The 144,179-nt window shown below is 42.7% G+C and overlaps 1 long non-coding RNA gene across 1 annotated transcript; it reads right to left on the bottom strand.

Annotated features, from left to right (window-relative positions):
• Nucleotides 1-43,915: 43,915 nt before the first annotated feature.
• LOC120323126 lies at nucleotides 43,916-132,865 on the bottom strand. Its single transcript, XR_005563307.1, has 3 exons — nucleotides 130,217-132,865; nucleotides 56,634-56,731; nucleotides 43,916-44,165 (listed from the first exon to the last, which is right to left on the bottom strand). It is a non-coding gene; the product is annotated as an uncharacterized LOC120323126 (long non-coding RNA).
• Between the last annotated feature and the right edge of the window lie 11,314 nt (nucleotides 132,866-144,179).

The raw sequence follows: 144,179 nt of genomic DNA, 5'->3' as shown, positions 1-144,179 counted from the left end.
GTATCTGGTTGTTAGTGGTGTTAGTTTATATGTCTCTATCTCTTTCTCCACATTTTTTCTCTCCGAGTTCAGTGTACTTGACTGAGACCTCATCTCTAGCTAAAATCAAGGTTTAAGTGTACAGCCAGAAACATTCATGTAGAATAAAATTTTAACTGTTTTCATGAGTCTGTCAACCATCAGAAATCTTCCCCATTACCAAGTTCAGAAGAGATTTGTTATTTTTAAACATTAGGTATTGTACTCTTCTGCTGTTAGCCACAGCTCAACAGGCAATTGCTTCTTTCACCAGTACAACCAAGAGAATCCTTTATGCAATTTCACTTCTCAGAATATAATTTCTCTAAGATCTGTCTCCCCGGCTGTGTTAGTTTTTTCATGTCCAGTCCTCTCTCGGGTGATAAATACCCAAGATGCCAGGCACAGGTTATTGAAAACAGAACAAGTTAAATACAAGCAGGGAGAAAAATAGGTTTGCTTGTGGTTGTTTTTGAGGGGGCCCCTGCACTTGGAAGAATGAACATTGGTTGACTTTTTTCTAAAGTCCACAATGAAAGAAAGAAACACAATGCTGATGTTTTATGAAGCCTGCAAACTGCATTATCTGAAATAAAAAGTTCTGTCTGAAAAAAAAAGGGGTTTCTTTGGAAATGCCAGCTGAAAATTAGATGCTAAGAAGATGTCATTAGATGTGTTAGGCAAGGTCTTTTCCTAAGGCCCCTTCAGCTAATAAAGGCAATCATGGATTTTAATTGCCACCCTGGGGAAAGGAAAAACATATTTAGCTCATCAGCATGCAACAAGAGTAATTAGTGAGTTAGAATAGGTGTGGCAGAGGAACAAAACAGTAGGCTGACAGAAGGATTTGTACATCAGGAATATAGATAACTTGGAGGAAATCTGGAGATTTACCAATGATTTTGAAATACACTACGCAAAAATAGTTGTGTTCCTACTCTGTCAGTTAACCCAGAGGTGTACACACAGCAGGCAGATCTCTAATCCAATTTTCAGAGGCAGGTTGAGGAAGCAACTTGATTCCCTGGTCAGAGGAGCAGCCTGGGGTGTGACCAGTCTTGGCAGAGCCCAGGCATCTCTTCCTCCTTGGATCTTGGGCATGGTTGAGTTATTCAGATCCTTAAGAGCTCAGTTTGGTTTTATCTGTAAAGGAAGTGAATTGTATTTAGATGTCACCTCTATAGCACCTCACTGGTTTATGAAACCCCTCTGAAGAATAGATGTAAAGAGTGGTTTCTAACAGGGAGCCTAAAATCCTAGAGGACAAAAAGAAGACAGTACTCAGAGCCTTAACAAGGCTGCCAGCAGACTCACACACTGTTGCCCATCACTCAGGAGATTTCAGTCTTTGATTTTTGACATCACTATTCACAATCAGCTGATCTAATGCAGTCTCTTTCCTTTTCTATGCTATTTGCAGTGACATTGAAGAGCCACTGGCATAAAAATCCGCCTCCAATTTACTGCAGAAATGGAGACAGATGCATTTTATTAGGAGTTTATACCGCTCTGCAGAGATGAGAAAATATTTACAGATAGTTCAGCTGATCTTTTAAAGTGGCATGATTTGATTGCCATTGAATAATTATTATGAAAACATTTGCAAGGTTTTCGTTACCTACCTTCCCCTCTCTTTAGAAGATGTCTTTCTGGAAAAGATTTTTTACAAAAATGGGGCGTAATGTAATACATGGCTATAACATAGATTGTTAATTTTTAGTGTAGCTGAATCACAGCATGCTTTGATTGAGAGGAGCCAACACAAACATGCAAAATATGTGCCTCTTTGAACAGGATACACCACATCCTGCATTTGGTAGCCAAAGGTTCCAGTTTGCATCACAAATGTAGTCCAAGATCTCTCTCTCCTTGAGGTATGTACCTCTGAAAGTGCCAAATCTGCAAGACACGCTGCCTTTTTTTTTTTTTGTAATTTCTTTCTTTAATTCTCCCCCCCCCCTTTTTTTTTTAAAAAAAAAGAGAGTTTAATCATTTGCTTGTTTGGGTTTAGTAGAGACTCAGCAGGTGATTGAAAGAAAGGAGTTGTCAGGAGGGACTTTGATTAATCAGAGACTTGATCGTTTGATTAATCGTCCCAGAAAGAGCTGACTGCAGCAAAAGTGCCCCAGCCAACATGTAAACACATCGAAAGAACATTTTCAAAATACGTAAAGACAAATTGCAGTTCAAAGCTACTCTTGCTGGCCTGTTGATTTGACTGCTAGAAACAAAAGCCTTTCTGCCTGGCTGATAGAAACCAGACCTTCCACGGGAGGAAACAATCGACTCCAGGTCCTTTCAAATTTTGAATAAAAAGTGCTTGACATTTTCTTTTTTAATTGAATTTTTTGTCTTCTCATTCTTGTTTACATTAATAAATTACAGTCTTTAATCTTTTTATAAGGAAAGTTAAGTTTCCTCTCATTTTCAAGCGATTTATAACACATGTTTAAGACCTTCAGTTACACAGAACGTCCCAGCAAAACATAAATTATCTCAGTGAGGTAGCAAACAAAACATCATGCTATGCATCACCCAAACATCACCACATTTTACCTGCCACTTAATGGTACCCAGTAGGAAACCTTGAGTTGGAAAAATACTCCAAGTTGCCTAGCAGTCGCTTCATGTAGGGGGAAAAAAATGAGATTTGAGAATTCAGATGACTCCCAAGCTAGTGGAAGTCATAAAAACTCCTTCTTGTCATGGAAGCACATGGTGAGCTGGCTGCATGGTGCACATAAGCCCTTGACAATGTTTCTTCTCAAGTTCAGGAAAGCCCAAGACCAGTCCTGTTGAGAACGGTGCTCCAGGAAAGCCAGTAAAAAGCAGAATTAGTATTTTGCAGGAAATTTGGGGAGGGCAGGAAACAGTTTCCTTTCCAAAAATAAAACTTTCCTACAGATTGTGCAAAACAGAGAATATGGGGAGAAAACTGAATGTTTCCAACATTGAAGCCAAAACCAATGGGTTTGGTCTTCAACCCAGACTACCTGGGGAAATCCCTGATTTGCCAGTGCAGTATCCTCACCCGGCTGCCTGTGCAGGGCTCAGGCATGGAAACACAGTATCCCAGCAGCCACCAGCCCAGTTCCTTCAGAATCCAATGACTGTAAATGGCTGAACCACTGTTTTGATCACAAGGCTTGGCTCAGGGCGAATCATGTCATGTTTTCCTGTCATCAGCAACATGAAAAATAAGGAAAAGATTGGTTCAAGTCAAATCAAAATGTAGACCACTTTGCTTTTTCCCTGCACACCTGCAACATCCTAGGCCCATCACAGCAACAATTCTGAGTCAACTGAAGGCATTTGGCCCAAAAAGGAACAGATTCTGATTGAATGAGGCATGTTTTTCAGCCCAAAAGAAAACTTAAAATGTTATTTAGCATCCGTTTTAAAATACGTGTGAATTGTGAGACTAAACAGAACAAAAAAAGTTAAAATCATTTGTATGCAAAATTCTGAATAAATACTTTGACCCTTCCAAAGTATTTCATTTTCCAAAATTCCGAAACATTGCATCTTGCCTTTTACATTCCTTCCTACGGCCACTCTCCATCATTTTGAGGTCCAAAACTTGATTTTGAAGTAGAGTTTGTCTTTCTCAAGCTGTAATTTTTAATACATTTACTATTTCAGCAGCAAGGGTCACAGCTACTTGTTTCTCATTTCAGCATAGCAAGTGGGGTATGAGTTGAGAAAATTGTCTTGAAAGTGCAAGAGCGCAGTGGAGAAATTTTGGTGAAAACATTTAGAAAAATCTGTGTAAACAATTTGAAAAGAGTCCACACTTTGATAGTCCTATTGCTTATTAATATTTGCTGAAATATAAATAGACAAAACCTCCTATTCCCAAATGCTTTGCTAACAAAAAAGGAGACACACTAAACATATTGGATGCTTTTGTAATAATTGTTTTGGAATATATATTTTTGCTTTAGTTTGCTTTATTTTGCTGTATCTTATCTTCAGCATGTTTTATTTATCATTAATTAACCCATCTTTGTCAAAGACCTTGAATCTCAACCCTAAATTCTAGCAAAGCACCACGGAGAGCTAAAATTACCAGCATCTCCTCCCTAAAGCTACAGAGCCAAGAGATGAAGATCTACATTATCTCTTACAACTTCCTTAGTGGCAACAGGAATGCAAAGGCTATTCCTCCCCTCTTGTATATATCAATTGTAAGTCCTTTGTATTCCTTCTCATTCCCTATCCAGCCGTATTTTAATTAATGAAATCAAAAGACCATCTACTAAAATAAACCAGACTTAACGAGGGAAGAAAGTCAAAACAAACAGGCACTGTTTACTTCCTTTGCACCGATTTGCCAAGAAATGAGCTCCACATCCAACATTATTGATTCCTGTCAGCAATATTAACCTCTCACAGCAGCATGAAGAGTAGCATCTGGATCAAAAGGATGGGGGGGGATAGAAGTGCAGTGAAATGAAGGCAATGTGATATTTCTGCATGCCTTGGTGGATGTTCTCATCCCCACAGGAAGTGTTTATGTCCTGTCGATCAATCCTGCAGGTGGAAAAGGGGCATTCACAGTCTAACATTTGGTTATGGTTCTCTGTGGAGAGGGAATGGGCACTGTGTCCTCCAGGAAGAGTTCCTCCAAGCCACCTCTGTAGTTCCTGGCTACTAACACTGAAGGATGTGGTACCATATCATCAGAAGTTGTTTCAGCTGTCATCTACTGCTGACCACCTTCTTAATGTGAAAGAGTCTCGATTGGTGGCCATCGCAGCAAAATATGCCATCTGTTCATGTGGTTGAGTTTGTAAGGAAAAGAGACATCACACTGTCCCCAGAGCAGGTGAAAGCAGGGAGAAACAACTGTTTAATCTGAGAATCACCTTCACTAGTAACAGCTCTGCTCACAAACACCTCCAGCCTTTTGGAATATCTTATGTTACTGAAAGAGCAGTTTTCCCAAACCCAAAAGATTCAATCCAAAAGCATCATTTTCAATCACTAGATCTTTTCTTTCACTGAAGGGGATTTTAAAACAAAAACAAACTAGAGTCTACATAAGCTTTGGGTTTTGGAAAATGGAAGTGTTACAAGCTTTTTCCCCACTTCTTTAATAGCTGGCTGTTCCTTTTTCATCCCTGCCCCATCTTCCTTTCACTACTGAATGCACTGACGGGCTGTTTGTCTGGTGGACACTTTTTCCTTTTCCTTTGACATCTTCACAGTATTTGTCTTTCTTCTGCAATATTCAGGGCAGCCGTGACAACCCCTGCAGGACTCACCTTTGGCTGTGGTACCATCCTGAGAAACAGAAGCAACTTGAAGATCTGCAATTTTTCTTCATAAAACTCTGTTTTCCTCCTTTTCAACCGTCTCCGTGACTATTATGTGCAGATTTTGCAATGCTGCTGGATTTCAGCAGCTCCCTTTGTTATCCCCCTGCTTGCCGACAAACAAAGAGGGAACTGGATGGCTCCTGCAAGCTGGAGTGGGATGTTGGCTCCCCATTCACTGCTTCAGATCTGAAGCTGCTAACAATGAACAATGGTGACACGCTGGCTCCCTGTTGCTTTTGTGCTCCATGTAGCGTGTGAATGGGGCCAAGGGCATGGACATGGTTCTGGGACAGGGTATTTTGGTTTCCTGCCTTTTTTGTCCAGCCCAGAGCAGAAGCCAGAGCATCCACAGGAGTATTCCCTTGCTACACTTGGTGGCATCTGCCCCTCAGGGGCTGTTTTGTTGCTGAGAATAGAAGGACAATTAAACAGAGGCCAAGGAAGCATATGTTCCATTAACTCCATTCCACATGACCAGCTCCCTTCTGCTGACAAACAGCAGCTCAGTGCCACTCCTTCAGCATCTGGGTCTCTGCACCTCATTCTCCAGGAGCCACAACTGACCAGAGAATGATCCTGGCCTCTGGGCATGAATTTAGTGACCTCAGTGTTGCTTTTGGGAGTAAATATCCCGTCAGTCAAGCCACTAGCAGCTCCTCAGCATCCAAAGGGGTAGACAAGCATTACAGCAGCAGACTTAGAGGTGGCCCTGTCATTTGGGGTTAAAACCTATTGTCTGACCTAAAGTCTGAACGTTTGCAGCCCTGTGAATAAACACAGGACTGCCCGGAGCCCAGGTTTAAATCCATGCTCACATGCAGAATAAATAAAGAATTAAATGTGGTTCATAAATAAATACAAATGTTAAGCGGCATGGAACCAAACACAGCCCTCTCTGTGTCCTCTCTCTGGAGAGGCCTCGATGCAGGAGCCCCGTCTCAGCTCCGCGCCAGGCTGCTGCAATCAAAGCCAAAATGCTAACATGTTCTTTTATCCCCTTTTTCTCAGATCTCGTCCCTAAATTCTCACTTTACGTGGCTGACAGAGGTCAGCACAAATATCACAGATCCAAGTGTCATGGGTTTGTGCAAGTGAAGCCAACTAGGACAGTCCTCTCATTTCATTAGTCCAAAGTGTTGGTAAAATCAGAACAAAAAATGCTGACTCTCTCACCCTGATTTTTTCTCCAGACTGTAAGACACACGGTGATTTCTCTGGGTTTCTTATCCCATATTCACAGAGACATCTTTTCTTCACTGTTCTTTTCTCATTTTCTTTTCCATTTTTCTTTTCAGGCCCTTGAGACCCAGCCAGGGTGTCAGCTACAAATTTTATATATTTTTTAAATTTATATGTAATGTATGTAACGTGTATATATATGTATATAAAGATCAATATATATATCTTTTCTGTAATGCCTTTCAAAAAGAAGTGTCCTCCCAAAAACTAACACAAGTGAGGAACTAAACCAAATCAAACCCCTCTCTGATCTCACACCGTCGAATCCAAATCTAACTCCAAAGACCTCTTAGTTCAGGCTCCTTGTTCACTGGCAATCAGCATAGCCTCAAGATGTCTTTCAACAGGTAGTCGGACCAAGACGTTCCTGGGCTATCCAGACTCTGACTGTAGTTGTCTCAGCTGAGGATTTGGCACACAGGTCCGGTAGCCATGGCCCCAACCATCCCCTCATTGCCCTGTACATCACCAACGTGGTGTAATCAGGGGAGCAACACACTCCTGGGATTGATTCCAACCATCCAAGTGATGTGAAATATGGCTCACAGCCCACAGCCGAGTCTAGGCTAGAAAACTGGTACACAGAATGGTATTTCCAAATGGTAAAGGGAGCTGGAGCTTAAGTTACTCTCTAGTCCCGTGAAAATGTCACTCTTACACTCAATTCATGACACAGTTGTTCCCCAAAGACAATAGGGCTGAGGGTAGCCCTCCAACAAACTCTGCAAATGCCCCATGGCCAGGAGAGCCAGTTGTGCCTTTGGAGAATGTATCTGAGGGACTCTGAAGTTATGGGAAAGCCATGCTGTCTCTGCTAGTCCCGCCACACTGCTCTAGTATCCCAAAATCCTCATCACACAGGCGCCACTGGGGGCTCTCTTTAATTTGCATGAAGACATTTGTGGATTTCAGCTGAGGAATTCTGGTTTTCAACCATTTGGAGGATGATTTTTGCAGCAATTAGCCATCAGATCTGTCTCCATTCCCGTAACTGCCTATGAATTTCACAGTGAGCAACATGAAAGCCATTAGTGGTCAGAGAGTCACAGAAGATTCAGAACACATTTCCTATTAAAAGAATTATTAACTAAGATTTTTTCATGGTGACATCCAAGCTCCACTAACTGCTTCCCAAGTACTCCAGAAGGGATTATGTCTGTTTGGAGGCAGTCTAATTCCAGGGGGGCAATATTTCACAGTTGGGGGGGAATTCTGGCTCTTCTACCTACATCTTATGCACAGACTTCAGTAAAACTTGATAACAATTGAATAAGATGAACTTCCTACTAATTGCAAAGCAGCACACAAGGACCACAAATGATATCAGATCCCGTGTCTCTATGGGAATATGGGAGCCCTTCTGAGGGTGCCACATGGACACTGTATGATTTCCAGTGTACCAGGTTATGATGTGCACTGTGAGCAACAGATGGAGGGGACTGGAAAGGCCAAACTTCCTCACTGTAGCAGGGTCCATTTAGTGATTTCATAACTCCAGCTGGACCTCTTTTGGCAAGGGAGAGGATTTTTATGAGGGAAAATGCTATAACTCTGCAGTCACTAAAGGCCATCAGACACCATGTAGCATGTTCATGATATCACCAGTTTGCACCAGTTTTAAAAACAGAGGTTTTAGCCATAAAGCTGCCAAGCAGGAAAATCACATATGAGAGCAATGCTGAACTTTTAACAGTGAAACATCCCTTTGAAAACCCTTCTTCTTCCTGTTCCTTCTCAACCCCAAAGCTTTGGAGAGATAGAGAAGGGGAAAATGAAGGGTGTGTGCTTCAAAGTGCTGTGATAAACATCCCAGGATTAAAACAAAGCCAAACTTTGTGTCCCGCTTCTGAGCAGAAACAGCTGTCACTCAGCAGAAGCGTTTACTTAATGATGAGGGAGCCAATCCCCCCCCCTTCTTTAAAGAAAAGGAGTGTATCTCTTTCATAATGCTCATTTTGCCCTGCTTTAAGTTAAAAATCAGGAGGAATCGGTGCAACATGCCAGGTACGAGTCAGAGATGGAAATCTAGCAGGGTAAGTGTGAGCCATGCAGCCATAAATTGCTTGCCTTAACTGCTTGTGACAATTGGTAGCAGACAAAAGTTATATATCTCTGGCAAATGTTTCTGCAGTACACAGCTTTCTGTTCTGCTCCGGTTACTGTGGTCTTTCTCATCACCTTCTTGCAGAGTTTTTCCTTGTGTATCAGGGAAATGTTGGAGGTTGGGAGGAGAGGGGAGCAGCCAGAGCCAGGCCAGGCCACTGAAACCCTCTGACATGGACTATAACAAACGAAGGCAAAACATAAGAAGCCTCAGGGGACTCAGAGCTCCACGAGGCAGAGATTTTGTGCATTGATACCTGCAGACAAAATCCTGATTGTAGACACCAGTTCACTGCCAGAACACTTTTCCGCTAGGAGACTTCAAATTTATGCTTCTAGTAGGGTTGAGAAGTTCACAGAAAGGTCATATTCATCTGCTTCTCTGCAATGTAATGTAATACCTCTCCCAGTGATTTTAATTAGGACCCTCACAATTAATTTGCTTCCCCATCACATTTGTATTTTTACTTCTTGTCACAAGTAGAAGAAATGCTGCTGCAGTCATTGCCTTCTCTACCAAAGGAAAAATGAAGATTCATTAGTTTTGTCAACGATAAAGGTTAATTCACCCTACTCCTGCTACAGCCTGGCCTTTTTTCAGGCAGTTTGATGATAACTACTCATTTCAGTTGACTGCACAATGCCAAAGGATCTTTGATTTTGGAAGTTTTGCCTTGTTATCCCACTGCCTGCTATCGGAGTTCAAACCAGCAGGCTGCATGTGTGCAGAGCAAACTTTGCATATGCCAAGGTGTGGGTAGGTAAGGGAGAGCAGGAGGGAGAGGAAAGAACAATTTTACAATATTTATATAATTTCTATGGTGCCACACCTGAAAAGGACAAGCAGTGATGTTCACATTTCCTGCTGAAGAGGCTGCACAGCTAAGTTTTACTCCTGATGAGTAAAAACTGGAATATTTGCAGCTTGGAAGATAGAGTTACTGTGATTGGGAAACTGTCTTCTAATAATGAAATATGTGGAGAGAAGATATTTCTTGTCTATTTTTCTGGGTGCAGAGCAAGAACATTCAACTTCTAAAATGCATTCAGGGGGTTGTTTCTGCTTCTACACAAACACTGTCTTCTGACTTGTTCGCTTTTCTCAGTGCACGGGTCTGTACAATGCAAATGGTTGAGAATATTGCAGAATTTGTCCTTAAATTAGCAGAATAGTTTCAAAACAATTTTTTTATTCAGTCACAGACTGCTTTTGTACTATCACCCTGATGCATAAACCATATACCAATGGATTTCAGGGAGATTTTAGATAAACCCCATATGCAGGACAAATAGAGGGTCTTTCTTCTCTTACTGCTTTGACTGGACAGGTCACCACTTTGGGATTCAGAGACACACCCATAAATTTGGCTGGCAGCATCCAGAGGCCTCCTGAGTTCATAGATAGGATTTAGGAACTGCCATATGGTGGTGGTGGCCTGCCCAAGCCCTCTGTGAGTTTCTGAAGAGAGAAGGAGCTTTGAATAATTTAAAATTGAGCTGATACAATGTTGTCACATTATAGTTTTTCATCACTCTGTCCTGCCCTGTAAAAGCCTTACTCAGGTTTCTTTTCTTCTCCCAGATGAGTAGTGCTGAACTTTACAGGATGCTTTGGATGGGGAATAAGACGTCATCAAAATTATGTGAAGCATGGTCCAAAATCTCTGAAACATGGGGGTAGAACAAATAATTCTTTCTCTTGTGTAAGCACCAGATTCATTCATCTGTTGAGGACTCATAAAAGGCATGAGCAGGCTGACTACGAGGCAGCTTTTTGGCCCTCTGCATCTACGATTGGGATATGCCCATATGAAATCATAGAAAAACTCCGGAGAGTTTTCCATGAGGTCACTTCAGAGCTGTCCTTACTGAATCAGGAGGATGTGTGAATTTTAACATTGCCAGTGTATACCTAATCTTGTTAAACATAGAACACCCTTAACCCTTTCTGGTAAAGAGACGTTTCTATACTGGGCAGTGAAGCAAGGAATGGCCATGCCTGACTGCTGCTATCGCGACAAGGCCAGGTAGTTTGGCATGGAACAATCTCTAAGGGGAAGAAGGGACCACCTAAGCATATTAAGTCATAGTGAATGAGGTTTTTAACACCATATATTTCCATATTTTAGGAATCCAAGGAAGGGAAAGGGACTGAACACAATCAAATTCCTAATCAACCTACACAGATGATAAAGAGGAAAACCTGCTGTCACATTAACATTCAGAACCATAGAATCCTTTAGGTTGGAAAAGACCTCTAAGATGATTGAGTCCAACCATAGTTTGGACTACTTCCATATTAGTTCTAGTAAGAAGTCCATAGTTAGGATTTTGGTGGTAGAGGGGAGCAGACCACAGTCTCTGCCCAGCACAACTCCTGCAGGCCAGCTGACACTAGCCTTCCCAACCTGAAACTGGAATTACTCAGTCAGCAGCAGAGGCAGTGAATGCAGACAGATGGTTGGCCTTCTGGATGAAAGCTGACTCCTATTCCTTTAGACCAGCCCTTACGCATTGCTCCACCTGTGTGCTCTGCTGCATGCGTCTTCCAAGTCTTTTTTCAGATTTGGCTCTTTTACTGTATCCTGCTCCAGAGGCTCTTAAAAGGTATTGGCCCCAAGAGGTATCCAGTGCCAGAAATATAACAAATTAGCAGAAAAAAATCCAGGTGTCAGTGCAGAAAACAAAAGAAAGAACAAGAAAACAAAGGAGAGCACTGTGACCGAAGCCAAGCCAGCCCTACCTCAAAGCAGTGGATGCAAAAAGAGTTCATATATGTTGATGTTGTTACTCCTACTAATAAATATCAAAAGCCAAACACAAGTACCAGCTGTTACAGAGGCTAGTTTGCAGCACAGTCCTTCATATACTTTCAGGATACATTCAGCCCTCCATTATCTGAGGCAACAAGGATTAAGGATTATCCAAACAAACTAAAAACATACATGATACCTACTATTTCTGGACCACCCCATTGGCATCCCACGAAGCCAATCAATTCTCTGAAACTTGCAGGTCTTGTGGTTCCAGGAAGGTTTATTAACTTTGCCGTAAGACTACAGACTGCACACACATGGAGATGCTCCGGGGTGCCCTTGGACACCAGCTACCTCTGGAAGCAGTGGATTTGCAGGTGGGCAGTGCTGCTCCTGGGCTGGTAAGTTCTATAGAAATAAGGCCACTGTCTCAGTAAGACATTTTGTTGTCTGTGACTAAATATATTTTCAATTGTTACCTCAGTAAGAATTCTTTAGAGAAGTCTGTGTTCAGTGCTTGCCTGTCAATAAATGTATTTTGCTGCCTGGCAATAAATATCATCCCTATTGCTGTATGTGCTCAGGTTTGGCATCTCCAAATGGGGTGCCCCTAACTGTTGTGCCATCTTCATTACAGAAGGTGTCACAGCTCCAGGCATGTACTGAGAACAAAGTTCATTTGAGGGGCTAGTTTGGCCTACAGCAGGAGCCTGAAGGGATACGTGACCTCTACAGAAGCAAAATGGGGTGTTCTGACACAGAGACAACGAGATGGAAAGAACATGATCATGTAAAGAAAAAAACATTGAAGATCAACATTCCCAAAGTAAAACCCCATTTGGAGGACCCAATGGGTCCACTGTCAATCAACAATAAAGACCATTTTCTTGCCCAGGGAAAACTCTGAACTTGTAACCTCCAGGCTCAGCTCATAAGCAAATGTTTGCACAGAAAGTACAATAACAATTGTTTAAAGGAAAGATGTAGCAATCTACATGAAACTTTGAGTAGCAGATAAAATTTGTTCCTAACTATTTGCAGTTCACAACACTTCAGATCCATTGTAACCACTTTATGACCATGAAAAATGTCATGTTGTCACTACACTAAGCCCTGCAGTCATATTCTAAAAGCACGATCCATCACTTGAGTTGAAGAAAAATATCTTTTAAGGTTTGGCACTACAAGATTCATGACACATATCCTGTCTCGGAGAAAATGGTGACACACACACTCACCAGCCAGTCCACTGCAATATAGCAAACAGTTTGACAAAGTATTTTAAGTCTTGTTCTTTTTCAAGTATCCGAGCCTGAAGGAGCACCAATTGAATGGTTCTTCTAAACTGTTTCCTCCCAAAGCAGTATTCAAGCAGCAACAGCAATGTGGCACTGTGACAGATTTTACCCTGACATTATTATTTACAACAGAATCACTCTGTGTGGCTGAGAGGTGACACTGGACAACAAACAGGGCATTTTGCTATGGGTAGGAAAGTGTCCAAGCAGGGTTTTACTGGTGCAGCAGGAATTAACTGGTCTGCTTTAGTGCCTTCAAAAAGAAGCACAATTTGAGTACAAGGAAAACATAAAAAATTGGAAGGCAAATTAGTCTCAATCCAAATCTAAAATTTTTGGTGTTGGCCAAACTCTCTTTCTCTCAAGCTTATTAATGCTGATGGTGCACATTTCTTGTCTCAGAATGTTACAAATCATTGAGCATGGCTTCAGTGGGAGGCAGCATTAAAATTGTGTAATATTACTGCTTTATCTTGCGTTGCCAAACTTTTCTCCTCCCTCAACCTTCATTAAAAGAGCTTCCAAAGACTTGTTTCTTTGAGTTTTCTTAATAGCTCTTCCCCACCCGTATGAAAATGCCAGGTTTGGGGAGCTGTTTTAAAGGCCTTCAGATTGGGGTGAGGTTTGAGGCTCAGCATTTGACAAAGCAAATACACCAGCATCTCAGGTATTTATTGCTTGGATGGAGAGTTCATTCCTTAGCAAACCCTCATTTGAACATATGCTGCTGAGCAGAAACTTTGAAGATACGCCTAAAAACTATAGTGATTTCTGTCCTTGAGTGACTACCAGCACCAAAGGTCATCCAGGACCTGGAAACTTTGCAAGACCTTGAATGACAGCACAAAGGGGGGAAATACTCCTCCGCTTTTAAACAGATCAAATCCAGTAGTAGCAGCCTTAGTAGAAGAGCAACTAAGTGCCAGTTGTGCACAGGTCCCCTCATGGCCCAGCACTACCTGCATTCAGCATGCACTACCCAGCACACCATTTTTGGAAGAGGTGTGAGTTGATTTCTGGATTTAGGTTTCAAGTCAAACCCCACTGGCACCACAAGATAGATCCCACTGTGCAGACCTGCTGTGGCCCCTGACTGGTCACGTCATCTTTCCTGGAATACACCACGTTAGAGGAGGGCTCAGGCTGGTGCAAACACACTCCCATTCTGCATGGGCTCAACACAGAACAGTCAAGCTTCTTAGGCAGTAGATGAAAAATAGTACAAGTACTAAGATTATTCACAAATGTCTGCTCTAGTCTGCATCCTGCATTCAGCTAAAGAAAGGCAAAGCTTAGCACTGAAACAAGGACAAAACACAAGTGAACAATGTCGAAGCTCTCTTGTGAAATGCTTTTCTTTAAGTTGCATTACATGCATGATAAACTAAATCAGCTCTGAATTCCTGCTCCAACTGGATACGAGGCAGGGGAGTAATTAAAACAGCATAGAACAGTAGACCATGTCAAGAGTAATCAAAATTTACAAGCTCAATAGATAAAGATTGTTTGTTTTTTTCGTAGAAGCTAAGAGTAAAACTATCAGAGCATTAGAGGATACCAACAAAATTCTCAGCATTCTCACTTATTTTACAAAAGAGAGCAGTAGAATTATTCAGAACTACCAAATGCACAGAGCTCTGCCCGACCTTCTTGGCAGATGGCCCATTCACCATGAAAAAAGAACCACACAAAGATCTCAGTGTACAGAGCCCAGACTGCAACGGTGTGAACTGGAGAAGCGCTAGGGACTGAGCTGGGGCAGGAACCCGTAAGACCTGTGGGTCCTTAGGCCATATTGCAGCAAGAAAACTGTTCAGAGGGACAAATCAGAGCCCGTGAGAATGAGGACTCTCTGTCTCCGTTTAATATATTTGTTCTAAGGCTGAGTCGTACAAACTGTCCCTCTCCTGCCTCTTTGGAGGTGCTGAAGCCAGCCCAGATAAATTAAAGCTAGCAACAGGGCAAAGGGAACATTTGCTGCCTTTATTGTTGGCTTCTATTACACAAATTAAGTCTTATGAAAGACAGCGTCATGCTGAGGATAGAAGATATCAAATGAAGCCAGCCCAAGAAGCAGGATTTTCCTAAAACCAGATTTTTCAGTTTTGAGGTTTAAAAGAACAAGTTTTGTTTTGTTGTTTTAATTAAAAATTCCATTTTACTAAGGATTTCTTTTCTTCTAGGGGAAAGTAAAAGCGCAAAATATAAACCAGAAAGAAACTGCAGGGAAGAATACAGAGCAGATCTATGGCACATATTTTTGTTCCCTGTTTGATTCCTGGTTGTACACCTTCGAGGAAAACCTCTTTCCTATTCCAAGGCAGGTGAAATCAAACAAGTGGGAAGGCACAAACAAGCTTAGACATGAATAATCATGGAAAACAGGTGATGTTCCTCTCCTGATGTCCTACGTTTGAGAAGATGCTTTTCTGGAAGTGACCCTTTTGCCACCACAGAATCAGCTGTTCTCCACACCAAGTTAACCACTGAAATGTAATATCTACTACATTGAGGATATCAGCCGAGAAGGTCCAAGCTCTCTTTTTAGTCCTAAACTCTATGATTCAGATCTATAAATGAACTGCTTGAGAGGAATGAGAGCAGTTCTTGGAAGTGCTACCAGGGCCATGATTTTGACTGGCTCAATTTAACCACCACTGTGTCTGTGTTGCAGTAGCACCTAGTGGCCAGGGCTATGAAAACACACAGAAAAGGAAGCATTCCTGCCAGGAAAATCTAAATACTGCTAAGCTTAACCAAGAAACAACAGGTGGTCATATGTGACTGCTGCAGCCAGCACAAGGTAACTCAAGTTGACTCTAAAGGCCTAATTCTCATGTGAAAGTGAGAGTAAAAATAATTTACATCCTGTGCTTGCTGGCTCAAGAGACCTCAGTATAAATGAGAATCCAGTCCTAAATCCTCAATGGGATCCAGGCTTCAAGAAGGATTTCAGCTCAAGAAGGGGTCTGGGTTCTACTTCGTAGTATGTGAACAGCTGAATGGGCAATTCATATTATTTTAAGAAATGTCATGATGGCTTTGGTATGGTTTTGTTTTTTCCTTTAATAATTACACCCCACTTATTAGGCTGTAACCAGGGGACCCGTAAAGCCTGTTGAGCTAAGGTCAGCACAAATCATCCCACCGGGAACACAAAGTGGAAAACTGAGAATGCAGGAGGAAGAGGTGTTGCTGAAGAGTATGAATCATGCAAGGAGAGCTCCCTCTGGGAAACAACCTGTTGTATCTTTTTTATAAAAAAAGGGGGAAAAAAAGAGCATGGTGGTTCTTTCTGACTGGCAGTACAATTGTCTAATTCAGGCCTGCAGAGTCTAAAAGCAAACTGAGGTCAAAGAGAGCATTAAGACAGGATTTTATCTGATGGCTAAATTTCCCTTTGCCTTTTCATTCCTTGGGCAGTGCTAGGGGAAATAAATGTCATGTAGAAACACATGGAAGCAGGTCCTGAAGTTCCATCTCTGATCTCCAAAGATGTCTTGCTGAACAGGACTGGATTGAAAAATTAGGAAGTTTTCCAAGACAGTGCACAGTCCACTTGACACTATGAGCTCAGTCTATGTTTTTGGGTCAGCTCAGAGCTGGAAATCACATTTGGGTCCCACACAGCCTAATTGTCCATACTGTCACATTTTTTCTTCCTGTCTGGATGTTGTCCAGATCAACCAGCTGACTCTTAAATGGGGAAACCAACCATCTTGTATTCTCTGTCCTCATGGAAGAAAGGAACAGGAGCTCAGAAACAGCTCCAAGAGCAGAATAGCTGCAGCCAGGGAGGAGAAGATCACTCCATGTCCTGTAGAAATTCTCTGACACAGAAAAACAAAAAGAATTGATAATAGGGACTTGAAGAATGAAAAATAGTCAATGTCAAGGGCAGTTCTATCTTGAGGAGGGGGGATGAGCTGGGCTAAGAAGCAGACAGGTAATTTCAGTTTTGGGCCCATAAGGGAGTTATGTAAAATGGATCATCATTGAGATATCTGGAAAATATACTCCAGGAATTATTGCAAGAATTTATTCTCTTTTGCTCTGGTTACCTTATTCTCAAAGAAAAGGAAATGGAGAGGGAGAAAACTCCACAATTCTACTAGGAGCTCTTTTTTTAAGATTTTTTTTTTTATTAGAAATGAAAGAAATGTTCAGAGGGAAAATGAGCTCATTTCTGTCATCTGCTGCCACCATCTGCAAATGCAGCAGCAACATCTTTGAAATAATGAATTAAATCCACCCGCTTCTCATTTCTGCCTTCCCTCACAGTGTGGTGGGTGGTATGAGCCAGTAATGGGGAAGCTGGCCTGGGAATAAGGACCCAAAAAGGGTCAGTACAGACCCAAGCTCCCCTCCCATTGCTGTCATCAGTCTGCCCCACCAAATAAATTCATTTTTCCTCTCTTTCTCCTTCAGTAGGTTGGCTAAGTTAACTCTTCCTCTGTGCAAGGATGCTGTGTTACTTTTGAAAGATGGTGCTGGAGAGAGCTTGTGTCCCAGGGACTGTGGGGAAGCAGAGCACAGGAGAAGAGCAGGAGCAGATCCTATTTTTCCCTGATGATCAGTGCTTTCTGACACATGAGCAGCTCTGTTGCTGAGTGCAGAGCTTGAGAAAGAAAGCCAAGATCACGTAACACTATGAATGTCCAGCCTGGGTTGGATCCTCCAGTAAAGGTTTCAAAACAAATACTAGTAATGCAGCATATTCTTTCACATCCCACTATTTCCAGCTAGGACTGGGACCAGATGTACCAGTTTTCAACAAGAAAGGCTACTCATGCTATTCTTGGCACAGCTTGAAGCAGAAAGTACCACAGATCCCATTTAATATAGTGCCTAAATGCCAGAGACCTATTTGTTCACTTGGTTTTTCAAGCTCAGCTGGTTCCGATAACCATCTGACCTCCAAGGCCCAGTCACAACCCTGACTCCCACCCTTCACAACTGCACCCATCGCTAACGTTTTCCTTCTGGAAATGGGTTTCTTCCTCTGGCTAAAGATTGCCTTGCAAATAAAAGTTTACAAAACGAAGCAAGGCACATCACAATTTAAATTGCATTGCATTTTTAGTAGTGAGATACAGATTCTTCAGGGTTTGGAGGCATGTTGGCATTCCAAATTAGCAAGATGGGCATGGGTGCTGCTGACAGATGTTTAGAGAACTGTTCGCATAGCTGAAGATAAGGGGCTTACTACTCAAAATATCCATGAAAACAAGAGGAGATACAAGCATATCAAAGTTGCATAGAGAATTCATCCTCCCTTGGATTCACATTATATGAGACTGATCTGCCAGAACTCAGATATTGAGCAAAGCTAATCCCTATCTCATACTGAGCTCTGGATGATTACAACATGTTACCCTGCAGTCCCATTACCCGGTTCAAATGGGATAAGGTCACTGAAAAAATGGCAATTTCTATGGAAGACAGCCCTCTGACAGCAACCACTTACAGCTTGAAAAATTCCCAAGTACTAAATATCCTTTTTTTCCCTTTGTCTTCACCAGTAAATCTTCCTTCTAGACATCTGCACAAACCAGAATTGCTTGGGAAAGAAAGGGACAGCGAACAGAGGAGTAATATGTTAGAGACAACACACAGTAGGTGGAAATATTCAGATCCATGGAGATGGGTGTGTTTCACTTCAGGGTACTGAAGGAGATGGATGCTGTGATGTTAGACCAGTGTTTATTATCTGCAAAAGGTCACGGTGACCAAGGGAAGTCCTTCACGACCAGGAAAAGGCTGAGCAATCATCTGCCCATCTATCGGAGAGGTGGGGAAAAGAATTTCAGGTAGCTGGGTTCCATCCACCCCCAGAAGAACCATAGAACACATCTTCTGGAGTCCATTTCCATGCATAGGATGATCTATAAGATAAATAAAGAATAGTCAACACAGGTGATCAATCTGATGATGAACCACCTAGGGAAGATCATGCTTTACCAGTCTGATTGCCTTATGTGATGACATGACTGGCTGTAGAGACAAGGTGAGAGTACTGCTGTAACATTCTTTGATTTTAGGAAGACTTCTGGCCCTATTTCCCACAGTAGTTTCTTTTGTAAGCTGAGGAATTATAGACTGGACAAATGGATCATTTTGTGGGTTGAAAATGGGCTGGACAGCTGGACTCAAAGCGTGGCAATCAATGATTCAGCAGTTCATTGCCAGCTGGGAAAAAAATCAGGGTACAGGAGCTGGGCTTGTACAGCCTGGTGAAGAGGAGGCAAAGGGAGAGTCTACATGTCCAACAGTCACGTACAACTACATGAAAGAAGGTTACAATGGTCATGGAGCCAAACACTTCTAGGTAAGTAGAGGAAGTTAGTAAAAGGTGCAACGCAAATTGCAATATGGGAAGCTGAGCTTGAATATTACATAAACTTTTAATGTAACCAGATAATTTAGCTCTGGAAAAGGTTACCTAGAGGTGATCTTGCATCTGCTTCCATGGTGGTTTTCAAGCCGTCGTTCATCTGATCTAGTTTTGATGAAAGTCCTGATCCAACTGAGAGATACCCTGCAACCAATTTTTCTATAACTGTCATTCAGACAAGTACCTCCACTGAGCAGGGAACTGAGCTAGGAAGCAAGAAGGCGAAAGCTTGTCAGGAAAAACCCTGACTGTAACTGCTAATCTATCACTCCATCTCCCATGCAGAAACAGGACAGGCCATGGGGACGTGCAGCACAAGTGGAGGATGAGATGGGGGAGGTGATCACCTGGCTGCTTAATGACTTACTACTCCCTCCCATGACCTCCTTGTTCCCGCAAACCTGGACGTGACAGCTTACTGGAAAGAAACTCGTGAGAGGAGCTCCACTACACTGACATGAGATGAATAATACACAAAATGGAGAACCAGGGCCAGACCAGCTTTCATAGTAAATAAAAACAGTTCTTTGTTGTCAAAAGGAGGACTGGGTCTTTGGCAGGGTCTGGTGACAAAGCAAAGCTCCATATGTAGGAAGACAGCCATAAGAGGCTAAAAACATCTGCTCAGATGTGCCTGAGAAATAACCTAGTGTTTTCATGGGCAAAGAGACCAGTGACCGCTCAGGACAGAGCATCCCACTTCCCAAAGAGGCACCTTTGTTTTTTTTCTGGATGGAGGGGCCACTGAGATGCATAGCCTTGCACCCATGTGATTTCAATCCCACTTCTGGCACATGTATTTTGTCCTCTGCTGGCAGAGAAGTCACTCAGTAAGCCTGTCTCTGGTTAAGGCCTCCCTTCCCACTCCCCCACCCCCTGTTGTTACTAAGCAGGGCTTTTCTGTTTCGTCTCACTTTGCTTTTATTATGGCAAAGTCCTATAAAACTATCAAGTAGAACTGGCCGAAAAGCAGTGTTTCCAGTGCCTTGAAAATGTAAGGATTTAAATATATATATAAAATTTGGGTTTTGTCCAAATCGAACAGAAAGTTTTTTCAGTTTTTTTGAAAAGAGAGCAATTTCCAGGAAGCCAGAAGCTCCCCAGACTCTGCTGCAGCCTCCCAGTGAAATGCACGTCAAAGCTTGTCAGCTTCAGTGGGCAGCTGCAGAGCTCCCAGCATCCCTGGCCTTGGGGCAAATCCACCAGGTGCATCCGCTCGGGAGCCAGGGACTTGTACACACTATGTTTCCCCTGTCCTGGAAGAGATCTGCCAGGAGTACAGGTGGGTTTCCTCAAGCTTTCTTCCTCAGGCATGGGGAAAGTCAACTGTTCTCAGTGCAGTTCCAGCAAAATAAGCCAGGCTTAAGGAATGATGTTTCATGGGAACATTTCTGACCAGCTCAATAGCTCAATTCTCTGGGATAAGCCATCAAAGAAGAAACTTGTTGGCTGAAGGAGCATTTTCACTGAAAGGATATCTGGTCCATCTGCAACATGACTTCCCTCACAGGAGCGTCCAGTCCTAGTGATCCTTTCTCGTTTAAGCTGGCTGCCAAAAAATGCTACTCTATATGGGAATGACAAGACCATGACCACCCCACCAGTGCTAATGGTTACTGGGGTGATGTCAGAGGATGACAATTTCAACCATCTAAACTGCTGCTTTTAAAAGCAGAAGATCCTGGTACCACTTTATGACCTCGTCGGGTGTATCTTCCCTTCATGCACTCAGGCCTGGTGATGAGAACGCCCATAAATTAATAGTTTGGATTACTTTAAAACAGATTCCTCTGAATCAGCCCATATGGATGTGACAAGCTGGTGAAGCATACATCATGCTACAGCTTGGCATCATGCCTGCGTCTCTGTCCCATAAAGCGGGCAGCTTTTAGACCCATTTAATCACACTTAAACAAGCTTTTTATCTGATTTGTTCTGCGTCATAACTCTTCCTCCAAACACTATAAACCACTGTGGCAATACCATGAAGTACAGGCCAGCCACACATTTTAGAGTCATCTGCCTGGCTCTCACAGTTTGTTTAAATCAACGTTTTATGACAAATATCTGTTTTCTGCAGATTTTCTTTAAATGCAGCTCTTCTTCCACACACACCCCACAGCGCTTGAGAAGGCATTTCCATGTCCTAAGTTAATTTTCTCATGGTGAAATCATCACCCTTTTCAGCCACCACGTCCTTGTTGAAGGCTCAGGCTGCAGGTGCAATTCCAAAGCCTTCAGCTGTCTGGAAATGGTACCTAGAGGAACATGTTAGGATTCCCCCTGTCCAAGAGATCCCCAAACATGGCACAAATGGCTTTGAGTCACCTGCTGCTCTGCACAGAGGTTATGGGTAAGATGTAGATTGTTTTGTTTTGTGTCTTTCTTTCCATGTTTCAGCCTCTCTGTGCAGCACAAGTGTCTCAGCTCTCACTCGAAGAGATTCCCACTATTTGTTTAGATGCTGTGAGTGATACACAAAAGCCCCATGGTGATGGGTGCAGAGTGGGAAAAACACTTCACATTGATAAGCAAACCAAGCAAGCAACTCCATGAGAATGTCTGCCATGGGGGCTTCAGAAAGGGACAATGACCCAGCCAGATAAGTATTTACACACCACGTTTTACCCTTTATTTACATTTAAAAACCCAAACAAATAAACTCAAACCAGCACTGACAACACCTCCCTTCCATATTTGTCACACTCTGTTTCACCCTGTGACAAGTCCCAAGAGGAAACGAGGATTAAATGGATGTCCCATCTTGCACCTGAAAGTGCTGGTTCCCTCTGTTCAATAGAAGTTGCCTGTCACAGGACTTCAGGAGTTAAAATACCCCAATAGGCTTTAACCTCCTGAATGAGAGGGAGAAAGACATCTGCTTTTTATTTTCACAGCCCAGCATCTCTGTGCTCCAGTTTTGAAAAATCTGCATTCCATATCAACAGAGAGAAGTCCTCGTAATTTATGCAGTGATACACCAACATATTAAAAGGGTTATATTTTACTCTAATGAGAGAAATAAGATATCTTTTCATTCACACAAGGAAGGAAGAGTTGTTATAATAAATACCAAATGGGCACCTTTTAATTTCATTAAGGGCAAGGATATTATGACAGCAAAGATTTTGATTTGTAGCTACTCACTAAACAAATTTTTACCAAAACAGACGTGGACACTGTAAGGACATCTTGGGAGCTAAATGATGCAAACTTATTTGAATAAGATTAACAGGGGGAAAGCATGTCTGAAAATTTGTTGTCTTTGCATAAGGAATCCAACCAGGGCAGACGAGAAGAGCTCATCCTGACAGACAACTGACCACTAATGACAGAGGGAGCTGGGATATTCAGTCTTTTTTGAATATCTCAACAAAACCATGTGACAGCTACAGTATGTAGATTTACCCACTACAGACACAACTCCTTCTCTCACTGAATGCATGGCAAGAAAATCCAGTCACGACCATGTGAAATCCACAGTTAGAGGCTGTTCTGGTTTTTTTGGGGTTCTTGCTGTTCTGAGAGAGTAGGAACATGAGTCCAACTTTGTCCTTTGTCCTAGGGAAATACAGTAAAGTCTCCAGTTCTGGTCATCTCTGGCCTGTCTGGTGCATCTCTATCTCCCTGCACCATCAGGTAAGTGAGGTTATGCCCAGTGAGGGTACATTGACCTTGCTTACTTGTGCTGCTTTTTCTGTAGCTGTCATCCTTCCCACACTCTCAAAGTAAAACTTTTTATTGGCAGCAGAAGGACCAAAATCTCCAAGAAGAAAGGCAGAAGTGTTTTCATCTACAAACAGATATGAAATTGCAAAAGATCTGTATAAATACAAATGGTGGAAGAGCCTACAGGTGAAGAACAGAGATCGAACGGCAGTAACAGCAACGTAGGAGAGGATGTTCTGTTCTTTGGAAGATTTCCCACTGGGAAAATATAACTTTTAGACAGCAAAAATAAATTGAGATCTTCATTTCTGTTGTAGTGTTAAATGGCTTCTAGCTACTAACTGGGCATTCAGAGAACCAAAAAAAACCAGTTTGTGTTTAAGGAGAGGGAACAAATTGAACGAAGTGGAAATCACCCCACAAGATACCCTGTTCACGCTGCAGATTCTGCACAGCTATAGATAACATGTCAGTCTTTTTGTGTAAAACCGCATTTGTTCATATATTTGAGTATTTCAATAATTTACCTAAAGGATACTAATTTATCTAAAGGATACTAATTTATTGATTTCAGAATTATTTATACTGACCCACAAAAGGAAACAAGTTAAACTACGAGAAGCCAGCACATCAAAAAGAAAGATAATTTTAGAAATAGTTAGAAATACCAAAATAAGGGAATAAAGGCAAGATGAAATTCCAGTACCAATCTGTGGCACTGCCTTAGAGATTTCTACAAAGGTCCATTTAGCGAAAGATCACATTTGCATAGGAGGAAGTCCTCTTTATGCACTGTTAATTACTTCAAAAATCTATGAAATTAATGGTTAAATAAACCATGTTTATAGAGATTATATTTCAGATATTATTTACATTTAACAGAATACCCTTTGCTAGTAATTACTAGATTTAAGAACTGTTTGGAACAAAACGGGACACACCCCAGGGAATCTGCTTCAATCCCACAAACTGCACCACAGACATGGATACACATCATTCATTCACTTTGGTGGTGCAGAGCTGCAGAGGCAGAGGCCTTTCACTGCCCTATGCAGTGTTCCTAAATCCTGCATTTTGTGCTCTTGCAAAGGGAGGACACAGCAGCCAAGCTCCCTCCCTGTGGCTGGGAGACTGGAACTGCTCGGAGGATTCAGTGCCACTCACTATTCCTACTTGAACATGTGGCACACCCAAAATAAAGATCAGGGTAGGTCAGATATGCTAAAGGACACTTTCCTGCCAAACACCAAAGCCCAGGTAAGCCACATCTCCAGTTTCACCTAAGAGACCCACCACCCTTTTCAGTTTAAGATATTGATTTTTACAGGGCAGGGGGAAGGGGGAAAGCCGGTGGCGGGAAGGGGGGGGGGGTGGAATTCAATCTGTCTTCTTTTTGAATAGAAATTTTCAAGCTATTAGGAACTTATTTTGCTATCTCTTCCCCCATCTGTGATACAGAAGTAAATCTTTGCCTTCCTTAAATCTCTCTCTCCCTCTTGACTTATCTCATACATTCCTTCACTTGGAAATCCAGATTCTCATCCGTTCCAGGCCTTTTTCTGTGCCAGACTCTTTATGAAGAATTTTGTCTTAGTAAAGAGCTGAATTTTTCTCTTCTTTTCTCCTTGCTTACCTTCCCAGTTCAAATCCACTCCTTTCTATTGGATCTAATAATGACTGTCCTGTTGCCGCAATCTGTGTAAGTTCCCATTTGCCTTCTGTTGTATTCAGGTTTCCACCTACCAGGTTCCCATTTCTGCCAAGTTTATTTAGACTCTTTTTATTCTTTACCCATATTATCCCCTCTTTTATTTCAAGCACAGGCAGGTGTCTTACATGTTTTAGATAAATCTCTATGTATCTGTGTTTTTATGAATATAGATGTAGATACAAGCCAAAACTTGTGTTTCCAAGCAGGAGAAAAAGTATGACAATAAATTTCCCCCTTTCACATCCACTCAATACTAACTCCACCTAAAAATCAATAATTTAGGGAATGAATGCATAAATCAACTCCAGTTTCTTCTCATATGATGGGCAAGTGGGGAAGGGGAGAAATAAAATTCCTCATTTCCACATTTGGGCACAAAAAACCATGGAGAAACATGACCAACACCCTATGCTTTGTCTGAGAACTGCTGAGGAGAATGAGAGCTCTTCTAATGCCTTCTGTGGCCAAAGATCCCACTTGGAATGCTAGAACCTGATCCTGCAATGTCCAGATGCCTTTGGAGATCTGCTGGTTCTCCTTACCGTGGACGGGATCCAGTGAGCAGGTTAACTTCTTTCCAGTGAGTTTAAAAATCCCACTCCAGAAAAGTGTCAGCTGCATCCTGGACTCCAAGACTTCCTTTTGGTCAAAGATTACAAATAGCAGCAGGTAAATCAGTTGCCATTAATCATTTTTAATAGCACACAAGGCTTTAAAACAGCAGTCAAAAGGAAGAGTAATTAAAGACGTAAGTATATATGGGAACTGGGATAGAGTACAACTTTGGGATTAGCCAAAGATACTCATTTCATCTGGCTTCTTTGCTGGAGATTTCCTAGAGGACATGCAGTGAATCCAATTGATCTGGACTTCAGTTAAGTATGTCATACTGGGCCACATGGAAAATGGCTCTTTACAGGAAAAAACAGGAATTTGTACAAGTTATGAAAAGTACATGAAGTGTTGATTTGTATGAAAGGAAGCACATTATGCGAAAAGGAAATTCTTTTACTAAAGGGAATTACTCATGGAGATCTTCGGTGCTGGGTCTTGGGAATGTTGCCGGGTATTCCCATTAATGACCATGGAACGTAATGTAAGAAAAGTGCTAATGAAACTTGCTGACGACCCCAGTTTCAGAAATGCTTCAAACAAAGAGGAGAACAAGAAGTTTAACACTAACTGGATCTTGAGATAAGAAGTCACAAAAATGCACAGAAATTTGTGGTGCAAGATGTGAGGCAACGTATCACTGCAACCTCACTGAGGTGGAAAGACCTGGGAGCGCTGGATAACACTTCCAGTAGACTGAGGGAAGTGATAACACTATTGTACGGGAGTATTTTGTCCAGTAGTGTATAAGGAAGGTAAAGTCACAGGGCAACATATGAAAGAAAGGTCTGAGGGATTAGTAGAGAGGGAAGCATTTTCAGGAGCAGAAAACAAAAGAGGATTTTTTGGCTTAAATTGCATCCCAAATTAAAGGTGTTTTAAACGAAACCTTTAAATTTAGTAGGCTTTAAGTGCCAGAAAATACCAGAAAACCTTGAGGAGGCTCATGCTCTGCCTGGGACTAATAAAGCAAAAGCTCCAACAGGCTGTTAACCTTAAGACTCTTGTTTTGATCATCAGCCCATCAGTGAAGGACCCAAATTTTCACCCTGACATCAGCTTTCAAATGGCATTTTCACAGTCATCTCAACCAAGGTATTTGCTGCACATGCCCTGTCTGTCAGAAATGCTCCAGGCTTCAAAGGTGAGAGGCAGCTCTGGGATAGGGCAAGCAGCACATGGAAAGGATGGGCAGGCTGGGAAGCAGGAGGAGTTCCAGAACTGGTTTCTTAAAGTCCCTGAAAACAGTTTGTGAGAGGTCCCAACAATACACTGAGGCTCTGTGTCTGTGGGCAGGCAGGTCATGGAGCATCCAAACATCCAGGTGAACATCAGCAAGGGAGAGTGACAGCAAACATAGGGTCCCCCCAAAAATCATGAAGTACTTTAGCAGGATGTTAAAATCAAAAGTAAGCAGCATCATAAAAGGAAGTGGTAAAATCAAAATTGGGTGAGGTTTCTACATATAGAACAAGATCAAATCCCCATCTTTCCATAATTTGACGTCTTAGAGGGAAACAGACTCTTTTTTCTGCTTAAAGTATAAACACTCCCTGCAGTGAACACAGCCTAAATATCCCAGTATCCTGTTGTTATATCCAGTCCAAGAAGCGAAACCAAGGCCCCGGGTCTGTAATTGGGGCCACATGGATGTCTCTGTGCTTGCACTGGAATGTTCTGACTCCTCCAGCCCAGCCACGCAGCTCCAGGTGAGAGCGGAGCCGAGGCACCTGAGCTGCCATACGACCCCTTCACCGTGACCCTGGGCAAGTAATGCTGAGTCTTTATCTCAGTTTCCATCTGCAAACCTGGGATGACCATTCAGCTCCCACCTGCTTAGAAGCCCATCAGGGTAGGGAATGGGTTTTCTAGATGAGTGTGCAAGAGGACCTTGACTGTGGTTAATGCAACTAAGTGCTACAGTAGTTATAAATACAATAGAAAAAGACCCATATTATATAAATTAATATAATCAAGATTCAGCGGCTCTTCTCCCAAAAGGTCCCAGTACTTAAGAGTTTTCATGTTTTTGTTTTTGGAACAGACTAATCACTTTCACATCATAAACAAATAATGGTTTTAATAGATTCCATACTTTGTGGAGCTTTTACAGCTAACATGCAGCAAGGCTCTTGCCCTTCACAGGCTTGTTTTTTCTTTTTCTTCCTTTTTTTTGCCTTTTTTTTTAAACAGTAAAATATATTCTGTAGTAAATTAAGTGTGATTCACGTGGCATTTTGCATGAGCGCGCTGTGGATGTGGCCTATGAAACAAGCTTTGTTGGAATTCTGTAGCCCTTATGTTCCATTTTTGTGCTTATAATTCTCAATATGTTTTTGCTGCAATTTCATATAAGGAACAACAGGGGAGCCTTTCTCTGTCTAATATAACACCTATGAATTCCCATCAATTCAATAACAGATGGGAGGAGTCAGATGCTGCCCTGCCATCCACACAGGCTGTTTGCCTCCACCCTGCTCGAGGGCAGAGTAAATGAGAGCAGAAGCCAAGCCTCGTAAAGGCACGTGCAATCTTTAACAGGCAAGTTCAACTCCTGATGAACCTTCAGGACTCATAAACAAACATCTGCTTTCCCAGGTTACCCTCAATTCCATGTTGTGCTCCTACCCATTCTGGCTTCAAGCAACAGCTGAGGCAGCAATAATCCTCTGGTGGGATGAAGCTTGGAGATTCCCATGGCTGAGGTGGCATCACTACCTTGGAGCTGACTTATTACTTTTTTTTGCTGTATTTAGTATCTCTGCATCTGCTTGAAAAATGCAATTCTCTGTAGAAAGGCTCAGCTAAGAGTGACCCAGCCCAAGTTGGGTGATCTTGCTTATCAAGCCCAGAAATTCAAGCTAAAGAACCTCTGCTGGCATGAAAAAACTTTGAGTCATATGTGCCTAACATAAAACATACTGGACTGAGAGGCCCAGAGAAAGGTGGTGGGGACAAGATTAATGGTTTTAACTGGGAGTGAAATCCAGTAATGAAGTAGTGACCCATGACACTTGAGAAGCAGTAAGAGTTTGTTGACTACAAGAATGATTGCTCAGAGCACCTTCTTAATGTTGTAAATGTGAAAATGATTTACAGCATGACCAAGGAGGAAAAAAAAGCAAGTTAGCAGGCAGATAGGATTGACATTGGTAATTGTTCCTGACTGCATACATATGTGGAGGTAAGAAAGTAAAAATACTTTTGGTGTGTAGCATGGTAGCAATATATCAAAATTACTGACAGCAAAGGACTTGAAATCCTCGAGCTGAGGTGATTAAAAAACATGCAAACACCATTCATAACACTGAAACAAACAAGAAGCCTGAAAGGGATGAAGGTTTCACTCCAGATTTCAGTAGGGCTGGTTTGTCTTGGGTCTGGAGCTGTGAGAGTATCAGAGCCTTGGAGACAGAGCAAAAACCCAAATGAATAATGTCCAGGATGAGCTTCAGTGCACAAATGACTTTGCTTCTGAAGAAGTAGGAAGACTTTCAGGGGATTTTGGCAGCATCTGAAAGCATGAGTCTGTTCAGATTTAGCAACAGTGAGATTTAACAATGGAAGTCAACAGAGAAGCAGCAAAATCTTTGAGAAGAACATGACATTTGTCTTCCAGTGAACTTTGCTCACTGGCACACTGAGGGTGGCAAAGCCCAGACTTGCAGTGTCACCTTTTGTGGTCCTGTGAGAAAACATGAACATCAGAATATCTCAGCTTCCTCTTTGCCTGTAAAAGAGGAAGACAATTGAGCCGCCTTCCCCTTGGCCTCAGCCACACCTGCTGGTAGTTCACTGGGGAAGGGATGGTCTTCTACAGCATGGCCCAAGGTCTGACAGTCTCACAGAACAGGATGAAAGCATCTATTTAATCCCATTTTTTTATGCTGATATCAGGGGAAAGAAATAGGATTTGTGCTGCCCAGGTGTAAAGTGCCAGGGATCTGCTCTGTGCTGATTTAAAAAGGTTCCCTTTTGGTTTTGTCAGAGAAATGGCTCTGCAGCTTACTAGAGGGTTTGGTAAAATGGTCATGTAAACAGCTAAGGGCAGGAGAACAGTCTCCTTTCCAGCCACTTTTTGTTTCCTTCCTGAACCCCATCTTTTCTTTCCTTTTGTGAATGATCACAATTTTCTTGGTCAGAGGGAAGAGGCTTTCTGAACAGAGCAGGGCTATTCATTGCACCCTGGGAAGACATCAAGCAACCCACCCACACCCAGACCCCATCATATTTGGGTTGAAAATCAGGCACAAAGACCCCCAAACCTGGCACTGCTCAGACTTGATTTTATGCAGCCTTTAGCCAGACCAACACCAACTGATGACAAATGCACAATGACAATAAATAAAGAGGATCTCTGACCTATCACCCTGGTTTGCATTTCTTGTGCCTTGCAGTGCCAAGACCTCTGTCTCCCTCCCCTGTCTGTCAGTCCCAACAACCTTGGATTGCCACTCAACAGTCTCAGCACAAAGCTGCTCTTCTCCGCCCTCCAAAATGGAAGGCAGAGTAGGAGATGTAGAAGTGACAAAAGCACAAGTCATCATGAAGCTGAGCAGAAGAAAGAGCAGGGCCTTGTTTCAAATGTAATTATTTTCATGCTTGGCTTTTTTCGGCATTCACTCAAGGCCTCTGTTCCACCATCTCCTGTTAAAAGCTGCTTGGTTTTGTTGTGTTTTTTAATATGGTCGTAACCCCATTTTATATAGAAGGGAAAATGCTGGTTCCCTGTGGCTTTCATGGATTTTCATATTGGTGTAATTCAAACAATATGATGACTCAACTTGACGTCGTTTCCTGGCTGAAATGGGGCTCGTGGTAATCAAGAGTTTAAACTTTATTGGGACATGTGATGGAGCTGCAGCAAACACCACAGAGAGCCCTAATGAAAGCAAACAGAGGACAGGCTGGCCAACTCAGCCCAGCAAGGACACTTGCTACCCCAGGTCACCTGCCCTCTGGTCAGGTGAGCTACCCAAAAATCTTGCATCTCCACCCGATGAGATGCAAACATGCAAAGGGCCACAAGCACATGCACAGAAACTGAAAACAAACCAATTTCATTTTCACTGCAATGGGCAAGAACAAAGTAGAGGTACAAAACATCTGTGCTCCTGTCCCAGTGCCCTGGAAGTTGGCTTTGTGTTACCCCAAAGCCAGTCTGAATTCTCGTCTTAATAATTCTCAGAGTCTGAGAAGAGTCAGTGTTTTGTTCCAGTGAGCACAAGAAGCATTTTCACTCTGGTTTTAACTATAACAGGAGGTGGAAAGACAACCCAAACTTGAAGAATGAGGGTTGAGAAGAAAGAGGTGAATAAAAAGTGGTGTCGTGGCATTTGTGCATGTTTCCATTTGTAAGCATCTTTACACAAAAACATGTCTTTCTGTCGGGTATTTGCACATCCCCATACATGCACACATCTGAGAGGCAGGGCTGGTAGCACAACCTCTTATTTAGCTTGCCAAACATTTCCAATTATAAAGCCCTGTTTTCAATTGCTAATAACTTGGTTAAACTTAAACCACTTGGGCTTCAATTTTCCATGCCAAGTGTCTGCCTTGGGCTGAATTTTTTGTTATCCCTTCCTTTTTTTAACTGTCAGCCAATAAAAAGGTTCAGCTGATTCAGAGAAGATGGCTAGAGAAAATACTAGGGCTTGCAACACAAAAAAATCCTAGCATACTTGTCTTGCAAAGTTCTAGAGTCTTCCTGCTGTAGAGAAAGGACTGGAAATCTTCAAATAGTGAAAAACCTATCAAATCTAACAGAGCAAAATTGCTCTGAAAAGCCTTTTTATATGCAAGCAAAGCCTCTTACATTTGTGGTTCCATCTTTCCTGGACACACTTTAGCCTTTCATCCTCCTGTCCATGGCAGGACTGTTTGAACCACTCCAACACAGCCCAGCTGCACTGAGATGAGGGGCAGAGAATCTGGGTTTCTTTCACCCCAACTCTTCTACAAGCAATCATCCTTCTCTTCCCAAAGGCAGCCATCCTCACTTTAATCTGCCACCTCTCTCTCTGTATTCCTCATGCTGTATTTTTCATTCCCAACAGGGAGTGCAAAGCAAGGTACAGTGTAAAAACATAGTCCTTCCTCATAAAACCCACGTGATAGCAAAGATGTGTCATTGCCCCTTCTCCCCCCATGCAGCAGTACCTTCAGGATCCCTGGGGTTTGCCCACTTATTAATATCCCCAACATTCACATCTGTTTCAGATCGGTTTATGTGGATGGGATTTAAAAACAAATATGTTCTCCATTAATGCTGGCCCTTGCCATGCCTACAGTTACTAACAGGCTTACGTATTTTCTGATCAGATCAGATGTTCTTTGTGGTTTGTTTGCCAGATTTTCTGTGTGGTGACTTTCTTCTGGCAAACCAGGTCTGAAAAGTAAAACATGTAGGGAGTAACATGGAGCCACCAACACCGGTGGATTCAGAGGAAAAAAAGACAGACATGCATCCTGAAGCTCCACTTCCCCTGAATCTACAGACTCCTGGTCCAATATACGGTTATGCCAAAGGGGAGGTCCACATTCCCCCTTGTATCTCACTCCTGTGAGATGTTGGACATGTGGCAAATGATACTTGTGTACTTCTGGGACTCAGAGAGGTCACAAAAATCATTCATACAGGCAGATGTGGGAGGATTTCAGCTTGACAGGACTATAAACAGAGGGTGCAGAGTTCTCAGCAGTCGTGTTTCTTGAAAGGTGAAGGAATCACTGAAATAATCCAGGTCTAACTCCTCTAACATCTACTTAAAAGATCTAGGGAAAATGCTATAGTTCAGAGGATCATAAAACTGGAGATGCTGTGAAAAGCACAGAAAGGGAGGAAAAGAAAACAGATCGTTTGATATGGCTTCTCAGGTGGTCCTTCCCATGCACAGGTCTGGAAATAGAGCTGGACTGGAACGTCAATGCGATGGTTGCTGGTATCAGGTGGGGTTTGGGAGCCTCGAGTCATTATAGCTCAGGAATATTAAAGATGCAAAAGAAGGCAGATATGGGAAAATCAGGAGTCCTGCAGTGGGGCCAGAAGCTGGGAGATAGGAAGTGATTCCAGCAAGGCTGACGTGCTCTTATCAATGAAGAATAACACATCAGTGAGCCAAAAGACAAATACAGAAATACAGGTGCTATACCACTAAAATAAGGATAAAATAACAACTTTTATTCTGCTTTCTGGGGAAGATTCATCACCTTGTAATATATTAAATTACAAGTCTTCCTGTAATGATTATTTGAGAGACACCACCACCTCCCCCAACAATCCCTTTCCCACAGACAATTCCATTTCATTGCTGAGAAGATAAATTTTCTATTGGGAACAAAAAGCCCAAAAACATGTTTTCTGAACAAAAACCCACTATATTTTGGAGGAAAAGTGGCTGGCCAAAGCCTATCATCCCAGCAAGGGACACACAGCTCCCAGTACAGTAGCAGCAGAATTCAGACCAAGGCAAAGCTATCAACTCCCACCTCATACATTCAAGAGGCCCAGAGGGGAACTCAGAGCAGGTTAAGACACTGTAATACTGTCTGAAAAAGATGTTTTCTTTTTTTTTCTTCAGAGTGAAAGCTGCTCTGCCCCAGAGTCAGCCAGTCAGATTCACAAAAGACAACAGCCCCAGTGACCCTACAGAGCATAGCCTGTGAACATGCACTTCTGTTTTGCTTTCAAGCAGCTATTGCAGTGTGGAGGAGGCAGAGGGGCAGAGTTTGCACACTGTTGGAGCTGCTCAGCTTGCAGGTAACCCAAAAGAAGGAATTGGAGTACACTGGCAATAGCAAACAGATCCATATTGCCCCCTCTCACCTTTTGAGCTGACCAAACAAAAACTGAGTGATCTAGAACTCTTATAGCCATCATACCTTGGACCCTTTCTCAGCTGACTATCTCTGCCCTGGTCTGACTACAGACAAGCACACATCCCCTGGCCAAAGTTGTGCTGAACCCCAATTTCACAGTCCTGACCTGTGTAGCTGGGAGAGCTGCTGTTCCCCTACAGGTGTTTCAGCTGAAGACTTTGCACAGTGCAAGGTGGAGAGTGAAACAAGTTCCCAGAGCTAGATTATGAGCTCTGATGAGGAGCCAGCACTGAGAGCCCTGATGCTGGGCAGTGCAATGCGCATGGAGGTTCCCACCAAAGCCATGTGCCTCTGCAGCTTGGTCCCAGGGGAAGCATGGCCACAGAGTCATGATGAGCAGCCCATGGGGGTTGTGCAGACAAAAGAATGTGCATCACCACAAGGGAGAATTTAACCCGGCTCCCTCATCCTTTAAATGCCAGGTGGGAGGTTTGACCTTGGGCAGCAGATCCAGGGACTGTCCCACAGGGCAGACCCACATCTGCACATGCAGGCATAGATGAAGTGCTTTTGCCTGTGACCCCAAGCCAGATGGCAAGCCTCAGTCGGCCAGGCTATTCCAATACCCACTTTGGATCTGTAAGCTGTCCTCTGGGTAGGATTTCCCGGCACACAGCATCATATCTTTCACACTTTTTGAGCAGAGTTATAAATTATGGCGAGAGTCCCTGTAACTCCAGTCCGATCCCTCCATACTCCTGGCGCCTGCTGGGTGGTTGTTGTTGTTGTTACAGCTACAGCTCCGAATGGGGAATGCGTGATGTACAGCTGGGAAGGGACTTTTCTAACTGCTCAGTGAAGCGGTCACAAATAGGAAGAAACTGCAGTTTCCTACAATATTTAGCATTATATAGGCCCTCAGCAGTGCCACACTTTACTTCTTCATTTCTAGCATCCCCCTTTGAGAGTTCTACCCCACTTCATCATCATAAACATGTCAACAATCAGTCCCCGTGGAGGGCTCTGCTGTTTGTTCTTCGGCTCACATGGAGAAAGCATGTCCCTGCTCCAGCCCCCAGCACACATTTCTCTATGCTCAAAGGGGCTGGAGTTGGAACGTGGCCATCTTGTGGCTCCTGGACCTTGATATATATATGGAAAAAAAAAAAATAAAAAGCAAGGAACATGAACTTGATAAATACGATCAGCTGCCGGGAACGTGCCTGAAGCCTCCTGCTGCTGTTGTTGACATCAGAAAGCTGCAGAGCTTGGGAGACGGGAGGAAGTTTTATTGTCTCGATCCTACCAGGAGCACGCGATGCCGTTTCAGCTGCCTAGTGCTACCCAGCATGTCCCAAGCCTGTGACCGGGAAAACAGGACATCAGTTCTCACCTGCCAAACCCAGCAGCTGGGGGAGGGCTTCCCACTGCCTCTCCCAAAACCTCAGAAGAACTTTTTTGTAGAAACCAGCACCGGCATGACATTTCCCCAGACTAATTTTTTATTACACCTGAAGTTTCCTGTCAGCCACCTGGCAGTTCCCTAGCCTCAAGGGCTGCTAACTGGCCCAAATTGTGTGGCCAGACAGGGAGCACCTGAGCCCAGGGAGAGGTACCACTCCAGGGTGCAGCTGTGTGTTGGTGGTTTTTCTAGAGTGGCTTCAACTGGTGAAGCAGGGCAGCCCCAGCTGAAAGTTGTTTCATGTTTTAGGAAGAAAGAGGATCCAAAACATGGTCAGCTGCTCCTTTGTTCCCTCTCAGCGCTTATCGAGGAAGTTCAGGCTTCCTTAAAATTCACTAACCCAGCAAGTTGGTCTATCAAAGGACCAGGAGTGAATTCCCTTAAAATTGATGGAGAAGAAAGAAAGCTCATTCTAGTTAATAGATATATTATCTGAATACTAATTCAAGTAATTGAGCTGAAAAGAGATGGAAACTCCTTTGGGAAAAGCGAATATGAAGTAGTACAGTATTTTAGCAGGGGCATGATGAATAATTTTGCAGTCACAAGTCATGAATACATGTGATGAAGATAGAAATACCTGAGAAGATCCCACACAAGTGCCTTTTCAGAGCTTTTTCACCCTTTTATTTTCTTCCAGTGTGCAATGCTCCCTCACTCTTTCAGATCCATGGCATTAGATATAAGAGAGGACAGAATTATTTTCTTTCATATAGAGAGTTTAGACCCCCTGAAAGGGGTTGGCTGGACAGTTATGAAGATGTAAGCCCTCTGTATAGACCCAGAACAAACCTCCCCAGTGCTTTGCTAAAAAATATGGTGCAATGCTTGGCTGGATGAAGCACAGTGAAAGAGCTCAGTTTTCATGGCTCATTTAACTGGGGACTTTTCTTCAGGGACAGCCAGCAAGAGCACTGATTTTGATCGCTTTCTTCTAATGCAGACAAAATTATTCTTGGATTTGGGCTGAGATTGGCTTAATTTATAGGACTTTTAAGATGCTTCAAAGAAGTTACGTGGAGATGACAGTTCCCAAATCTGCACCACTCCAAGACAGCCAAATCCTTTCTCACATGAACTTATAGCATGAATGCCTTTGGAAAAGAAAACCTCTATTCAGAATTTTTTTTTTTAAATTGCTTGTCATTCAGCTATGGCTGCATGGGAATGTTTCCTGGCCTCAAGTTTCTAACTCTTTTGCAAAAAATGTTCAGATCTTTCTTCAAAGTAGAAGAATGTTTTTAAGAAAATAGTTTTTTTCTTTAAAAAAAAAAAAAAAAAAAAAAAAAAAAAAAAAAAAAAACCACCTTACATTTTGCAGAAACCAACAGTTCCTCATGAACACTGCGGGGTTTTAATGGCTGGAGCCCTCTTGCAGCAGAGTCCAAGCAGCCCTGGTGTACGCCTGTCAGGGGCACTCAGGTGTGAAGGTGCTGAGAGATTTCTAAGTATCTGGATGAAGAAATGGAAAGAAAATGCAAAATTAAACTTTCCTGAGTAACACAAAGGTTCCTCTTCTAAAATCGCTAGAAAACCTTTAGTACAAACTCCTCCTCCCTGATTATCCCAGAGACAGATTTAAATAGCACTGTGCTTTGCAAGGGAGCTGCAAAGAGCCCCAGAGCCAGTCAGCTGAGATAAAAGGCCACAGCTGAGTGTTTCTGTAAAGATAGCAGTTGCACCATGTGACAGATATTTCATAGTGTCGGTACTACACGCCACAAGGTTCTTCTGTAAATGGAAGAAGAGGTGTCATGGCTCTTTCTCCACATCCATGGCACACAGGGATGCAGGATATGCTGCTATCTGGGATGGGCAGGAAAATGAAAGGCACACACATCTTACCTTTGAGCACACAGTCTCTCACTGCTATCGCCAGACTCTGTGAGTTTTAGGGAGTGAAATATGGCCCTATGCTGGTTCATATCCCAGGTGCACAAACCTACCCTTCACAACTTTATTACTTATGACCCCTCTGTGCCCCAGCAGCCACATTTGGGGAGCGTTACCAGCTCTCTGCACACTTTAATCCCTGTCTCTCAGCTCAGCACTGCCTTAACTCTCCTTGAGTGATCTCCTGTGGGACAGACCCTCACACCTGAGCACACATTGGCACAGCACATGCATCAGGGTGCATGCAGGCACCTGCCCTTTTGGAAATGTCCCTGCAGAATCCTGCTGTTCTGTTCTTTTATTTCACATATATCCACTCCCTAAATTCTCTCCTAGTTCCTGAAACAGCCATTCCTATCATTATGCAGCTGAAAGAAAATAAACTTTCACAACCATTTTTATTACTCCATTTAAAACCTGTTTACCACCTGTTCCGTTTCCATGTTAAAATATGACATTAATTTGGGCCCAGGCTAACCCCACCCTTGTCATCAAATCACTGCACTTAGATTAACCAAGACAGAGACTTTTTTTCGCTTCGTGTAAATCTACTTTCTTCTCCATGCTAGACATGATTCTTGGCAAAGATGCTGAAAAGAGGAGCTTGGAGGAAATGAATAATATTTTTTATTCTAAAGAAACCAATGCCAAAAGTCAATTTAGAAAAGATAATACAGCTTCAATTGACTCATATGTTTGTCAAGATGCTGTGACTCTGCAGAGCGCCGGTGAAAGGAAGAAGCTGTGATTTTAAGCTGCATAAACTATGGAACTTTTGCGTTGTTTGGACTTCTGCAATCAAATCTGCATTTCAGTTCATAAAAATAAAGCAGATACTCAACATTCTTTATATTCAGGGTAGCAAGCAGACCAGTTTTCAGAGACACCAGGCAACTGGCTCCAGTAAAGCTCAGTTAAATGCAATCACCTGCCGCCACTCTCCTCCATCTGACAAGACAACATTTCTGCAAAAGTGGTTCTCCTTCACTAGTCCTGTCATTAAACCTGAAAAACAGATCTTATGATTTTAATTCATCTGGCAGTAGCTCGCCCCACTTCAATTGCACAGCCATGCAGATTGATAGGTCACTTTGGCCCAGACAAGGGGAACCCAAACTCCACCTCGGAGCTGTCAGCAAAAACACACTGAGCAAGTGTTGCACAGCCCTTTGACACACACTCTGTGTAATACCTGAGTCTCCAGGCCTTCCCTGAACACGCTTGCAACATACTAGAAGGGTTTAAGATCTCCCTGGTAAAAGCTCTATTTACTCCCTGGGAAGTCTCACACAGGGTATTATTTTAGTGGTCTGTCAACGCAAAAGCTTCAGCCTGACTGGGGTTGTGCCATCCCAGGCATATATTAATGAATCACTCCAACAGAAGCATCTTAATGCAACCATCCTTTTAAAAAAATCAATCAGAATTAAATGTAAACCGCAAAACCAGTAAGTGGATGTATTGTTAAGAGGTTTTGATTAAAGCTTTTGAAATTAAAAGGATCAGACTGAGGATCACAGAAACATACCACAAAATCATCAAAAGAAGATGAGGAGCAGATTTTGTAGCCCTTGCTCTTGAGGGAGATAAATCAATTCTTTATATTTTATGTAAGGAAAGGGTTGCAAAACTTGGCCTTGGAGACACAGAAAATCTTCTTAACTGATCTTGAGTCCCTGAAGCCAGTTAGTCCTTTGGTGTCTCCCCTGTGAGGAGTGTCTGGTAGCAGGACAGCTGCCCCAAACAGAAATTTCTCTCCTGTTGCTTGGCTGGATGTGCCAGGGTGAATTTCAGCATACCACCAGCATGGTGACAAGCAGCAGATGCTGCAGCTCATCCACCACTAATTTCTGGAAGCAGAGAAAGCATTTTATAAAGCGGTGATATCACAAAGTGAGAGAATTGCTTGTGTTGCCTGACGGGTACAACTTAAAGCTTTAATATCATAAAACTCCTTGCATTGCATTTCTCATGGAATAACAGCAGTGTGCCATAGTCTGGTTTTTACAGGAAATCTTAAACATCAACGTGAATTTTTGTTTCCAATCACACTAAAAATGTGTAAAGATCATTAAGCCTGTAGACACTTTAGCATGGTGAAACCCTCATCCACCCAAAATCCTTACTGAAACTTCATTCTTCTGTTTAACTACTAAGGCTTCTGTTTCTATCCTAATTTCATTTAAAATTTACCCCTTCCTTGGATGTGCAGGTATAGAAATTGAGTGTTGGATACAGCCTTTGGATATGAGTCTGTATATGCACTGTCAGAGCCGAAGGCAGAGCGATATAACCACCCTCTTGCAGTTATAAAGAGTCAGCAATTCCAGTACAGCTTGTGTGGTGAATAGAACCCTAAATCCAGATGCCAGATTACAGGTAGTCTTTCAGTTCAATTACACCCAACTTCTCCTTTTTAGGCTACCCGAAAGCCACAGAAATTAATCCCTTTTGCAATATGTCTCTGCTAAACTGAAACCTTGTTAAACACAGCCTTGAAAATTTTTTCTATATTTACCACACATTTAAAAGTAATATTTTTACATGACAGAACAAAACAAAACAAAACAAAAACAAAAATAGGCTCTCTGCTGAGAATTTATATGTCAAGCTTTGCGCCAGCGTGTCTTTTTATGGCCTAGTTATAAACCCCTGGAAACAGAAGGGTATATAATGAAAACATTGACAGATCCTTACCTAGAATATTGCAAATGAGCACACCATAAAAATGACTAATTACAGATATTGTAAAACTCAGCTTAGCTCTCAGGCCCAGCTGGTGGGCTGGAGGGCAGAGATGCAGACAGTGATAGCAGAGGGCTTGGCCTCTGCTCCTGTTGGATTTGCCTACATACAGACACGGAACTCCTTGTTTTGACGTAATGAAAGGTCAAATGAATGGCCATGACCACAACAGGAAACACTTTTTATAATGTTGTGAGCTTAATGGCAATAAGAGTGCTTGTAGGTCACCTGACCTGCAAAAAAACCCTGCCCTTGTTCACTGCCAGCAACAAGTCTCTGCATATGTCCACCCATAGTGCCAAGAATGTTCCAGCTAAGTAGACCTTACCTGCCTACTTCAGGTGGGGCTTGAGGATGTGTTAGACCACATAGAAAACCTCCAGATTCCTGTAAGTGATTTTGTCTGGTTTGTGAGGGAGGGAGTCCCTCACAGGCTCTGAAGAACAGCAGTGGGACGAGGTGAGGAGATTGGAGCTGGAGTCTGTCCTCATGTGGGCACACAGGAATTAGGTAGTTATTGCACTGGAGCCAACCTCACCAAAATAAAGGTCAAAAATAAATGGAGACTTCATGACATGAGTACCCATGCATCAGCAGGGGATAGTTTATTTGGTTTACACATTTGGAGAAGTGTAGTTACTGCAAACAAGTTTCTGCATGATTGCAGGGATGGTACACGCGCTCTTCATGTCATGCCAGGCATCTGCTATTGCCTGCTAAACTGGGAAACTGCTTAGGTCAGACTCCACCACTCTGACACGGTCCTGAGAGATGATGTTCTCTGAAAGATGCTCACTTGCAGCTGTTGAGGAAAGAACTTGAGCCTTTTCCATCCATGTTGGAAAAGCTAATGTCAGCTGGCAAAAGTAGCAGGAAGATGACTCTGGGCTTGGGGAGGTTTCAGAGGAAGACAACCTCCAGCATTTCTGTTTCTCCCTGTCCTTCTCTGTTCTGGTGGAGAAAAAACCACCTTCATCTCTCTTTTGAGCCTAAGTACATCACCTGTATCCTTCAGTGCCTGGTTGGGCTAAACACATTTCCCTGCGTGCTGCCCCTCCAATGGTTGCAGAAACCCCATCCCCAAGGTCACAGCAGGCTGCTCTGTCTGAGGAACTGACAGCTGTATCCATTAGGAAGCTGTAGTGGAGCCGGTGAGCTTTACAAGAGAAGGCTGAACACTTCTTAGCGGGTGCTGGAGGCACCCGCTATTGTAATAAAGACCTCAGCAACAGCAAGGGGACAGACCCTGGCCATGGACAGCCCGAAGGCCTAAAGATAAAGGGTTGGATTACACAAAGCAGCCTCTCATTATCCACTCCTTGATACTGGTTGGTAACAGTGTTTTTAAGGAATCTCTTAATTACATTTTACAGTGCATAGGTTAGGCATTTTCCAGCAAGGGCTTTATTGTAATGGGTTGCATATGTTCTCATACTGTACACCAAAATGAAACTTAGCTACAGGGCATTTCCTTCCGCTGGTCTTGCTGGGGAGCAGCTTTAACCTCTTTGCAGACACAAAGCCATATTTCACTCCTGAGAGGTCGCAGCCGTTCCCTGCTCCCATCCCATCAGTTGAACCCTTAACTGTTCAGGGAACTCGCCAATGTGCTGCAGGGAGCAACCCTGAGGGGGGAGGGGAGAGGTGAGACAGACATGGAAGAGACCCAGGAGGGTAAAACCCAGCAGTGCCTGGCTGCCAGTAAAGCCCAGGAGTCTCCCAAGGAGGAGCCCAGAGCTGGCAGCCACATCACTGACCAGTGCCAGACTGCCATGGAAATCACCTGGGGACCCTACTCCAACACCAGCAGTGCTGTATGTCTGTCACATTTCAATGCATCAGAGTCAGGACTGTTGGAAAAAGAGAAAAAAAAATCAGTTTCATAGGAATGAAGACTGGATTCATAAGTAAAAAAGCAAAACCCAGATTGAAATGGCCAGATATTTGGATAGGATTTGTCCACAGTCATCAGGTGTGGTAAGATGTTCTCCTGACCTTGGACTCTCAACATGGCTTACATAGAACAACCAGAGATGCTTTTTGGCCCGTAGGGGTTTTTTTCAGCTGGAGATTGGTGTGAGATCGAAGAAACGAAAACTGTATTGGGAGACAAAAACTGCTAGGTAGCAGGAATAACTCATGGATTCCTCTACTCATCCCAGCAAGCTGATGCTGCAGCATGACTATCAGAAAAAAATCCCCAGCTGTGGCTTAACTGTGCAGAATTTACTCCAGATTTTGTGAGCTAGCCCAAAACTTGGAAACTTCTGACCGTCTTCCAGTTTGAAAACATTGATATTGAAAGGGGATTACATGTGGCAGATTCAGATCAGGCAAAAGGACACACCTATGCACACAACATACAGGGAAGAAGTGGGACTCCTTGCCATGTGATGTAATAGAAAAAATATGTTTACATGGGTTCAAAGAGCAAGTGGACAAGTTTTTGAAAGAAAAAAAAATCCTTCAAGGTGTTCTAAATACCTAAGTAACAACACCGTGATTGGTGTTCCTAAAAGTTCATGGCATTATTTAGACACCAGAGCTGCAGAAATAGTTCCTGTGACAGGTCCTCTGAGAAGAGGCTGACGACCAGCACAGTTAAGTGCACCTTAGCCCTGCCTGAGGAGTGTGGGTCCTGTTAGGCAGGTCCCCAAAACCTCAGCCTGCAGAAGAGGATTCTGCTGATTTATCCAGCAGAGAAAATATGCGTTACCCTTAGAGCTGCTGAGGAGGGATTAAACCTCAGCCCCACAAACAGCCAGGGATGTGACAGCTCTGTGCAAACCAGGAGCCTGGCTGAAATGACACCTGCGTGAGTGTTTCTGGTAACTGGAATTTGCAGCTGGGTTTTCCGTGGTACCCACTCCTGTTTGCACTTGGACCTTTGAAAATTTGGCTCACATTGAAGAAAGAAATTTATGCCTTAAGCCTGAATTTGTCCTGAGGGAACAGTAGCAGAAAAAACAGCTATTTATTTTTAATAGACACCAGCGTCATTACTTGGGTCTGGTGAGCTTAAAGGATTGGGAGGTGAATGATATCATCAAGGAAGCAACTTCTTTCTTTACTTTTTTCACTCATCTAATAGAAGAAAATCCCTCACAAGAATAAAAGAGCCATGCTACAGTGTGCAAATGCTTCTCTTTAGGACAGCAGACCTCATTTGTCTTGTTTGTTGTCCCTTCCACAAGGCACAAACTTCCCTTATTGTGCTGTCCTGGGGACAGCCTTCATCACACTCATCAAGAAATGAACCAGGTGATGGCAGAGGCGCCTGCAAACCCCCACATTCTTCTCTCCCTGAAGGATAGAGAAGCCCCTCTCAGGGAAGGAAAAGTCAGGATTTATCTACAGTGACAGCTCCCCGGCCCAGAGTGGCAGCAGGGAGCAGGGCCCCCCACCCTTGGACACCTCGGGGTCACTGCAGGCCAACCAGAGCACCTCCACTTGGCTATGACCTTGCAGCAGCCCTTGCAAATCACATCTGGAATGTGTTTCAGCTTCGAGAGCAATAAATGAAAACACTGAACACAACAGGGTCGAAGCACTGTTGTTTGAAAGAAAAGGTAATGCTTTGACCCTTATTTGGCCCATGACATGTCTGGTTATTCCACCAAGAACTATGAAAGTGTGGCTTGGGATGGGTAAAGGATAATAAGGTATTTTGTCATCAAATAATAGAATTCATTTCAAGCTTCAGTGGCACCCAAGAATGGGAAATGTGAATTCCTCACACTCCAAGCCACTCTTTTTCTTTTGTCCCCAGATATACAACAAGCAAACAAGAGCTCCAGTGGATTCACACAGAAGCAATCATGATCAGAAAAGTTCATGCCATTTTCCAAGCAGTTTGGCAAATCCAGATTTGAGAAAAATTAGAAAACCAGTAGTTTAATTTGTAAACAAATATCAACAAATGGAAATTGAACTTACAAGACAAAAATTACATAAGACCTCTCTGTCATGGTTTCTCTGCTTTTCACCACAGAAGCCATGGGTGTGATTTCAGCACCCTGCTCCCTAAAATATCCCTTTGGAGGATGTGGTAGTGTTGGCTGCAAGTACTTCCATAACTCCTCCTCTTTCACTGCCTGTAGCACCACACAGATCAAGTGTTCCTGGTCCTGTGGCCACCTCTAAGGACTATTGCCTAGGCCACAAGGAAAAGCACAGCAAGTGCTCACAGCATTCCTCTGAGAATATCCATAATCAGAAGGTATTTCCCATTTCCTTTTGTGGCAAAATCCACTTTTTCCTTAGAAAAGCATTTGCTTGCAGATGAAGCGAAAGGCATCCTTGTGGATGAGCCAATGCATATTTTATTTTCCAAATACAACTGGAGTAAAGCTATTTCCTCGAACCTGAAAAGTTCTGAGATTGCAGGTCTGGATTTGGAAGTTGGACCTTGCCCAGATGATGCCACCTATATTTCCATTTCTATTTCACTGCCAGCATTGACAGACAATCTCTTCTATAAGGTCCATTAATTTACTGCTCAAATGAATAGTTTTCCCTTTAGAAAAGCAACAGCTCCGAACTGTGAGCTGCCTGGTAGCAGGGCTCATTTCAGAGCTCTCTGCCTTCTCATGCCCTCACTGGGTCCACTCTGGGGATTTCTGATGTTTCTCTTTGGACTCTTTTGGAGGCCTCACCCACCTCACATCAGCGAGCTATGGGGAATTTGAGCCGTGGAAACTCCATCAGAAGGATTTCGGAAGTTAACTCAGAGTATATCACTGCTGTGGTTGCTGTCTCCCAGGAGCTGAAGGAAGCAGAAGACAGGGATGGTCATAACTGGTGCTGGAGCCATCACAGCATGGCACCATCCAGCTGGAGGGGACAATTCCTGTCGCTCCTTTTCACAGGCTACAATTGCAGAAGGCTGCCAAGAAAGTGACGCCCCATCCTTTAAGTTCTTGGATCCACACGCCATGGTCCCTGGGTAGCCCTGGATTTCCATGGTACCATTCCCACCATGTGGCCAGGTAAGTTCATAGCCATGTAGCTCTCCTCACTCCGTGTCTGCTGGAATTTCACCACATCCATGTCACAGTGTTGTGTCTGGTTATTATTTCACAGAAGGATTTTATATCTTGCCCTTCAAGCCTGGTTTGTTACTGCTTGTAGGGATGGAAGAGAGAAGACAAATGACTTGACAAATGACTAGACAAATGACTCGACAAAGGCTACAGAGTGAACCCAGCACACCACAGAAACCAGCTCCCTGTTTTTGTTGCAGCAGTTTCAGGCTGGCTTTTTCTGCCTGATTTTTAAATTAAAAAAGCCCCAAGAAAAAAGCCTGACCACCCTCTTTCTGAATAACTGGCTTACAGAAAGCTGTTGCTTTTTCTCTGAAAGGATTGAGAAACAGGGGCCTTCAATAGCTTCTTTGTGTAATTTTATTTTGCAGCTTCCAGCCCAAGACAGCATTTCTCGACCTGTGAGGATATGCTGCCCTCTTCCCGTCTGGGACGCTGCAGCTCAGCAGTGCCATGGAGACACATCTTGGATCTGTGGGATTTACCCAGACAATCTAATTCTCCACTTCCACAGGTTTAGTCTCTCTTGGCATTTAGGTAATGGGTAAGGCAGAATTCATTAAAACTGTGAGGGACCAGGATGGTGTTCAAACCGGCTCTTCCTGACCTCAGATCCCCATCTGTCCTCCCTCCTGCCAAAGTCACAAAGCTGAGCCCCTCCACCACCACACACTAGCTCCTGACATCTCTCTTCACCTTCCCCATCATTCAGGAAAGAGATCTCCTTCCACACCTAAAGAATCTCGTAAAAACCAAGAAAATCTTCAAATGTCCTTTACTAAAATGCCATCATCTGTGAGCCTCCACCAGGAAATTGAATGTCTTAGGGGTGCACAACACTGATGAGAGCACCAGGACCCTACCTTACCCTGTTAAGAGCTGCAAACCTTTACCTCCCCTCTGAGCAAAGGGGACAGATGAGAACTTTCCACCTCCAGGTTGTGACTCAAGGTTGTCACACCTGCTGCTTTCACAGGTGCCTCTGTGACAGGAGATCCCCTCCAGCAATTCCCCTGTGACTGCTCTTATCAGCTGCTGAAGTTTAGAAGTAACTTGGAATAGAAACTTCAAGGAAAATGGGAAGGGGAGAATTGCATTTCAAAGACACTGCTTGAAAGAATCCTTTGAAGGACCCTATTCAAAGGTTCAGAACTTGATAGAACCATTTTAAAAAGACATAAATTCCTGGTTGAGTCTCACCCCAGCAGGACAGAAAAGCTGCCTTCTTTGTGGGAACACAGTCCCAGCACAACACAGGAGATGAGATCCATCTGATAACATCTTAAATTACTTTCAACCTAAAACATCCAAAGGTAGTACATAAAGGTGAGACCTACCTCACATATTCATGAATGACTTCCTTAAAAAGACATGAGCTTGTGCCCATGAGCTTGTAGGTGGTATAAAGAGAGCTAAATGTTTGCAGTACTGGCTGTATATGAGATACCCTACTGAAAATCCACAGTCGACATTTACATCACTTACTGCTGCAATGTTTCCATCCCAAGATTAAAACACAGCAGTCACTTCCCAGACAGAACTTCCACGGTCATGCTGAACTGCAGCCCAAACATGGGCAAACCTTGGGCACAGCTTATCTTTGTGCTTGTCTCTGAGGGCATCCAGTCCTCCCCTCTCATCCCAAATATGCACTTTCTGGCAGTAACATTGCCTCACAAGAGTCATCAGGCTTGACAGCACCAAGATACATTTGGGCAGGCAAATTGCTATTAATGGGTCAAATCAGCTCACGAGCACAAAAAAAATGCTGTCTGTCTAATTTCCTGACACACCGTTTCCTGGTAGATTTTTTCTGATGTTCAGAATTTTATTTCTCTTGGAAAAAAAAATATTTTATTTCTAGATATACTGAGGAAATAGCTGATCTTATCTCCTCTATTATAGGTGACTTTTTAAAAATAATATCTTCAATGATGCACAAACCTCCATTTACGCAAGCCTTGGTTCAGCTAAGCCCTTAGCCCCTGAATAGCATGAAGAATGTGTTTAAGGGGATTCAGCAGGATGTGTTTTTAAGGATATATTCAGCCAATTTGCTGACATGGGGTCAGGGTTCTTACCACTGCCGCCCTCAGCCCAGTCATCCTTTTTTTGCATCATGACTCCAGTTTGGCTGTATCTGAACTTGCATGGGAAGAACCTTTCACTTTCCCAAGCAACAGCCCCTCATCCTGGCTGTGACCTTTGCCTGTTCCTGCAATCCCTGTGAGCAGACACAGGAGTGCTTCAAGGATGCTAGGCAGTGACCCCAGAGGGAGGAGGTCTGCCTATGCTGCCCAGCATGAAGAAGAGCCTGAGGTCCCTGCTCCAGCCTTGCGAGCCAAGGCAGCACAGACACACCCAGTGCCCAAATGCTGGTGGAGAATTCGTGTTCAGGTGCTGGGACATGGTGGCAGTGCCAAGGAAGGGGTGCAGGCTGCCTGAACAGGGGCCCGGCAGCAGCTGCAGTGATAAGGAGCAGACACTGAGTTCTTCAGCCTCTCTCCTGCAGCATCAGCATCTCACAGCACTGCACAACTAGGGAACCAGGCAGAAAGCCAGGAAATCTTGAGTTATATTCCTGATGCTGCCATTAATTTCTTATATGGCCTTGGGCAACTTGTATCACCTGCCAGTTTGGGTTTTTCCTTAGATAAAGTAGGGAAAACAGTTAACATCATGGATTTATAGAGCTTAAAGCTCTACAAAGAAGAGTCTGGTCTGGCTTCTTTATATCAAAAAAACCTTTAATTTCAGTCAGTTGTGCCTGAATCAAGGCCAATTGCCTATGTTTGACCAATATATATCTCTCCATCTCTTACAGAAGAACAACTTATCTTCATCTAAAACATCAAGAGATGGAGAAAAGCCAGCACTTCCCTTGGTATTTTCCCCCCTGTGATTAATTCCCATCCCTTCTGAGCATTCAAATTTCATTTCCCATTTGAATTTTTTAGGATTCTTCTTTCAGCCACTACTTCTAACAATGCTTTTTTCTGCTAAATGAAAGTGTTTGCGTGATTCAGCATTTCTCCCCTTGGCTTATCCACACTCGTTGGTGGGCTGAGGGCAATAATGGCAAAGATAATTAAAATCTGCCCTGTGCTTTGAAATATTAAGCCCATCTCTAAGTCCCATTATCCTGCTCAGTGTCAGAGGTACCCCTGACAAGTACTTGACTTCAGCCTTTCAGGCGGCACGCAGCTGCCAGAGAAAACCAAGAGTGGAAAAGTACTATCCCTTCAAAAAAACAGATGTTGCAGCTCCAATTTGTCTTCTGCCAAGACAAAGGAGATGCACGAAATTGATCTTTTGTAAAGGATTTTGTTTTGCTTCCAAGATTAATATCACAACAAACTGGGAGGCACCATTCCTCAGGGTGCGACGCTATATTGCAGAACTGAGCCTAAATACCCATGCTGAGCATAACTTAGTTAGTCTGCAACTATGTCTGAGAAGGGGGAGATAAACTTTTTCCATCCAGTAGCACGTTATCTAAATAACCCCTCTGTCTCAGAACACAAAGGCTGACAACTCAACTTCAAAGTCAGGCAGTATCTTCTAGGCTTGATGCTGCCTATCGTGGAGTGCCAGTGGTGTTCTCAGAGCCCTCACTGGTGGCCTTCATGGGACTGCTGGGTCACACAAAAGGAAAGAAGGAATGAAGGGATCGGAAGGACAACCTGGGACATCCTGTGATGTGGTTAGAGGGCTCTGACTGGAAATAACCATTTTTACTTGCCAGAAAACCTCATCTCAAATCATGCAGCTGGGTAAGGGACATTCAACACAGGATGTCACTAAAGTACACACAAGGTTCTAGATTACAGGAAAAGTGATTTCTTAACACCTTTCACACCTTTCATAAAAGAGACTCTCTTTATCCACAGACCAGAACGCTACAGCCTGTAAGCTGGCTTTTCCCACAGGAACATATCTGCTTGTCACCATAAATGACATTCTCCTACAGTACTTTCTGCCCCTTACAAAAAGTGACAACCCCTTTCCCAAACACACCAGTCCCACACATGGTTATTCTTCCCTTGCTGATGTGAACCACAACACGTCTTCACCAGCCACTACTGGGTTTTCAGCAAAAGTACTTTAAATCCCTACTTGTACAACCCAATGGAGATGAATGGAAGTGTATAATTTAAACACATTGATTCAACGCTCCATAGAACAACAAATTGCTCCTGACTTTTTTACATGGCATATCCAATTAACAGATTGAAACAAAAAGGATCATCAGGTTGTGATATTCTTTCCACACTTCTTCATCCAGCTGAATAACTGCAAGTAAATTCCATACTAGTTTCACCAATGCCCAAATCTCTATGCTATGGCAATTTGTGAACAAATTCTATACATACACACACTCAAGGTGTGATCAACAAAAATGACTGGACAAACCAGAGCTTTTCGGATTACTTTTTTCTCTGCACTGTGGGAAGTCTTTTACAATGGTGGAAAGCACATGTAATGCCCTACCTCAAGACAACAGCAATTCTCACTGGTGCATCGAAGCGCCTCTTTTCTGCTAGGACTATTCTGCACAAGGAAGTTTTGTAAGCTTAATTATGCCAGCTAGGAGTGTGAAAAAACAAATACATCATCCCTACAAGAGAGAGAGCTATGCCAACAAAAGCGCCTGGTGTGGATGCAGTGCTACCAAAGGAGGGATTTACTTTTTTCTTTCTAGTATAGTTAATTTTATTTGGGTAGCTCTGATAAACTACACCATCAAAAGAAACCTCTTGGCTAAAATAACTGTGTTTCCAGCGTAGGCTGCCAGTCGGTGATATCTGTGTGTCAGCACATTCCTCCTGCTGGAGAGGAGAGACCTCACACTGAATTCTCTGAAGGCTTTACCTGGGAGAGAAGAAAGCTACAACAAGGATCAGGGTGTTCAATAACTAAAAGGAGGCTGAGACAGTGTGGTGAGGGGAAAGCTCTGGCTGCTCTGGGCGCATCAGACAGGGCATTCCTGCCTGACATGCTTCCTCTTGGCTGCAAAGTGAGTTTCTTGGCAGAGATGATCCTCAGCCAGACATGGGATTCTGGGATTCTGACATGACCTGCTGCCCACATCTATGGCAAGCTCTTGCTTCATGTGGGGGTTTGTAGTTGGGCCTAAAGATTGGTCCTGCCGGTTGTGGGCCCAGTGGGTTGTGAGATGGGTATCCCAGGTCATAGCTACACCACACTCTGGGGATGCAATGGCAGAAAGTGTTTCTTTTAACCTGGAATCAAAACAAGGTCTCTCGGGTTTTACCTGGAGGCTGCAGACAAGGCACACTGGACATATTCAAGAAATTCACCTTTCCCTCCCACTGTTGCTGAGCCTAATATTTGCCTCGTGTCAGTCTGATGTAGTCTCAGACTGGCTTCCACGTGCTGTCATCATGGGGCTGACTGCAACACAATCAGAGCAGAGCCAGAGGAAGAGCCAGAGACAGAGCCAAAGCTACCTCACAGGGAAGGTTAATCTGAACAACCCTATGCCAGGTACATAACACCCCTCACTGCAAATGGGCACCTGTTGGGGTGAGATGCATTCCTCTCCCCTGCCCCCTTCTGCAGTCTTCTGTCTGTAACCTGTAAATAACCTCAGGTAAGATGGTCTGAGACTCTCTCCATCCTTCCTGCTCTGATCTCCTCTCCAACACACTGATGAATTCAGAGTCCTGTAACACAGCTTCCAGTCTGTGGCCAGGGCCCCTTCCTTTGTATCCTCTGGAGCAGCAAGTCCCACCTTTTCCTTCTTGCCTTCTTGGCTCATTGCCCTCACTAATCCGGAGGGAGGTTGTTTGTTGGGCTTTTCTTCCTTAATCAACCCACAGAAATGAGCTTGCATGAGGCTTTGTGTTTCTACAGAGTGAATTCCACAAGCAAGGTGTAAAAGTAATTAAGGCGCCAGGCTTCAGCGCTCCAACTCTGCCACCAGTGAGTGGTCCCCAGGCAGCCACCTGCACAATGAAAGCACAGTGAGGGGGGAATCTAAAATCCATGGCTTTTTAGAAAGCCACATCATTTCTCAGTGTAGCTCTCTGGGGGCCAACAGATAAACAGCACTGCCCCAAGGAATTTCCTTCCTCCAAAGGTGGGAACTGGCCGAGAGGAGCCAGGGCCTCCCATCCTCTGATGACATCAGCTTCCTCGGGCCTGGGGTGAGGGGACTTCAAAGGAGGAGTTAGGGGAAAAAACCCTCCTGAGAGAATGAAGAAGGTCTTATTTCTGGCCTGGAGGCCATGTGGCAGAGCCTCATTGCCAGGAGTTCACCCCAGCACTCTCAGGGAGACAATAAAACAAGTGGGAAAGCATTATCACAGCAGAGGCAGCCACGGAACAGTGACTGCAGGGTTGTGACCAGTGAGAAGCTGCTGTCCCAGTTACTCCAGCCAAAAGGCCCCACCTCTGCCAATATCTCAGCTAACCCATGAATCTGCCTTGACAGAAGGCCACCAGTTTCCTGGGACCTATGCCTCCGGGCTGAGCTCACTGTGGACTATTGCATGCTAAAACCAAGTTAACCTTCAATGCAGACTCTGTAATGGTGCTACACCTACTTCCTTCTCCCTACAGCTTCCTCTATCGTTAAATCTTGAAGAACTGTAATATCTTTTTAGTCCCCAGCCCTATCCTAAGTTTTGCTGAAATTTAGCCAAGAACTTCCTGGGGGAAGAGGAAGGAGAAGGGACTGGCAGGCAGTGACACTATGTTCACATAAGCTTCATTTCCTTAGGAAACCAGGCTAAAAATAATAGTCAAAAATCTTGGGCAATTGCCTTCAACTCAACATCTCTCTCTAGACAGGAAGAAAGGAAGGAATTAACAGGCTGGGTTAGGTTATATTTCAAGGTTTGTCTACATGATTTGAAGCATAGAAATTAGAAATGAAATTAAGAAGATATATTAGGTCGCCTTGCACTTCCCTAGGGGAACAAACCTACAGCTGTTTCCCTTAGCATATATTTTAGTGAAGTGTGCAGCCCAGTTTCAAATGATCCAAGTGATGGAGCTTCCATCAGTTTTCAACAGGGACCAATTCCTTTCCCTACATATCTTTCCTTTTTTTTTTTTCTTAAAACAATTTTGACTTTTTTATCTATTGACCGAGTTTCATCTCATGACTCCTAGCACACCTCTTAATTGTTTTATAAACTCACTGGAGTAGAAAGGTAAATAAAAGTTCTACGCCTGCCACCTACATACTTCAAATAGCATCACAGGGTTCATTTCATGCTTTTGGCTGACTGAGACGTTCTTATTCAATACAGCTTAATGTTTTTAACTGTGCTTTTTTCTGGAAAAATAAAAAAAAAAAGTCTGATTAATAAATTCCAGGGGTGTTTTTTTTTAGTCAGAGTTTTTCAGACTCCCCTCCCTGGCAACGTTTCAGCTTGAATTTGAAAGGCCCAACCCACTCAAAATATCCTTAAGAGGTTTATCTCACTCCTCTTGACATTTCCAGTTTAGTTTTCTGTTACATAATTAAAAATTATTGAAAGGGAAGGGTTGCATTTATATGACATTATTCCAAGAAAAGAGGTCTCCTTTCTAATGCTGTACATACAAGTCCTCAAGGGAAGAGGGTCGCAGTCTGTGCCAATTGTCAGTGCTTTCTGGAAATACTAGAACAACCACATTTCCCAGTTAAATTAGCTTTTCCTATCCAGCTATGTCTTTTGACCAAGTCTGAATTTTAGAGCAAAAATCCCGCCAGTGACCCAGCACAAAACTGAGGAGGTACCCAAGGATGAAATAGCACTGTCATATATGCATGACAGAGAAATATATTTCCTTTGCTACTTTGCATGAAAAAAACATCGTGAGGTGCCAACAGCTTCAGCTTCTCCACTCTAAGCACGAACATACAGAGGCTTTGACCAAAACCCCCATCTTTTACACACCTATTCCACAGTCAGAAGCAGAAGACATGAAGATATGTGAGTAGACACAATTTTCTTGGCCAAACCGCACTTGTCAAGGGCCAGTTTCAAAGAATTTTTTGAAACCGGGATTCCCCATCTCACAATTACCTGACTCAGAAGAAGAGCTGGTTTCTGGTATTCTCACACCTCCCTAATGGATAGCAGCACATCCACAGCTGCCAGCAAACACAGTGGGGAAGTGTGCACATATTTGGGATTCATCCATTAGCAACTCCTGGCTTCCTCCTGCACCTCACAACCCACAAGAAGCACCATAGCACCAACATTTCTGTGCCTGATCCCCTGCTTACAAATGCCCCTTGTAATGGGAAACTGCTGGGAAGACAGAAAGACCCGCTCTGTAGATGGGATGGAGAATATTGAGGATATTCCCCAGACCGTTTATGGGTCTCAAGGCCTCCAGAACCCTGCAAAGCAGAAGTCCCACAGGTCCACATCCATTCTCCATACACACATCTGACCCAAGACTAACTCCACTGTTGTCCTGAGCCTCCTGTTTCACAGAGCCTAATGCCACTCACATTTTCCGTAAAACCAAGAAGTAGATTCAAGGCCATATTAGGCATAGTTAGAAGATACTAAATGGAGGTTCCAAGAAGTCTGAGCCTTTTCCTGAGCATTGACAGCTATGTCTGAGTCAGCCTTGCCATTCTATGCTGAGTCACTTTAGACCTGAAGCATCAGCAGCAAGCAGAGAGTGAGGAGAAGGAAGAAGCAAGGGAGCACAGCCAGGAGAGGGTATGTTACAGGAGCAGAGGGCACCAGGTTGGACCTCATCTCAGCTCTTCTGACGTTTGTTACTGGTGGGAAAAGTACTCTGAGAATGCAATTTTCGTGAGGGTCAGTCAGCAAGAGGAGAGAGAAGGACTGTGGTACTCAAACACAAGCAGGATACTCAGGAAGCAAGAGTGATGTCCCAAACTAGGATTGCGTTTTGGAGTGGTCTCATGCCAGAATATGTGTGTGTGTGAACATGTGCATGAGCACTGTGTGTGCATGCACACACTCCACGCAGTTTTGTTTGGACTAGGCATATTTTGGCAAAGTCAACAACAACTAATTGCAAACAAACTGCATTTATATTCAGCCCTCAAACCAGCTGCTTTCAAAGCTGCACCAGTGGGAATTAAAAGCCTCACTAGCTGTTGCTACATGACCCAGTAATTTCGGATGCTATACCTTCTATTTCATCACAGTGCTTTCCCCTTTCTGGCCAAAATGAACAGTGAGGTGCTGAGAGTCTGTTCATCTACTTATTCAGGGCTCAGCACCACTTTTCAGGAGCACTATATAAATTCAGAAGTTGCCTGAAATAATAAATAACTGTGACAGGTACAGAAACAAAGCATGTAGCTCTTGAGCTAGTGTTTCCTCCTCTGGAGAGGTTTATGTTCCCTCGTGTCTGCAGAACAGAACATTCCAGCGATGTTTCAGCACTGATGGGCCCTGAAGCCTCAGCCAGGAGAAAAGTCAGCTTTCTGGCAGGAAACCCTGACTAGCTCCTGGAACTGAGTGAAGAAAAGGAGAAAAGATGAAATACTTTGTTTACGGTATCATGACATCACCATCATCACTGGAGAAAAATGCAAGTTCATCTTTCTTCCCTGGGATGGTCTGTATGACCCAAATGATTAGCCCTGCTGGATAACACAGCAGTGTCCTTCCCTTCCACAGAGAGCTCGGGGGCCGCAGCACAGGCACCAGCAGATGTGTTTGACCTTACGGCCACCGACTTCAACAGGTTGCATACGCAACCCAGAAAGCTCCCAACACTGAATTCCCTTTGCAAGATGTGATGTTTTTCCTCTTGAGTCAAGCCTAAACGTGCCTGCAGAGCTGTTGACTGCTTCCTGGCAAGTTGTACCATCACCGAGGACAGTGTATGGGCTCTGTGGGGACAGGGAAGGATTGCTGCTCCCAAAGTGTTTGCATCGTTCGCTGCTTTAATCATTAGCATGTGCTGGCACTCAGAACAGAGGAGAACATGCCCAGGCATTTACAGAAGGTAAACCATTTCATCCAGAGGAAACAGTTGCTTCAACTGGCATCTGTCACTCAGGTACACAGAGGAGTTGTGGTTCTCTGGAAAAAACCTGCCTCCAAGGAAACTTAATATGGCTTAATTCAAACACGTCTAGAATAGCAAAGTCTTCTCCATGAATGGTTTCATATCCCTCTTCCTTTTACTTCCCTTCTAATCCTGTCCCTCCACACTCCAATTATTTGTAAGTGGTCTGCTATTTTCTATATATCTGTTTCTGTTCTCTGGTAACTGAACAGTTGTTCAAGATTTCATGGACAGGAAAAGCCAGGATACCCCAGCACATCACATTTTACCTTTTTTATTTCTTCCTGGGTTTGCTCCTATAGCTTCCCACTAGATCAGGTCCACCAAAACCAGTTTTAGGCTTCATGACAAAGAGGTTGAAAGGAAAAGGGCGGGTTTTCTACCAGAAACAGGGGCCACTGCTCTCTTCTGGGAATGAGAAGTGTCTGAAAGCATGCAGAACTGCTATGACTGACAACCAGAAACGTACTAAAAATACAGTGGCAAATGGCAACATAGTCAGCTGAGACATCCCTACAGTGAGCCTTCCTCCACCTGACTGGAACTCAGATTGAGTTGTCAGAAAGCTCCAGTAAATCTTCATGCTCACACAAGACCAGAGCCAGGGGAGTGTTTTACTGCCCTGAGAAGGAATGGAAAATTGGAGCTCCAAAATCCTTGCAAAGGGATCATCTCAGGAGGGGAAATGGTGTGGATCAACTGAAATGTTCACTCTGTTTTAATACTACAGACAACAGCAAAGCAAGATAAAACTGTAAAAAAATCCAGATCTCATGCTTTATGTATTTGAAACCACTTGGAAATGTTTTCAGGATTGAAACATTTAATGAATTGGCCCTTGTACATACAAATACAAACAGGTTATCTTAGATCAACATTTTCTTATTACAAAAACCCAGTCAGAAAACTTCTGGCCAGACATTTTACATAATTACAACTCCAAAAAAATGCCAAATGAATAAAGAAAAAAATCCTGGCAAAATAAAAATTAATATTTTAAAACAGTAATTCATTAAGACAATGTGGAAGCTCCTGTGGAAGTCAGGGATCAGTCATTTCAAGGCACTGGTAGGAGCCCAACAAAAATGTGTTCAGTAGGAATAACATCTAGTGCAGAGATACCATATCCTTAAGCCACGTGTGCCAGATGGACTAAAGATAATTTGATATCAGCACTCTATTTTTTCATTATTATCTGGGGAAAAAAACTCTACTCCCACCCTGCTGCTGGGAGCTTTGTCCTGGATGTGAGCAAAGCACCCAAAACTGGAAAGACTCAAAGGATCTCAGTAGGCACTGCTGCACACCCTCCCTGGACACAGCCTCATACCAGCCCCAAACAACCCAAAATAACCTGACTCTGTGCATGTAGACAGGCAGAATAATTCAGAAAGACCAGCTGAAAAGGTCATTCCTTTGTGTGAATTCAAGGGAATTTGAGGGACAGTAATTCATTCAAATGTTGACTCAAAAATGACATTATGGGCCTGTCCTTCACAATTGCTTCAAGAGTAATTTTAACCTCAACAGTTTCTTTAATTGAATCCGATTTAGATGGGAGTCCACCAACACTTCATTTTTATTTTAATTTTATGATTCAGTTTAGCATTTAGCTTCATTTGCAATCTGATTTTATTATACTTGTTGCTAGTGGAAAATATATCCACGTATTACCAACACTACATAAATTCAGATGTTGTCTTAAGAAACATTCTCACACGTATGAGAGGTAACATTTCATATATAATATGCCTACTTGTTGATAAGACTTGTTGCACGACTCAGTGCCATGATCTTTCCAGAGGAAGTATTGTTTCATGCATACTATGTCACAAAGGCAAAGAACTGTGACCTTTCCTGCTGCTGTAACTCGTGGTATCTTTGGGATGCATCCTCAGAGAGGTAAAGATGATTCAACCACACACTGTGCACTTGCTCCAGCACAAGTGTTGATGTGAGAATATATTGCTTCACCAAAGAACTGGTATTCACATGTCTTCAGGACTACTCTTGTATGAACAAAGGGCTCTGTTTCACAGACTTAATTTCCCTTCCCATGTATATTATAGACCCTGAAATAGACTAGAAGTGGTTGCACTGCACTGTTTGCTAGCTAAAGGCAGTCAGAAGAGATGTAATATTTCCAGAAGACCTGAGTATTCATGCTGCAGTACCATAGTATCCACTGCAGTTTCAATAGGAAGTAAACCGAAGCCAGAAGGGCTGTGATTATACCTTGAAGGACACTTTCCAGGCAGTGGGGATAATACAGGGTTGCATCAGGCACCCTGGATAGTCTGCAGGGTCTCACATCACCAGCCGTGAGCCAGAGATGATGTGGGTGCAGCCAAGTCTAGCTCCACAGCTGAATGGAGGAGGTGACTTTTTAGGAGGGCTTTTTTAGCCCTCTGATTTTAGACTCACACCCAGAATTTAGGTTTCAGGATCTGTCTGTGGAGAGCATGACTTATCAGACACATCTTCACTGTTGTAAACCAACTGCAACCACTGCATGAGCTGCCTTACCTGATGCACAGTCTGGTTTCCCAAACCACGTGAAGCTCCACATTCTTGGGATCAGACAGGCATCTACTGCAGAACTACATGGCTTCAAATCAGACTCACTGTAATAGAAAACAAGTAGGTTAGTCCAGATTCAAAGGCCTGCAAGGCAGATCATTTTTGAAATTTAGATTTAATTAATTATCCTTTTTTCCCCTGCTGTAATCCAAGAGCTTTTGTAACATCTGAAACTTTTATCAAAATTGACAATGGTATAAATACCTCCCTGCCAGTTCCTAGAGTGCTAGCAAACAATCTTTCATCAAGCAAATGAACACTTACAGACAGAGCAAGATATAAACACCCATATGTAAAGCACATTCTCTGGACCGGGTCCACCACTAGAAAAACCCTCCTGCTCCCCTGGAACCAGCAACACAAACTCCCTTTATATGTCTTAAGTGTCCACAGTCCAAACAATAACACGTTAGCATGCTCTTGACACTGCTGTCAAAATAAACAGCTATTTATTAACATTCTACAACGCATTATTTTTAAAAGAAATCAATCGAGCAAATATGTATCCTTCTGTTCCAGAAAACAGCATCTCCCTTTTACTTAACATCTGGTCCAGATAAGAGCTGCCAAGGACTAGAGCTAAGAGTCACAGTGATTGCTGTTACTTGGTGGTTGCTTGAGTATTTCTGAGAACAACATTTTTTCTCTATATGGTATCACTGCCAACTATTCCCTGGGATCCTAGGAGGACAATGCATTCCCTTTCTGCTCTTACTGGGTAAACGGAATAAAAGCTGAACATGGTGCTTGCTCTTACCCATCAAACCTGCACTAAATATAAAAAGATATTAAAAGCTGCCTCCCCCTCTCTCTTTCTGAGGTGAAAACTTCCCCATCTTCACACGAAGAGACTTTTGCTGCCTTTTGTTCTCGTTGGTAAAGCAAATTTAAAGATATCAAGGAACCTCTTGAGAAAACCAAGAGAGGAAGTGTGAATGCAAAATGAACCTACAAACAAAAAGCTATTTTTAGTGCTGGGGGGAAACTCTTAGCATTGGACAAACAATACAAGGAAGTTTCAGACACTGACTGCTCGAGAGACCTAATATCCCCTTGTCACTGCCCCGCCTAGTCTGGATACAGGAATGCTCCTGTATTCTCAGGCTTCTCACAACCCCCAAATTATTCACCTTCCCCTTAGCATGGTGCAAAAGTTCAGGGCTTAGGCCAAGAGCCACCTGGTTGGCTCATGCACACAACCCCACCCTCCTGTTGGCACAGGTGATCCAAGGTCATGGCGTGGCCCTGATGGGACCTTGGGCTCCATGGTAGTGGTGGGGATGGGTGGTGGGACTTCCATTTCCACCATCACCAGACATGGTAGTAGAGCACAGCTGGGAGCTGAGGCCAAAGAGCAAAGCAAGTCTTGTGTACCCAGGCACAGAATTAGAGCAGAGCAGCTGGGCAGAAGCAGAAGAAATTACATGAATAGCCTTGGAAGAATCCAAAAAGGACCCTCCTAAACACTGAGCAAAATATATATAAATGGAGTCCCATTGGTGCTCAACAGCTGAGGATCTGGCTGTTAATTCAGGACATAACAGTAACACTTTGGGAGCCCCCACTGACTCCTCTTTTCCTCCTAGAATTTCCACTTTCCACTCCCCTAGGCAACACAAATAATGTGTTTGTCAATCAATTACCAATATGCAAGTTCTTTGGAGTGGAAAGCTTTTACACAAGGGTTTGTCTAGTCTATTTACTCCTTACTCCAGCTACATTCCTGTTTATTCATTTACAACCAGAGTGAGTACCAAATGGTCAAGAACAGCCTGTCTTCCAAGATCAGTGAAATAAGAGTACACATGAAGGATGCTGTTTCCCTTGAAATTTCTCCCAGATCTTTGTATTTCCCGCAGACCTGAACCAGTGTTCAGGGAAGAGAAGATCCTGGGACAGTAATTTGATCGAGCAGATAAGTTTCTGCTCTTGCTGCTGAATTTGCTATGAGCTTACAAACACTTAAAGCCAGGCTTGACAGACGGGGTCGATCAGAAAGTGCATGCAACGTGAAACTGCACAAAAAATAGAAGCTATATAGGATTGCTCAAGTCCTTATCTGGCCCTGGTGCCTATATAGACTCATGGGAGGTCAGTCAGGGACATTTTGCAGATGTGCCTGCCAGTGGGAGAGAGGGATATTTACTGCATTGTAACAAACTGAGCCTCAGACAGGAATGTGCCATTCCTGGGACAAAGTTCAGCTTTGTACTGGGCCACAACAGCGAAAGTGTAACCAGCAGGTTGAAGGAAATGGTTCTTCTACTATTCAGCACTGGTGAACCCAAGTCTGGATACTCCATCCAGGTTTGGGCTTCCCAGGACACAGCCCTGAGGAAGGGGATTGAGCCAGTGAGGCCATAGAACATAGCATGAGAGGAGGGAACTGGGCTTGTTCAGGCTGGGGCAAAACACTGATGTAGAATCAGTGAGATAATGAGTGATAACAGAGAAAATGAAGCTTGGTCTCTCAAAGACGCACAACTAAAATACAAGTTGCAGCACAGGAGGTTCAGATCAGCTACAAGGAAAAAACAATTTTGCCCTGAGAGTGGTAAAACACTTGGCCTAGAACCCAGAAATTTTATATCTATGTAGTTTTTCAACTAATCTTTATCAGTTATATAGGGAAAGTCCTCTACACCCATCAGGCACTCAACTCTCTTTGACCTGCTTAGGTGTGTCTAGTCTGCTCCAGGAAGCCTACTTGTTTTTTCAAATGTCACTTATGTCACTGCATCACTTGGTCAATTTTCAAAGAAAGTCACCTTTAATTTTGGATTCCAATCCTCTTCTGCTGGCTTTTTCAAATTACTTTGTTCCACAGATACTTTGTCCTTGTCTTGTTAAATATCCCCTGCTTGAGAGGACAGGGTTGCTGGTTGCTGCTTCTTTCTAAATGATTTTCACATGTTTTTTAGTGATGTGGGGGGCAGTGATTGCAAAAAGCCTTCAAAGAGAAAATAGGAAGAATTTATTTCTGATCTGGCTCTTGGTTCCAGTCCTTGGTTGCTCTGTATCTGCAAAGGGTTAAGGATTAGCTGATGGAAAACATTTGAGCAGCTCTGATAACAGAGCATAGCAAATAGTGGCATCGGGCTCACAGCACTGCTGGTCACACATTGCGAATCACAGGCAGTACCAGCCTCATACCCTGCATGTTTCTGCTTCTGGGCTGTGCTGACTCCTGCAATAAGTCACCCGTCACTCCCAAGAATGCTTTGGGATAATTCTCTCCCACCCACCAGCTGACAGATCTGTAGGCATGCATCTCAGTGTTCCCCCAAACCTGTGATATTACCCAAACAGGGGAACCTGCTGTTTCACAGCAGTCACTCCAAAGCCCAGCACAGCCAGGAGGTTTAATGGAAACTGTGCACTGAACACTTGGCTAAAAATTTGTTCAGCTTTTTGTGGAGATTGTTTGATAGGGCAGCATGAGTATGCTAGGGAGTGGTGCACAAGCACAAAGATGCTGCAGCCTGAAAACTAAAATACCCTGTGAAAGATGAGACACTCAAGGAATAATAAAATCAGAGAATATCCTCTATATTTTATCCTTGCTGTTTTCTGCCCAAGTCCATGGGTCTGTATTGTAGCACTGGCTTGAGACACAGCAGTGTTCCTCATGCAGCATCTAAGACTGCCACATGCACAGGCATATTTGGGCAGCCAGGACCAGCCTCACACCCCGGGGAGCCCAGATGTTGGGCACAGCTGGCACCCACATTAGGAACGGCTCTTGAAGTTGCTGAGGAATTTGACCACTGTTGAAGTCAAGAGTAGAGTGCAAAAATGCTTTCTGCTCAGTCTTATGCTTAAATTCCAAGACTGCACCTCACTCCTCTCTGTTCCAAAAAGAAATAGCAGTGCCGCAACCATAATTCAATGCAGCTGTTGTTAAACAATGCTGGGGATATGTAAAAATTGGTGTTACTGTGCACATACACTTCACCTCTGGAATTAAGCTGCCTAGTTTCTATCCACTAACATTCAAAACTAGCTCTTTTCCATCTTCCTCCAAAGACAAGCACAATGGTCCAGGTACAAAGCAACCTAATGACATTGATGTCAGTGGGAAAATCCTGACCCCCACAGCACTGTGCTGATTCACAGGGGTTCACTGAGCTGTGAATCACACCCAAGGGTGGACAGAGCCCCTCTAACAGTGAAGTGACACCTAATCTCCCATGACACTATTCGCTGGTTAACCCAAATGGTGCCTCCATGTCCATGTCTACAGAGGCAGCAGCTGCTGCAGCATGAAAGCAGGAATTGTTAGTGTGGATCAGGCCCACTGCCCGTTTAGCCCAATATCTTGTCTCAGATGTTGGCCAGCACGAGCTGCGTCAGAGGAAGGTGTGAGGCACCCATGTGAGGCAGATGTCATCCCTCACTGCAGCCTGCCCGCCTTAGGAAAAGATGAAAACAAATGAGTTTATAACCTTTTGTCAGCCTGTCCCAAGGATGTAACTTCACAAATATTTAGGTCAAATGGGGCACACCCTGTGCTGCACAGAAAGACAAGAGGAGAAACCCCAGCACTTCAACTCTCGAATGCCACACTCTGTGTGCTAGATAAGATAAACTAGTGACAGTTACTTGCTGTCACTGTGGCTGCTGGTCTACTGGCTTAGCCTGGGAACCAAAAGCGGCTTAGGACACAAGTGAAGCGAGTACTGCCAGCTCAGTGAGAGCCATCATTTTCCACATGACAGTCACAAAAAACTACAGTTTTTCAAAGAAAAACGAGGATGAAGGTAAGCTAGACTAGCTAAACTAGCATGTTTAAACAGGCATGTTGTAAATGCAAAAACCAGCTGCAGATGCATGTGGCTCCTGTCTTCTCCCAGTCTGCTCCTTGTTGGTGGGAATGGGATGTGGTGACTTCTGTCAGGTCCCCAGCCAGAGCCAAGAACAACTGACAGCCACAGATTGGTTCTTACTTAAGTCATGGCAGGTTTTCTCAGGTGTCACAAAAAGTATCACTAAGGTTCCTAATCCACCTGGGACTTCATTTCCTCATGGCAAGGCCTGTTTGAGACGAACCTTATCTTTTCTGTCTTGGCAGTGCCTGGGATCTTCATGCTGCTTGTAGAAATGGGTCTCCATTGTCCATTCCAGTGCAATGCAATGGAGGGCAGACATCACCCGGCCCACAGAGATTTTGTCCAGGGCTGTCCTGAGGGCAGAGAATCAGTCTGGCTGCAGCTTCCCCAGTGCTGGTCCCTGCTGGTGCAAACCCCAAACCCTGCAAATCCTGATCTGAGCACTGGGCTGGGCAGAAACTTGCCCTTGCTCCAAGCTGTGTGTCCTGTTGGCAAGGTGGGATAGAGGCAAAAGCAGGTGAAAGTTACTGCTCTGCCCCAGCCTGGGCAAGGGGAGAGGGAAATGTACTCTGTGATTTGGCACAGAAGACTGTCCCATGTCCTTGGTATCCCCAAGGTGGCATCGCTGATGGCACACGAGCAAGTCAGAGACATCACACAGCTCTGTGAAGGCGGCAAAGGCCAGCTCAGAGGGCAGCCCTGAAAGCAGACAGCCTGGCCCACAGCTCTTTTCCTCCATCAGCTGTTCATCATTTGCCTCGGCTGTGTTAATTCACAAATTTCTTTCTCCCAGCCCTGCTCCCATTGTTTCCGAGCAGGGCATTGTCATGAGACCAGTTCTATATTTACGACAGGATGTCAGCCTACGCTTGCAGTTGCCTTCTTTGAACTGGATACTTTTACCTTCTAAGTTGGCAACCATGCAGTTCAACAAAAAAGTAGAAAAATAAACAAGTGTTTATTTAAGACATGCCTGGTTGTATCAAAACGCGTAAGTGGCACTTCTTCCTATTGGCTCTTCCATGGTCCCGGCCAGGAGAGCACAGGTTTTTTCATGACATAAACAAAAGATTATTTCCTAAGAAGATTGAGAGTTTCCTTTAAAGGAAAACAAGAAAAGAAAGGAGGAAGGAATCTGCAGAATAGCCCTTAGGAAGTTACAACTCTGGAGGCCCTTTAGTCCCTCACCAGCAAAATGTATTTAAATATAGCATGGCCCGCCCAGAGCACAGCCTGAGAAATGCCATATACATGGCAAAGAAAACACCCTGCAGTCAAAGCCAGAGGGTGCCAGGCTTCAGACCCATGTCCCTTATCCTTATAAGGGTCTAGAATCTGTGACCAGGCCTAAGAGCTGAATCTTTGATTTGAATTAGCTGCTTCAAAAGGTTTGATTCTGCATTACTGTGTTTTGATTTACACATGCAGCCTAACATTTTGTGTGTGCAGCAAAGCAGTCGGAGCAAGCATTGCAAAAGCCCTTATCCACTGAAGGATGCTGCCACCCAACTTCAAGACAGACTTGAGACATGAAGCACCCACCTGCTCTGATCCTCATCCAAGGAGCACCAATATTTGTCTGTGCTCTTCAGGAACAGGAGATGATCCCAGGAGATTTGCAGAGCTCCAACCTTATTCCCCATGAAATGCTTTCTCAAGAGTGCTCTCAACTAGGTTCCTTATGAATAATTTCTATCTGTTGTTTCTTGAACAACCAGAGGGCTGTGATGTTATGCTTGTGTTATGCCCCCGTTCCTTGCTGAGATCATGAACCTTCAAGTTCAACTGCAACAGGCTAAAAAGTGCGTCAGAAACTTCTTCCCAAAATAACAATCTTTTGAGGCAAAACTAAAATGTTTTAAAACTCAAGCTCCATTCATGCCTCATAGGGAGATGCAGTTCTGTGTCACATCCTTGTTTTTGCAATGGTGAGGAGTGTGATGGCCATCCCCTGTCACCATGGTCTCTGTTCTACACTGTACTTGCTCTGAAGCTACACAGTGACTTTGTGCTCCTGGACACTCTGACCTGCCTCCCACACACTTTCCAGAGCACACCAGAGTAGTTATTAACTGCATTCAGCTGTGAGAAGTCTGAAATAGTTCAGTCTCTCTGGCAAGAGACTTCTATTGTAACAACAGGCTTTGGCTGTGGATTTATCTGCCATGGATCCTGCTTCCAATATAGCACAGGGTAACTGCAGCAGGATGAACCCTAGAATGTAATAATATAAGCAGGAAGGGCTGTAATTTGAAGACCTTCCCACATCAAGTGAGTAAAACAATCTCCTCTTTCAGAAGGCAACATAATTCTTGCATAAGGGTCCTTTAAAATAATATACAGTGCTCCTGAATGGGAGCCATGGGGGGACCCTCTCTGATCCCTCGTTCGTTCTCAGATTTAGCTGATAGTTTCTCTCTGACTGCTCTAATTCATACAGAGGAGCTCCAAGTTTTATTTTCAAATGCAGAAGAGGTCACACATACCACTGACTGCTTCCTAAACATTTTGCAAGAATAAAGGTACTGACATAGAGCATGTGAGTTCACACCTTGCTTCTGAATAATCAGTGTCCTGGTACCTCAATTGCCCCTCCCCACACGGAAGCAAGTTCTGCTCATCCTGCATTTCCCATTCAGAAGGACTACTTGGGGGACTGTCTTCAGATACCAGAGATCAATGTCGGAATAAGTTTTAGCTGTATCAGGTGAGCTTCAATAAATGACAGAGAACATTAGGACAGACATGATGATTTCCTTTTCACTGTCCAGGATTCATATCTGGGATCCAAAGGTAACTCTGGAAAAGGCAGAAAGCCAGTTTATTGTTATGTCAGACTAGCTGTTATCAGGGCAAGTAGGAAACACTATTCTCAGCCCTCACTGCTGTTTACTCCCCATTTCCTTCTGTCTTCACACCTGGACACTTTTTAGATGTCCCATGAAATCTGAAAGGTAATAAGAGACTAGAAGACCATCAAACAAAAAAAAAAAAAGTGAATAATGAAATAATCTGGATATAAAGACACACCAGATAACAGCTATTATGTTTTTTTGCAAATACATTCCTACGGCAATATCTAGGGGCACCTTCCACCAGAGCAGGTGGCTCCCAGCCCCACCCAACCTGGCCCTGAACACTTACTTTTAATAGGGACTAAAGATTTGTAATTCTTGGCAGGGTGCAAGCAGCACCAACAGAGTGAAACTGTGTAACAGAAACAGAACAGAATAAAAGGATCAGCACTTCTACAGGGGTATGTTTCATTGATGCACACCAAGTTCGGAGCAGTGGAAACAACACGAGCTGTGCAGCAAAAATCGGTCACCACGGGCGCTCCTATTCCAGCAAGTGCTTCAGAGAAATTTATGGCTAATCAGGATCATGACATTATTGTGCCCAGCCAAGTGCAGATGTGTGCTTGCATAAACCTTTCCTTATCATTACTAAAAGCGATGTGCAGCAGCCTGTCACTCTTCAATAAACAATTCCACATTCAAGATCTCAAGCGCTGCCACATCGTGTGCTGGTGATCTGCACTTTCCTTGTGATCTGCACTTTCCTTACAGGGTGGCAGAGAAAGATGCAATAACAAACACATGGCCACAGCCCCTTTGTACGGATGCGTTTCCAAAAAGGGGTGAATGTTGATTACTTGTACATGTTATTTTGCCTACATAGTTAAGAGTCATCTGAAGTCTAAAGAAGCCACTGGAAAACCTCCTGCTGGATTCACTGTGCTTTGCATCTGGCCATTAGGTGTCCGAGTACTTTAGCCAAATTTATGCCTTTAGCATAAGACAGCCCCTAAACTACCACCCAAGTTTAGCCTATGGTTTGGGAAAAGACAGACAACTAGAAAATTTTCTAATTCACAAATCTTTTGATTTTGCTTTATATTTTTGTTAACAAGTTTTCTCAGTTACTATAAAAAAAAAGATGGACTAACTGACACACGCCAGTTTCTCCATCATTTTGAGAAAAAAGAGAGTTGCTGGTGTGCAGGTGCACTGCCTTGCAGTCATTTTCCCTGTCGTATTTGTTTTGGTTTTGTTCACATTTCTTCAAGCCCTGTTTTCCCCATCCCTCATGCTTGACTGGTCAGCAGACTGGCTTTTCTAGGATGCCACACTCAGAATTTCCCATTTAGATGCAGGGAGGGGCTGAAGAAGACATCTGGTGATTTTCTTCCTGCAGATGTAAACACGAAAAGGGAATTGGGAAAAGAAAAGGTAGCCTTTCTCAGGCCATATCCTGCAGCAGCCAGGGACCCACCTGGTCCTTAGGGAGCATTAGAAAAACCTCAGTGTTTTGCTAACTTACAAGCTGCCTCACATGGCTCCTGAACAGCAGGAAAGAGCCAGAACACAGTTAACTTTAGTTAACCACACCCTAAACCCTCACACCACCAAGAGTCTGCTCCAGGCATAGGCAGACCAGGCAGATGCCTGGGGCATCCATCAGCTTGAGGCAGGGAATAGAACCAGATATCCCTTCTTCCCACTGCTAGAGCCTGAGGCAGGGGGAGCCAAAGGCACCTCCACTTGCTCTCGGTGGGGTCAAAGCTCCAGCAGATGTGGGCAGAGGGAGCAGGATGAGGCCAGGAGTACATGTCCTGGAAGGAGACATGCAGAAGTGCTCCTGGTGTGCTGACCCCATCTAACTAAACCAATTTGGAAACTACTCCATCACTACCAACAAACTGTATTTCCTTGCCAGAAACAACCCAAGCAAAATAATTGCTTTTTGCCATGGAGGAACAAACTCAATTGTTACAGGACTTGGATCTCTTTCTACCCTTTCCTTGACAGACAAAGGACTTACACTGCATACATGCTCTGGAAGACTTTTGTGGATGATTTCAGATCCTGAATCTGGAGACAGTTAGAGCTCTTATTAGAACTATTTCTCTTCGCTGAAAGTTTATTCAGCTGTAACTCTGAAAGTTATGTAAGGAAACTAGATAAAATTAGAATATTGGATAAAAATAGCACTAAAAGGAATGTTCATCTTCCTCTAGCATTTTGAGACCACTTTGGGATCTTTCCTGCTTCTTCACCTTAATCAGCCTTTGCTCCAAGCTGGTCTTTGGCTGGATGCCATGGCATTTTCACTGCCAAGGCAAAAAGTCACCCAGGATGGTAACAGCCTGATTTCACATCCATTTGTGGCAATGTCTATGGCTGTACTTCCCAGGCACCAGTCCTCACTGCTTTACTACAGAGCATAAACCCAGGTCCTGACAGTGAGTCAGCACCGAGCTGTCAAACCAAGCTGAAATCTCCAGGAAGCAGAATGTTCTCTCTGCATACTTTTTGTACCACTTAGTATGTTACATAAACTCCCAATAGGGAGAACCATTGCAAGGGTTTGGAAGGATATATTTATTACAGCAGTAATTCTAGCGTTTAAACTTTCTGACAGCTGCTGTGGACAAATATGCAATAAAAATCAAAGCCAATTCAAAGCTGATATTCAGAGGTGGGAGATTGAGTAAGCATTTGGGTTCTGAGCCATGTTGTGCTTTGTTAGCATTCAGACAGTGTAGAGGACTGCAGCATCCCTTTTTCCACACGCAAGGCAAGCCCAAGTCACTTTGGTTTCATTTTCCAAGCTTGACTGCATAGAGTTAGAGCTCTGTCTCCCATTATTTGAGCATTTGGCTGCCATGGTCTAAAACATGACTGGTCCATGACATGCAGCTTGCAGGAACAATCAATTTGAGCATCCCCAGCTGCTCTAGTTCACACCTTCCCTGCTGCTCCAAACATGATATCCTCTGTCAGAGACATGGACCAAGAGCTGAGGACAGTGAAACCTCCAGTCACTGCCAGGGCCTGTCTGTCAGGGCCCTTGGATATCCACACAACGCTCCTATCCACGTTCAGGAGAAATAAAAGTAGCCTGTGCTGCAGAGATCCTGAGCTCCCTTCCATTCTGTCTCAGAATTACAAAAAAATGTAGCTCGGGAGAGAATCCTGGAGGTCAGCTAATCCAGCCTTCCACAAGGGCAACTTGAAACTTTTTCAGATGAGCTCATGATGACACACTTTTCCAAACCTTAGTTAGGTTACACGAGGCCAGACCCTACAACTGCTGTATGGGTTCCTGTTGAGAAGCCACAGCCTACCTCTACAAATTGCCCCTCTGATGCCCAAAGCAGAGATGGCAGTAGAACTGTCTCTGTTCAGAGCTTTTTGGGGAGGTCAGGGACATTTTTCATAAGCCATGTGCCCGCAGTGTCAAGCAGTAAAAGTGACCTCACACCTCCAGGAGCCTTATTGATTTTAGATTGCAGCATCTGTTTTAGTTGTGACTGACTCAGCAAGCCTGCATGGAACCATGATTGTTTACTGTTCTCAAATGATTCTGCCTTCAAAAGAGCTAACAATGTGGTATGTCCTCAGCCAGCAAAGTGGTTCTTGAAGCAGTCATCTCTCCACAATTGTGCACTCTACCCTTCAAGCCAAATCTTAGTTGTTTCCTCTCTCAGAGGCACATAACATTCTAAAGAGAAGACAAGATGATCTCTGCAGCCTTTCCCAGCATCAGCTAATGCATTAATTGTTGACCCTGTAGAGAAGGCTGTGCCTACCCAGCAGGACTGCAGAGCAGTCTTTTGCATTAGGCATGTACACTGTTTTCTGTTCCCACTGCTCCAGTTCAGGCTCAAATTAAACACCTTAGGCTAAGGAACAGCTTATTTCAGGATATCTGTCCAGTTTGAAAGACTTAGCTCTCCTTTAAAGATATTTTGAGTCTCACCCTGCTGCCCCTCCCAAGAGCACTACACCTGAGCCTGGTTTTCATGCCCATCTTAGCAGATTCTCAACAAAACAAAGCAGAGTGCGCAGTGGGCAAAGATGAATTGGGGAATGAGCCACTGCCCAAATTCACCTCAACATACTCTAAAAACCAAACCTAAATTCAGAGTCTGTACTTGCTACACGACTGAATGACTCCACTGCACACAAGATCCCAAAACTAGTTATGGTTCATATAGCCACTGGATGTGCATTCAGGGAAGAATTAGCCTAAGTTCCTGATTTCAGGAACTCAGCCTGTTATAGGCAATTCACATTGAAATTTATGAGAGTCTTTTGAGGGTCTGTGTTGTCTGCAGGGGTAAATAAGGAGTCATAGACAGAAGGTCTAGGTATTTTGTTAAGTAACAGGAGGTTTGTACCATAGAGCCACCGAGGTGAACAATCTGACCCATTGCTTTTATTCAAGCCCTTCTTTCATTTACAGCAAGCAAGTCAAGGTTATCATGCTAGTTATGCCAGTAGTCAAGTTAATTAGTTCTCTGGAGAGATCTGTAAAAATAGTGGTTTCAGGACCTGCCAGGACACATGCACTGCAGCTGGTCAGCTGTGGAAATACTTTACTATCTTTGACAGAAAATGCCATTTTTATCTGTAATCTCTGTTACAGTATGTCTCAACAACCTGTGAAGGAAGAAAGAATTTGTTCAAGATCTCTTACTGTTGTGAGCTGCCTTGCCAGTTTTCACTACTTTTGCTGAGCTGGTCGAAAGAAAAATATACACAGCAGAACAGGATCCGTCAGTAGAATAGGGAGGAAATTGCATCCTGGAGGAGAGAAGGCTTTGAGTGATGTTGTATTCAGTCTCCTGTGAATCCAGGAAATTCATGACCCTTTCCAAGCCCACACTTTACTCACCTAAGCTATCAGACCATATCATAGTTGCCATCAGTTTTGCTCACTTTTACCCTTAATCTGGTTCTTTCCATGATGCCTGTCAGCTCTCCCTGTCATGTTTGCCTCCTCTTGGACTCCATTGTTTGAGACTTGGCCTGTTTTATCTTTACAATGCATATTAGCAGAATCAAATAATGATACTAAAAAATCTGAAAACCCAGTAAGGCAGCAGACTTATCTCCTATGTTAGATTTCAAAATTCTCAGCAATTTTAAGAACAAAGGTCCTTGCTGAAATGTTCACAATGATAGGTCTTCTGGGACCTACATTATTGCAGAAGCTTCTGGAGGAAGTGCATTCATCTGTGGTTAAGGGCAAGATAAGCACAGCAGGTGTTTTCCCTGTCTCCAGCATCCTGGATCTTCTCCAAGCAGTCAGGTAGATAATCTTAAGGGAACTCTGAACTGTTCCTAAAACTGCAAGGTAAGATTTTAAGGAAACTGGATAATAAAGGAATGAGGTGCAAACAGCACAGATTCACTCATGGCAAGAACTGAACAACAGTGGTTGACGACCTCTGAGTAGAACGTTACACACCCAGACACCAAAACATTGATGGTCACAGAATCACAGAAAAGCCCATGCTGAAAGAGACCTCAAAAGATCATCTGGTCCAAGCTTTGATGGGAAAGAGAGACCAGACAAGACTATCTAGCTCCCTTTCCAATCACATCTTGAAAGCCTCCAGTGATGAGGCCTCTAACATATCCCTGGGGAAGTTTGGTTGATGATCCCTGTGATTAATTCTTCTTACTCTAAAATATTTCTTTCTTATATCAAGATGATGGGGTCACCATGCCAACAAGAAAGGCCTTTTCCACTCCCTCATATTTATTACTGACAATCCAAAAAATGTGAGGGATTTTCTCATTTTTCTGCTGCTTTTTCTTACTGTCCATTTCAAGGTTGTGGATCAAGATATACTCAGGTGCAGATTTTAAAAGCCATATTAGGAAGGTCATCCCTGGTCACAGGCAGCTCTAATTGCCAGTCGTAGCGGGATGCAGTCTTTTCCTTAGTCACAAAACACAGCACTGGAAATATCCTGTAGGATGAAAACAATGCCTGCTACAGCATTTCTCCCCTGATTTTTGGGAAGAGGGCCAGATAAGCACCACAATTAGTCATACATTCCAAATGCAGTCCCCATTCTTAGTTTCAGCCTCTTGCCTGTCCTTATGTTAAGGATGAGGCTATGATCTCCACCTCGAGGAGGGTCTTTGCCTCAGAGTCACACACAATCAATCAGTCTGGCTCTCAGTAATGAGGAAAGATGCTTTCCTTTCTTCCACCTTCTATTTGGACCTTCGCCTTCCCAGTGGGATCATTTTACTGGGTAAAGGAAGACAGAAATAGACAGAAAGAAACATGTCAATATGCACATTGAAGAGGAATTAAAAACAAAACATAATGAAATACCTGAAAGCACATGGGAATTTGCTGGAAACTAGAGGAAAGAGGAAAAGAAGCAGCTATCACACCTTTTACTGCTGCACATGGAGTTAGTTTTGGAAAGTTCCTTCTCCCTGTCCTACCTCCCTCCCCCTGCACGCTCACTCCCTTGGGGAGGGGAAGGTAGCAAAGGCATCATTACAATATTAATCACCTTGAAAAGGGTAGAAACACAAGATTTTAAAATCACTGCAAGAGGCAGAAGCGTCTTTAGGGGAAAGTTCAAACAGCTTCTTTTGCTTGACGACTGCTGGAAACAATATGGCAATCATTAGTTTCTCTCTCTCCAGCTCAGGATCGTCCATTTAATTCACACATGATGAACAACAGACATGCACATAGGTCCAACAGCAATATTAAGGTTGCCTCTCTTGCCAAGAATTATGCCACTAAAAAGCACATGTGTGAATCCATGCAAGTCTGGAAAGGGTTAATGGGCTGCTGGGGACTTCTTGGAGAGAGGTAAAGGAGGGATGGTAGTTCAGCTGGAGAATGTGCTTCACTCTCACTGCATGACTATGCACGATCACGGGAAGATGAGTTGTCTGAGAGGGTGCATGACCCTCTCACCTTCAGTTTAGCCAGCTGCACTCACTATGGGTTGGCAAAAGCCTCCTGGAATGCATTTGAAAGGACAACGCCAGACCTGGTGTGGAGGTGCAAGGATCCATGAGTCCTGCCTGATTTTTTGGGTAAAGCCTGAAGCCTCACAAGAATGTTCAGCTTAGGCCTCATTGCCCATTTTTTAATAACTCCAGGAAAAACGGGTAATTTTTTATCCTTATATGGGAATATCTCTGGTGATAACCAAAACCACCTTTGCTCACCTCAGACACGGTAGATTTCCAAAATGACAGCTCCCTTCCTACAAGGACCACCAAATACCTGGGGCAGTCAGCAGGATTTTCAAGACAACCCTGACTGCCAGAAGCCAGTTCTGCACTCTGAATTAGCATTAAAATTAAACATGTCATCCAGCCAAAGTCTTCTGTTCTCTGGCATGAGACAGATTACTACAAAAAGAGAGGCTGCTGTCTGACCTGAATTCTTTTTTACATCTTCCCAGTGCCATGTGCTTGTTCTCCACATAAACAGTCCATGCCACTGAATTCTTGGTGTTGTGTCCACCTGGAGCAATGAGCTCTGTAGCATAAGAGTAATTTGATTTTAGCCAGAAGCCACTGCATAGTGTAGGAGGATATTTTCCACTCTGGCGTTGTCTGTTTGGTGACCCTGAACAAGTAGTGTTATCTTTTTTTGTCTCTTTGTTAAACAGAGATACTGGCACTGACCACTCTTGTAAAGTACTTTTACGTCTACCGACAGTAAAACGCCAGGTGTTGACATTATTGTGCAGTGAGCATTTACTCTCATCTGCTTTAAATCTCTGCCTCCTTCATTTTCATTGAATAACCCCTTTGTTCCTGCATTATGAAACACTGTAAGTAGACTCACAACTGCTCACAGAAGTGAAAACTGGACACAGACTGACAGAGAGCACCTCCTGCGGAGCAGGACTTCCAGGGGTGAAACCCCAGCTCCATTGACCTCAGTGGGAATGCTGCCAAGGGGGTGCCTGCTTTATTGCTGATTCACAGTAAATAACAGTAAGAAAAGCATTTCATAACATTCTCTAATCTGCTTCTTGAGGGTTTAGTCATCCCAAAAGTCACTATGAATAAAGATAACTCTTCCCTTTCAACAAATGGATCCTTCTTATAAAACTCTGCCCAGTTAATGACTTTTTCACTGTATGGTGGAATTTTTGTTTTTCTGGTGAAGTTACCGCCATCTGAGGCCAAACAACACACTCAAGCTCAATAACCTTTCACAAAAATGAGCAATGATGTCTGCTGCTCATTTCATGTGTTTTTTGCCCAGTACGGTCTCTGAGGAAAGGAAGAAGGTGCCAAAACTGAAATAAGAAAGATAACATTGGTAAATGTCAGAGCTCCCTGGTGAGTGCAGAGGTCTCAAAGACTTGAGAATGCTGAACAGATGACTCACTGGGAAGGGTTGCTGCACGTCCTGTTTTTGACAGATGGGACACTAACTTATTGTATCTAGGATCCTACATGTTTATGTTATTATAGGACCATCTAGAGGCTTTAATACTGAAGGAGATGAATTTTGAGGCTTTGTGGGGTAGAAGTTATCATGCAGGATGAGGGAACCGGATTTAATGTAAAACTTTGAGTCCAAATCTTTGCATGAATATTTTTGAGTTGCTTACAGCCAGAGTCTGGCTTACAGGTGCAGAAGGGCATCTTCCTTACTGAAAAGACAGATTCTGTCATAGTTATGCACACATACATGCCAGTTCTCCACTGAAATACTAAATATATGCATTGAGTTTCTTATGGAGCCTGCTACATTTCCTAATCATTTGGATGCACACTTTACACCTGTTCTGAGCTTAACTGGACAGTGCAGAGATTTTGCTGTAGTCCCATGAACAGATCCCAGAGTTATTTCTTTTCAGGTCAGTCCAAAAGCAATTTTTTTATTTTATTTCTGGCATTGAAAAGTATGTCGCATCGTAAAATTAAACATAATTTCCAAGTGAATAGGCAATGTATCCTCTATTTGAAATGCTGAAATAACAGTCCAACTTTCCCATATTTCTCTCTGTGTTTTCAGCCAAAGCCATTGGCTGAACACAAAAGTACATGAACAACCCTAAATCCCACCCTATTTTTAATTGAGTTCACTATTAAACAAATAAATAAAGCCACACAGCTCTAATGTAATGATGCTTGTGATGACATTTTCCACATTCTGCTCCAGATCTCCACGTCATTTATCCCACCACGAGCTAACGTAACATACCCTACAGCGGGATGGAGAGTTTGGAGTCTGCTACTGTCTGTGAACTAAAACAGACCTGGAGTGAAATCCTGACCTCAAACAATAGCAGCTTTACCACCAGCAGAAGTGGGACCAGTTTATTAGCCCAGGATTTCTAACTCGGGCATTAGAGGTTTGTGTTTTTGACAGTTTTAATCCAGAAGCCCTGAGCTCACTACCATCATCTGTGGATGTGATTACATGGGCAGACAGGATAAAGCTGGAGAACTCAGAGTATTTCAGCTCCACTTCTGCTTCCAAATGTGAAGCTGTCACTCAGCTGGTCCTGTCCAGCCAACTAATTGTTCTTTTGGGGACTAAGTCTTTTGGCAAACATGCCCCCGTGGTCTCCCATTTAACATGGTGCTGAAGGAATACAAATTTGTCGACTTCCCCCTCCCCTTCTTATCCAGTTGAAATAATAAATATTTTTCTCATGATTTATTGGATTTCAGTTTGTTGAAAAGATCCTCCAAACAAATGAAGTTTTAATGGCAACAAACACCAGCCGCAGCACATTAGAAAATATAAACAGCAGCGGAGACCATTAAACAAAAACCACTTTGGATACAGCTGACATAATGCTCAGCAATCTTCACCTCCTGAGGCCAGGGCCCTTGAGAGAGGGTCACAGCGAGTCCCTCACTGGAAAAGAAATCTGGAAGGATCACAGATTTAAGTCCTTTGAATGCATAAGGACTGCAGGAGACACTTCAGAAGTGACCAGTCCAGACTTTGGGCTATTCAGGACCACTGGCAATACTTTGACCATAGAATCATAGAATTTCAGAATGGTTTGGCAACTTTAAAGACTGTCTAGTTACAACTCCCCCTGCCATGAACAGGGAACCTTGCACTAGACCAGTTTACTCAGAACCCCAATCATCTTAGCCTTGATGAAAAGATTCATTCCAGAGAGGAAGAGCCAAGGCAGCCCCCACACTCTCTGCTCCCTTCACCCTGTTTTCCTCACCGCACATCTCTTTTTGCCAGCCCAGTCCAGCCCTCCAGCTCCCCAGCTCTGTCCTGTGCTCTCCTCCTAACAAATGGTCTCAGAGTGGAGCTTCATCTCTGCACAGACACCTGCACAGCACCTGTGTTGGAGCCACCCAACACTGCCTCACACATGAGCATGTTGTCCTGAATGAACCTTACTGCAAGAAGGGCTGATGAGCACGTTTTCGCAGCCCAGGGAAAGTAATTTAGGTCATTTTGCTCTGCTTTGGAAGATGGATGTGCCACCTGTGCACAGGTAACAGGAGTCAGCACACGGCTGGGTACCACAGAGCAAACATCACTCACTCCAGGGAGCATCCAGTGTGCCCAGATCCCATGCCTGTCTCCTTCACACATCTGTCTCAGCATGGGTAGAAGCAAGTGAGTTCTGTGTGCCTGGGTTTCCTCTCACTACATCCCTGGTTATTCCTCTGCCCTCCCATCACACTGGCCAGCACAAGTGATTGTGCAATCACTGTTAAAGCCAATGCTGCCAAAACAAACAGATCCCTCAACTATTTCTAGTGGGATGATTTTTTCTGACTCATTTTGACAGTATCAGAGTAGAGAGTGAGTACTGATACATCTGGGTACTCAAGGCTGGGGCATGTAGAGATCAGGTGGAGAGACAAAACACTGTTCGTTCACAGCAATCACATCCAAGTTTAAGTGGAAAGAGACTAAGAAGAGATATCCAACAGCACAACTGCCTTTTGTCAAGCCAAGTCCAGGGCTGTTTTCTGCTGCACAAATCCTAGGGTGTCATCTATTCACAACGTTTTCTTAACTCATAGATGCTACTTTAAACAGCCTGGATGAGTGCACAGCTGGGTTTGCCACCTTTTATTCAAACAAGGGAAGCATGGACCAGTAATGTGTTCCAGAGACTGGAAATCAGGATGTTTTGATTTGAGATAAAGTACAAAACATGTGTGAGTGACCAAAGACACCCTGCCTGAGCCTTTCAGGAAATAAGTGGTTTAAGACTTTTTACCATAAGAGCAAGAGTTTACTGTCAATAAACCATTGTTTACTGTCTACACAAGAGCTGTGGCTACTACTTTATTCAAACATTCATATTTTGTCTACTTAATCCATTCCAAGTCACTGCAAACAATTTCCCTTTCATCAGTTGTGGATGCCTGGGAAAGAATCCTGTCTGTCTATAGGGAATCCGAACTGCACCTTGACATCCCAGCACGTCCAGGGCTCCAACCTGCACCTCCAGCCCTGCATGGGCACTGACCTGAGCAGTCACCTCTTCCCTGCTCCCTTCCTGGCTCCAAGGGCAATCAGCAGGATTCCTACAGCACTGTGCTGTAGGAATGAAGCCTACCTTCCAGGAGCGTAGCCCCTGCCTGTACAGCTCATGCAAACTTCACATTTGAGCTCATCCCTGGAGGTCCCAAGCTAAACCCTCGGAGTACCAGCATGGTTCAGACAGATGCCACGTACCTGAAAAACACTGAGTTTCATTTAAATAAAAACAACTATAAAGCCCAAAACAATCCACAGCAAAAATCTAGTTCTACTCCAACTTCTGAGTTCACCAGAGAAAGACTGACCACACTGCGAAAAGTCATAATCCAGCTGATTGTAAACCACTTTCCAAATACTCACAATCGGATTGATTTCATGATTTAGAAAATCACTAAGTCATCACTGTAAGCACCATGCTGTGTTGTGTACTGAAAGACACTATAATTAAACTGCAGTAGACCGGAATTCTTTTAGGAATAAACAATGTCAGGAGCACAAAGTGGCCAGTGTGGATTCCCAAGAGATCAGGCAACAATTGTTGCGAAGTAAAAAACATTCATTTGTTTCAATTATGAGCATGATAATTTTGTTTTTGACTGAAGATCAGGACAGGATTCAGGTTAAGGAGAAGGCAGCAAGCAAGGAGAATGAGGTAGATAAATGAAGGTAATAAAAATAATCACTTATAATAGCAAGAGAGAAAAACAGAGAAATCAAAATACATTCACTGAGGATGATGTAGATATAACTAGAAAGAACTCAAGGTTCTGCAGTGAACAATCCCACACTGGTAACAAGCCTAATCCAAAGCCCATTGAAATCAAGGTCTTTCCACTGACTTTGCCATTTGTAACTGCACGACAAGTAAAACTTTTCCCATTACAGACTGTCTGCTGCAAAATCTTTTCTGTTTCTCTACACATTTTTCCACTGTTCTTAATAAAGTAATTTTCTTACATTATGTTAATATTTAAAAAAAAAAAAAAAGAAAAGAGAAACCCTTCATAAATACACAATCAACCCTGAGGTAATTTTCCTAAAATAATTTTTTAAATAAACTGCTCTGTGCAAACTTCAGTCACTTCAAAATGTGCTTTGAAACTGAAGACTGTGGAAAAGTTAAAGAAGTGATTGCTGATAAATAGTTCCATATGATTTATCGAATATAATATCCTTCCCCCCACAACAGAATGCTTTTTCAGATCTTAGGGCATGGACGTTTTGCCTGCTAGGAGATGTGTGCTAAGGTTTAATAAGGTATTTATATGCTAAAGAGATTCCTTCAGTTCCAGAACAACCTATACCTACCCAGCATCAGTATTACTGTCCTAAATGAAAATATCCTTTAGGATGAAACTGAACTAAACTGGTGGAGTTGTACAGAAGTGACTGCTAGAAAATACTTTAAGTGTTCCTCCTTGCTGTTGGAGCAGGAAAGATGCTCTTTTTTACTTAGGTTATGGCAACACCCGAAGGTTTATCAGAATTTCAGCTAAATTGCACAGAAATTTTCCTGGAGTCTGAAGGACAATGGAAGTTGTCACTGCCTCACAGCTGCATCAAATATATATGATATAACAGCAGATGGAGAGCTTTAGATGGTAAGATTACAGAGTACTATCTCTTGATAGCAGCTCTGAGTAGCCAGACCCCCTCCCCTCTTTCAGAACAGGTCATGTAGAGCATTTCAGTATATTGCTCTGGGCCTTAGAAATATGTGATCTGGAAAGACTCAGTGTGTAAAACAAACCCCAAACCAGGCACCTTTTCAGCTTCCCTGCGTGGTTGTATTGCACCAGTTGCCTTACAAAGCACTTGGAAGACATCCCTGCGTAAGCTGTTAAACTCTGGTTTAACATGTGCATAGATACTTCACACCGGCTGTACAGGATTAGTGCTTTCTGCCAGAAATTATCCAGGTTTAAACAGACACAGGCACATCCATATACAAGATCCTCAGGTGTAACTATCCTCTTTGTCCTGCCAGAGCAGCACAACTTCGTGCTTAGGAAATGCCTTCAAAACAAACAGAGCAGGAACACAAACTTTGTGGTTGGGTTATTGCAAATCATGTAAGGAACTGGAGTATAAGGACTCCAAACTGGCTTTACTTAGGACACGTGTAAACCAACAGAGGCCTGATGTCTGATGGTCTGATGCCAGCAGTTCCAGGCCAGAAGCCACACACCTTAGTAGGATGAAATCATGCCGTGTGCTAATCCAGCCTCTCACAGAGCCCTGGATCTGGCCATGATCCCCAACCCCACTCAGACAGAATGCAGGCAGGAACAGGCAGATCCATCTGTACCAATCTGTCAGATGTGAACTTAGATGCCTTTAGAGTGCTTGGAAGGACACGAGGAGTGTTCCTTTCCAAAACCCTTGGCAAGGAAATGGATGGGCTGAGCTCTCTGAGCTCTAAACAGGAAACCAGTTCTTCACTCTCAAGTGGCTCTATGAAAAATATCATCCAGAAGTGACAGTAATGCCTCTGTTCTCATGCAGCGAGAGGATGCCAGAAATTCAGGTGAGAGCACTTGAAAGTCCCAGAGGTAAAATACTGACACTGAGCAGAATGGGGCAACTGAGTTTCAGGTTTCCCTGGATCAGCACAGCTGCTACCCAACTGCTAGGATCTTCCACAGATACCAAATACTGGGCCGTTAGGAGGGTCTAGGAGGAAAAGTGAGAGGGAAGGGAAAAATACCGTAAATGTTCACCCTGAACACCTTCAAAATTACAATTAGCATGAAAACCCTTTCTTTAAGATTAGATAAAGGTGCATTTGAATGGGGAACATTGTCTCATTGTGCCACACATCTCTGCAAAGGCACGTAAATGTCCCCAGCTGTCCCCGTAGACCCAGGACTTTGCTACCAAATGCTCTTTCAGCTGAAATGGGGGGCTGGAACGAGAAGACCTTTAAGGCCCCTTCCAACCCAAACCATTTTGTGATTCTATGGACAGTACTGATCAGAGAGGTGAGGAAGAAGCCAGCTGAGTACGAACATGTGAGACTCACTCACGTTTCGTGTTCTTCTGTTTGTTATAGGAAAGAAAGCCTGAGTGTGGGTGGGCTGAGAGCCCCCCACTCATGCAATATGGAAACAATAAATCACAGGCAGCCCTGAAGAGCCACCCTTGATTCTTAAATGAGAAAAGCCCCCTTTCTCCTGACTCTATGATGGTATCTGCCATCTTAATCTCAACCCAGCACAGGCTTCTTGGAAAGGGTCTCACAACCCATAAAGCTCTCCCTGGGCAGGGAAGCCCATGGGTCTGAGAGAACTGGCTGAACCACTCAAGTCTGTTCTTGCTTGGATGATGTGGTTTTAGTCTTGACTCCGCATTCACTTTTGCCTCTTGACTACTACATCACTAGATCCTGCTTTGGCTAATCCAAATTCCCATCACAACTCAGTACATGCAAGGAATGTCACATCTTTCAGCACACTAGTTCTGCTTCACTGACTACAACAGGCATCCTTTGAGGCAACAGCTGTCTCACCCTTCCTTGGCACTTTTTACCTATCTCTGCTTTTCACATTTCTCTTCCTCCTGAGATTTCCCGGTGGGGACTTCTGAAAGTCCTTACTGCCCAGCACGGAGCAGGGATGAGAGGAAGATGCTAGAGTTCATTGATCTCATCGTGGCCAAACTCACACTGCAGACAAAAGTTTCTATAATTCCTCAGCCATCCCTCCATTCCCTGGAAAGGGGTCACTATGTTGATTTATAAACTTAGGAACCAAATGCCTCTCTCAGGCCTGGTGAGCAAACAGGTCCAGCCTCCCCAGTAGCCTCGTAGAGCTACATATGGCAAGCAGAGCTTCACAAAGGCTTTTGTCTACATTTCCCATCAGTCAGACTCTAGGAAGACAAACTGTGGCCAAGGTTACCTTATCAGTGACCCCCAGCCTCTGGCCTTGCTTCAGTAGGCCCCAGAGATCTCAGAGTGTCCATTCCCAGCCACACACAAATACTCTCCCCTGCCAGGTTTTCTGTCCTGGTAAACATTTCAGTCCTTTTCCCTGGGAAACAGGGGCTGCAGAGCATGGAATTTAGCTGCATTAGCCTCAGGGGCATCCCCAGAGGGAGGACATTAACCCGGAATCAGACATTTTTCACTTTTCCTCTATGCTGTAGACTTTTCTAAGCCTACCTGCCAGTTTGGTCTCAGTGCCCAAGGAGGTGAATGGCATCCTACTGTCTCCATCACCCAGACACGTATGGCATGTCCTGTGTGCTCAGAGGAGTCAGTCAGGGACAGGGGACGTCCACCCTGTGCACTTCTACCATGAACAACAACCCTTGCTTGTATCTCCTTTCTGCCCGCCTCAGTAGGAGGCTTTTGCTGGTTATTTCTTGTAGATACAAGAGTCCCCTCTGCTATCCTTATAAAAATGAAATATGTGCTGCTATGTTTGCAATTATGAATGTTTAAATGAAATCTTAATTGCAAGAAGAAAGTATTTTTAGTCATATTTACACTACCTAGAATGAATAATGACAATTCATATTATGTCAGATGTCAGTGTTTGTTGTTGTTGCTGTTGTTGCTCTTTTGACCAGCTCTTAAACCATAATTGAAGCCATTTATAGAAAAAAAATTACACTGTAATCTCTCTTTCTTTCATTTTTGCAATTAAAATCAAGAAGCTAAACTCTGCCCTAGCTACAAAAGAGTTAATGTAAAGAATAACAGTGGGAACCATGCTCTTCTCAAAGGGATATTTATTTGGTTTTAAAGAACTCGTTCTTCATGCAAAGAAAATGAAGGTTGGAAACAGAAGAGAAACATCTGCCTCCTCCAAAGTTATGAGAAACTGTGTTGCACATTCCTAACCTTTCTCCTGTCCTTTTGGCCAAAAATCAATTACTTTTCTTTTAAGGTAACATATACATCTGGGCAACTGGGCAACTAGCACATAAGAATCACTCTTCACAGCAAAACAGAAATAGATTAACTGAAAAGAAAGGGCATAATATGTTTTCGCTTCTGGGAATAAATTTTTCAATTACCAGAGAGACATCTTTTTAAATGAAAGATCTGATTTTTTCTGTTCTTTAAAACCTGGGGAAGGTACAGGATAGCTGCAGCAGACACTTAATTGCTTTGAGGTTTGGAGCAAAAGTCAAAAAACCCTCTTTAAAACTCTTTTGACATAATTTGCCACTTCACCCCACCTCTACATAAAAATACTTAGCAAAATGTTAGTTCCTTTGAGACTGATGTTTATCTAACAAAAGATTTCAGATTTTTACCCATTTCTGCTTGGACTGGGGGTGGACATGTCACCCACAGCCCCAGCAACACAGGTTTGAGCCTTGCTCTCAGTCATTTGGGCTGAAGCATCCATCTGGATATGATAAGAAATATGGAGGAAACTGAGCACGAGCTCACATATTATTTACTAAATTCTATGGCCCTGGACATTTTAGCAGGGGAGAACTGGAAGAAAAGACTGTCAAGAAATTCTAGCATATCCAAAATGTATTACCAAAATATTTTTATGCTTTCAACAACTCAAACTGAATGGATATTTTCATTTAATCAAACTGCTTTTCCATCTTTTCAGCTGCCTTTCCTATCTATTTAGAGGCATTTTTCTTGACTGGCTGAATACAACTGTAAAAACATCAGACTAAAGCACTTAAAGACACAAAATAATGCTTTTGAGAACAGGTAGCTTTACAGAGTCCAGAAGGAAATAGCTGAAAGCTAAAATGTTTGGTTTATTCTGCAGGAGTGGGGCATAATGAAAACAGCTGGAAACAATTTTGATGGCAAGCTTCTTTTATACATCTCAACATCTCCCTAACCTCAGCATTCACCTTGAGTACAAATTGCCCCAACAACTTGCAGTCCAGGATTAAGAAACTATTGCTTATTTAAATACAGATTTGCTGGGGATATCCACAGGAAATTTGAGGAGCTACTTACTGAATGCAGACCATTGTTTGTGTTACAGCAGCACGGAGCAGGCTCCAGCAAACCCAACACAGTGTGCACGGTACTGTACAAATTTTGGAGGTACCCTCCTGAGCTCAAATTGCCATAATTTTCCATTATTACTACATCACCTAAGTGCTTAGATCTTCATGTTGAGTTGAAAAGCTCCTTTTTACCCCAAAGCTGTCCCAACCCCATGCAGCTAATACCAAAAAAAAAAAGAGTTCTCATCAGCTGCAGCAGATGGGAGCTGCGGGCACAGAGGTGAACGTGACTGGTTCAAGGTTACACAGGCAAGCTCTGGCAAAGCCAAGAGTAAATCCACATCTCTGGCACCAAAGCCTGTGTCACAACCAAACCCAGTTATTCTCTCTGATCTTGCTTCTCTCTTGCTCACATAAATATTTGCATGGCTAGAATGAAACCACATTGCATTTTTGTCCCCTTAGGAAAAACAACAAGCACTTAAAATATTTCTGTAGTTTCCCCCTCAGCCTTTTAAAGGAGTTGGTGGGGAGAATATGTTTTTATTTTTCTTGGCAAAGAAGAAAAGAAGGAGTAGCGCAGGTGGAGTCAGATTCCCTGAAAGCCCTTCATTCTTCAGCTCTGCCTGCCCTGGTATCCCTGCAGGACAGCTCAGGTGAGGGGAGCAGGTCAGCAGCAGTAGGAAGGTTTCTGTAAGTGAGTAACATGAACATTTTCATGGGAAAGTTGTATAATCCATGCTGGATTACCCCTGCCAGCCACAGTTCATTTAAATTGACCCACATCTGATTATAGTACAAGCATACACTGAATGTCCTAAGCAGAATTGTCACGGAGGATGAACGTGATTAATCCATGCCTCTCTGTCTTTCCCAGGAGCAATGAGAACAACTCACTCCCTTTAAAAACCAAGCAGGGTCATCTCTGGCTCTGTCAGATGAATTTCACCGGCCTGTGCCAGCAGCGTGTTCAGCTGCAGTACAAATACCAGAACATGTTCACATCCACACGAAACAGCCCAAGGTGGAAAAACTTCCCACTTTGCTCCAAACCTGCCTGACCCCTCTCTTGGGAGGACAGCTGGCTGATTTCACAGAAACAACCAAGCCCCCTCCTAGCCAGAAGAGGCATGAGATCTGCTTCACGGCTGCTTCCCTGCAAGGGTGCACAGGGGGAGATGGAAGGCATGTATGTCTTCAATATGTTTGCCCATTTCCAGCCTTTACTCCTAACACATGTTTCTTCTTTTATGCAAAACATGTCTCTCCTGTTTTCTGTCTCCCTGATTTCATTTTAAAACGCAATATTTTTATGGCATGAGGAGATAAAGATATGAGGAGGGGAGGGAAAGTGGTACAAAAAGCAATTAAGTCTGGTGACTGGTTATTGTAATGCACTAAGGAGCAACCAAAAACATTTCCTTTGAAAAAGGGGCCATTTCTCCTGCTGATATGCTCAGGATTTTCACAGCTCCCATTAACACAACTGGCAACTATCCAGGTAACACTCTTGTCTCGGTCAAAGACTAGACTATCATGTCTGAGATTAATAGAAACCTTTAAAAGGAAGAAGCAGCATCATTGCTGGATCACTCCAGCCTTATCAGCCTTTTATTAATTCATATTTCTGCTCCAAAGTTCTTGTATTAATACATGAAGTTTCAAAATGGAGGCAATAAACTGCTTTAAGAACCTCTATTGAATACATCTATGCTGAGCAGCTGAGCAGAAAGAAATACAGGGGACCTTGGAAGTTCTGCTCTGGAGTAAATGGGTCACAAGGTCTGGGTTTTATAAAATGTACTTTGGAGATTTCTGAGATTTCAGGAAATTCATATCTGTCCATTGATCCAAACCCTGGGGCAAATACTGTGGCACAACACTTCCAGGATGGTATGTCCTCTGCTCTGTGACACATCTAATACTGCAGATGTCCCCACAATTTGAATTAAACCAGTTTTATTGGAAATAGAGAAGTCCTAGTCAACAAAATTTTCTGTGATCTATGAATTATACAGAAAAACTCAAACTAGAAACTGAGTTAAGTCTTTCTCAGGGAAAGCACTTCAGGCTGGGAGTATGTGATACCAGGACAACCTCTTCTTCCCAGGCTGTGGGCAGCTCCACTGAGAACGTGCACCTGTATCCACGATCATTTTTAACTCAGGTTCAGTCTAAGGCCTGCTACACTGGCCTAGACCTTGACACACCTTAAGGATGTGCTGAGCCACCCTGATTCCATCTGCGCAGGAGTTTTTCAGCTGCTCCTGTTTTCAAAAGCAGCTGAACCAAGAGCTTCCCCAGAAATCACTCTGAGCCGAGAGGGTCTACCAGACCCCTCATTGCAGCCACTACTGCACCAGGGTCATCTCCCAGGAATATCACACAACCTCAGCACGGGGTCCTGTTAGTGCCAGGAAGGATTCGGGGAGGTACAGGTCCCTGGATGCCATGGACTGTGAGCGCATTCCCGAGCACTGACAAAAGCCTTGGTACTGGTGATGGAAGTTAACACAAGCTGCTACAAGCTGGGACTACTTGTACTAATCTAAGTCATAACGTTAAAACAAACTATTTCCGGACTGCAATTATTGCACCTCATAGAGAAATTGCACAACACTGAAATTAACAACTGCTCAAGTGCATTTAATTACTAACAGATACCTTTAAACTTGTGGTTAGGAAACTGTTAGCCATTCCTGAAGCATGTGCCCCACAATTCAGTCCCACTCTGAAGCATTTTCAGAATCTGCTGATCCATAAAACGTACCATTGGAGAAGGTTTGTTTTGGCAGAGGTCTCAGTTCTGTCCAGCAAACTAACGGTGTCCGTTAACACACCATTACATACCTCGTTAACATACTTGGCAACTGGGATTTCCCCTCAAGAATAAAGAAATCACGTGTAAATCATAATTATTGTCCGCCTGGCAGTATCAATCATCACACACAAGGCACTTGTTCTAATTCTTTACCCACAAAATAGTTCCTTGCAAATGCAACTGGGGCTGTCCTTGCACATGGCACCTTACAAGGAAATCACCAGCCAAGCCCATGTGCAGTGAGTTTGTTACAGGCAGTTCCTATCAGGATGCAGAGCCATGGAGAAACAAATTGTGTTAGGATGACAACAATGTATTGTCATGATATATATGAGACAGGGATTACTTACAGAGCAATCCTTGTCCTTAATATGTGTTTCTTCCAAATAGCCGCTGAAACCTATTTCTTTTCCTCTCTAGATGTCTTAGGAAAACAATTAATTAAAAAAAAAGCCTCATCTATATCCTTACAAGAACTACGATGTGAGTGTGCGTTCCCCTGCACAGACCTGTTTTATTCCAGGTGCTGTTCAGCTCCACAGGTATAGATCAGGATTGACTCACTTTCTTTGCTTAGTCCATAAGCTCTTTGGGATGCCTTTGGGGAAACCTTGCACAGAAGGTTCTCTTAGTAATGGATTTCAGCACTAGATTTTTGAATGAGTTCAGCTCCATGCTGTGACACACAAATTGCAAGCTGGGCTTCGAGCAAAGCTCAGAGCTGGTCCTCTAAAGCTCTGCTGAGTCTGGTGCTAAGAAAGGTGGCTGAAAGATGACAGCAAAAACTAGTCCTTCTTTAAGGCTGTACAAAGGAGGGTTTGGTCTCCACTCCCAGAACTGAGATTTGGGACTGGTGGGTGAGATTTCATTTCTTGAGTTGACACGTCTAATCAGGTAACAAAGATTTTCTCACATCCAAAGTCATTCACAAGCCTGTGGGTTGAACATTTTAAAAACACAGCAGTGATAAAATAATAATACCAACAATATCACCAGCACATGTGGCTGCCAAGCAACATTATCTACTTCATGGTTTATGACATACATTTGATAGAAAACACTTGCAGCAAGAGAGATTGGCATTACAGCCAAGGAAAAAATTCCACTGTGCAGTTAGTACAAACTGAGGGTGGGAATCTCAAGGGCCGCAATTTGTCAGGAATGGGACAGAATAACAACCATCACACACCTCTCAGAGCAACATTGTACTGGGGCAGAGACAATCTGGCTAATCTTGAGATCCTGCTTTCTAGAACTCTGATTTCCACTCTCTGACACAAAATGGCAGCATCATGAAGTGCACAATCCACTACCCTGCTCATCCTTCCCTCGACAGGAAAGGGTGAATCAGTGTTCACATCAGGTGATGAAACACCATTCACAGCATGCTCCTGACAGTCCCTGGCCTTCAGGGAGGAAAGTAAAGCAGTCTGGACTCTCCAACTCCATTGCCCGTGCTTTTGCTAAAGAAAGAGAATTCAAGAGAACTCGTGCTTTCCCCACCACCCCTTGCCCTGCAATGTAATGATGAGAAATTGGAGACAATATTTAGATGTGAAAACAAAACAACAAAAAAGAAGAAACGGGGAATCTGCACTGGAAAGATAAAACTTCTTTCACAATTTCAGCTCAGGAGTCTCATGACAGTAAAGAATATATTTATTTTCTGTGTTTGCATTTACACTTCATCTCTGATTCCTTCCCAATAGTCCCACCTTGTACTGCTTGTATAAAAAGAGACGTGCTAGAGACTCCAACTAGAGTGTGTAGTATTTTCAGGCCTTGATGGAAATCTGCAGTATATTTTCCAGGCTCGTAAATCTCAAGAGAAGTGTTTCATTATTCTGTTCAGGCAGTGTGGAATATCTGAGCTACAGATCCTCTCGGATGTTTCTTTTCTAGGCCATTCCATAGACAGGCAACATTTTGCATTTCAGAAGTGCCCTTAAATTCTTTCACCAGCCCATTCCTCTTCAAACAGGTTGGAACTGAAAATTCCTCTTTCAAGTCCCTTACAATAAATTGCAACCTCAACATTCCGGTCTGAAAGAACCATTTTTCCTCTTCAAGTACTTTTTCTTGTAGGTCAATGAGGACAAAAGCCATGACCTTCTTCAGCAAAATCAGGACACCGGAAGACAAAGCAAACAGTTTTTACAGTGTTTTGTTTTGCTGAGGAGGAACATAAACAGTTTTCTTCAAGAAAAAGCAGCACGGATTCTGATACCTTCACTGTAAGTTTATGGATACATTAGTTAGCAACAGGTCAAAGTTGTGAAGCTTTTCTATAGATCCAAATTAGCTTTGTATTTGGTAGTCCTCAGTTCAGGACCACCTCATCTAGGCACAAGGATCTGTGAGATCCTTTAATACTTTCGTATAAGTGTAAAGAATATTAAATCATCTTTGCTATTAAGCCATCTGGAAAATGTAAGCTACATTTTAGGAGTGACCGTATGAATTGTCCAAATGCAATACATTTTTCCAAGCTATTCTTGCTTAGGAAACAAAGAAGACATAGAAATACCTCCTAGGGAAACAAAGCTCTTTTTTATGACCTAAAAATCAAAAGGGCAGTGGCTTTGGTCAAAGAACACCAAGAAGTTGGTGCAGAAACCAGACTCCTCACTCAGTGCAATACATTACCTCAGAACCAGCTCTGCAAGAGCCATGTTGTTCAGATAACCACCCTCTTTCTTTCATCTGTGTCACAGAAAGGTATTTCAACCTGGGAGGAAAGTATTCCAAACTTCTGAGTAGTACTCAGAAAAGGGTCCAAAATGTCAGCCTGAAAGTGGACATAGAGCAATTTGCACAGTAGTCCAGTGCACTTTTGGACCTGCAAAGATACAGACTGCAATTCCTAGGAAACTTGCGAGCTAATGGGAAGCAGAAGCAGTGCCAATTTGCTCATAGAGGAAGACAAGTAAGATGAGAGAATCCTCTTTTATGTCCTTGCTTCTGTCAGAAGAAGGGAACTAGGGGAAGCAGGGTAAACCAATTAGGACTAATCATCAAGCAATAGATGAAGATTTGCTACACCTTTTCCATCTGCCTTTTTAGAGAGGGCAGGCCTATACTCAAAGATGAAGTCTTTGACCTGAAGTGATGAATGAAAACATAACTGATAATTCAAACCTGCCATGGGGGAAGTTTAAAGAAGGGTTGCCCCAAATGGTTTCAGTATGTTCAAAAGCTACTGCCAGGAACATGGATACTTTTTTCCTGTGTTTGTTGGTTGCTCTGCATTTAAAACATCTCTGTATGTTTGTTTTTCTTCCGGTCTTTTGTGGTTGCTTTGTAAACATCTGGGCTGGTTTTTCAGTCCTTTGTACAAGAAGAGTGTGTGTGTTAGTTTTGCCAATGGCTCTTATGTAATGTTTGTGGGGATGAAGGAATTGGTTAAAACAGTTCCTTTGAAAAGCCATCCCAACACAAAACCATTACAGGAATAGCTCATAAAACATTCTCTTCCCCCTTGCATATTGGACCATCAATTTCCCTGACTAGGTTTAAAACAGAGCCCTCTATTTTGGAAGTGATCAGTCAATATGACATTTACTTCTCGCAATCCCATGTTTCTGCTGAGTGTCATGGTGATTATAAGTCACTAAAGGACCTGTATGCACCTTCAGTCTAAATGAGCTGGTACAGAAGAATACATTTGCCAAGAAGGTGGTCCATGCATGTCTTCTCTAGCATGGAACACCTTAATCCAGCACAGAAATGTTAACCCCTCCCAGTAGTGTAAGAGTGAAATTTAGCAGCAGAAAATAAACAGTTCAAGTGCATTTTCCTGCAACAATATGATGAATTATTTGACAGCAAAGTTCCTAATTCTTTTAAGCTCCCCTGAAAGCCCCTGCAGTTAACATCTTTATATTACTTCAAGCTAATTCTCCTCCAATAAGTAAGGAGTTTTGGAGCTTTTAAGACCCAAGGAAACACTTTGTCTGTCAAACTCTACTTTCCTGTACAATCCAGATCATAAATTTTTACTGGAATTTCCTACTGTAAACTCAAGGATTTTGGTTGTTCTGTAGCAGGTTTTCAACAAACATTTGGTGTGAATCAGACCTCTCTTGCTGGTGCAGAGGTCCAGCCCATCATGGCAGGAGAGCTCTGGACACTGAGAGAGAAAGCTCTGCAGGAAAGGGGAGCTGAACAGGCTGAGAGTAGACAGGGGCTATGTGGCTTGTACATTAAAATCTCTTAACAGGCTCTTTCCTTAGGAAAAAATAATCTCATTTCACAGACTTTCATGATTATGGTGTTCCCTCCTCCTCCATTCATAAATACCCCCACAAAGCTCAGTCTTCTTAATTTGCTTGGTCACAAATGGGAACAAGCTGCACTTTCTAAATAAATATTTTATGGGGTTTTTTTCCTTCTCTTCAACAACAGAGTTCATGTAACAGATTATCTGAACCAAATGGGTTTACAGTTCCCTACTTCCCCAGTTCCTCTGCAGTAAAACTACTACAGCAGAGATAGATCACACTTCAGTTCCAGCAGTGGAGTTGAAGAAAAATGTGGGGTTTACTCCACTTTGAATTTGGGTCAGTTTACCCACCTTTTATGTACTGCTAGACCATTAGGCAATAGCAGACACAGCCCTGTTTCTCAGGAGCTCTACATGCTTTCATTTCACATCCATGTCCCAAACATTATTCAGACAGGTACAGTTTTAGGGGAAGAGATGTATTTCTACATGGCCTGATTTTAGAGGACAAGTGTGAACACAGGGCTCTGAGACAAATCAGTGGTTACCCAAGCACAGCCACAGCTCAGTGCTTTACATCTTTGCTGGCTCCCTGTGGCTGGGGTTGCAAGTTGTATTTGTCAGATACACGGAGGAAAGAAGAAGTGAAAGCAAGAAATGAGAAAATTATCCTGTCACCAAGAAAATGTTATTCTGATTGTTACTGTAATAAAAGGTAGCAGATAAATCTGTAATGATGAGGAAGGACAATTATGGAGCACTGCAATCCTGACCTGAAATTTCCTGAGTTCATACAACTTTTTGAGCTTTGTTCCAGGTCACCACATGATGCAGGAGGTATCTATTCTGGTTTCTTCCATTATTCCCCCCCCTTCTATACCCCAAAAATTTTTTAAAAAATTAGGGTTATGATTTGGACTGAATATTCATAATAGAGTTCTATTGAACAGGGAGGTTGGACCAGATAACCCACTGTGGTCCCTTCCAACCTTACCCATTCTGTGATTCTGTGATTTTATAATATCCCAGCCAACATACAGGAGTTGCCCATAAAAGACTACATGACTTAACTGTCATATCTATACTTGCCCATGTGTGCATGAATCTAGGCCTCATGTCTTCTTTCTCACTATGTTGGAAAAATTCATTAAAGAATTTCAGGATCAGTGAAAGAAAGTGAAGGTAGTGGAATCAAAACTTCTGGTTCTGTCTCAAATTAACTTTCTTTCTGTTATTTGACTTATTATTCATACAGGTGAAAAGGCACTTTTAGACAGCCAGACATTTCCCTGAATGAAGAATAAAAACACATCAAAAGGGAAATTAACACACATTGGCAAAGACCACACAAAACTAAGACAGCAAATATTGCAGGAGAAAAATCCCCCCACCCACCTCCATGATGCCCTGTCTCGTTCATACCATAGATGCCAGCACATGAGAGTGACAAACATACTATTGTAACTCCCTGATGATGGAAATTCTCACTCTGTTTTGAAAAACCTTGGATGATAAACATCATGGCTGACAGACACCCCACAAGTGACCCCTGCAGAATTCCATCCCCAGGTAGCAAAAGGTTAGAAAAACATCCCTTCATAATCACTGTGTGAGACTGATTTGGTAAATAACCATGAATCCCTTCAGTATCTTGCTTAAAAGATCCTTACTTTCCATAGTGAAGGTACCTTACAAATCCAGAACCATGGGCTGGCTTAATTTGCTCATGTGCTGATCACAAAGTGATGTGATACTCATAGGAGCAAAAAGGAAGAAAGAAAGAAAAAAGCTTTGAAGGTTTAAGCATAGAGCAACCAAGAAAGATATTAAAATGAATATGGTAATAAATTACAGGAGATTAAAGGACTGTTAAAATCAAAGAACTGAAGTTTGGAGAGTGCTGGTTAAAAATGCAAAGCAATAGTCTTGCACACCAGTCACAAGGGGTCATAACTCAAGAGTATGATGCAAAATAATCATGAAGAAGTAGAACTCAATGAAGTAATAATGGTAATAGTGGCAAAACCCCTGAGCTCTGTGAGCCAAAATGGGAATTTTGCTCCCATAAAGTCAAATTTCTAAAAATATACATATGGAAGTAACTAAGCCAAGCTCTACCTTGAAGAGTGAAGGCTTTTTAAGCAGGAAGCATGTTGGACTCCTTTCAAGAGAACAAGTGAACCTCTCTGCTTCGAACAAGGTCTTCAGGAAAGTCCAACCTGTAGATTCTCTGTTTCCGCATTTCTCAATTTCAGATCTGTTTGCAAAGCACAGAGAGGTCAAACGCAGATCAGTTCTCAATTGCAAGACTATAACTCCAATTCTTCTATCTGTATATAAATTCAAACTTTGACAAAATCTGGGGGAGCCTATATTTCACTTTTGTTCATCTCTGAAGATCTCAAGGGTAGAACAAACACTGCATCTTCGAAGTCTGGAGTGTGTCCACAGTTCCAGAAACAAGGAGAAAACATGTCTGTGTCCAGAGCTGAGGGAATGGCATTTGAATGTTTGCCAACGGGAGAAGGAATATGAAATTCCAAAAGGTAATGCTTTTACCTTGCTTTTAGGCTGAAACCTGAAGTTCCATAGTTTATTGCAACAACCAAACACAGGTTTGTTGTTTAAAAAAAGGAAACAAAACTCTTTGATCAGATCTTTTGCACATAAACTCTGTTTCCACAGAAGAGACTAGTTTGTTGAAAGCCAAATGACTATCAAACAAAAAGTCTGCATTATGACAAGAGGTCTGATTTAGTACCTTGCCAAAGCTGATCAGATTAGCACTGTTCTTTCACACAGACAGTGCAGACCCCAGATAAGGCCTCAAATATTCTCGAGGGGACCCAGCACCTGGAGATAACTTATACAGAGCCATTCCTGTGGACACAATCATGGTGGAGACACCAGGTGCCTGCTAATCCTCCCACTTCCACTGTGGCTGTCTGAGTTGCTCCTGATGTACATGGGCACATCTTTGGCCAATTGTTACAAAAAACATGACAGTGCAAGGGTAATAAAACTAATCAGGCCAGAGGTAACTGAATAAAACATGACTTCAGACAGAGTCCCTCTTGGTTTTGAACTGTCAAGCAGCCAAGGCTACAGCCTGTAGCTGCATGAGGTGCATAGCTGAGATAAACAACCACTGGTGACATTTTAGGCCAGCTGAGGTAATAAATGAACGTTGACCTCCATCACTATCTCAGATGAGTGGAAAATACTGGTCAATTGGCAACAAGTTTCCACGAGCTGACTTAAGATAACAGATCATGCCCTGCTTTTTCTGTGTTTTCATTCGGAGTTTTGAATAGCTTTTTGTTGCAGAAAACCTTTAAACCATAGAGCACACACAGAGCTCCAAGCCATCAGAGCCAGAACTTGAGTCAGGAATGCTCTGACCTTGATACAGGACAGATACAGGGCTGTAGATTACCATTTTTTTTTCCATGCCAAAATGAGCTCCCCATGCTGTGCTCACAAGAGAGGAAGTCATGATAAGCAATGTTTACATGCAGTGCAAAGGTCTTTAACGTGAGGGCATGGCCAGGGTCTGACACCATTGTCTGACCCAGCACAGACAAGATCCAGAGATGCTGGGCGGGCCACTACAAGACAATTTTCCCTGAGGGATGCAATGCACTCTTTAATGGAGATGTAGAAAGCCCAGCATGCCAGCTCCCTGTGGATACCTGCTCCAGCCCTTGGGGCAAAGCTATGGACCACAGAAGTGCCCTCAGCCCACAAAACAGAGGTCAAACAGTCTGTGGGTGAAGCTGTAGGTGGAGAGCTCAGCTGGGAAACAGATGCACACACACACAAAAGAAAAAGCATGCCAGAGGGTGAGGAGGGGAGGGCTGTTTGCCTCCCACCAGAACAAGCCTGAGTGTCTCTGAAAACCAAATGAAGCGAAGAATTGCTGTTGCATGCCATGGTCTGATCTGCATTGACAGCCTCTTTTCCTCAAACTGGGTACCCATTGGTGAAACAAAAGTTTTACCTAGACCAACCTCCCTAAAAGTTGGGGCATCCTCTTGCTCCGCTAAGCAGGGTTGACCAGAAGTGACATGTAAACTCTGTTATGTTCACCTGCTGCAGGTCTGTACACCAGGAAGAGGAAATCTAAGGTCATCCAGATGAAGCCAGAGGGATAAAAAGGCAGCATTTACCAAAATGGTTGCAAAATACTATATCAGACACTGGAATATCAATGTGAGTTGCCCAGTACAAAGAAATCCCTGAGGCAAAAGAGTCAGGGTAAAGAATTATCCAAATCTGGTCCAAAGGGTCTTTCAAACACCCATGTGGCTCTTCAGATATTAAACAGTGATGGGGTTTGCCTACAGGTTTATGGATTGGACAAGAGTTTCAGAACACGACTGTGCTCAGGTATTACCCGACCATTCCCTCATACCTGGTCCGCATAAAGCATTTCTGCTACAGTGATAGTCCAAAGAGGATTCTGTTCCTGCCTGCTCTAAACCCTTTCAAGGATGGGAATATTTCCTGCAGATCCATCTTTCTTTTCATTTTGAAATCACAGAAACGGAAATGGGATTTTCTTTGGCAGAGTTTCTTGATTTGCCTTGCTGAAGATGGAAGAACCAAATCAAATGAATCAGGAGCAGGATGAGTAAGTCCATATCTATCCAGTTGATAACCATCTTGCAAAGCTGTTTGAGGGCAAAAAAGTACATTCTCCTGTATTGAATCAGGACATCATAACTACAAAGTGTTCCAAGTTAAACACATTCAAAAACTGTTTGACTCGTGTTTCACATTTAATTCTAGATCTCTAAAAAAGTTTACAAAAGCAAAGCTTGCCTGGACTAAACAACTGAACTGCACGAGGCACGTGGCATTAGCTCAGGCTTCTTTGGCCAGCTTTCTAAATGAAGTGTTTGGAAATAAGAGAAACACACAGATTTGGAAGTGGAATGGATAAGAGATTTAGTTTCCCCTTTTATAACAGAATCCTGGGTAAATCTGAAGGAGCCTGCAAAGCTTCAACAAGACATGGCTTAAAAGCAGCAGCAGCTCTGTCCACATAGACTAGAATTATTAAAAGCAAGGCAAAAGAGAAAGGTTCAACACACTGCTGGAGAGCTGCCGAAAAGCCCACAGTTGTAATGTAGTGTTTGGACTCAAATCATGTTAACAGGGCAAAATAAATCTGTAGAGAGTAAGACAAAGTCTGAAGAGAGGGGATGTAGCCAAGAAGGCCCAAAAACTGGTCACAGATTCAAGTGGTAGGTGGTTCAAAAGGGAAGTATTTGAAATAAAATTCTATATAGTAAAAGCTGGCTGTGCTTATGGTTTATTTTGAAGGTCATACATGCATTAAAGTACCAAGGGAGCAAAATCTGAGTGATCAAGAGAATGGCATAGCAAAGAGCACTGTAAAGACTTCATTTCCCTCACAGGTTCTACAATGGGCAGCTCAGTTATTGGCAGTGAGGATGTTATTTCTAGTGTAAATATTTCACTTGCAGCACAGCTGAACTGGGAGGGATTATAACAAGTAATGAATGAACCTCCAAATACTTCTCCAAGCCAAAAAAACCCAGTGATGGCATGCAGAGCTGAATCCTTCCAATCATCCAGAAAGAGATGGAGAGGATTTTGCATGACTCTTAGTAATTACTACTTCCAAAACTGCCAGAGATGCCTTTTCCCACACATCTTGGTCAAGGCAATTATTCTTCCAGGTTCTCACTCTTGGCCCACACCTCCATTGTCAAGTCAATGGAAGAATGACAACATCCACCAGCTGCCTGGACAACGTCCAGCCTGGATTATTACAATGAGCTTGCATGAGAAACAGGATTAGAAAAGCAGGGAAAGTCTACTGATAAAGCTGCCCCATTTGTTTTGATTCAAGATATTAAAGTTGTTCAGTAAATATCTGTGGTACGTGGGAGACTTCCCTGCACCCTGAACAGATCCATGGCATTTGATCAGTTTCTGCTTTATTGTAAAATCGGAGAGTTCAGGGGTGATGGCTGGGTCAGCCTCAGTGAAGGTTTTCTAGGCTTAGCTTTTGTGGGATTTTCTCCTTCGTGCACTACTAAATATTCCTAGAAATCACCTACAACATAGTGGGGATGGAAAGTTCTTTGTGTAGGATATCACTTTTTAATTTATGGTACATCATAATTTTCCCATTCCTTGTAATAACACAACCTAGCATCCATACTCTCTTAAAATATGGTCCAGCCAGATGGCTTTGCATATTTACAAGTCTAGCAATGAAATATTCAATGTAGCAATCGCTTATATCACATCCATTTTGTTAAAAGCTCTCTGGCGTATTCTTCCGAAAACTGAAAACATCCCCCTGAGCTGAAAACACAGGATAACACTGACTGTACACAGTGAGTTGGGCTTGAAGAATTTATGAATGAAATTGTAGAGCATGGCTGTTCATCCTGCAGTGTGCAGAGAATGGACCCAATGACCTGGGATGTTCCCATGAGCACTACTTGCCGATTTCCCTGCTGAGTTCATACGGGATCACACCTTAGAGATTAACCAACTGAGATGTGTCTGGTTGCACCTGTGGAAAAGGACATGCTAACAGCTGATGGCTGGCCCTTGTGACAAATGAGATAGTAGCAGACCACATCCTCTGTTTTATTATCACTGTCATAATATGGCCACCTCCCTGGCCTTATGGCCATCGCTTTGGTCTACTTTTAGAACCGTTGTGGTCTCACCGATGTCACATCCAGGCAGAACCTGAGCTCAGGAACTCCTCTTTTCTATTCCGTTCTGCTTCTCTTTCTTATTTGCCTGCAGGCCCCTAGCAAAACAAATTCTGGGGAGCAAATTTTGGATGGCGAGATGTGAAGAAACAAAGCAACGTAAGAGAAGTTAATTTTTAAGAAACCCAAAGATAGTGCTTGGATAACCAACAGCCCTCCATGGCTCACAGTACAGCCTATTTTTGTGAGAGAACAGAGATACTTTCTTCTGTCTTCCAAAGGTGTTTTCTGATCTGCAGAATCTTGTGACAGATGTGGCTTTTGTTCCCATGCAAATAAAGCATTTAATCCTCACCTTTAGCCCTGGTTTTGGACATGAGGCAGGTGAAAAACTGAAGCAGTGATTACAAACTGTTCCCTGTTCTGGGCAGAATAATGGCTGCAGAAAACACAATCGCAAGTGCCAAGCAAAATGGCTAAGATTAGTATTATTTGTCATTACAAGTGCAGAAAGAATACTAGCTGCCAGAAGCTCTGTGCAAGGATGTGAAATCCATATTTCTTGCACTTTTTTTTCTATTTTGACAACTAGAAATAATATTTTTCAATTGCTAGATCAACCCAAAAGTTATGGCAATGCAGTCTTAAAGGGATTCACAGCCTGCAAGACCAGCAGAGAGGCAGGGATTTGTGAGCAGCTCCACACACCAACTTTGACCATTCCTGTGGACCCCAGGCCAGGTTCTGACCTCATTCAGATCCAGATAAATCCACAGCCATTTCAGTGGGGCTGTGGGGATGTGAGGTCAGAGTTTGGCTGTTGTGTTGGCTGAGTTGTGGCTGGTGGGCACTTGCCAAAGAGCTTCGTAATGGATCGTGTAAACACCAGGATTGTTCACAACAATTATGTAACCTGCAGTTCCACTGCTTTAGAGAAGGACTTGGAAAAGGCAGTGATCTCCATGGCTCCACCCATGTGCCATCACAGAGATCCTGTGTCAGGTCCACTCCTTCTGAACACAGGTGGTGTTGTTTCTGAAATTACACATGAACACTCTGTCTCCTGGCAGAAAGGGCAGTGCAATAGCCCAGAGTGAAGCAGTTCTCCTGACCACACAGCCACAGTCCTTACCCTTTCCAGCTCATCAGCCTCATGTCTACTCATTCATCCTGGCCAGCATGGAGCTGTATGGTTTGGAAAGAACTCTGGACTCTCTGGAGTCAGCTCAGCTCAGCTCAGTTCAGCTGAGCCTGACACAGCAAGGGAGAAAACTCCTCATGTAAAACAGAGATAAAGGGATTCCTTAGGCCACCTGGTACATGGGTCAGCAGGAAGTGAAAACAATGAGACTAGGGACGGTACTTCTTGAGTATGGTCTCAACAACCATCCTTGTTCATCTACTACACCAGCAAATTCATAGATATCTAATCCTTACATGCTACTCATGTCTTCTCCCTCCCATTCATACACATCTTTATCACCATGTCAGACCCTGCTCCAGTCTTCTTCCCTCTCAGTTTGTCCCATTAAGTCGTGGCTGGTGACAATAACTATAAGAAAAACCCAAATTAAGAAAAACTATATTCTACTCTGAAAGAAAACTGTCCACGTGCCTCAAAGTTTAGTCTGATTCCTCAACCTTTTACATTCTTCAAGAAACATGACTATGTTGTAACATACTAGAAGATTTATTTCTAATATGAAACTCATATTTAGTATTGGTTTGGCAGTGGTAGGAAGGAAACCACAGGCAGCTGGCATGGATTAAGTGTTAGTTGCTTGATAAACCTGGAGTTGTCAGAACTTCCAACTTCCCTACTGAATCTGCTGCCATCCAGACCTAAACATTTGAGAAGGATGCCTTTTGATGAGCAGGGGTTTGTTCTTCACATCTTAGCTGCAGGGATACCAGCAAGAGATATATGTTTGCACACATAAAATTTCTATTAAAAACAAGAATTGCCTGCAGCTTCTCTAGCATTCTCACTGTCAGCTCCTTGGAAACAGCTTTCGATGCATCAACAGTACCCTTCTGAATCCTTTCAAATTATGAATATTACAGACACAGTAGCTCATTGTTTCCTGGAATAGCTTCACTATCTGAAATTTCCACTGTTTCAAATTAGGGAATTCTGAGTCTTGTTCCTCTGAATGCCAGAGTCTGATTATTCACTAGTATTAAACTGTTCTCTAAGGGAAGTGCAAAGAACTGAGGTTCATGATGCTGCCACCTGAATGACTGTGGTGTTTAACACAGTGCAAAATCTGAATTGGATATTCCAAATTACCAAATTCACTTCCAGTGACTCACTGCAAGTATTGGAGCTTTAAAACCCTCATTTGCTAGTAAAACACTGGCACCCAAGTGTTTCCACAAAGCTGACATGCAAGGCTTTTGAACATAGGCCAAACAAATTAATTTTGGAATTTGAAATAACATCCATAAGGATTTTTTCCTATTTGTTCAGTTCTAGTCACCATTTCTTACTGACACACCTTCTGACTTGAAGTAGAAATTAAGACTCTTTAAAATGTCTTGCAATTATTCATTTATGAAGTGTGGGACAGAAAAACAAAAATTTATTGCCTTAAAAATGTCAGTGCAGGTGTCTTGACAATCTCCATTCTCTACCATGTATCCAAAGAACAGTCTTTTGCTATCCCTCTAGTCCATGAAGAACTGCTTTGTCAGCCTTGGAAACTCCAAGCACTCAAGCATCAGGACACTTTATCCTTCAGCAACTCCCAAGGAAATTATTCCGTTTATAGACCAACCAAAAACAATAACCAGAATATTCTCAAATCTTGCCTTTTGTTATATATGGCTCACAGGGCTTGTACTTTTAAGCTTTTTCCTGTAACTTTGAGTTCAACAAACTTTTAATTCCAAAAGCACCACAGAATCACTTGATTCCAGGAGATGGTGCTTTAAGAAAAGAAACTCCAGAAGCAGTAAGGAGACCCAAATCCTTACCAATAGCATTGAGGTGTGTCCACTACATTTCACAGCATAGTCAGGGCTTTCTGTGTCTTTCTCCAGTGAAGTAAGAAAGCAGATTTACTACGAACAAAGTCACCTCTGACAGATAATCACCACAAAGCAAAGATGATTAAACAAAATCCATCTTAAGAGATGTGGGAGGTTCCAAACATGGCATACTGCTTGCTTGTCATGGGAGAAACAAGTCAGAGAATAGGCTTACATTTAGCAAGTAATCTTGGATTTCACAGCTTTAAATGCAATTATATGCCAGATTTTTGTCATCCAACCTTCCATTAAACCTCACATACTAACAGCGTTGTATGCCAACCCTTGAAAAGTGACTGCCACTAAACAGTTTGCTTTTCCTGGCAACTTTACAAGTGATTCCCATGAGAATGGAGCTGCTCTGGGCTCATCCACAGCAGCTCCAATTCACTGAAGGCTAGTGAGGAATTGTGCATACAGCACCAGTTTTGCAAAGGAATCTATGGAAGGACCATGAACTGAACATGATTTAGTCATAAAGCTTTAAACCAGTCCTAGGAAGGCTCAGGATTAAAGGAGATGTGAGCAAACCCTATTAGTCAGGGATTCAGTGCCTTCAGCAATATTAGACACAACCGGTCCTTGCACACTCAGCCTCTTGCAGCCTGAATTCTGTGAGTGCAGACTTCACCCACCAGCTGCCAAGACAGATGCAGGTGGTCAAAAGAAAGTTGGTTTGTGGGCATCCATTCTTCAGGTGTCTTTCCAGCAATAAAGTCACTGCACCAATCCTCTTCCAAATATTTCGGCCTTTGGCTCACTCCCCCCCACACACCTTTCAGATGGCACTAAATTCAAAGTGAAAAATATGACTTGGAGAGCACATTTAACTTAAGTAAAGAGATTAAGGAGTTTATCTGTCAACACTGAAGTCCAGATGTTTTAAAATTAGAAGAAAAAGCAGGAGACTGAGAGAGATGTTAATTATAAGCTCTTTTCTTCCCTTTAAAATGTTTTATGATATTGGTTAAAGTACCTAACTTTTCCTGTAGTTTTTGGAGAGGGTTTAAAAATAATACCAGCATAGATTTCAGACTAAACTTCAATGTCTGCACTGAAGCTTGAATGTGCTTCTCATGCTACATAACATTAGAGTTTCTTTGCACAACCAACACCCATAGAGGACTTATTTCATAGAAATCTCTGTGTATGACTTCAGCACTACCACAGTTCAGGCTCAGAAAGATATTGAATTCCACTGGTTTTCATCCTTGACTTTCCATTTCAATCCTTAATCCAGTTCTAGGAGCACTGAAATCATGTACCTACAGCTGGACATAAAGCAAGGTCCTGTGACACAGTGGATAAGGTTTTTAAAAAAAATCTGGAAAGGCGATGGGACTCCTTTAAAAGCACACATATCCTGGTAGTGGTTAAAGCCAGCCCCTTCTGTTTTACCCATCTTCCATGTGGAGCACGTCTATTTTAATGTTCCTTGAGAATGCACCAGTGGCTTCTGGGATTTATTTGATCAGTTTGTGCTGAGTTCTTACTGCCAATTTCTCCAAGAGGAAATCTTGATTAATATCCCATGTCTAATACAGACTGCGTTCCTGTAGCCTTCAGATGCCCTGAAAGGGAGAACAGAAGACAAGACAGAACTGACTGACCACTGGGATTTCCTTTTGGAGATTCCTATGTCAGGCACATCAGATGGCAGTTACTACCTTCCTCTTGGATATAAGTGTCATCAATCAACCTGATAAAAATTATGGAAAAAGTTTATGCCAGCATTTCACAGTTGAAAGGATCTGATGCTGAAGCACCAGGAGAGATGGCTTTGGATAATAATAAAAGAATTCAAATCAGTGGGTTCTCCTAGCACAATAATTCAATTGAGACGGGACATTCTGAAAGAGCAATCATTAATTCTGTGACACCACCACCCTATTTTGATCAGTTAATGACCTGATACAAAAGAGTTGAGGAGCTAGTATGTTTGGGGGTTTTTATTGCAATAATTAATTTTAACGGGAAAGAGTCCATTTTATTTCCTAACTCTAGATTTAGATGTTAATGCCCAAATTTGGGATGGGTAAAGAGAGGTACAAGCTGTATGGCAATGCCATTATTCAGAGTTAAAGTGAATTGTACAGAAGACAGAGATGTGGTACCTGGCCCACATTCCTTATGAATCCATGTCTAGAAAAAAAATCTTTGTTTTTTCTGACCAGATTTTTAAAAGTTTTCTAGGTTTCTACTTACACAAGTCAAGGCTGTCACCCAGACAAGCACACTGAGGTAGCTGAACATTTCCAAGTGCTGGGCCATTGGAGCCTGTTGGTGATGAAGTGTCTGAATCCTGCACCTGTTGCACACACTGTTCATTGGGTCAACATTGCAGCGAGGTTTCATTAACAGGACAGTTCTACTGACTGTAGCCCTCCCCCTATAGTTTATTTCTATCCAAATCAATGATCTGTGCTAGATAATGTCTCACCACATCTCTCTCTAGCAGAGAATTCTCTGAACTGGGGACATATTTATCTCCACACATTTAATTTAATTCCTGCTGGCTCTGTAAGCTGGTACAGAAAAAGAATTTTCATTTTAATATGTGTTTTGGCTCATATGACCCTTTTCTTTTGAGTTTTAGTGCCTTCCTGTCCTCATTTTATCAAACTTCTAAAAATATTTGTTAAAAATTTTTTATTATTGAATCTTTAAAAAATAATATTTTTTTAATCTATTAAAATTCTTGGAAAACTTAACTGTATTCTGAATCTTTTACCTTTGTATCTCCTTCCAATTCCATATTCTTTTGCACAAACCAAGTAACTCTACCTCTCTTCTTAGCCATGGACACTTATTGAGTCTCTATATCAGAAGCAGCACAGACAAATGTTTAAGGGTCTCAAAAGCTGATCAGCAGGAGTGATGAGAGGTGACTACAAAGTCTCCAAATCAGGTGATCCAATAGCACTTGCCTTGGAAGAAGGGATGGTAACACTGAGGACACTTTCCAGCAAGTCCAAAGTAATTCATAGGTGTTTTGGAATTCAGGATTCATTCTCTCACAGAGAAGTGCCATTTATAAAAGGCAATCAATTTCTTTTACTGTCAGTAGTATCCCACAGTAATTCTGCAACATCCCTCATATGTCCCTTAATGGAGTATCTTTAACTTGACCAAAATCCATCTCCCTTTTTCCACAAAGCCAGCTGACATCTTGAGTTCATATGAGGCACACTGTGCTTTCTCTGGCATATTACTGGGCCTTACTTCATTATTTTATATTTATGTGACAGCAAAAAAAACTTATGCCATATGGATATGTTGGTGCGGCAAAAAGCAACCAAACTCTGATGAAATCAATGGAGTGAACTGGAATACAGCATTGTGTATGAAGTTCTGGAGCACCCCAGGAATATGAACTCAGAGTGAAGACTCGGAGCTGGGCAACTAAACTGCTTTGTGAGAAGCTTTGGTTGGAGTACAAACACTCCTTTGTGTGTTCTCATGCCTGACAAATCTATGAGTGGATTTGCCTTTCACACGTGTACAGCCAGAAGAAAACTCAGTGTTTAAATCTTCACTTATTACAAAAAGTGGCCATCGTTCTTGCTATTCCTGAACACATCCACACCATTTCAAACTGAACTGAAAGAAGATCTTTGTAAAACTGCCACATCTCATCCTCACTTACTGTGTTTGCAGAGTGGCTACTTAGAGCCATCTCAAAGTGGGAAGTTGCTGTGATATTGTCAAACTCAAAGCCACTCAAAGGTGGCTTCAGCTTTTATATATTTGGTCTGCTGTAAGGATCAGCTACAGCCTGAGAAGGCTCCAATGACTACTTAGGGTAAGGAATACATCCTGACTGCTATGCACACTCCAGGCATGAAGGACAGCAGTGCAGGATCATGTCTTAAGGGCAAAAATCTTATTCTCCTCAAGAGCTGAAGCCAGAATGAGAAATGGGAGGATCTTTGTGTTTGAGAATGATGCCTCAAGTTCAAGTCAAATCAGTGCATTAGCTCCTGCCCTTTTTAGCCAGACACATTAGAACAAAACAAACCCAAAAACTGGAACCATGTCTCCCGGACAAAGAGCATCCTGTGAACTGGAACCACAGCACATCTGGGAGCCTCATGTTGCTGCTGAGTAATGCATGACCTGGGGACACTGTCATTTTGTGCTTAACAAGTCTCCAGGGGGAAAGCTGACATTTGAAAGAGACAAAAAAGCTTCTTCATGTGATGCCAGCGCACCCTCTCCTGTTTCACTGGAAAGTGGGAGCATGTGAACAACACAGACATGAGCTCATGTAGCTACACTGATGTGAGCCACAGCCTCCCAGTCTCGATGCCAACAGCAAAAGCCATGTGCCAACACACATGGCATCTCACAGCACCTTTTATTTTCTATTTCTGTTCTGCCCAGATTTCCATCAAATTCTGGATTAAAATGTCAGTCAAGGTAGAGGGACAATCAGTGACGCTTCACAATCATGGCTTGGGAAGGCACCTGATTAGTTCACTTTTTAATCAAGAATTTCCCCATAAACCATTCTTTGCTATCTACTCACCAGGCACCAGGTACCCATCATGGAAATCCGGCACTGAAAAACTATAATATCAGTAAGATTTTCTTGAGAACTCACAGACCATCTATTTGCCAACCATCTGTGTTACACAGTGATCTAGACTTATAACTGAGGTGTGAAGGTTCCTAGTCTCATGAGTAGTACATGTCTCTTGATACTGGGCATGGAAGAGGGCATGAGAGAGTATGACAGGCTGGGTAACTTGCTTCCTGATGGCAGTGCAGCATCTGCAGTGAGTTGATGGCACAGGTCTGATTGAGAAGATCCTGAGTTTTGACCACTCAATGCTGCAAAGTAACAAACTAGTATCATAGAATCATTAAGGTTGGAAAATACCTCCAAGACCATCGAGTCCAACCTTTGAACAAACACCACCTTGTCAACTAAATCATAGCACTAAGTGCCACATCCAGTCATTTCTTGAACACTTCCAGGGATGGTGATTCCATCACTTCCCAGCACAGCCTGTTCCAATGCCTGGCCAACCTTTCAGTGAAGAAATTTAATTGTCTGAGGTTAAAAGCGGGAAAAAACTCTCCCCTCAATACGTAGGGGCAGGCACAGCAAGATTATGTGTGGGTGATCCATCAACATTGGAATTCCTTCACATCTTCCTTAATATTATCTAAAGTATCTTTGGGCATGTTCTAGATCACCAAAATGCTTTTTTCCATATCTGCATGGTGGAAAATTTCCATCCGTATGCTTAGACCTGGACTTTGTCAGAGCTGCTTACAGTTTGTGGCATCCATGTACAGTGACCTAAACACAACACTGAGCCCTCAGGCTGCCTTGACTGGCTGCATGAACAACTGATCAATTTTCTGGAGCAGGGAAACATCCTTAAGACCAGCTAAAGCTCTTTTCTGTCCCTGTCAGTTCCAGATGAAGCACTGGTAAGAAGAGGTTTCACTTTTTAAAAGGAAACATGTTCTCAACATGGCTTTTATAAATGAAACCACATCACTCTTTCAAAAGACGACAAAGGAACTGCATGCATGATTGATGAAATATCCTAAACTCTCTTACAGGAGAAAATTAACAAACGCCCAGACAGATCATAAGCAACATGCCCCAGAACAAAGCCTGACAAACAGCACATTGCAATAATAGGCATTTCGAACTCGACAGTGAATATTTGCTTACTGTGTGTTTATTGTAATTGGAAATAAAGAAAACCTGGTGATGAGTCTTTAGGTACCAGTACAGACATTTTCAAGTGTCACACAAGCCGTGCCAGGCTAATTATTATTTGGTGTAAAGCATGAGAGCTCCCTGGATCTGACTGTGGACAGCAGTAGAGGAAGCGAGCCATTGCTTTGGTTACAAAACCCATTTTGAGGAGATGATCAGGTTTCAGCAGTGCTGTGCAGACTCCCTCTGGCTCACTGGGAAATCGGCCGCCAGCCTGTGTGTCACAGCGAAAGCTGTGAGGTGGTTTGTTCCATGTGAGGGTTGGAGGCTGCCAATCTTAAAAAGACCATTTTTGTTATTTGCAAACACAAAGATTGCTTTGGGCTCGCTGGACATGCCAAGGCCTTGATCAAAATCACATCCCTTTCATGGGGACAAAACATATGTTCAATTATCCCAAGAAGAAACAAGAGGGCATGGGGGAGAAAGGGGAGGGAATCTTTTTATCTTAGTTTAGCATGAAAATACTATGCATGGCTGCCAGTTGTTTATCGGCTTTTCCAGATCAACAATATGTTCTTCCTTAAGGCCTTTCATTGAAGAGCTTTCTGTCAATCTAACTTGTATTAAATAATGAAAACCAAATGGGGAACAGTCTCAGGCTCTGTGCTTGTCACATGACACTGCTGTTTAAAGAGCTTTTTTGGTTACCACCTCACAGTAAGAGTATTCTGGAGAATCTAATTCATAAATTCTCACTGCCTTTGCTTTGGGATACTTCCCATGTGACTTTCCTTGTGCCAGAGGTAGGATCATGCTTGTTGCTTGGGTCAGTCGTCTCCACTTCTCCACTAGGTAATTCTGCTGTTGGTCTCCTCTTTGCATGGTTGGTCCCAAAAGAGAAAGAAAATTCAAAGTGTAACAGGGAGGATTTCAAGTCATGTCATGAAAATCTGATAATGGCAGAAGAAGCATCAGGAAGAAAGAGATCAGGGACCTCTATTTCAGCATTGGAGTCAGGGAAAACAGCTAAGCAAAATAAAACAAGGTCGTCTTATCTTCTGAAAAACACACTTATCCTACAGCTTCAAAAGATCTACTGTGAACAAATACCACAAAGGAGAAGACGGTAGTTTGCACAAGAAGAAGAGTGAACCAAAACAGGCTTTTAACAACTCTCTCCTCTGTTCCAGTGAAGGAGAAAAACTGCAAATACAAACACAGAGGATGTATCCCAGCTGGGGGTAGGAGAGAAAAGCATACAGGATATCAGCTTGTGTAACTAGGATCACAGGGACTCTGTCAATCATTAAGGCAAAGTATCTGATATTCCTTCCTGCCGAGGTGAATTCTCACAAATTGTGGCAGGTCTTTCCAGATGGATGAGCCCTAAATTGCCATGGGCAAAGGAAACCATCCATGCTGTTAAACTGATGCTAAGATGGAGCAGGATAAGGCTGTGAAGGGTTGGCATTTGGAGTGACAATAGCAATCAGAACACTAAAAAAGGAGAAAGCCATCAGTCATCTCTGTTTCTCTCCTAACATCATCTTCCAGGTGGTCCCAAGCCTCAGGCATTTTTATAATTTAAGGGTCACTGGAATGTGTTCTTTTATACTATCCATACTTCTGGCAGTGGCTTCACCTGATAACAGCCACAGATAACAAGGGCAAAGAACCTTCAGTTCCTGACAACACCTGCTTTTCACAGGGAGGTGTCAGAGCTCCAAGCAGGGCTGTCTTTGGGCATTGTCAGCACCCACAGGCCCAAGCCCTGACACTCTGCCTTCAGATGCAGAGGCAGAGGAGCTTTTCTTCCTATGTCCATTCAGGGCCTTGAACTATGTTGGATGGAGACATCAGGGGCCCTTTCAAACTGTGCCGGACACATCCCTTCGCCAAACCTGCCCCAGGTATTCTGACTGGCCAGCACTCCAGCAACATTTCACATCTTTAAAGCATTATTTATCCTTTGCATGATTGTCCATATTCCCCCTCAGGTCTACCTATTTTACCAAAATGGTTAATTGAGAAAAAGATTTCCAAGGCACAACATCTGCAATCACCTTCTGACAAAGACCACTGGAAGTTGCCAGCATTCAATTTATCTGAAAGAAACAACCCACATTGAATTTATAGCAAGTGAGGAAGTTAGTTCATGTTTTGAGCTCCTTTTATCTTTATTACCAGAGCTGTGGCTTTTTTGTCCTTACAGCTGTCTGTCAGCAGTACTCCAACAGAGGGCCCTCCCTTGAATTTCAATCCTATATTCTGTTTCTTGAAAGAACTTTTAAAACACATTACCTAAACATATTACTTAAACCACATTATTTAAAAATAAATAGCCAAATAAATATTTAGAGTCAGTACAATTTAAATGAACTCACATAAAGTAAGGACGATGGAGAGACCTGGATTTTTAAAAGCAAGATTTACCATGTCTTAGAAAGTAGATGGAAGTCAAAAGACCTGCAGTTCTCACTGTGCCCTATTCATCCTCCACCACCACCTTCCTCTGTATTTCTATATCCAAGTACTTGCTAGCAGAGAAAAAAGATTTCTTTGAGCCGCCTTCAACTCTGAACTTGGCTCTCAGTCTGCTGGTGAGCATATGAGCATCACTAGCTTCTGCTTAGAACAAAAGTTGTAGCAAGTGAAACTACAAGACAGTTCAATACACCTAAAGCCATCACATCCAGTTATTTCTCTATCAAGCTGTCAGTCCCAAATTAGCAGACACCAGAGTGGAAGGGAAATGTGAACAGTCTCCAGAAGATACAGGATGAATGGTCACTTCATAAATTTAATTTCTAGTCTGAAGTAATCTACGATAGATATACTCAGTTACTGACATAAATGGTTTTCCACCATAACAATAATCCAACTACTTTAACATAAAGTGTAAACATAATTTTCAGTTTTCATCAACGAAACTGAGGGAAGGATAGAATAAAGTAATTCTTTCCCTCTGTCTCTGTACAAGGCTATAAAAGTAAGTATCAAAAAGAGTTAGCAATAAAGCTGTTGAGCTATTTTCTTACTTACTCCAGACAATCACTGCTCTGACAGACAACTGATGAAACCCCACAAAAATGCTGCACCATGGCTGACATTCTGGCCTTCATTCCTGCAGCAGTGCCTATCCACACCGAACTTCTGGGCAGATCATCAGCCTTATCTTTGAGCTTCCTGCCTCATGTCACAACCCTACTGTTATTTAAACACAGTTTTGTATTTCATTTAATTTCCTTGTTTTTGTTTAGCTTTGATAAAGAAAAGGAAATCTTTTCTAATCGGCTCAAAACAAGACCATTGACTCAAGACCAAGTTCAGTGAGCTATCAGAGGCAACAGGATACTAATGGCTAATGCAAAAGTCTGAGAAAGAGTCATGGGAACAAAAGCCATTGGAGGGAGAACAACTTGTCCTTTAAATCTGTAAAGAGGAAGTGGGATGTGGAGAAAAGCTCTGAATTGAAAAGCTATTGCAAGAGGGGCTGAGGCAGAAAATAAGCAAAGGGCCAGGGTGAGCTGAGAAGGGGATCACAATGTAATGAACTGAGCCTTTTGTGCATGTATATGTGCATGTACATATATACTTTTGTATATATATGAATATGCAGCAATACATATATACATATAGTTATCTTTTTTTTACAAGCAAGGATACTAGGAAGGAGTACTGACCTACAGTCACAGCACTTCAAAAATTATAAACTGAAGTTTTCCTCGAGTTGGAAATGTCTATATCAGCTCCCCAAAGGTGTAATCACATGTATTCTCAGGACACCAAACAGTCACTTAATGTTGACTTGATTACATGTCAATGTAGAATAAAAAGTTTTGAGAAATGAAAAATACAAAGGGGTCAGTTCTAGCAATGTATGTCAGCATCTAGAGTTTGAACCTGGCAGAGAATTGTGGATATCTTTGGTCCTGACAAACAGCCATATGACAGCCTCATCCACAAGTGTTTCCATGAGCTTCAGAGAATTTTGGCTCGCATCCCAGAACTGCAATTTTCAGGGTAGCTAAGGACAGAAGTGTTCCTACAAGTGAGTAAGTCCAAGTCACAAAACTATTGTGCTAGCAGTCGAGAAGGTTAGAATACAAAAGCAAGTGAAGAAACAGATTAAGGTCAAGCAGTCCTATCCGAATTATCCCAATGTCATGAATTTACAGCTCCTTATCTACAGCAGAGACTCCTTTTATCTAAGAATTCACATGAAAACCAAAACTGCAGCCAGCAGAACCCTCCTAATAATCACCAAGCAGACTTTCAGACAAACTGCTTTCTTTCACAGTTCTTGGTCCAAGAGTCCTAACTTTTTAAAACCTTCTCAAGTATATTTGCCCTGATTTTCACATCTCCATTGTACAGTAATTGGGTCAGGTCTACCCTCCAACCTACTCCATGCAAAACTCCCAGTGAACTTTTACTGCACCGTATCTGCTGTTATAGAAACATCGTTATGATATCCAGCTCTTAATGCAGTGCTAGTTAGTTATTTACTAGCTCTACAGACCCAAAAATTTCCAGGCTGTTTCCCTAGTTTGCTAATACTGTCCAACGGCATTTTTTCTCCATTGCTACTAATTCATATTAAGGGCCCTTGGTCATGTTCAGTAATAGCTGCCTCTTTGATCAGCACCCAGGTCCAAATACCATGAGAACAGCCTTCCAAGAAATGTTCAGCTGCTCTGTCTTCCATCATCCTAAGTGTAGGTTCTGCCAACAAAATGGCTAGGGATTTCATTACCTTGACTATATTAAGTTCTTTATAGACTTCAAGCTCATCTTTATTAAATCTTCTCCACACATTTTCCTTTACATTCTCCAAAAATCTATCCCAGGACTTTGTTCAAGTCTTTCAGTGGCCATTCTTCCATCTAAGAAGAGATCCAACAACTTGGAGCTCTGCAGCTTGATCTCTCTCACTGTTTTGGACCTAAATGTTACCTGCAGAAAAAGTAACATCACTATTCCTCTTAACAAGCCTTAGTTTCCTCTGACGTGTTCAAACCATTTAACATCAACATAATCTAGAGTATTTATTGACTCCCAGAAAAGCATTCCCAAGATGATCTTAAGCTAACAACTGGGCTTTATTTTCTTCAAATTTAAGCACTGTTTGGAGTCTAGTATTTTATTTGCAGTACCTTCTGGTCTACAGCTCTCTTTTGAGCTGTATTTCTTCTCTCTCGTGACAGTTAACTCACCACCATGGTCAAAAAGGAAATGTAAACTATTTAAATTTACACTATTCTGAGAATTTCACAATGAGTGTAGCAATCCCTACCCAGTCATATTAAAAGTAACAGCAATGATACTTAAGTATCTATCCAGCTTAACCCTTCACTTTTGGATTTTTGACCCTGAGGTCAAACAGAGCAGAACGTGTAACCTTTGTCATCACAACCAGTTCATATTTACACCTTTCTAATATTTTTTTCAAGCTATCCAGACCCTTTTTCAGCTAAAAGTCTCTTTGTGAAAAATACACAAGCTTTCTTAAATCTCCCTATAAGCTACAGATCAAACACATACACATACACACAGAGATATATACATCCTGATCACATTCCTCTCCTCTCTTGAGTATCTAATGGATGAAATCTCTCCTCTCCATGAAAAAAGCCAGGGACTTTTATAAAGCAGTTTGGACATATTAGGCAGTACAGAGAAGGGAAAATTACACAACATTTCTTCCATTCTGGTTTCTCCCTTCTAGAGAATTGAGCATATTCACTTGGAATTTATTCAAGGTTCCAAACCAAATCAGTTTCGAAAGTCTTTGAGTCCATGTAGGCCCTCCTGTTTTCAATAAGGCAGCAGGAACACCATCAGCTCCTGGTGCTTTATTGGTCCTGAGAATTGTAATTGTCTCTCAAAGCTCCTCAAAATGTGGTATTTCTATAAAACAGCTGAGCTGTCTGGATTATAGCCAGTATCTCTTTTTTTCACCTCACTATTGAAGAGATCACAGTATTTTCTCTATCTCTTTAAACTTACACTATAATTTCCACTTTCGTCCTTAATCATGTTCACTCACTCCTCCAGACACGGATATTCTTGTAGAATGTGTTCACATTATTAAGACTTTTCTTCTCTCTTGTCATGTGTATTGTGTTTTATTATCTGATGTGTCATTTAACTCATCCTCCAGCTCTATTGTAATTCTCAGCACAAGGTGGCTTCTCATTCTGAAGACAAATAATTATCTCTGCAATAGCCCTTTAGCCTCTATACATAAAGTTTCAGCTGCAAGTTTCCTCTCTGTGTTTCTAAAAAAATCTCTCATTCACTATCAACAGGTTTCCAAAACCTCAAGCCTCTCTCAGTTATGATCAGTAATATCTGGGTTTTCTGGATATGTCAACTATTTTGTCTCGCGGGCTCATGCATTTCATTGTGTTGGGTCATTCTCAGCATTGTTTCTTTGAGGTCATACACTGAGCAACAATCTGAAGACTCTCTGAATATAACCTGGTCCTTTGAATAAATAAATACAGTGTCAGACTGACTGACATCAACTCCATTTAATCTTACAAGTGTTCTGGTGCTCTTCACAGTTGTCAGATATTGCAGAACTAATTCATCTCTAGTACTTAACAACATTAGAAGATCATTCAGAATTCTTTCATATTCCACATAGAATCCAGTTTTAATTTCATTGTGTGCTTCTAATGTACATTCATATAAATCATTATGATCAAAATAAACTGTATGTTATCCTTCTATTCCAAGGGGAAAAAAAAGAGACATTCACTGATAACTTCAAAACCAAGAACTTCCGAACACTGTCAATGACAAAGACTTTATCCTTTTCATCCCTTTGAGTCTTTACAGCTCAGTATGTTTCTGGACAGAATTATGCACTGTGCTTTTTTGCAATGACAGGATACTATGGAGGTACAATCCTTTGTCTCAATGTTTCTTTCCTGTATTATAGAAATAAGTTGGAGATACTAATTTTTCAAACAAGGCAATGTATGAGACTTACTCATTTCATATAATTTGGAGACTTTCTGGTCAGATTAACTCAGAAGTTCCATGTTTGCAAATTCCTGTCCTCTCTCTGTGGGTCGTCTATCCATAGAATCAACTGACCGGGGCTTTGTTTGTTTGAGGGGATTTTTTCCAGTATTTAAATGAGCTTTATTTGCCCTTTGTCCTTCAAAATATCTGACTTATGAAACACTTCTGGCCCCACCTCTCCTACCAACATTGTTCTTGCAGTTACAGGATCACCTTCCAGAGCATCAGGGGAGGTAACTCAGAGATGCCAGGCTATGAAGTCTGCAATGCATCTTTAAGGATTTTGATGCCAAGTGTTTATGAATGCCAACTTGGATACAGCCTGAAATGCTACATGTTTGAGCCAAGGTTCACAAAACATTTGAACATGAAACAGTCTGAAGCAAGAAAGTGACAATCTTGATCTAAAGCCATTTTCACATAATTCTCCTTAGATGCCAGAAATACACCGAGAGTCCTTTATTCTCCCTAAGTGAAAAAGGCACAGCTCTGCATCTCTCTCACAAGGGAGAGAAGGGGATGTTTTAGACCACTTTATACATGAATCCAGGTTTAGAAACACCATTACAATGAACAACTAGTGCATGCCTATACCATTGTGCTCAGCTGAATGGAAGCAGAGCAGTTCATTTCAGTATCATAATAGATCCTTTAATGCTCATTACTGAAGTAGTTGTTTCTATTTCAAAGGACAAATTCCTTTAGTCTCAGAAAAAGAAGTTTTATCCTGGCATCAAGAAGTTCAAAACATTAGTTTTCAACCTGTCCATTTTCTTAGTACAATCATGTTCTGACCAACGAAAAACACATAAAATCCTGCAGTTTATTTTCTTGTCTTTATAAGACTATTTTTTTGTTGTTGTTTTCCTGGTGCTTCAAATGAGAAAACTTCTGTGAACCTTGTTTGGAAAGAGACACCGTGTGCTTAACGCATTCCAGGAGTCCAAACTGTTCTGATGCCGCTTGTAGGATTCTTCATTAAAAACAGCTGAACACAAGCAGAAGGGATTAATATCTTTGTTCCTTAATTATTAGATCAGTATCCATGTATAGCTGAGATTACTAAAGTGGGGAAAAGACACTATTTTTTAAGACTGTAAAAATGCTTTTAGCCTTAAATTCATCCAATCAGAGACACTCACAAATCAGTTTGAATTATTTCTGTTTATAGTTGGTGGCACCTCTTATTTTCTGAGTTTTGGGCAGGCAGCATTTACTGCAAGAGGACAGTTCATTCAAAATGTTCCAAATACTTTAAATCTACAGTTGTCTGAGTTTGTTATGTTGCAGAAAAGCTCGAGAACAAGGATTTTCAATTGTGTATTTTACCTTAAAAAGACTTGGGCAATACCCCTTGAATACTTCCTTTCTTTTCATCAAGATATAAAACAGAATTATTATCTGACCTATTTGTATAAAAACAATAGAAATGGTGTAATTCTTTGCTCTCTTTGTAAAAAGGCGGCCTGGGATCCCACCAAAGCCAACGGGTAATTCGCAGTGATCTCATCGGCACGAACTGTGCTGACACTTTCCCTGCCAAGAGCAATTCTCTGCAAAGGGACTTCCTGGACAGATAAGGGTAAAGGAGCCTACTGCATACATTGTTATTCCAAAGGCTAACTGGTGAAACATATGGATGTTGAACAACTCCTGGAGACCAGCTCAAGTGCACGTGGCAGCTGGAAAGAGATCACTTTAGAATCGCCACCTCGAGCTATTGTTCCAAGCACATGCAACAAACTCAGATTTTCTCCTTTCTCAGGGAAATTTCTCCCTTACAAATCCATTTCTCTGGAATGTGAAGAGAGCTTCTACGAACAGGCCTGAGCAAGATAGGCCATGATGAAATAATTATTAAGTTCACAATGTTGGTACAATTTTTCCTATATATTTTTAAGGCTGCCAAAGCAAGATTGTATAGTGAAAAGTTGACTTATAAAAGTGTCATTTAACTGCTCTGTATTCACTGTTGTGATCAGTGTTAAGTCCTTGACAAAGACAGAACTGAAATACTGTGGATACTTTGTGCCCACAGCCAGCAGTTTTCTTTAAGAGTTGTTTTTGTTCAGTAAAGTAGAATCAGGAAAAGGGAGGCTCTGAAAAAAGCTGCAGCAGTTCCTTGAAAAATAAGAGTATTTTCTCTTCTAGAAAGCTCCTAAACATCTTTTTCAAAAAGAATTGTACGGTCTATTAAAAGTTTAACAGGACTTTGGATAGCAATTACAAATGCTTATAAAGTTTCACTATCTGCCTAGATCTGAGGGATTTTGGGACACTTCTTACTCTCTTCAAGTTTTCATCCACAGGTTTGCTAAGGATGGCTTTGTCCTTCCCGAAGCCCTATCTCTGTTAAGCCAGCCAGCCCCCATTTGCTTCTGCAAGCATCATTTTCCTATTAGAAAAGATGTTTTTATTGCTCTCCTATCATGCTGAGCAGTGGGGGATATTACTTCTCCAACAGCTGGAGTGCAAGGCCTCTTACCCTGTGGGGATTTGGCAAACCAGTTGCAAACTCAGTGGAGCAGTGAGCAAACTCTGCAGAGAGGATGCCTTGACTGTGGGCTAATAGCACACAGATCACTCCATTCCTGCAGAACTAAAACCAGGCCACTATTTTGCTTTTTAAGAGACAATAGGTCTCTTTTTCCCCTCCTCCCAAACAGGCCAGGCACAATAGCTCCAAAATGAAAACCTTTTGTGCACACATATTATTTGGTTTCAAGCTGCCTGGAGTATAATGATGATTTTTTCAGCTCCTCGCAGCTGCCAGCATTTCTGACAGCCTGTGCTAGGAGATGGGAGTACTGAATATCTTTGTGTGTGTTATTTGCTATGATTTTTAATTTATTTTTTTACGAACTTTCAAAAGACTGTTTAAGAAATTGCTGCCAGCCCTCCTGGTAACCCCAATGCATTTTCCTTATGGAAGGAAGTTCAGCAAGGAAAGCCACCATTCAGCTTTAGAGAACACTAAGCTATTCTGTGCTAAAACAGAAACTTGCAAATCCTAGGGAAAACTCTGGTGAAAGAATGAGGAGAGGGAAAAAAGTCTCTCAGAAACAATAGAAAGGCTCTTCTCAGACTCATATAAGAAATAATGTTATTCAGAAAAGAATAAAACTCACAATCTATTTATCTTCTTCTCATCCCTTTCCCCCATCTCAGTCCTCTTCTAAGAGAGAAGTTCCTGGAACTCACCTTTTATACGTTCCCTGGCTGGGGTTACAGCCAAGTGTGAGTAAGCACTAATGCAGTTTCAGATATGTGGCTACGTAAGTGGTTCTGCAGGACTTAAATTACTTTTCAGGGGGGAAGTGGGGTAGCTTCAGTCCTCTTTTGACATCTTTGGTAAGTACTAACTAGGAAAGAAATAAAATATAGTGATTTTCTTTTGCTACTGTCCATTTTTACTTAAGAGTTTTTTATAGAGACTTTTCAAATAACTGAGACTTTGCTGTAGGTTGTCCTGGTAAGAGTGTCCTGAACAAAACCTGATAAACTACTAGATGACAACATCCAGACAGACCACCATGTGAACAAACAAGGTTTTGTCTCAAAGGAAAGGTTATGGAGGTACTGTAACTGCAGAGAACTTTTCTCCCTCAAGGACTGCTAGTTGTGTGTATGGTATCAAGATGCAAGATTTCACCTTTAAACTTGTTCCTAGGAAAGCCATTAATCATGACACTTCCCTCCGTGACAGAACAGAGCAGGGACTTCACTGGCTCACTTTTCTGCCATGCCACAAGTGTGGAATAGGAGTGATTTTGTTTTCTGGCATATGAATCCTTTATCAAAGACTAGACATCCACCTTTCAGGTTGCTGACACTGAATTCAAGGGCTGCCCCTCTACCCTATCTGCAAAGGCTGAATTGGAATCTTCCATTATTCAATACTTTTGAATAAATGATCTCATTTTTCTATAAAAAACTTTCCAGTGAAACTAAGGCCATACTTACAGTGTGACATAGGGATCTGTATTCCTCCTTCAGGTGAGGCTGACCCAGGCTGATGACAGAGTGCACCTCCAGAAAGTATACATCTGTATTTTTTTGGCACTTAAGGTTTGCTCTTCCTAAGCCTTATAAACCCATTACCTCAATTTGGTGTATGGAGGGGAAGCAGGACTGATTCATTCTGGGGAAAGGAAGAAGATGCTTGCAAAGGGCTTTTGGTTCTAGGTTTGTCCTGCTTGGAGAGGAAAAAGGAGAGAATCCAAACCCAGAGTATTGCAATGACCCATCTTTCACAGCAAGAACAGGATCTGAGTGAGTTCCAGCTCAGAGCACTGCAGTCAAACTCTTGAGACCTTGTCAAGACCTGGGCTCTGGTGGCTTTTAGCTCAGGCCTATCCCCAGCAGCCGTTCCCAGTGTTGGCAAGGAAGGGAGCAGAGCTGCTGCTATTCACAGCACACTGTCACAGCCTAAGCCAGGGGCCTCCTGCCTTGTGATTGCTGATTTCAGTTCATTTCTCTGATTTACAGTTTCCTGATTTGCAGGTTGTTAAAATACTTGTAAAAAACACTAGTCTGGAAAATGTTCCTAAATAATTACGTTGATGACTAAAAATCAGACTGAAAGGGCTTTAATTCATAGCAGCTTATACAATAAGGGAGATTTAGGGAGAGCTTTTATTCTCAACTCGTATTTTTAATGTTTCATTTGTGTTCATATCCTGTACTACAGACCCCAAAGTGAGTTTACATGGCTAAATTTTCATTCTACAGTTAGGAACTAGTTCATTCTCTGGAAAAGCTTTCTTAGGCAAGTAAATTTTTCTATCTGAAGGTTAGTGCTGTGTTTATGTCCTGGAGAGCATGTGGGGAAATAGAGCATTTTCCCATTTGGAAGGGATTGTGGGAATCGAAAGGTTGGTGTTAAAATAGGGAGTCCAAGCACCAGTGGGAAACCGAGGTCAAAAAGTGCCCCGTTTACTTGCTGCAAGTAAAGATCACAACTGAGGCTATGGTCAGGAATTCATGCAGTACAGCCTTAAACACTCTGGATCTGCAAATGAACAAGAAACATCCAAGACTATTTTGATTGTTACCTTTGGTGTTGAGAGCAGAGAGATCTATTGTCATTAGCCCGGGCTAATGTTTAGGCCTGCAGTAGTGTCATCTCAAGTTTCTTATTTAACTAGTCCCAGCTGTGTCAAATCCTGCCTGCAACAGAACTAGAAGTTGGAATTAACCATTGAACCTCCCAAAATGTATGACTGACTGATTCTATTGTAAGATCTGGCTAGGACCACTTTGACATGTCTTCTGCTGGAAAATGTCTTAGAAATGTCTTCTTCAGAAACACATCTGCTACTTAATACCAAGACAACCCAGAATATCCTGAGTGGGGCCTGGCCAGGATGGAAGAAGGGCTTTACCACATCCCAGGGGGATAAGTTTAGGGTATTGTGAGCTGTTTCTGGTTTTGTAATGACTCCCAGCAGGGAAAAAGCTTGAGATTCACAATTTTTAGTGGATGAGATAAACATTCTCTGCTCAACTCTGTTTGCAAGTCTTGTTATTTAAAGGCCTCAAAGAAGGTAACACAAGTACCTGACTACAAGCCTTCTTAGGTGGGGTGGAGTAGTTTCTGCCTTAATGTAATGTAGACTACGGGATTTTGCCCATCAAATGCAGTAACAGAACATCTTTATGCGGAACATTGTAAGCCAAGGCTGTTCATGTGCTCCCATCAAATACAACAGGCACTGCTCCGAGGCGCCACAGGCTCAGTTGACTCATTTACAGAAAAACAGAACTTCTGGAAGCCTTGCTAATACAGAATTTCCTAAAAGTTTGGAACTTGCTTAATGTATGAACAGAAGTATTGAAAAAAAAAAAAAGGCCTTGGTTAGTTAGTGCAGGTGTTTGCTTGTTCTGCCAAGGGGCAGGCATGAGGGAGGGCAGCTGTTTTCAGCTGAAACCAATTACCTTGATGAGTGAAGTAACTAGGGCTGTAAAAACACTGTCTCCTGGTGCACTGGAAAGTTAGATATACCCAACATCTGCCTTTGTCAGGGCAGAGCTAAATGAGATGACCTACCACCTGCCATGACTTGACAGACTCCTCTTTGTGGAATAGTGCATCCTTCTTGTCCTGCTCTTAAGAAATATTTGTCAGCCAACATTTGCTTTGTTTCATCCATCTACTCCTCATCACACCTCCTTGTGCACAACAAGGACCTGCTAAAATACTGTGCTAGCAATCAGCTTGGAAAATGGTAAATTGAAGGAATGTCCTTTGGTGCTGTAGTAAGTTACTAAGAAAAAGGAATTATTTCATCTACTAGAGGAATTGATGAAGCAAAGAGGAAACAATGTCTTGATCAAAAGTTTTCATTGAATTTTAAGATGTAAAACAGCAGAATGGTGGAAGATGGCCTAGCTTGGAGAAGAAAGAAAGATGTTTCAAGAGTTGCCATATCATGGTGACATGGTTATTATGGCTACAGAGTGGAAGAGAAGAGCTTACTAGTAACTCAAGGTGAATTTGCAAGCCAGATGCACATACTTCCAGTGGACAGACATATAACTTTTAGTGCCAAATAAACTGCAAACACCTGAGATAAGCAAATTCTACCCTCTCCTTTAGCAATTTCCACAGCAGCAAGCAGTTTAATTTGCAATTAGCTCCTTGTGGTTTAATTTGCAGTTATCTTCTTGTGTGCAACTAAGGGTGAGAATATGGAAAGAGTCAGTTTTAGGATCAGGTCTGGGTCTTACCACTGAAGTAGAGAAGTCTACTCTGCTCTACCACAACTTTTGCCACTTATATCCCTTAAGGGACCCCTTAAGGAATTCCCAAGGATGCAGCACAGACTGAGGTTGAGAGTTTTTAAGAGCCATTTCCACTTTCTTCACACATGTTAATAACGTGTGTGAATATTGGATTTTATTATTTCCTCTTTGATTTTATGGCTATTGCAGATTATTCAAAAGCAAACTAAAAAAGCCACTTATTGCCTGGTTTTGTTTTGTTTTTTAAACCTGTTACACTTTAAAGCATCATGAAGAGTTCCAGATCACACTCATAACAGCAAGAATGCTTTATGAATTAAAAGAATTTGACTGCAAGTCTGAACACCACCATAAATGGAGGGGTAGGAGTCCATGTGGAGCTGTAAGGTCAGTAATGGTTCTGAAAACCCAGTGAAATTGTGCTGTAACTACTGACTGAAGCACCTCAAAAGTCTGCCAGCTTTTCTAGGGCTGCCTTCCCTCCCCAGATGATCCTCTATGACTAGACTGATGATCTCCTGATAACAAGATATCAGGATAACATCTTCCTGATACTTTGGGTCTTGCTAGAAAACAGATGTTCTTGGAGTACTTGACAGTCTCACTTTGGACACTGGCAGGAAGCAGAAATTGGAGAACATAGAAATAAGAAACCATCTTTTTTTTTTTTTTAATTCACCTGATTGTTCTTGAGCCTTGATACTGGGGACTAAGATTTGGGCAAGAATCCAAATTGGCTCTTCCCCATGAAATCCATTCTCCTGTCCCTGCATGCACATTAAGGTGAGTATTAAGTCTAGTATTTCAGTTTTAAATCTCAAATCCCTTGCTTAGGTTCCAAGCCAAAAATTTGCTGGGGGAGACACCGGCACAGCAGATGAGCAGCCTTCTTCCAAGATACCTGTTTCACTAAGTGTGTGATGAAATAACAGATTGTACTGAGTGGTTCTACATGTTTTGTCCAAGACTGCAGGAAGGTTATTTTCCTTCTACTGCCCTGTGGAAAAAGTGTCCCACAGACCAATTTATAGTGATGGGTCCTTCTGGGGTGGTAGTTGGGTTTTTTTGACTTTATCTCACCCACTAGACTTAGGCCAGTACCACTGTTGGGGATGGCAGGGTGAAAACCATCCCAGAATACTGATCCACATGACAAAAACAGATTTTCTTTTGACAGCAGACATCCCAAATGTTTGTACTGGCAAATATGAGGGGCAAGGTTGGAACGGGTTCACCAAAGCCTGTGCTGCTGTCACGGGCACTATTCATCACCTGGGGGCCTTAGGTTTGTCACTCAGACAGTGACAAGTAAAGTGGAAGTAAAATTCTGAAGTAAAAAGTGCTTCCATTGTTTCAGGCCACTCCTGCAAAAGGAATTCTGCACAAATCATGGCAGTGCTCTATGCCAAATGCTCTGTAGGAATAAAATCAAAATAAGTACTAAGTGACTTAAATGATGCTACTGGCTTCCTTCAAATTATTCCAAATTAAGTCATTTTTGAACTTAAAACCTTCGGTTTAAAATAAACCAGAGAGCCATCAGGGAAGAAAAACCTGAGTGCCATGAAAAGTGAGCTCTGAGTTCATGGATATGATTCATTTTCCCCTTTCCTTTCCATCCATTTGAGGGCCAGCCAAATTCATCTCTTACCTGGCCTTTCTTTACCCTGAAACTCAGAGTAATGGGAGGAACAGAAGAGCTGATGTGACAGTATGTTTGTAGAAGGCTCTGCCACGGGTGTCCTGTGAATATATATACACACAGACAGGTATAGCGTAGCGATAGAGAACCTGGGCCTAAACAGTACATCTGGATGGTATTAAATGGGATTTGCACAAAATTGTGCCTCTTCATTTCTTCTAAGCTAGAGATGGAGACATCTCTCACACACACACATCCACATAACCCCTCCAGAGTATGGCATGAACATCTGAAGACCCCGCGATCACAATTTTTATTGTTGATGCTTGCTTTCACCACGTCTAACGTTTGCTCTGAACTGACTACTTCTAAGAATGTCACTCTTCACAATGTGCATGGATATTAATCTTCCAAAGAGGAATTTAAATGGCAGGGTGGACCCTTCAAGCTAATATAGGGGAGGTGATGCCCTGCCTGTTTTTAATTAGAGCCAGCTTGTTTAATGAGGTAATGTTCTGTTGTGTTGGGTTATCTCCTAGAAGACAGGGCAGCAGGCGAGCTGTTGGGGAGGGACACTTGAAAAACATCACAGGCAGGCTGTTTAATGTTAGCACTATCATTCATCACCCAGGCTCTTTGGAGAGCCTGACAGACGGAGCACGTCCTGTGGGGACTCCGTCAGCCGCTGGCGTGCTGCTTAATGCAATTTAGCCAGATGTATCAAAGCGGCAGGCGAGACCCTGCTATTTGGACAGCATTTATAGCATCCCGGGCAAATAGTCAGGAAATGTTCAATAATGTGCCTTGCACAAGTGTGGCAAGAAGCAGATTCTTAGAGTGACGGGTTGCCAAGAGAAATCATGGCAGTGCCTCATTCCAGCTTTTAGTCACATGCTGGTTTTGTTGTTATTGTTTGAGGGCTTATTTTTGCAAGGGCTGTCTCAGTTTGAGGTTTCCAAAGACCGGATTTAAGGTGTCTTGAGTACGCCCATCTGGTTCCTGATCAAGAGGACAAATGTGTACAGCAGGATCCCTGTCCTGCTCGTGCACAGCATGGATCTGGGCACAGGGCCGGCTGGAATGCTGCAGCCTTCCCAGCAGACAGAGCCGGGCAGAGCTGGCTGCTCCAGCAGTCCAAACACTCTGCTCCCAGTGCAGAAGCAGTCAGTGATGTTTGGGCAATCAGAGAGCAAATACCAGTACAGACAGGGAATTTAGTGGGGCCTTTGGCTACATCTCTAGGCTGCAGACTCCAGTCTGGTACACTGACAGCCTCTGTTATGGAATTTAAGAGGGGTTCTGCAGAGTATAGTTCAAGTGCACCTAGCTGTTTGACACTCAGATAATAATGATTCCCAAATTTTGCCATCTGGACCTTTTCCTGAAAACTTCAGTATACTCACAGACCTGTCTTTGGTTCTCAGTGTGGAATGGGTGTGTCAGATCTCCCCATCAGTTACACAGCTGGAGGATTGCTCCCTCGGGAGAGCAGAGCCTGCAACGGGGACAGCAGATACCCTTTGGGAAAATGGGTTTCTTCTCTTTCTGCTCCATGTCCTGGTGCCCAGACAGATTGCCACTGCCACTAGCTGCCAGAAAAACCCTAGCCATAAGCCGTGTGGATTCTGAAAGCAGATGTGCTTGTGGCACTGGTGTTCTGCTATTTAAGTCTAAAACTTCTTTGCCAGTAAATGAAGATAAAAACATGGTTAAAGCACTGCCCTATGGGCTGCTGGCAAAAGACATGTAGCTTCTACAGAGGGAAAAGTTCCAATGGGCCTGGAAAGGGAATAGTTGTGATGTGTATTTTCTGCCTAAAGGCCAAAGACTCATTAAATTCCCAATGTAGAAGCAAAGCTGTCCTTTGCACCAATTTTTTTAATTACTAATGTTATTAACAAAGCTCTCCTCAAAACCACTCTTCTAAGGAGACCCCACACTTCTCCTGGGAGCCAGAACTGCAGTGAGGGTGAGGGACAGACATGCAACCCAGACACCTCCCCACATGCTGTGGTGTCAACTTCACCTGCAAATTCAGCTTTGGCTCAGGGTTGGTGTATAAAAATGTAAAATCCATCTGGGCCTTGCAGCCTTGGAAAGCTCTTTGATGATGTTTCCAGCAACAGAAATGTAGCATGTGCAGAGCCTTGCATCCTGTTGCTAATAGGTCTGCTTTTACACCACTCTGCTACACTTATTAACTTTCATTTACATATTTTTCCAATAATCCTTTTTACATGTGACTAGATGACCATAAATCCTGGAGAGTGAGGAGTGGAGAGTATGTTGGAAGAACAAGTGTTTGGGCTCAGTTTAACCCCTCAGTCCCCACTAGAAAGTCCAGGACCAGAGCAGCAGTCTCATTCCATGCGCCCAACAGAGACAAGCTGGCAGGGAAGGGAAAATGCTTGGAAGGGAACAGAATTTCTTCTTGTGGTATCCCAAAACAAATACAAAACTTGGTGTTGCTGCCAAGTTCCAAAATGGAAATTAATGCAGAATGGAGCATTTGAAATGTTTTGCTAGCAAGTGCATGCCATGGTTCTGCATCAATATTTAGCTGTTGATGAAATCCCACCTGTGGATTTAGCAACCAGGTTCACTAAACAAAATGGCCTTCCATGTCTGATGATATATCATAAACAAAGGAAATCTGGTATAGCTTCTTAAGACAGGACAGAACGGGGTAGTGTGTGTGAAACACCAGCACTACCCAGAGCCATGTCCTCCTATTACAAAATAGGGAATTATGGAGGTGGTGGGGTAGGAAAGCACCAACACTAAATTTCTAGGTTTGAGTTCTTCCCCCTGCTACCCTTGGAATTCAGCCTTCTCACTGAGAGAAATGGTGACAACTTGAAATATTGTCATATATATATATTATTATTGTTTTAATACATATATACACATAGTTGCTTCCAATTACCCAGGAATAACTGTTTCCTCTACTGAGCCAGCTGCATAGATGGCTGAACAATCTGTCTGTTCAAACATACTTCAGTCAACTTTCTGTAGCTGATTTGGCAAGAATTTTTCTTTCTACAACTGGATCTCCTCCAGTAACAACTTAGACAGCCTTTTGACTTTAGGTCACGGCTGTATGACACTGAATCCTTTCATTTGTCTCTCTGCAAGTAATGATGGGAAAACCAAAGGAATGCCATGTCTCTAGCTGAGAATGGGCCGTTTAATTCTTTGTGCCACACACCTATGTGTCAGCTGGTTTTACAGCACAAAGCAGGACAGATTACCTCAAAAACAGGCACTTTGGACTGGCACTTGAGAGTTCAAGCCCTGGCATATGTCCTGAACAATCATACATTTTTGCATCTGATTGTATGGAAGTAATTTCTCACCTCAAAATGTATCTGTAGGGACAATATCCTGTTATGACTGGAGGGCTCAGCAAAGTGATGAGCATTTGGGGAAAGAAATCTAGTCCCAGAAACCCAAGCAAGATCTGGAATAAGATCTGCCAGCAGCAGTGAGGGCAAGCAGAAACGGGTGATGTTGCCATCAGGAAGCTGAGGTCCCCTCCAACTTTCCCAGTCCCACCCTTTTGTGACAACTCTACTTGGGCTGTGGCCATAAAAACTATGAAAACCTCTAGGTGGGTTACAGCGTATGCGTATTACATGTGCAAATTTGCCCTGCACTCTAAAACTTCAGCTTGGATTGACGATTTATAAATGTTTCACATGCCCCAACTAAGAGGTCAGAAGGAAATGTGGCCTTGATTAGCGACTGTTAATCAATTTCCCTCTCAATGAAATCTTATTGTTCCAAATACTGCATGAGACCACTCAGTTTGTAATGTCCCAAACCTTATGTTGCTGCTCTGTGCGAGGAAACCAGACCCCAGTCTCCAAGGCTGTCATCCTAGGGACTTTCATTGACAGTAAAATGCTATTTTGACAAGATCAGCACTTTTCTGCAGCCATTTCCCTGACGACTTAAGGCAGGCTGCTGGGACTGAGTTTGATAAGGGCCCCTGATCTCAATAATGCAGCTTAATCTCCAAAAGCTGGATTTCAGCACTACCTAATCACATTGGGCTCCTTTGCCTTTGCCAATCCATTATGTTGCTGCAGGCTTCAAAGGTTTTGGTGGCATAATGACATCTTCAGACCTATCTTTACTGTATTTCCAAAATCCCCATCGAATCCCGTGTGCCAGAGTGTATAATATTATTTTAATTGCCGGTTTGCTGCTTTAGGGGCACCTTCCTTCATAACTTCTGCTTTCCTTGTAATGATGAGATCTCTTGCAGATGCAGTTAATCAAAAAGATTACAATCACTCCAGAAACACCTGCATTGGAATTAAGTCTGGCTTTTATTACTATGAATTCCTACTGCTGACAAGCTCTGGGAGGAGAGAATAGGGGAAAACCCAAGATCCCTTTGCACAGCTGGAATATAAATGTGAAATTTTCTTCCCATTTATTTTTCTTCTGTAAATGGTTTAGCTGCTATTGATCAAGATTACCACCAAATAAAAATCAGAATCTACTAGCTTGTGGTGTTTTGTGTAACACATTCATAAAACAAATTTATGCTTCCACGACTGCAACAGGCCATACTTTCTCCTAGGATATATACAAGACTGGAAATAGTGTTCATTGTCAGGGCTCAGCAGACAGATATTCAAGAGCAGAGAGGATCCTGTATTGGGACTCTATATTGCATGTGGAAGACAAAATAATTCAGCTGTTCCCAAGGCCTGCATCCTCTTTATCATTATGAAATTCAGGATAAATATAAAAGATTTTGCTCATTAGTTGTAGTGGATAGGTACAACAGGAAGCAGAGAAGTCAGAAGTATTAAGGGAGCAGAACAAATATGTGTAATTCACTGTAGGTAAAAAGACATTCTTACAACTGTTGCAAATTCTTCAATTAATATTTCTATTACTACTAATCTCTGCTCTCTAACTGTTGGGGAAGCGCGGGGACATTGTGTTCAAGAAATACAAAGTTTTTAAAAAAACCCTACAATGACAAAGGTCATTAGGGCATTGTGTCAAAAAAACAAGGTTCAGATAATAAAACATCTTGGAATCCTGAAAACTTGCAAAACAAAATAAAATGCTATTCCTTACAGGAAACTGGAGGACATTCATGTCCTTCGAGGACAGGTTGACAACAATCTAAGAAATAGCTCAAAGCACATTTATTAAGGAATGTTAATCTACTAAAGCCTGTAATTGTCCCAGGCTCTGGACACAGAACTGTTTGAAAATTAAGTATTACATTCAAAAATTGTGAAGAATGTTCACATTTATTCTTTTTTTTGAAGAAGCTGGAAAATGCTGCTTCTACAGTGATCTACCAGCACAGGAAAAAGAAATATGGAAGTGTCTCACCGTCTCAGGACTGAATTCTCACTCAACACAGAGTCAGTATTAAATGCTTCTGATCCACAACATCCTGCTCTCTCTTGCTGGATAACAACTCAAACTCAATATATGCTCAAAGGAACGATGCAGTGGGAGATAATCTGTCCCACTGCTTCTGCAAGACTTACAGGAAAGAATCACTAATGCAGAAGCAGAAAATGTAGCCCTGTTACTGACTCCTGATAATATGTGCTTTTACCTTCTCTAGGTTCTTAGCTCAGCTACCTTTTTAGATCCAGAAACCATCAGAGACTGGGCTGGCACAGTTACTGCCTCGTTTTAAATGAAGGTATTTATCATGCATATCCACATAACTTCTATTCATTAACATAGTCTGGAATTGGTATTAGAAAACTAAGAAAAGCAATGGCCTTATCAGGGAAGATGCTCCATTTATAGCAAGGTGAATTTTCATATTTTCAGCAGAAGAAATATTTAGGGCAAAATCTAGTAAATCACTTAGGTACCTACAGTGCAAGCTGGATGGGTTACAGATATCAGAATCCAAGAAGATAAGACACAAACCCCATGTAACTAGACATTTCTGAATTTAGCATTAAAGATTCACACAGTAAAATATGTAAAGAGTTTTAAGAACAGAGACCATTGGAAAACAAGGGAATGTCTTCTGTGACAAGACCAATGCTCCTTCTGGCCATGGCAGCTTCAATGAGAAAGCTGAAGAATACCCTTCTCTCATCCCAAGTTGTCTTCCAGTATGAAATTGGAAGAGATGGATCGGAAAACCTCTGAGCTAAAGAAGGTTTAAAGTGTACCTCTTCCACTTCACCAGGTGTTATACCTTGAGGTCTGTTACATAGGAGGCTGTCACTACTATGACCCACCTGGCTGCATTTAGGAACAAGCCTGTCCGTAGGAGCAACGCAGCACGACAACCACCAGGGCTTTGGGCTGCTAAGCGCTATCTCATCAAGTTGGTTGAATCCAGTTTGCAGGTACTTTGAGTAATCTGAAGTAACAAGAAGGGAAATATTTCAGACACCCTTTCCTCTTTGATATTTCTCCTGGTAGTCTTTCACAGCCCTCAGCAAGTTTGCTGATGTCAATGCTGAGTTTGGGTGCTCAACTCTTCACTTGGTGCACAGCTGAGTACCTAACACGCATTAGAAATGGTGACACAGAGTTACTACACTGATAAGTGTTCAGCTGCCACAAATAACCACTCATCCACTCACAACCAAGCTTCATTTCTTCTTCCCATTGCACTGACAAGGTTGTATTACTAAGGAGTTTCTAAACACGGGCTGCAGAAACAGAAGGACTTTGCCTAGTAGGAGATAGGAGGTCACCGAGGTAACAGTCGTTGCTGACTTCAGTGTACTTAAGTCAAACTTAGCCTGTGGTTAAATATACAAGTCCTTTGCCCTTTAAGGCTTAAAATAAATTTGCCTTAAACTACTGCATTGGCTTACATTACAAGATAAATTATGAAAAATAAGTTGGCCTCAAAGCATAGTTTTGCTTAGCTGCTCTGGGCATGAACCATTTCACTTGGACTCTGTTTTCCAGACCACCTATCTCCCTCACCAGGAGGATGAAGAGAAAATAAGCAAGAGGGGCTGCAGCCTATTTAGACAACTGGCCAGCTCTTTGCAAAGGGCTCATTCTCAGTTAGAAGAGAGAAGATCCACCACAGAGGAAAAACAAAGCCTGCTAAGGGCTGACCATGACGGTGATGCAGTGGTATGATGTTATGGGACAGAAAGGACTGGGTTCACAGGGTTAACAAGGAACATGGCAAATAGCTAGAATCTACACCTTCCTTTTTCCTCTCTCCTCCTCCTCTCTTTCTCTGGCTCTCACCTTGCCTTCTTCCTCATCTTTACTACTACATTTATGTAAATGCTGAACACACACAGAGTATTGCACACTACAACTCTCATCACACCAATCACTTAACAGTGATGATCCCAGCACCCTTTATGAGATCTGCAAACAATTACAGTTGAAATCAATATGAATCCTTCAGTATAAACTCTTGAACTTTATAACCAAGGAACAGTGACAGGTACAGCCTGCATCTTGTCTAATAGCACGATCCAGCTGACTCAAAAGGGGAACTGTATTAAAATACAGTACTGGTACAGTATGTCATATATAAGCTCTAACAAGAGGGAATGAACAAACTACAAAGACACCTCTGTAAAGGCATTATTGCAAGGTTATTGAATAGTACCTTTCAACAGCAAATCAATCATCAGTTCCCTCAGCTCCAGGAATACTGTATTTCTAATTTCTATTCCCAAACTTGGCCCAGGATTGTGCTGTCTTCCCTAGCTTTATGACAGCTCTGCAAAGGTAACCCACTCCTCTTGATCACATCAGCAAACTTTCATTGACTGCCTTGCTGCTACCTCTGTTGGTCAACACAGGCAACTCTGAAACAGCGAATGGGGCTGACTGCGCCTCACTCACATTTAATATGTGCCCTGCGTTGGGTTCGTGCCTAGACTTGAACTAAGAAGAAAAGAAAAATTAAAAAAGAATTTATGATCTCATGAACCTTGAGAGCAGAGGCCCTTGAGCATCTTGTGAATGACAGCAGCACTCTTAAGTCTGGATCCTAGCCCGCATTTTCCATCCAAGAGGACTGAACGATGTTTGGAATTACATAGTGAGGAATCTAAACTAAACCAGGTGTCTTCCCAGTTTTGCCAAAAAAATAGTTTGACACATACTAGCTTATAAATAGATGGTTCTGCCAGATCAAACAATGATATATTACACTGACCACTCAAACAGCCCAACAATGAAGCAATTTTCATGAGGATGCAATAATTTTTTACTTTTTAAAATTGAAAATAATAAACAGATTGGTTTGTATTATCATGAAAAATGTGCTAGAGGGTAAGGTCTGTGAAGAAAAATCTGACAAGTCATAGGTCATAAAAGTTTCAGTTCAAGCTTGTTCATATTATTGTGAAGTAAATTATTGCTGAAAACTTCTTGCAAAGAGTTCCTTTTTGATTGGGTCTTGGTTTAAGATGAGCAAGCACTTTAAATGTGAACTATTTCCATTGTTTGTGAGCTATAGACAGCAGGCTGAATAGAAAAGCAGAGACCACGGGTCATTCCCACTGGTGTAAAAGGAAGGCTACACAGTGTTTCCTTCCAGCCATAGGACATCCACTATCTAACTATGACTGCACACATCACCTGTCCACATACAGGCACCTAACAGGGAGTTCTCAGCATCATACAAGGTTTTTCTTTCTCATACAGGTACAGCGTATAAAGCCAGCTGGCAGTTAGGAAAATCCACCCGGCCAATCCAATTCTGACATGACTGACTCCAGCACAACCTGACAGCAGTGAGGCGCTCTGGGAGCATAAGTCTATTTTACTGAAACTGTTTGCCAATTAATTCTCCTTTTGTTCTTTCTAGAGTAAGACTGTTTTGATCGTGATGAGCAGTGTCTCACTCAGGACAAGAAAGATTTTGAGGGGAGATGTGATGTAGATCAGTACAGCTGCACAGGACTAAAGAGTGTCTGGCACCAATGGTGTCTGCAGCAGAACTACTCAGTGCAAATGATTCATTGAGAAATCTCTTCTTGCTGATAGGTTCTGGAGAGATGCCTGGATACAGTGATAAGGAGCTGACAGGGAACCAGACATGCTCAGTTCACCTAAAGATGCAGAGAAAATCTCCTCCCCACATTTAATGTCTTTGGGACCCTTCCAGTTATGTCTTTCCCTTCTGACAGTCTTCCAACTCCCTGGGACTTTCTGGCCCTCCTCAGTATCCTCTTTTGTCTCCTTCTCCTCCCCCCAGGACAGTTCTCTTCTTTTCTCATCCCATTCTGTTTCCTCCCAGGAGGTTCCGGGGGAAGAGGCTGCAGGTGGTGTAGAGTGTGTATGGCTCAGCCTGTGCTGGGACATGCTGCCATCAGCTGCCATCACCTCTTCCTCACTTGGATGCTTTCAGACCAAGATTTCATCCAATGCAGCAGACTCAACTCTCCCCCAGTGGTAGTTTCAAGCAGGAGCCCTGTGCTCCAGCATGTGAAAGTGCTCTGACACACATCACATATTTTTGCAGGCTCCACCGCAGTGTCAGACTTAATGAAACACTTAATTATCAGACCTCAAAGCTCAGGATTTCTCAGCAAGACAAATGGATGATCTGCATCAGGGCCTGGCTGTGCAATCCTTCCTCTGCCCAACACTTGCTCCTGGGGACAGGTAAAACCAACAGGCTGAGAAACAAAGAGGCTACATAGAGCATGGCTACAGATAGGAATGAGGCCATAATGGTAAATTGTTCTGCCAGCCTAAGGAAAGCCTGGTTACAGGATCCAAATAGCTGCTTGGCATCTGAGAAACAAGAAAATAAATCAGAAGCCAGAGACCTCAACATTAGTCCAAGACTTAGAATAGGAAATACTGAAATTATTGCATTCCTTGATTGAAATAGTCTCACCTAGAATAGGCAGATCTAGCTAGAAGAGCAGAGCCTGGGGCAATGGGACACAAGCAAAGGATGGAGACAAGGAGACACCACTGAAACTGTGACTTTTGCTCCTGTTTCCACTTTCAGAGCAGCTCAGTGAAGCCCATCAGCAGTCTCCCCTAGCGCTGAGACATGGGACCAGGCACACAGGGAGCACTCTAAATCCTTAGGGACCAAAAAAAGGTGCATCTGCTGGGCCAAAGTACAAGCACATGAAAATTTAGTGGCAGTATGAAGGTTTCACAGTACCCACGTTACAGAGAAGCACAGGGGATTTTGTCGCTCCGGTCATTTGTTTTGTATTGAACACAACAATTCATCCAGAAGTCATTTCTCCCTCCCAGACTGTCAGGCACAAAACACTCACCAGCTTTCTTTTCCATTACAAATTTCAGATCTACCTGCGAAGTATAAAAAGCCTCCAGCAGGACAAACATACAGCATAAGAGCAAGAGAGCTTAGGGCTGTCACCACCGTCTGTAAATCCCTTTGGTAACTGGGAATTTGTAAGGTGGCAGGTTTTCAGTACTGATCTGCTGTTATCTGAAATGTATTGGATGGCTCTCTGGATTTTTTTTATCAAATCTGTAAAACCAGTAAAACAACACTCCTGGTTTGAAGAACTCTTTCAGGGTGGAGTGAAAAACAAGAAACTGTTGCTGGAGAGTATCTGGTGTTGATCACAAGGAGAATAAGTACTATTTGCCCAGAGAAAGCAAGATTTTTCCACTAACCTCTTCTTCTGCTTTCTCAGCAAATTTTTCTGTTTTCTCTAGTCTGCAGCCCTTCTCTAGCCAGTAAATTCAATATCTTGTGAGATCTAGAGAGAACAAAGTGAGCATTAGACAGACAAACAAGGAAGGGGTCCATTATTGTATTAAAAACCCCAAGTGCGTTGTTCTAGCACAAATTTCACATTTGCTTGTGCATGCTTTTAACTGATTCCTTACTTTGTACCTTATAAATGGGCACCAGATGCCAGAGAGAATGATTGAAATTGCAGTGAAACTCGAGATCAAGTGAGTTTTCCCCTGACCTAAACCTACTTTAAAAATATCCTATATGTTTTCTCCCCTGAAGACTGAGCAATAGAAAAGCCTCTCTCCTAATTTGTCACCTTAAGCGTGCACACAACTTTCAAAATCTCAAAGTTTGTGACTCCCGATCACTCCTCTATTGAGGCACTGGAAGGACTGGAATTATCCTTGTCTTGAAATCACAAATTGGTTTTTCTTTCCCAATACAAACATCCAACAGCTGTAAAAATGGCATCCAATCAACTGCTGACTCTGCCAGTTTTGCAGAGTTCTTGCTCACGTCCATCTGTCTCCTCCTGCCACGCTGCAGCACATTAGCAGTGCAGTGAGGAGGTAGGACACAAGATGACTTGCTTCCCATGTGTGTGGGCCAGTAGCCAAGTGATTGCACTTAACAAAGTTGGCCACAGATCCACCTTTCATGTTAAAACATGGGGAGGATTAGGAAACTTTTTAAATTAAATAATTCTACAATTGATGTTTTCCTGCCAGTTTTGGATTTTTTCTTGCAAATTTTTTTTCAAATTTTTAATTAGAAACACCTTATTTCTCTCCTTCTAAAGCCCTCCTGGATTGAGTTAGTTGGGTCAAAGAACAAGAAGTTCTATACAAGTAAGATCATGTTAAGTAACTGAATCTCTTTGTGAACTATCTGGCTGAAATATCTTTTGCCAGCATATGAACAAAAGAGAGACTGCAAGTCTTTCATCAGACACTGGTTTTTAAGAAAAAAGTCCATTTAGATATAACCTGCTCCCTCAGATTAACTTCAGGTGCTCGTAAAGTGTATTCTTAACTATATTTTTAAACATTTGGGATATTAGAACCATTCTTCTGCTCTGACAGAGCACTGTCAGGAAGCCAGGGAGTTGAGCCTGTCCCAGGCAAAGCCTACACAACATTCTAGAAGGTGTCACCTCTGTCTTGCTGTAAAGCAAAGAGCCACTGGTTTCCCCTCTCTGGAATGTTTAGGAGTTTCCTTTTCCCACACTTTGGACTATAAAATGTTCTTTTCTGATTTTTCCCCTTGTGTAATGGAAACTGTACCCTCATCACAGTCCACTAATAATAAACTTTGAGCCAAATGTGACAGTCCCTGCTGACTTCTCATCCAACAGCTCATCACTGACAGCACAGAGAGCGAACGCTCAGCCACCCTGAGCACACCTGTATTCAAACCCAACATCTTCCTTACCAGAATAAATTATATAAACACAAGACATAAGCAAGAACTGGACATTCTCACTGATGTTTTCCACAGTCTGAACCAGAGAGGGCTTGCCTGGTTTTTAGAAACTGAATCAGTTTGCCTGATCATAAAGACATCTTTCAACTACAACCCTCCTTGAAGGACGGGATCCTCCAGTGGTTGAGTGAGCATCCATCCAACCCTTATAGACATAAACAAAACCTGCAGTTTGCATCGTGTTATTCCAAGCTGAGAGAACGTTCAGCAAACCACCACCCTGGGTATTGTTCCCTCATGGCAATGGGATACAGCTTACCTCCATCAGTCAGGGAAACAGAAAGAAGAATGGTATATGGGCATCAAACTTACAATTTCAGTATTGGTCTATGAATGCCATGATGGAAATCTCTCCTTCTGTTAGGGAAAATGGTAATCAAAAGGAAGCAGCAGAAGAGACGAGGTTAGAAAAAATGGCAATTGCTGTATCACAGAACTATGACTCAGAAATCATGAGTGATTGCAATGTAACAAACTACCACACACAAGCTTCTCTCAGTCCACATGCACACTCATAACTCTAGGGAGCATTTTTTTCAAATATGGGGTAACTTTCTCACGAGTTACAGAGAAAAATATCAAATCTAATTAATTTCCATTTATGGAGGACCGGCACAGGGTCAGAATACACCAACAGCAAGTTATTACCAGGCAGCTGACAGATGCTTGCTTGATTGTGTCAAACCATTTAGATCAAAAGCTGAACTGAGTCCTGTTCCTTTTTAAGTCAACAGAACTTCCCTGAGATCTTTCACTGCGTCCTAACTAACTAGTTATGGCAATTATGAAACATTGGGGATTGCCTAAATTAGACACCTGGCTCTATACTGATTTCAAGCTAGCACAGCTCTTAAAATGGGGAGGAGGGGGGTGCTGAATGCCTTTGAAAAGCCTACTCCACATTTTGTCATATACTTGGATAGTGCAGAAGCACAGGGAGTAAGTTTGGAAAGTCACTTGTGTGATCTCTCACTAAAACTCCAAGATACTATTCAATAATCCAGCCTTTTGGAAATTTTTGCATGCTGCTTACAGGACACCATTCATCCTTTTGACACAAATAGGAAAAGTTGTTTGCATCAAAGCTTGATAGGTTGGAAGCTTTCCTCTTTCACAGAATCATAGAATCAGTCGGGTTGGAAGGGACCTCTGAAATCATCAAGTCCAACCCTTGATCCACTACCACCGTGGTTACTAGACCATGGCACTATGTGCCACATCCAGTCTCATCTTAAAAGCCTCCAGGGGCAGAGAATCCACCACTTCCCTGGGCAGCCCATTCTAATGCCTGATTACCCTTTCTGTGAAGAATTTCTACATATAATACAGAATAACTTCCGAAGCTGAAGTTGCTGAGGGCCAAACCCTGTCAGTGGAACCTTTGCCATTTGTTTTATTAAAACCCCAGTGTGGCTCTATAAGAACAATACATACTTTATAACTGCAACTTAAATTCAGTGTTGTTGCATAAAATATTCTCTTTTCAATTGACACCACAGAAAAAATTTGCCTTCTGCTGCACCTCAATATTTGTATTCTACATGAAAGTCTTTCAGGTCCCACTGTCTTTGTCACCTGGTGGGCTCAGCCCACAACAGGCTCAGCCCAATTTGTCAGCCCACAATTTTTGCAGGTGAGAGTGATGAATTTACCACTCAATCTTAACAGGCATTTGAATTCCACCCCCTGTTAAAAGACCTTTTTATTCTCCTGCTTAAGTTTTGGAGAGGCCCTCACAGGATCAAACTCTTGCACCATTTTGATGACTATTAACGATGTGCACCACGAGAAGCTGAATTTAGCATAGAAAATGTCCTTGGATGACCCACCAGCAAGAGGTCGTCACTGTATGTAGAGCACTTAATCCAACACTCCACCTCTGATATGCCTGAGGAACTTGGCATTTCTCTTCAGTGTGTAAAACCTTTGGACTCTCTGGAATTTAGACCATTTAACTTGAAAGTTCAGGTTCATTTGGGTAGTCTTACTGAGTCATCCAGTGTGATTACTTCTAAACAGTCTGCCCCATATCCTGTTTTCTGGGATGTTTATAAGCACTCTTGGGATGCTCATTCAGACACATCTTAAGTTCAGACTTTCCTTGGAGTGTCACACTGGGATCTGAGGGCTGCAGCGTCTCTGCTATACAGACAGGCTGAGTTGTTCAGCTTGGAGAAGAGAAGGCTCTAGGCAACTTTATAGCACCTTCCAATGCCTAAAGGGGCTACAAGAGAGCTGGAGAGGGACTTCAGACAAGGTCATGGAGTGACAGGACAACAAGGAATGGCTTCAAACTGAAAGACAGCAGGTTTAGATTAGATATTAGGAAGAAATTCTTGACTGTGAGAGTGGCACAGGTTGCCCAGAGAAGCTGTGGATGCTCTGTCTCTGAAGTGTCCAAGCCCAGGTTGGATGGGGTTTGGAGCAATCTGGTCTAGTGGAAGGTGTCCCTGCTCATGGCAGGGCAGTGGAATGAGATAATCTTGAGGATCCCTTTCAGACCAAATATGATTTTATGATTTGGAAGCTGAGCAGCACATCATTACAGATCTGTGGATGCACTTTAAACTACCTGATGGCCAAAATATTGTAGATTAATTGTCATTTACCAGGTTTCTGGTGAGGATTTTACTACCTTTTTAATTTCCGCAATACCACAGCTGGACTGCTACCAGTCCCCAGCCCAGTCCATCTAAAGCTGCTGCTAATGTGTCTGCAGTCACAGCACAACCGTGACTAATGTTGTGATTGGATCACCCAAGACTATAATCCTGATGCAAATCAGCTACTGCAAATAATTTCATTCTCCAGTTAGCCACAGCACCCCCCTGGTGTTCATAACTAAGGCCAGTGTAGGTATTAGCAAGGAGGCAGGTTCCCATGGCAGCTCACTGCTAAAGGGCAGCACAATAGTCTTTGCTCCCTCTGGCTTAATTTGCCTGTGTGGAGCCCTGGAAAGCCAGGCTGCTGAGAAAAGGGTAAGATAAAGCCATACTGCAACAGCATTTTGAGCAGATTGAAAGAGGAGGGGAGAATGGGGGTCTGAACAGCAAGAGGCAAGGAACCTACAGCACTCAAATGAATGAGTGAATCCTGGACAAAGGTAACAACCAGGAACAGTTAATAATAATCCAACACTCAGGGGCACATCAGAGACAAGCACTTCAACAAAAAATACTGCTCACAAAAATCTGCAAACGACATAACACTAATGAAAACTTAGAAACTGGATGGTGGCAGGAGGAATGGAGATGCTGTTGTATAACTTGCCCTTCCTGCCCAGACCTGCCAATGCAGCTGGATTCTGACTTGCAGCATCATCACTTTTCCTGTCTTGGCCCCCTGATCCTGCAAGCAGCCCCTCACAGTGACCTGCCAAACCTTTGCTATCCTAACTTTTCTTCCTTTGAACAGCCTGATAAGGGGCCAACCTGTGCAGTAGCTTCTCACTGTGCCCTGAAGGGAGAATACAATGAGGCCTATAAAGCAAATTGCACTTGTTACCCGAGGCAGCTTTTGAACTCTGCACGGAGAGGCTGGAATGCCCCCTTCCACTTAGCAGAACAAAGGGCAGCCAACCTGCAGGGGTTTAAATCTGAAAGTTAAACATGAATGTGATTAATGTGTGGCTTTGAATTTCATGTATTATTGAATTGTATACATTACTCCAGGCTTGGAGGTTTTTCCCTTTTATAGTGCAACACAATTGCATGTTCTATTTGGGAGGGGTGCAGAGCAGAGAACACCAGGCAAAACTATTTCCATATGTATTCCCCAAATTCTCTGCCTGAAGGACTTGAGCGAGCCGGGATTTATACTGTGTTTCACTGACCCCAAAAAAACAACTTGAAACAGATTTAGAGAAGATGCACCGGAGCTCATTGCAACTGAAACACTGGATACTTATTTGACAGCCTCCAGGAATCCTTCCAGGTCCACCCTTTCCTGTGAATCTGCTAAAGCTCCAGAAGATTATCAGAGTTCAGTGAGTATGTGGGATGCTGGATTTTAGGAGACGGGTTGCCTCTCGTAAGAGTCATAAAAAAGATCAACTCATGTAACCAGTACTTCAACTCCAAAGTCTGAGTCCTTGATCCCATTTAAGTCATAATCCACTGATAGGAGCCAGAAAGCTGGACCACACCACTCCCGCATGATCCTGCCGGCTTCAGGGAATGCTGCGTGACCAGAAGAGTAACCTGGCTTTTTCTATTGGGGAAACCTTTAATGTATTTTTAGAAACAGTTAATTAACATACAAGGGGCAACTGTAAAGCACACCTGGACACTTCCAGTTTGAACTTTTCCGTTCTCTGTATAGCTTTGGGCAAGTCTTCTCACAGCACCACAACATAAGACTAACAAGGGTGCTGAGAAATACTTGAAAGTTTTATTTTAGGAAATATAGTTCTTTTTTTAATTAGAGGGTTTCCCTGGGAAAATCTTAAATACAAAGTGCCAAATGGCCAGTATCTGATAGGCACTACCTGCCTTTCCGTGGCAATGAACCTCCTTCTGCTGGTCCTGTGCATTTCCATTAACCCATCCAGTCTCTGCTGTGCTGGGTGCAGCTCTCACTACACTGATGATTCTGTATAGAATTAAACAACACATCTGAATAAACGATGAAGCTACACAATTCCATGCCCTGGCACTTTTTTCCTCGATGTTGCAGTTTTGATCTCCTGAGAAGTACCTTCAGCTTTGCAGAGACAAGGCACTGGTTTCTCTCCCACCATCTAACTCGGTCAACTACTACTGAATGCATGCAGTGCAATCACAGCTCACAGTGATGAGTTTATAGAGAACATTCTGTAGTATCCAGCCAGATCTTCAGAGAACTGTTTGCATTTTGTTAAGACTGCTGGGATGAGGGATTTACTATTGTATCATACACCATCAGTCAGCTTGCTATGATTAGTTCTACAAGGGCCACCATTAAAACATCCAGTGAGCTGGCCTTCTATGGGACACTTCTCACTTGGCTGGGCAGGGAGGATCTGGAAGAAATGAGGTTATATAAAGAATTCCCATTTTCCAAAGGTCAGGTATAGATGGCTTCTCATAATTTTCCATGCCCATTTGTATCTGGAACTTCATTTGCTTGTGGAATGGGGTATGACTACTACAACAGGAGAGCTCTGTCTCCTGGAATGGTTTCTGGCTCAGGAGGACAACTGACCTTTGTTCTAGACAGGAATATGAGCTCTGCTGCCATTGGACACCTTTGAATCATTGTCCCCTATGCTTTAGCCATTAGTTTAGTGTATTACTAGCCAGGACATGGATATAGGTTTATTCTAACAGCACTAAAAACTTCTCTAGCTTGCCAAGCTTATTATAGTGTAATGCTTCTTTAATTCCTTACTTCCCAATCAAAAGGTCCAGACAGTGAATATGGGAATTGTAGCAGTGATTCTTACCTGATATATGTCTGGTACTAATTTTGCCAGAGTCTTCCTGAAATATGTATAGAAAAATTATTGATCACTCAGGACCTTTTGGGAGCAGGGAAGCCCAGAATATCATATCACTGATCCATGGCCAGAGATCAGTCCTGCAACTTCATTCTCAGTCTGAAATCTGGCAAATGCTGTGCATTTGCACTAGCATGGAACTCGCAGAATCCAACTGCAGCTCTGAGCTCTTAACAGCAAAAAATAAACCTGCTGCATCTCCTGCTCACCTTGGTGCAGTACAGATGCAAATTAGACAAAGCAAGACAACGACATTTCTGTCAAATGAGTGAAAATACCATTTATGCTTATACCAGAAGGACAAATAAGATTTGAGCAGAGGACTGGACGAGAATGCTCTTGCAGTTCTGTGATCCTCGATCCGGCCATAAAGTGCATACCAATGTAACAGTCAAATGTACCAAAAATGTAAAATACATTTTGATCCAGCCCCCAGAAACAAACAAACAAAAAATCTCTGTATCTCCTCTGCAAAATTATGTTTGCATACTGCTCCCAGCCCAGAGAACTGCCTGTTTCCTGGGGACATATGCATTGCTTTTGCTATTTTGTGCCAGCAAGACCTGACCTGCATCTGAACTCATGCAGATACTTCAATAAATCTGCAATTTACCCCTAAGTCCAAAAGTCCTTGGTTAGGACATCCCTGTCCTCTGCAAGCTAAACCAACTCTCCCATTTTTATTTTGGCATGGCTGGTCCTCCTCCAGTCTCTTAATTAACACAAGAGGAAAAAGTAGAAAGTGTGACAAGACCCACTGATGGGCCTCTCTCTATGTGTGCTCATGTGGCTCCTTTCTTGGGGGCTAACCCAGGGCACAACTCTGCTCTTCTACATATATATTCCAGTGGAAGAATTTTTTTTCCTTCTGTAGATTTATTCAGACTCCAAACTTCAAATTCATCAAAACTGTCACAGACCATTTGCAGGATGGGAAGATACTGTGAGTCCAATCAGTGTGGGTGTCACAAACAATTATCCACTAGGGAATGATCCCAATTAGTAAACACCCTGCTAACTGGCCACCTCCCCAAGGACACTGATTGCCTGTGACAGTGTATTTTCAGGATGTCTGCTGGAAAACTACAACTCAAGCTTTTCTGGGCTGGCTTCTGGCAAATTCCTTGTTAACCCTACAAAAGAATCTACACATGAATAATTAAAAATAGATTGAAGTAGAAATTTAAATTACATTTAGCTTTGTCACCCAACCCCCTTTATAACAAGACCTACTTCTCATCTGGAATAAAATGGAAACTCTATTCCCTGTCTTGGCTTGTATGAGGCACTCTTGTATTTTGATGCTTTGCTCTAGGCTTTTGGAACTAAATAAAGATTTCAATATAAACACTCCCTTCCACTTTCTCCTTTCTTCTCTCCTTTTCTGTTAGTGCAAAATTCTTAAAGAGTTGCCTGAAGGACCAAACTCAGTAAGTGTTTGAAACCCAGCTGCTCTCTCCTTGCTTAACACATTCTGCCTTTTCTGCTCTATGTCCTACCTTAAAGAACAGCCCTTAACAATCCCAGAGCTGTTTTTATGGAACGAAATCACAGTGACAGGAACGAATGAAGATACAAAACTAAATATTATTTTAAAAAGTAACTTTCTGATCACACAACTCTCTCCTGAAATGGACCGGCAGTAATGCTAACAGGAGGTAGGAAGACTGATTTGGTCAGCAAGGCTGCCTCCCAGCCAACTGTCTTGCTCCCAAGGAATGGACTTTAGTGCCATACTTGGCTTCCTTTCAAGTGTGCCAGGTCCTCCCACATCACTCAGTAATAATCCCACACCTCTGTGATTTTGGCAGGCTCCTGCACAGCCTCTCTCCTTCTTCTCTGGCCTGAGCTAAGCAGACTCCCTTCTTTAATATGTGGAGGCAAATAGATTTATTTAACTTATCCCTCATACTTTTAGCTCAGATTTCGATCCAGTTGATTGGTAATTTCTTGGCAGTAAATTCTACTCCAGCGATATCTTCAGCAGGGATAAACTGCCAAATCTCTACAGATTTCCATGGAGTTATGCCACTTGGCCCATCCCGGTCCAGCCCAATAACCTGAATTGAGTTACTGTTATTAGTCTGTCACACATACCCAAGTGCCCATACTTTGCTGTCTCTCACACTGAAGCTTTCAGGGTTCCTCCTTCCTAAAGAATTTTGCTTTCAGATGTTTCTCTCATACAGAAAAACTACTTTTCCTCCTCTAATATTCCATCACTTTCCCACCAAAATGACCAACTTCCTGGTTTCTGCCATGCTTCATGTACAAGGTAATCAGTAATGTTTGAAAAACATCTCACCTAAACTATCATTAAAATGCTCTTTACTGCTTTGCTAATGCACAGGAGGAGCCCTCAGTGAAATGGATGAATCAAAAACTTTCATCAGTCACATTGGTTGAAAATCTGCATGACCAGAACCATGTATCATTTGTCATTGCTACTAATCCCCATGACTGAGTTCCTATCCAAAACAAGCCAAACAATTTCAGAGGGAGGGCAAGATCTTGTAAGACCATGTATCAAATGCTCTCCTAGGCTCCAACTGCAATATATCTAATGCAATCCCTTTGTCCAATACTTTGCCTTTGCATGATTGAGGATGAAATTGCATAACCAGTCTCCCCCAGGCACAATACCCTGTGGTTTGGAGCAATTAAAGACTTAGTTCAAGAATTTGTCTCACTTTTCTCCCATCTTGGTGGTCTGCACTAAATCCCAACTCTTTCTCCTTTGCTTTCTTACTCCTTTCTTCCTGATCCACTATGGCCCCAGCATCCAGAGCTTCACCATTCTTTCTCTTCATTTGCAGATTGCAAAGTCATGGGGACAAAACGTGAGAGAAGATCTCTGATACGACAACCTCAGTTTACAAAAATCTTAACACTGTTCCTTCCTATCCAACTCCCTCTTTTCAAAAGAAGTTGAAAAATATTCTGAATTCCTGTCCCAGATGAAGAGATTGTTCAGCTCTCTGTAAAACTGCAAGAGTTATGGGCACTTGTGAATTTGGGAGAGAAGAGATGGCTGGCTCTCTCCCAGGGGAAGGGCTTTGCACATCGAGCTGAAGAAAGAGAATCTGGCCTTGCTTTAAAGAGGAGGGACATAGTTCTATTTCTAGCACAGGCATTGTGTGACCAACACACAATCCTCTGAAGTCAAAGGATTTTTGCCCTCAGATATCCAAGGGCAGAAACCAGGAGCCATAGAGTCAGCCCTTGTGTCAGCTGATGGAACAAGCACCCTCCAGCTGTAAAAAAATAGCTCCCAACACTAAGATAAATCTGGAGCCACTGGAAGGGTCCTTGCAGACACAAACAGATTTATGATCCAAAATTCAAACAGGAATTATCATTACAGCCACTGCTGATGCCAGGAGACATTCATTCCCTGCCTATCCATCCTGTTTGGCTCACAGATCCCAGTGGTCCTCCTCAGGACAGCCACACCATCTATGTGAAAGCACTTGGCTTCTGGGGATGCCATGAATTTTCTGCGTTCCCTACTGCACACACTTGCCAAGTAGGTCTTGATTTAGCTACAGTAATCTCTGCTGCTTGTTCCCACAGAGAGAACTGTTTATTTTACAGAATCTCAAATGGATGGTAATAAACTACCTGCCTTCACATTAGAACAAGGTCACTGACCCAATCTGTTGCCCAGCAAACGTGTATAAATTCAGCAAGTCCCAGAACTGCAGTGAGAGCCAAGCCTGTCCTGATCACCCTGGGCTGCCAAACTTACTGTCTTGTGTTGGGGTACCACAGGCAGGGAAAACCTGGCCTCTAAATGGGACTTGAGAGAGGATGAGACATCAGGGAATTGCACCCTTGAAAGGACAGTAGGCCCTAATTGCTTTCACCACTGCAGTTCCAATATAAGCTACACAACCAAAAGGGAAAGACTTCAAAGCTAGACCAGCAGGAGCTTCCTGAGCTTTGAAGGAGCAACAGCACTTTGGCCTAAGAGGGCACTGCCCATACATGTAGCTGGAGCAGCTCAAGACACCTCTCCTTCCTGGGGAGAGGGCACTGACCAGCTGATGCACTGCAGATCAGCTTAAGAAATGGGAATGTCCTGGCAGAGGCAGGTTTTTGGACACAACACTTCCAAGCCAGAGAACTCTGGTGAATGTCTGAGTTGGGCTTGAAGTGTTTTACTGTAATGGCCACTTTAATACCACTGCACACACATGTGCTGTAAGGTCTTATAGGAGGGCTCATGGCACTGCCAGAGCTGACAGCTTCCTAAAGCCTCACGTCAAGCCAGCCAGCAATTCAGCATGTGGTCACTGTGCCTTCAGCAGCAACTCCCTGACCACATGATCCTGAGATCTCTGGGATTCTGGTGTGGTACTGTGGTCTCATTTATGTCCACTTAGCCAGGACATAGGCAATGGAGTTTTGATCAGATTTATAAGCCTACATCAGGAGGCCAGTGACACCCAGCCTGCCACTACAAGGGAATCTGACAGGATGGTTTGAAATAGCAGAGAGAGCTTGTACCAGACCAGCATCATCTCTGCAGTGTTTTAGACCCAATACTAACACCCTAAAGACAGTTTTATGGTATCATTGGGTGAGGACTTTGCTTGAACTCCTCTGGTTTAAGCCTTGATTTAAGCTAATGTATAATTCATAATGGGGATGATAACAGATGGCAACTTGTGAAGCCACAGGAACTCAATCATTTGTGATCACATGACAACACCCTAAATAATTTAAATCATATCTTACTGCAAGAGCTGCTCTGCTGGGGCCCCCTGTTACAGAGACACCAATGCCACACTGTGGGAGTCATCCTGCAAGGCACTTGTTACCAAATCCCCCTGTCTGCAAAGGGAGGAACTGAGGCACAGTGTGAGGGGCTTCCACATGCTGGCTCCATGAAAGCAGATCACTGGTGTCCTCCTACTCCTCTGCACCAGACCTCAGCCATGAGGTTCTGGTCTCTCCATCTCTATATATTGACTGTGTTTACAAAGATATTTGCAAGAGAGAGATTCAGACAAAAAACCATTATTTTAAAAAGGTGGTGGGGGTGCCTCTCCTCCACAGTATGGTTGCTAACTCCAAGAAAACCCTCCAGAGAAGTTTATCATCAGACTAGATATCTTCATGCCAGAATATCTCTTTTTGCTTCAACTACAGGAGGAAACTACTTTTCCAATACATGGCCTAAACCTTGGTAACATGAAGACTCTTCAGAGTCTCTGTGAGAACCAGGACACCCTATCAAACTCCTCAGCCACTGCAGGAATGTGGGATGGAGGGCAGCAAGGAGGTTTCTCTTATGAGTTTCAGCACTTCCCTTTTCTTTGCATCAATTTCCAGGTTGCTACATGCATATGAAATTTGGGGCTCTGCAGCAAAGTTTCATTCCTAGTTACTTGAGGCAGTCTTCTGAATAAAAAAACTCTTTAGGAAAGAAATGTTCTAGGAATATTCCAACATGCTCTGGATTACAGAAATGCTTCTACTGTCACAAGGGAAAAAGCACCATAAAGAATATAAAACTTTAATGAATTGTTATTATCATCTCAGCATACTTAATCTACCCCTTAGAGAAGTCATACTGAGTTTGAGCCTTCTCTGGAATTCCAATCAATCATAATCAGAACAGTTAGTCCTGGCTCAAGCACAGGCACTGGCTGCTCACCATAAGCATAATTAACACAGACTGCTGCCTCCCGCCTCCTGACATATTACAAGGGAACACTGCCTACACCACATTCATCCTTAAACATCATTTGACTGCCAGACCATTTTTATTCTTCATTTCAAAAATCACCATCCCCTTTTTAAGCACTTCAAATATAAAAGCACTCATGAGTTGATCAGCTAAATTCCCCTAACTGTTGCGGGCACATCCTGAACAAAGCATCTCTTGAACAGAGAGGAAATTGCCACCTAAAAACCCTTCCCCATCCAAAAGGTGTTTGAAGCCCTATTTGTTGGTCAAAGCACAAGGCATGGAGTTCTTCAGCACACTAGTTCTCACTAAAGCACAAGCGTGAACTTTCTCTCTGGTGTGCTATTAGCACTTGGCAAAGATGTTTGCAGAAATACCACTACATAAAACAAAGCTCTGTGTGTACAAGATAGACAAGATTCTCAGGTGGACTAAACTCTGAATTCAAGATAACTATGCCAAATGACACAAGCACAGATACAGATCCATGTTTCCTCTAAACCTGTGTGTTAGCAGTGAAAGACAGAACAGCCAATGGTAATAACCTTGTTGTTATCTTCAGGCAATGCTGCAAATCCAAAGATACCTCATGCCATGGAGGATCCTAGAGCAGAAGAACTTCCTTTCCGAAATGATAATCATCCCAAAACTTCTCACAGATGAAGCAGCTTTACATTCAGAATTAAGTCCTGCATTTATCTCTGTGCATTTGTCTCCGTACACCTGGAGCAGGGACAATTCTCCATCACTTTGCTAAGTGGCTCCAAAAGTCTAGAGAAGTTGCAGACAATGGTAGCCAGCACTGAAGCAGGTTCAAGGAAAGTGCGAACCATGGGTTTAACTGCAGAGAATCAGTCAAAAGTGATTGTCTGTTTCAGCTTGGACCTAAGGAAGCCCCATCTTCGTAAGGAGTAAAATCTATTTTTGCCACCATGAGTGAACAGCCCCTCCACAAGGCCCACAGTCTTTCCTCCACTCCCCTGTCCCCAGGGCTGCCTGTACAAGGCAAACAAGCTGCAGTCCTTGGGGCTGGGTAAGAGAAATCTCCCCCCAGCAGTGATGGACACTGCCTCTATGCCTGGCCTCAAGGCCAAGCTCAGTAACTAGCCCTGAGAGGAGGCACTTTTAACACAAAAATTATTCAACTCGCTTGAATAAGGAAGAGAACCACATCACTCACATGCTCACCTGTTCAGGTTCCTTAAGGAATGCCTCTTTCCATCTGAAAAAGCAATCTGACACT

Source organism: Pipra filicauda, unplaced genomic scaffold (genome assembly GCF_003945595.2).
Source record: "Pipra filicauda isolate LSUMZ 115617 unplaced genomic scaffold, ASM394559v2 scaffold19_size4547281_pilon, whole genome shotgun sequence".
Lineage (NCBI taxonomy): Eukaryota > Metazoa > Chordata > Aves > Passeriformes > Pipridae > Pipra > Pipra filicauda.
The sequence above is the reverse complement of the archived record's forward strand: the minus strand, read 5'-3'. Positions and strand labels throughout refer to the sequence as shown.